The 121,896-nt window shown below is 40.1% G+C and overlaps 5 protein-coding genes and 1 long non-coding RNA gene across 7 annotated transcripts in view; all 6 read right to left on the bottom strand.

Moving 5' to 3' along the window:
• Positions 1-4,945: 4,945 nt before the first annotated feature.
• LOC311082260 (scavenger receptor cysteine-rich type 1 protein M130-like) lies at positions 4,946-17,342 on the bottom strand (the record flags this gene model as incomplete). The annotated part of the gene is made up of 3 exons (XM_084112991.1): positions 4,946-5,157; positions 16,692-16,994; positions 17,267-17,342. 3 exons carry the CDS (start codon positions 17,340-17,342, stop codon positions 4,946-4,948), a joined length of 591 nt encoding a protein of 196 aa, XP_083969117.1.
• On the bottom strand, positions 5,275-14,692 carry LOC311081442 (scavenger receptor cysteine-rich type 1 protein M130-like; the record flags this gene model as incomplete). Its single annotated transcript, XM_084111979.1, has 16 exons — positions 5,275-5,486; positions 5,562-5,621; positions 9,883-10,017; positions 10,176-10,244; positions 10,347-10,412; positions 10,599-10,658; positions 10,855-10,950; positions 11,049-11,249; positions 11,339-11,569; positions 11,751-11,816; positions 12,451-12,753; positions 12,907-13,224; positions 13,301-13,624; positions 13,719-14,033; positions 14,137-14,451; positions 14,641-14,692. 16 exons carry the CDS (start codon positions 14,690-14,692, stop codon positions 5,275-5,277), a joined length of 2,823 nt encoding a protein of 940 aa, XP_083968105.1.
• Positions 17,343-18,860: 1,518 nt separating the features above from the next.
• On the bottom strand, positions 18,861-54,185 carry LOC311082259 (scavenger receptor cysteine-rich type 1 protein M130-like; the record flags this gene model as incomplete). The annotated part of the gene is made up of 23 exons (XM_084112990.1): positions 18,861-19,147; positions 22,269-22,433; positions 24,094-24,148; positions 33,456-33,582; positions 34,544-34,607; positions 35,563-35,637; positions 35,748-35,798; positions 35,952-36,020; positions 36,123-36,179; positions 36,664-36,759; positions 36,858-37,049; positions 37,138-37,449; positions 39,846-40,148; positions 40,305-40,622; positions 40,698-41,021; positions 41,133-41,447; positions 44,894-45,208; positions 45,319-45,633; positions 45,723-46,025; positions 47,386-47,700; positions 47,854-48,010; positions 51,855-51,933; positions 54,115-54,185. The coding sequence occupies 23 exons, from the start codon at positions 54,183-54,185 to the stop codon at positions 18,861-18,863; spliced, it is 4,365 nt and encodes a 1,454-aa protein (XP_083969116.1).
• A 5,668-nt stretch (positions 54,186-59,853) lies between these two features.
• LOC311082258 (scavenger receptor cysteine-rich type 1 protein M130-like) lies at positions 59,854-74,340 on the bottom strand (the record flags this gene model as incomplete). The annotated part of the gene is made up of 21 exons (XM_084112989.1): positions 59,854-59,930; positions 60,269-60,337; positions 60,530-60,589; positions 60,797-60,892; positions 60,991-61,191; positions 61,281-61,595; positions 61,973-62,050; positions 62,261-62,563; positions 62,716-63,033; positions 63,110-63,433; positions 63,528-63,842; positions 63,940-64,254; positions 64,398-64,712; positions 66,271-66,585; positions 66,757-67,053; positions 68,932-68,968; positions 69,212-69,265; positions 71,081-71,128; positions 73,015-73,214; positions 73,740-73,859; positions 74,091-74,340. The coding sequence occupies 21 exons, from the start codon at positions 74,338-74,340 to the stop codon at positions 59,854-59,856; spliced, it is 4,107 nt and encodes a 1,368-aa protein (XP_083969115.1).
• Positions 74,341-79,686: 5,346 nt separating this feature from the next.
• LOC311080744 lies at positions 79,687-85,571 on the bottom strand. Of its 2 annotated transcripts, XR_014605699.1 has the most exons (6): positions 85,175-85,571; positions 84,819-84,928; positions 84,680-84,723; positions 83,511-83,575; positions 81,822-81,923; positions 79,687-80,033 (listed from the first exon to the last, which is right to left on the bottom strand). It is a non-coding gene; the product is annotated as an uncharacterized lncRNA (long non-coding RNA). The 2 variants fall into 2 exon arrangements; XR_014605700.1 differs by lacking the exon at positions 81,822-81,923 and having other exon boundaries at positions 85,175-85,404.
• Positions 85,572-108,092: 22,521 nt separating this feature from the next.
• LOC311082257 (scavenger receptor cysteine-rich type 1 protein M130-like) overlaps positions 108,093-121,896 on the bottom strand; it is a gene marked incomplete at both ends in the record, with an annotated part of 15,196 nt that continues 1,392 nt past the window's right edge. Inside the window, 24 exons of the mRNA XM_084112988.1 lie at positions 108,093-108,286; positions 110,516-110,614; positions 110,724-110,774; positions 110,942-111,010; positions 111,109-111,165; positions 111,353-111,412; positions 111,625-111,720; positions 111,819-112,019; positions 112,124-112,438; positions 112,815-112,892; positions 113,102-113,404; positions 113,570-113,887; positions 113,925-114,287; positions 114,751-115,065; positions 115,170-115,484; positions 115,701-115,829; positions 116,293-116,329; positions 116,804-117,060; positions 117,150-117,174; positions 117,289-117,452; positions 118,075-118,269; positions 119,025-119,219; positions 120,680-120,821; positions 121,061-121,108. Of these exons, the coding sequence (XP_083969114.1) occupies positions 108,093-108,286; positions 110,516-110,614; positions 110,724-110,774; positions 110,942-111,010; positions 111,109-111,165; positions 111,353-111,412; positions 111,625-111,720; positions 111,819-112,019; positions 112,124-112,438; positions 112,815-112,892; positions 113,102-113,404; positions 113,570-113,887; positions 113,925-114,287; positions 114,751-115,065; positions 115,170-115,484; positions 115,701-115,829; positions 116,293-116,329; positions 116,804-117,060; positions 117,150-117,174; positions 117,289-117,452; positions 118,075-118,269; positions 119,025-119,219; positions 120,680-120,821; positions 121,061-121,108 (4,026 nt within the window). The remainder of the gene's footprint in view (positions 108,287-110,515; positions 110,615-110,723; positions 110,775-110,941; positions 111,011-111,108; positions 111,166-111,352; positions 111,413-111,624; positions 111,721-111,818; positions 112,020-112,123; positions 112,439-112,814; positions 112,893-113,101; positions 113,405-113,569; positions 113,888-113,924; positions 114,288-114,750; positions 115,066-115,169; positions 115,485-115,700; positions 115,830-116,292; positions 116,330-116,803; positions 117,061-117,149; positions 117,175-117,288; positions 117,453-118,074; positions 118,270-119,024; positions 119,220-120,679; positions 120,822-121,060; positions 121,109-121,896) is intronic.

Genomic DNA, 121,896 nt, shown 5'->3' with positions numbered 1-121,896 from the left:
CAGACTTATCCAGTTCTCCCTCGTCGAGCTGGCGGAGGAGGTCGGCTTGGAGAACCTGAAGGACCGCCATTGTGTGCAGGGCTGAGGCGGCTTGCCCAGCGGCGGAGAAAGCGCGGCTGACAAACGCCGAAGTAGTCCTGCAGGCCTTAGACGGGAGGGCAGTCTTTGAACGCCATCTAGCAGATGGGGGGCAAAGATGCGCTGCAACCGCCTGTTCGACCGGTGGGATCCGGTCATACCCCTTCTCCGTGGCTCCATCCACGCGGGAAAGAGCTGCTGAGGCCGGAGAGCGGAGTCTGGCCGAAACCGGAGCATTCCACGATTTAGCAAGCTCCTCGTGAAGCTCCGGTAAAAAAGGCGCTGGTCTGGACGCTGGAGCTTGTCGACTGGCGGGCAGGAAGCATCCGTCGAGCCTGTTGGGCGGGGACACCGCTGGCGGAGACCATTCGAGGCCCAGGCGCTCGACTGCCAAAGTGAGGAGGCGGAGAAGCTCGGCGTCCACACTGGCGTGAGTCCTGCTGGACGCTCTGGTGGAGGAGGCGGAGCGGACAGAACCGGACCATCCCTCGCTGTCCGACGCCATTAACGAGCACGTGTCCAGTAGCGCGTTATCATCCGCTTCATCCCCTGAGGCGACGGCATCGAGGGCGAGAGCCGTCGGCTGCGCGTCGGGAAGCGGGGGCGGAGAAGGAGAGAGCGAGGCTCGCGGGAGAGGCTCCGGCGAGGCCCTGGCTCGAGTCTCGGGCTCCGGTGGTCGTTGAGAGCGGCGTTTCTTCTTACGCGGCCCGACGACAGTTGGAGCAGGCTCTGTGAAGAGGGCGAGTCGAGCCCGCAGGGTCGACATCGGTAGCTCTTCACAGAAGGTGCAGCCGCCCGAGGAAAGCGCGACGGCTGCGTGATCCCGGCCCAGGCAGAGAGCGCAGATAAGATGGCGGTCTCTGTCGCTGAGCGTAGAGCGGCATGAGCCGCACGTGGTGCGAGGCATTTGCAACAACGCCTCCGCTCTTTTAGAAAGTGCTGCGGAAGCAAAACACACAGAAAGAGCTTAACAAAAGGATATCGCCGGATAGCTGAGCTGGCACGGCAGGCTGAAGGCGGCGAAGATTCGACCGGCTTCCTCAGGCTGTCCTAAGCTGGCTCGTTAGCTGTTCCTTGCAGGACAACGGCGACGGCTTCCTCTCCGAGTTCAGCGATGCGAGTGCTTCGCTGAAAAGACAGAAATCAGAGAATATAGCCTACGAGCCTTCCTTATATACGCTCTGACGCCGCCCATTCTGGCGGGCTGTGACGCGCGAGGGCGCGCGCGCCCTCATTGGGCGTGACGTCACGCAAGGCTCACTGGTAGGCTTAAGCAGTTGCCGCGCGGCAGCCAATGAGCGTGCAGTATGCCGCTCTAGCTCAGCTGCCCGCAGCTGCACTGCGTTGACAAAATATGAATTAAGGATAATTTTGGCTTCAGTATCTCGAGAAAAGAAGACTTTCCCACAGCGTAAGCAAGCTTACGCAATACGAGAGAACCTCTCGTAAGAGAACATATAATACAGAAAAAATATATATTACAGACGTAATGCAGACAAAACGTGTAGCAATACAGATTTGTTAACAAAGTTTTCCACATAAAACAAAATCATTACTTGTGTAAACATAAATCCATTGGCAACAAGTAGAAAAGCAAGAGTGGAATGCTTTTAAGTCCAGCATTATTTACCTGAACAGATGACCCCGACATTTGAATGCTGACTACAGACATTTATGCTCCATCCTGACGCCCAGCAGTTCTTCAGTGTTGACTCTGATCCAGCACATAACACAGCACTCATCCATATTGGTTCTGATCCTTGTCCAAACTGAGAATCACTCAGAGCATCTACAGGTTCTCCACAGTCCAGCTCTCTACACACCACTGTAGCATCAGTCATATCCCAAAAATCACCACACACTGTTCCCCACTGACCTCTATGAAGAACCTCCACTCTACCAGCACAGCGACTTCTACCACCAACCAGCCTCACATTCTTTCTATCTAAGTGACAGAAGAATAAAGAGAGAGACTAGGCGTTAAAGGTAAAAAAATAATAATAATAATAATAATCTCATATTTTATTTCTTACCAGCACAGATCAGCCCCTGGTAATTATGTGAACAACTGTTTTTATGAAAAGATGTTGGACAGAGGTGAATCTGAGACTCATTTCCTCTGCACTGAATCTCTTGTGTCCACATCTGAGCGTCTCCTTTGCCAAAAGCATCTTCTCCCAGCACCTGTACAGGAGCCCCACAGTCCAGCTCTCTACACACAACCTCTGCATCCTGCTGGTCAAAGGCAGCGTCACACACTGAAACCCACGACTGATTGTGAAGTATCTCTAACCTCCCAGAGCAACTGGAGTTTCCGATAAGCCTGACACCTGAAGTAGCAAGAGATAAATAACCGTTTTTTGTTTGTTATCTAAATGTCATTCATTTCTACCACACAGAAACATTCATTAATGTAAAAAGGAATCAATGGAAATTAATGAAAAGCTTTATGAAAGGTTAATTTAAATGGATAGTTCGTTCAAAAATGAAAACTCTGCCATTATTTACTAATCCATCCATCCGCCAAACTGCTTGTCCTGTGTAGGGTTGCAGGGATGCTGGAGCCTATCACGTCTCAAGGCAAAGGTAGGGAAATACCCACGATGAATGGCCATCCCATCACAGAACTAACACACACAGACATACACATTCACATGCTCACTAATACCTACAGACAATTTACTGTCTCCAATTTACCTATCCTGCATGTCAATCCAAATTCATGACCTTCTTTTCTTCCATGGAACACAAAAAGCAAATTTTTGAAGAATATCCTGGCCAGTGGCCACTGCTTTGAACATAATGGAAGCAAGTTAAGACAGGCTATCGAAGCACCAACATGACAAAGAATAATATTAAAGTTTGTTCTGTTGCTCACAAAAAAGCTACTGAATGTAATTTTATAAAACACTGCACAAACCTCATTTACCACTTTATGGTGTTTCTTATTTTGGATCCTGAAAAAAAAACACATCTTTTGTGCTCCACAGAAGAAAGTGATTCTGATTTGGCCTGACTTGAGGGTGAGTAAAATAATGAAATAATTTTAATTTTTGGTGAACTATCCCTTTAAGGCAGGTGGATCTTGAGTAATATAAAAACAGAATTGAGGTTTGGAGCAGCTTACCTGAACAAATGACTCCCGCATCATTAGTATGATCACACTGATATAAACCCCACTATACTGATCCACAGTTCTTCAGAGTAGATTCTGATCCAGTACATAACTTGCGATTTGGCCAGATTGGTCCTGATCCAGATCCAAAATAAGCATCACCCAGAACATCTACAGGTTCTCCACAGTCCAGCTCTCTACACACCACTGCAGCATCAGCCATATCAAAGTCAATACCACACACTGTTCCCCACTCTCCTCTATGAAGAACCTTCACTCTACCAGCACAGCGACTGTGACCACCAACCAGTCTTACTCTCATAATGTCTATAAATGATTAATGAAAATAGTGAGAGATAAGATAAAGATACAAACAAACAGAAAGAAAAAAGTATCACACAAATAGGAAAAATATATTATGGAACTAATATGCATTCTAGATTTAGTGGACATTCAATTTAATTTCAGTTTATTAAAAAAACAATCCTCTAACCTGCACACACCAGATCAACACTGGTGTTATCAGAACAGTTGTTTTCAAGTGATAGTGATGTTGGGCAGTTGTGAATCTGAGACTCATTTCCGTTGCACTGAATCTCTCGTGTCCACATCTGAGTGTCTCCTTTGCCAAAAGCATCTTCTCCCAGCACCTGTACAGGAGCCCCACAGTCCAGCTCTCTACACACAACCTCTGCATCCTGCTGGTCAAAGGCAGCGTCACACACTGAAACCCACGACTGATCATCAAGTATCTCTAACCTCCCAGAGCAGCGAGAACCTCCAACCAGCCTGACTTCTAAATAAAAAAACACAGATCAACAAAATTATGGCTTATTAAGGTATATAGCAGGACAGATTTCCACCTACAAGGCCCTGTCCTGAATGGAGCACTTGAGGTGCATTTGAGGTCTTGCAGAATAGTAATGGCTGCTGCTTGCGAATGCCTGTGAGTTCCACAGGTCCATCTGGGACACAACCTCAGATTTTCATAACTGTACACTGTATTTAGTTTCCTCTTTAACTGTATGTGTACGTATATGTAAATATGTGCTACAGTAAGCAAAACTAGGAAATGTTGTGACAGTTCAAATTAAAATTGTACAATTATAAATAGAGTATATCTATTTTATATAAAATTAATTTTAACAGAAGAGAAAGGTAGAAAATAATCATGGAAAATAAAAATTATGACTGCTTCTGACAAGTGTTTTGTATAATAATATGAAACTTTTAACTTACCTGAACAAATGACTTGAGCGCTCTTATGAAGACACTCATCAGGAACATTCAATTTTATGGATCCACATTTCTTAAGTGTAGACTCTGATCCACTACAAATTGCAATTTTCATTAAGACTGGCCTTGATCCCAGTCCAAAATGAGCATCACCCAGAGCATCTACAGGTTCTCCACAGTCCAGCTCTCTACACACCACTGCAGCATCTGCCAAATCCCAGCCAACTCCACACACTGTTCCCCACTGACCTCTATGAAGAACCTCCACTCTACCAGCACACCGACTGCTACCATTTACCAGTCTCACATTTCTTATGTCTTGGAACGAAAGAAAGAGAGAAAGGCAATAGAAAAAAAGTGAGTTGACATGTAAAATGTCAAAATAAAATGAAATAAAACTGCTCTGTTACATTTTGAACTGTTACCAGTACACAGCAACCCAATGTTGTGATCATGTGAACAGTTGTTTTCATCTAATGGTGATGTTGGACAGAGGTGAATCTGAGACTCATTTCCTCAGCACTGAATCTCTTGTGTCCACATCTGAGCGTCTCCTTTTCCAAAAGCATCTTCTCCCAGCACCTGTACAGGAGCCCCACAGTCCAGCTCTCTACACACAACCTCTGCATCCTGCTGGTCAAAGGCAGCGTCACACACTGAAACCCACGACTGATCATAAAGTATCTCTAACCTCCCAGAGCAGCGAGAACCTCCAACCAGCCTGACTTCTAAATAGGACAACATAGATCAACAAAAATGATTTGTTGATTTGCTTTTGAATGACTGAATAATTAAACATTTTAACAATTAAAATCAATGAGAAACCAATAAGGAAATACAAAACGTTATACATATATATTACCTGAGCAGATGACTCCAGCATCTTTACTATGATCACAGTTGTGTTTTTCCCATCCTCCTGATCCACACTTCTCCACTGTTGACTCTGATCCTTTACACATGACATAACTCATCCAGATTGGTCCTGATCCTGGTCCAAAATGAGCATCACCCAGAGCATCTACAGGTTCTCCACAGTCCAGCTCTCTACACACCACTGCAGCATCAGCCAAATCCCAGTCATAGTGACACACTGTTCCCCACTGACCTCTATGAAGAACCTCCACTCTACCAGCACAGCGACTGGGACCACCAACCAACCTCACATTCACATGGACTGATGCTGAGAGAGCTGACACAATGAGAGAAAGATAAAGGGAGAGCAGAAAAGAGGAAGAGAAAAATACATACACAGGGTAAAAAAGAGACAACTAAGTTGTGTAAATTAATATTTCTTCCTTTTTTTCTTTGTATGGTGCAGTGGACCTGTTTAGCTGTTGACATGATAATGGTGCAATATGGAAGCCATAAGGTGCCATGTATTATTCTTTTTTTTTCTTGGTTTTTCACAAAAATGTTTGATCACAGCTTAATTTTCTTTAGGATCTCAAACTATATATAAAAAAAAAAAAATTGGTATGGATGTAACAAAAGCCATTTCTGTACTGTATATATATATATATATATATATATATATATATATATATACACACTGCTTAATCATGGATAAGTAAATAGTTTTAACTTTTGTAAAATTATGTTTGACAAATGCGATTAAATAATTTGCAGCTTACAAGAGAAATTGTGTACAGTTTTTTGTCATGTGAAAATTAAGCAGAGATCTAATAATCTGATGATCTGTAAATAACAAATGCATTCATTATTATTATTATTATTATTATATTATCATCTGAGGCACCACATTACAGTCAAACTTAATTTTGAGTTTTTGAACAATACAAATACTGAATTTCTGAAAATAACATCACTTTCATTCATTGTCTACTTACCAGCTGTGATGAGTATTATAATTGAATGCCAAGGTGTCAGGCATCTCTCCATCTCTCTCTGCTTGATTCATTCAACATCCAGTACAAGCTTCTCCGCACTGATGATACATAAGTACAAGCGTCCTCTCTCAGCCCCCTTAATGAGAGAGAAAGAGGTTCAAAACCCTCCAATCACACTCGCTGTTACCTTATTAGACAGAACAGAGGAAATCATCAAACAACTTCAGTGACAAATCAGACCAGGCTTTTATGACTTTCTCCATATATATCTAACAGTCAGTGCTGATGAGCTCCTCCTCCCCACCCATCAAGAGGGGATGCAGAAACACACACACACACACACACACACACACACACACACACACACACACACGTATTTCACTGACTTACAGGAGACAGGAAACTCTCCAGTTTATTTACAGCATCAAAGCCCAACACCTGCAGAGAAGAGATAAAAGCACTGATAACTAACTGTGAATGTCCTACACACTGTCTATTAATGTATACATTATGTTAGCATGATATTAACACGTAATAAACTCAACTCTGTAAAATGGATAGCCTACTATTGTAAAATGGCATTAAAAACATTAAGTTAATAAATGCTTGCAAGGACACAGTGCAAAAGTTAGCTCTAATTACACAGAGGGGTGGAAAACATCACAAACTTAATTTTGTGACACCTTCCTTCAGTGCATGTCAAATAATTCCTTTGACTAATGTGAAATTGACCTAATTCCACAAAAGTGGTTTCAGATGGCCCACAAAAACCATAACCATAGTAAAAATAAGCATGTTGTTCACATTGTGACCAGCAGAGAGAGCCAGTACTACAGTACATATCTGCCAAAGCACCCTGTACTGTACCCTCATATTTTTCAGTATTTTACCGTTTGGATGAGAGTTTTTTATGTAATTTCTCTTGTGAAATGGCAAGTATAAAAAAATTAAAATATAAATATAAATAAAAGGCAGGATTTCTGAAGAAGACACTTTTAGCTCATAACAAATTATATCAATAACCTATAAAAGTTTGGAAGTAATATACGAGTAATGCCATAAGATTTATAAGCGGTTTCCCTCATGGGAACCAAAAAATTTCCCCACAAGGACAAGGATAAAGGATATTGCATAAATGCATACTTTCATATACATGTAGTAGCTTCCCATCACAGAACGTTCTTGAGATTTGCATTTGAAGGGGTGTCTTACCAAGATACAGTCCCACCATTTGGACTGGCCCTAGTTCCATGCACCTTCACGAAATGCGTGGATGTGGCCCTCTCCCGCTGAAATAGATTGGAGTACGCATCCTGAATTACCTTGATGATTGGTTGTTCTTAGCCCAATTGAAGGAGGAGCTATGTGCGCGCAGATCTCTGCTTCTCAGCTATTTGGAAAGTCTGGGGTTCAGGATCAAGCTGAGCAAAAGCTTGCTGTCCCCCAGCCAGCGGATCTCGTTCCTGGGGGCAGTATTCGATTCGTCCCAGATGCCTGGATTTTGCCGGAACGCTCCCTGAAAATTCAGGGACTAGTTGCGTCATTCAAAGTTGGGGACAACCTCCCCCTGAAAATGTTCCCCCAGACCCTACTGGGCCTCATGGAAGTAGCCTCCTCAGTATTTCCTTGGGCCTGTTACATATGTGGCAACTACAACACTGGTTGAATGCCCGCATCCTACCTCGAGCGTGGCGTGAGGGCTGCCTCACTCTCAGGGTGACCCTCGGCTGTACCAAAGCCCTGGTCCCCTGGAAATCGCTCCATCTGTATCAGTTAGGTGTAGAACTGGGCTCGGTTTCATCATAGGGCGCCCCAACCAGTCTTGGACAGCATCCATCACAACTACTTTCCTTCTAGTAGTCGTGATGGTTGCCTCCAAGACTGGTTGGGGAAATTATGACAGTACTTCTGGGCTTCAAGGAGTTCCAGTCAGATCTCAGGGGGCACCATGTCCTGGTCCAATCGGACAGCATGACAGTGGTAATCTATATAAATCATCAAGGGGGTCTCAGGTCTCGTCCGATAAACAGGCTGGCACACCGCCGCCTTCTGTAGGCACAGTACAATCTTCACTCAGTAAGAGCGATACATGTGCCGGGATCCATGAACATGGGAGCAGATATTCTGATAACCCATTAGTTAAGCATGAATTAATGCAGATTAGTGCACCCGTATTGTAAAGTGTTACCAACTTTTCATCAGCTCTCTAGCAATTCTGAAGAAAAAGAGACTGTTGTCTGCTCTGGGGAGAAAGATAAAGGTAGAGAGAGGGGAGGGGCTTCTGACGACCACTAATCATATACAGAGTTAAACTTAGAGAACAGTTACAACAACAAATCAGCCAATAAATCTCCATATATATCAAGAGAATGCCAATATATCTCCATATATATCTAATGCCAATATATCTCCATAAATATCAAGAGAATGCTTCTGTTGATGAACGGTACTCCTCCACCTTTCAGACAATTTACTGAAGATACAAACATGATAAACTCACCCAGCTGTCATGACAGTGAGTGTGGGAAACACTTCAGTGTACATACAGCGCCAGAGTCTGACACCTGCAGAGATACAAGCACTGATAACTAACTGCTGACAACAAACACTGAGAAGACAGAAATGCATATCAAAGGTCTATTCCTGAATAAAAGTATATAACATTTCATAGAATTGTATTGAACTTTTGCATTTTGTGTGCAGAAAACAGTTTGTTGAAACAAAATTCACAATAATGATAATAATAATAATAATAATGACATAATATCCATGCACATAGCATAGTCAGTCTGATTTTAATTCCTAAACAGGAAAGAAAAAAAAAAAAAAAAAAAAAAAAATCACAACAACAGTAAAATTGGACAGAAATATGAAACAAGTACATAAAATGCATGCTGTAGGCACCCCGTGTACTGTTTCTCAAAAAACCCTCTGCAGGACATAAAGTGAACAACATGCTCTTCTGCTCAGTTAGAGAGTCATTACATTCTTTTGAGGGAAAGATCCTTGATCACAGCTGCTGTTTGTAAACTTATTTCCCAAAGTACATTCCAACGTTCTTTAGCTAAATATATATTTCCACCATCAGTGGGTCTACATTCAAAAGAAAAATTATATTTTTTATTTTTTATATTTATTTATATTTTTAAGAGGCTGTGAAATATTAAAGACTGGATCAGTGGAAGTTAAAGCATCTGATATTATAACAATTACAATCAAAAACTGATTAAACGTAATTGATTTAGTAGATTTCAATACAAAATGTTACATAAAAGATTGGCGAACAGCACTTGTATAGCATCAAAGACACTTAAACTCTACAGAAAACGTAAAAGCTTTGAAAGGATTTGAGGCAGTGATTGTCGTTTCAGTTATAAAGTCCCTCCCTGTTTTCCTGGCTCCTCCTCCACATCATCATAGTCTATTATTAGAAAACAAGAGCAAATTAATTTATCAATATATGCTTTAAAAAGTATTATAAATGAACACATCAATATTGGCAGTCAAGTTAAATGAACTATCATGATCACAGAAATTGATATTATAAAACGATTATAAAAAACAAAACGTAAATTCAAGGTAAAAAAAATGTCAGTAACGTACCAAACATGCCACTCATACATTCCCTGATATACTTCACATCATCATATTCCTCCTGAACACCCTCTAGTAATTTGAATCCCACACCTGCTTTATCCTTGGAGAATTGCCGTACAATGATGACATCATCATAATTTTCTGGCAAGTCAAAAGAGACAAATAAACAAAATAATGAAAAATTAAATGCATCCATTAAATGTGCAAGATTTTGGATTTTGAAACAGTGCATATGTATAATTAAAATGCATATAAATCTATATTGTTAAAACCTGTAGAAATGATAATAAGAAATAAACCTGTATCACGAGATCTCAGTCCAACAGTGATTATATCATCATAATTCTCAGGTGTGATTTGCTGCTCTTCTAAATGAGTTAACAGCAAGGAGGAAATAAACAAAAACTGCTTTTACTATACAGAGGCCCAATAGTTCATTTAATTTAGTGAAATGAGTTCAAGTCACTGACCTTTATTTGACCCTTCAGTGGTGGTGATGTCATAGTAGTCAGGTGCGGCTCCTACTGCAGAATTTGCTTTAAAAAGCATCGATAAAAAAAAGAGAGATTCAATAAATCCTTATCTGAATTATTACATGCTGGATGTTTTATATACTTTAAACTCAGTTAAGATAACCAGCTAAGAGAATGTTTTTAATTAATTCAACATCCATTAATTTCTGTATGTTGCAGATATATTGATTTATACTTGAGTCCTCTAACCTGAAAGAAGCTCATCAGCATCTTCATACTCAGAATGCTGTTCTTCTGAAATGACACTTCCTATTATGGAGAAGTAGATTAATCAGACACACGTTCACAGGTGTAAATCAACCAAAATCCCCAAATCCTTTGAATCACAACACTAACCCTGTATCATTTCAGATAACACAAATGGATATATGTGATTAACTCTACTCTCCGCTATGAATAAAGTGATTATGATCTCCTCAAATCAGACTCTATGACATTTACTCACCCCTCTGAGTGAAGAAACTCTGTCTATTAGTGGGTCTGTGATGAATCTCCTCATAAACGGCCTCAGTCGTCGTCCTGTGTCTCCTCTTAGAGAGAGCTGTGAGTGTAGACAGACAAACCTGCTGTCAGTTCACAACACATGACTGATCACACCCTGATTAAGACACAATATGACAGTCTCTGGATCTCTCCTACCTCTCCTCATCACTCTGTTCTGCTGAATCAGTATAAGCAGTGGCACTAAGAGCAGTAAGAGCAAAACTCCCAGTACAACCACAAGCACAGAGAGAGACACTGGAGGAGTTTGTGGAGGAGTGACTGATGTTGAGCGCACTGTCTGAGAAACTGGAGGAGAAGCTGATGTTGTTGTGGCAGGAGTAGTGGACACTGACAAATCTGGCAAAACAGACACAGACACATTCGATTTCATGCAAATACAGAGATATTATTCAAATGACTACAATTGCTCAGTGTTTTGCTCTGACCTGCACAGGTGAGTCCAGCGTGCTCTTTGTGGGAGCAGTCAGTGTGGTTCTTCAGGGAGAGAGGACAGTCCCACAGGTGAATCTCATTCCCTCTGCACTCGACTCTGTTCAGCCACACAACACCTTTACCAGCACCAAAGACTGAATTCCCATCAGCCCTCAGTGCTGCTTCACAACCCAGCTGCCTGCAGACCACCTGAGCATCGCTGATGTCCCACAGATCAGCACAGACTGAACCCCCACACAGCGTTATGATACACCTCCAGCCTCCCAGAGCACCGGCCCAAACCTCCACTCAATCTGAGAGGAAGGCGTTCTAAATTGCACATAGAAGACAACACATTAATATCCAGAAAAGTACTATTCTGGTCACATGACTGTTATGATGTTCTTTGCCATCAAATTAACTTACCTGAACACTGTCTCTGGTAGGGAAATGTAGAAAAATAGCTTCGAGGGGATTCAAGACTTTCATGTTCTGGATTCACAAGTTAGACCATTATAAACATTATTCATTATTGTTAATATTTATTAATAAACATGCTAATGTTAACTAATGAAACCTTTTTAGTAAAGTGTTACAAAAAAAGGATATGTCTCCATAATGCTGACAATTTACAGAGTCTTTACAATGACTGTCTTTTGGCAGTGCCGCAGCTGTCAAGAGTTCAATGTGAGTAGATGACATGAAGCGGCCTGAGTTAAACTACACTGATAACAGGTGGGCGTTAATTTCCCAATACAGCTGCAGATCGCAGTGAAGTTCAGTGGGATTTTTGTCCCCAAAATGATAAGCAGCAGTCATATACCTTATTTGGGGAGTATTTTAACTCATGGTGCTGCAAGCCATGCTCCTTTTGTCTCATCTGTATTTGGCACAGAATGCAATTCATACATGTTTGTGGGGTAGTGCTCAAAACAGAATTCCTTAATTTTATTGGCTTGACCCTGAGCTTATTTGTATTCTTAGTAGTGTTAAAAAAAAAATCTGTTTAATTAATTCAGTTGCTGTTTTTATCTAGTATTAACATGGAGACCAGAAATAGGACAACGGACGTTCGAATCTGTCATGGCAGCACTTCAGGTGGAGAATATATTATATTATACCTTACCTGAGCAGGTGATTTTAGCCACTTCATCTTCACCACAGTCATTCTTTCCCAAAGGTGAAGACGGACACTGCCACAGATTTGTATCATGTGGTCGACATTTTATTTTATCCAGCCAGTTACGAGCTGATTCCACCCTTGTTATAGAATTGGAAAAAGCACCAGATCTTCCACAGTTCAGCTCTTGACAGATCAGACTCACTGTGTCTAATTCCATCTGGTTCCAGCACACATTACCCCAGGATCCATTGTAGAAAACCTCCACATTCCCTTCACAGCCCTCAGTTAACCTGATCTCTTTAAACTCTTGATGGAAACATGAACACAACCTAATAGCTTTAATCGAACTCCATTTATTTCAACTACTGAATTTTACATATATATATGGATTACTGAAATATACCAAATAATATTTTAGATTTTAAATGTTACAAAAAAGTTTTTTTTAGTTGTGTTCACCTGAGCACACGACTCCTACATCCTCCTTGTGTTGACAGTCATGTTTCCCCCAGCCTGGAGAAGAGCAGTTCCACAGGGACGTCTCATTCCCCTCACACTCCACCTCATCCAGCCATATGGGTCCAGAACCAGGACCAAACCAGGCTGGTACCTGCTGGTTACTGAGGGCCACTCCACACTGCAGCTGTCTGCACACCACATGGGCATCTTTAATATCCCAGGAGTCATCACACACTGTCCCCCATGAGCCGCTGTGAAAAACCTCCAGCCTCCCTGCACAGTCTCCCCCAGAACCCACCAGCCTGATGGACCCGCGACCTGATATTCAGAGAGAGAAAAACACATTATTGATCACTAACAACTGAAGAATCTGCCCAGATGTTGTTGTTCTCACCAAGGCAGGTGATTGACAGCTGTTGTGTGGAGCTGCAGTTGAGAGTTTGTGGAGAGCTGCAGTTCCCCAGATGAGCTTCACTCCCAGAGCACTGGAAGCCCATCACACACTCATGACTGTGTTCAGGACTGGATGAAGAGGAGCCGGAGAAGTTCAGCACAGAGCCACAGCCCAGCTGTCTGCAGACCACAGAGGATTCAGTGAGACTCCAGGAGTCCAGCAGAACTCTCCTCCAGACCTGATGGATGGAAACTTCCAGCTCCCCCTCACACTGTCTCTCTCCAGACAACCGCACCAGACCATCATGAACAGCCAGAGAGGAACCTGAGGAGAAGATCTGAGGTTTTACTAAAATAAGAATTATGTTATAACATGGTGAAAAAGAGCATAATGCTCTGAGTGTCAAATATAATTTTACCAGAGCAGAGGACTCCAACATCTTGTCTATGAGAACATTCAGCTCGACTCCATGAAGAGATGGAACATTCTGAGAGTTTTGTTTCATTCCCGTCACAATCAAATACATCAGCCCAGATTTCACCACCTCCCTCTCCAAACCAGTCTGATCCCACAACAGACACAGCAATCCCACAATTCAGCTGTCTACAAAGGACGCTGGCAGCTCTCATATCCCAGCATGCATCACACACTGAGCCCCATTCATTGAGGAACCGAAGCTCCACTCTTCCAGAACAGGAGTCTGAACCGTTCATCAGTTTGGCCTCTGTGTAACCTGAATAAAGGACATAGAGGTTAAAATAAAGTATAATGCAGCTGACAGAGAACATATACTGTTTTAAATACAAACAAAGAGACAATGAATATTTATAATTTACCAGAGCAGATCAGTCCCACATTATAGTCACTGGTACAGCTTTGTTTGTGTGATAATGAAATTGAGCAAAATGAAATATGAGATTCATTTCCTCTGCACTGAATCTCTTGTGTCCACATCTGAGCGTCTCCTTTGCCAAAAGCATCTTCTCCCAGCACCTGTACAGGAGCCCCACAGTCCAGCTCTCTACACACAACCTCTGCATCCTGCTGGTCAAAGGCAGCGTCACACACTGAAACCCACGACTGATCATCAAGTATCTCTAACCTCCCAGAGCACAGGTGAGGTCCATTAACGAGTCTGGAAGCTTTATGACCTTTTAATATTACAGGAATGACAGTGCACAGTAGACAAAAACAAATGCTTGATAGTTAAATACAATAAACATACAAACAGTTTTTCAAACAAACTATTTTTTATGTCACAACAAATTAATGGGCAATCAGTTAAATTATTCACCCGAACAGATGACACCGGCATCATAATTGTGAGTACAGACATGTACGCTCCATCCTGCTGACCCACACTTCTTCAGTGTTGACTCTGATCCAGTGCATAATACATCTATCAATATTGGTCCTGATCCTGGTCCAAAATAAGCATCACTCAGAGCATCTACAGGTTCTCCACAGTCCAGTTCTCTACACACCACTGCAGCATCAGGCAAATCCCAGTCATAGTGACACACTGTTCCCCACTGACCTCTATGAAGAACCTCCACTCTACCAGCACAGCGACTGTTACCACCAACCAGCCTCACATACTTTTTATCTAAGTGACAGAAAAATACAGATAGAGACCGTGATTGCATCTCTGTAAACACACTAGTTCGCGTATCAGTAAATTGTGTACACAAATTCAGCACTGGTAAAGCACACTGGCTCACTACACATTTGGACACTGATTTTTCAATTCCGGTGATATGACTAGGTGCTTGTGTCATAAAACGTCACCACAGGTATTTATTAACAACACACATAACATCTTTCTGACATTTCTTTTTGCCGTTTAAAGTATGTTATGAAATATACTTTGATTGTTGTTATATATATCTGAAACATTTTAGCCAAATTTGAATTATAAATATTTACAACACTGTTCACTACTTATCTACTGATGTTTATACTGACATATTGGTTTGTGCGATTTGTTTTGCACTTAACAGAATTTCCATTAAGGGGAACATAGTGAGCATCTAGTTTTTAGAATGCATTGTGGGATTTTTAGGGAGCGAACATTTCAGTGAACTTGAAGGATTTTGTGATTGAGACAGATCTTAAAATGGCTGGCTCCTTGGTCAGTGTTCTGACTGTGAAATATGAAGCTGACTGAGATGCACCCTATTAGTAAAAGGTATGATATTACTATATTCTTTTAACTCACCAGCACAGATCAGCCCCTGGTAATTATAATGTGAACAGCTGTTTTTATGTAAGGATGTTGGACAGAGGTGAATCTGAGACTCATTTCCTCTGCACTGAATCTCTTGTGCCCACATCTGAGCGTCTCCTTTGCCAAAAGCATCTTCTCCCAGCACCTGTACAGGAGCCCCACAGTCCAGCTCTCTACACACAACCTCTGCATCCTGCTGGTCAAAGGCAGCGTCACACACTGAAACCCACGACTGATCATCAAGCATCTCCAACCTCCCAGAGCAACTGGAGTTTCCAATAAGCCTGACACCTGAAGTAGCAAGAGATAAGAAACATTTCAATTTTGTTTATTTAAAGGTGTGTAATTCTTGTCATTATTGTTCTACCATAAAGCACCACTTATTAATGGGAAAGGAGTAAAACAGTCAAATTACTCAATCTCTCATGTCAACCCATATCATATGACTTTCATTTTTATGGAACATAAAAAGGGAATTTTACAGAATATCCTGGTAGTCTTTTCAATATAATGAAAGTAAAAAAAACAAAACAAAAAAAAACATTGTGTGCTCTACAGAACAAAGTCATAGAGGTTTGAAAGACAAAGTAAATGATGACTGATTTTTCATTTTTGGTTGAACTTTCCCTTTAAGATAGTTGAAATATCAGTGATCTAAAAACAGTGCAGGGTTTGGAGCAGTTTACCTGAGCAGATTACTCCTGCATCTTTAGTATGATCACAGTCATACAAAGCCCAATTTACTGTTCCACAGTTCTTCAGTGTAGATTCTGATCCCGAACATAACGTGCGATTTGCCCAGATTGGTCCTGATCCTGGTCCAAAATGAGCATCACCAAGAGCATCTACAGGTTCTCCACAGTCCAGCTCTCTACACACCACTGCAGCATCAGGCAAATCCCAACCAGCACCACACACTGTTCCCCACTGACCTCTATGAAGAACCTCCACTGTACCAGCACAGCGACTGTGACCACCAACCAGCCTTACTCTTAAATTGTCTATAAAGTAAATAAAGAGGGAGTAAAGACATATGGACAAAAGGAAAGAATGAGGAAAAAAGTATCACAATAAGAGAAAAAACTATGATACAATTTATTAATATTTAGAGTAGATTTTGGAAACATTAAATTTGATTTCAGTTTATTTAAAAAAGGCTCAAACCTGCACACACCAGTCCAACATCATTTTCATGAGAACAGTTGTTTTCATGTGATGGTGATGTTGGACAGAGGTGAGTCTGAGATTCATTTCCTCTGCACTGAATCTCTTGTGTCCACATCTGAGCGTCTCCTTTGCCAAAAGCATCTTCTCCCAGCACCTGTACAGGAGCCCCACAGTCCAGCTCTCTACACACAACCTCTGCATCCTGCTGGTCAAAGGCAGCGTCACACACTGAAACCCACGACTGATCATGAAGTATCTCTAACCTCCCAGAGCAGCGAGAACCTCCAACCAGTCGGACTTCTGAAAGAATAAAACAGGAAAAAACTAAATTTAAATTTAGAGAACTTCAATAATGAGTCAGTCAAATAATTAATATATCAATCAACGGGAAATCATATTTTCCTTTATCTTCTGAAATAAAATATATTTATTATGAAAACATATTATTGTAACGGTCATCAGCTGTGTGTTTGTTTGTTTGGACTGCCTACCTGGACTTTGACCTGTTGCCTGTTCATTTGTTTACGTGTCTGGATTGTCCCCTTCTGAATAAAGCTGCAATTGGATCTCACCTTCGTGTCTCAGAGCGGTTCGTGACAGAAAACTATGCCAACACAGATCCAGCAGCCAAGTAAGACCCAGACCCATCGATGAATCCAGCAGCACAAATTATATGTCTCTGTCAAGGAGATCGACCCATCGAGAATTATGTAATGGACTTTTTGAAGCTTGCTCCTCTGACTTACATGGATGAGGTATGTCTAATGATATTTTTTAGCAGAGGACTATCTGAGTCACTCAACTACCGTATGCCATTGCATGACCCTAACGGGACTCTTGAACAGTATATTGACTTGGCCCTTTCCTTGAGCGGATCATCATTTACTGTGGGCCTTGCGGAGGAAGAACCCCGCAAACTCACGAGAATCTCTAAGCCTGAGAATCTTCACGTCATGCGACCCATCAGGCCCATCACCGGATCGGTCTCTGGATGTTCTAGATTAATGTCCAGCGTGATGGACTCACCGCTCATGTCAGCACGGAGGGCCAAGAAGATCGGCCGAACGGGGTCTCGTCCTGCCAAAACCACTGTTCCAGAGTCTCTTTCCGTCGAGGTCTCTGCCGAGCCTGCGCTCCACGCCAGCCCGGCCAAGTCTGCACCTCACGTCAGTCCTGCCAAGCCAGAGCTTCACATCAGTCCTGCCGAGCCAGAGCTTCACGTCAGTCCTGCCGAGCCAGAGCTTCACGACATCACGTCTGCCAATCCAGAGACTGTTCACGTCACGTCTGTCGATCCAGAGACGCTTCACGTCACGTCTGCCGATCCAGAGTCTGTTCACGTCGCGCCTAACCAGCCAGAGACTGTTCACGTCACGTCCGCCAAGCCAGTGTCTCCGGACAAGATGGCCACCGCCGAGCCTGTGTCTCTGGACAAGATGGCCGACGCCAAGCAAGGGTCACCGGACAAGATGGCCACCGCCGAGCCAGTGTCTCCGGACAAGATGGCCACCGCCGAGCCAGTGTCTCCGGACAAGATGGCCACCGCCGAGCCAGTGTCTCCGGACAAGATGACCGCCGCCAAGCCTGTGTCTCTGGACAAGATGGCCGACGCCAAGCAAGGGTCACCGGACAAGATGGCCACCGCCGAGCCAGTGTCTCCGGACAAGATGGCCACCGCCGAGCCAGTGTCTCCGGACAAGATGGCCACCGCCGAGCCAGTGTCTCCGGACAAGATGGCCGAGCCAGTGTCTCCGGACAAGATGGCCGCCGCTACGTCGCCTGAGCCCTCAGCAGAGATGGCCGCCACCACGCCTTAACCTGAACCCTCAGCAGAGATGGCCGCCACCACGCCTGAACCTGAACCCTCAGCAGAGATGGCCGCCACCACGCTTGAACCTGAACCCTCAGCAGAGATGGCTGCCGACACGCCTGAACCTGAGCCCTCAGCAGAGATGGTCGCTGCCACGGTGTCTGTTCCTGAGCCGGTGCCTGTTCCTGAGCCAGTTCCTGTTCCTGTTCCTGAGTCGGTGTCTGTTCCTGAACCAGTGTCTGTTCCCTTTGTTCCTGAGCCGGTGTCTGTTCCTGAGCCAGGGTCTGTTCCAGCTCATGACCCCATAGCTGCCCCCGAGAAGATTTTAGGGGGAGGCAGTAGGTCCCTGGATGGGATCATGGAGGCCGCGCCGCCATGGCTATCAGAAGGGTCGTCTCTGCCCTGGCCGCCCGAAGTGTTGTCTCCGTCCTGGCTGCCCGAAGGGTCTGGTCCACCCTGGCCACCTGAACTGCCTGGTCCGCCCTGGGTCCCTGCACAGCCAGCACAACCTGCTCCGCCCTGGTCGCCTGCACAGCTTGCTCCGCTCTGGACGTCTGTGCAGCCTCAATCTCCAAGCCCTCTTCCGCTCCACGGGCCTGGCCCTCCATCCCACCCCCGAGTCCGCCTCCACTCCACCTCCCTCCTAGAGAATCATAGGAGCGTCTGGAAGCCACTCTTTAGAGGGGGGGCTATGTAACGGTCATCAGCTGGAGTGCCCTCGAGAACCACCAGAGGGCACTCCATTTCAGATTGTCATTTTCCCCTCACAACTACATTTCCCATACTCACTGCTCGGACTCATCTTCACTGATCACATTCACCTGTTTGTCATTACCTTGTTTAGCTCACCCCTTATAAGCCTGGTTTTCACATTCAATCACTGCGTAGTTTTGTATGTGTTGCACTGCATCTCTGAGCATTTCTTTGGTTCCCTGTATTTCGGTTTCTTGGACTTTCTGTCTGTCTTTGGATTACCTGTTTGCCTTGTCCCCTGCCTGCCTCTGGATTACCCGTTTGCCTTGTCCCCAGCCTTGTGTGTTTGTTTGTTTGGACTGCCTACCTGGACTTTGACCTGTTGCCTGTTCATTTGTTTACGTGTCTGGATTGTCCCCTTCTGAATAAAGCTGCAATTGGATCTCACCTTCGTGTCTCAGAGCGGTTCGTGACAGTTATACATATCAGCAAAACTTTTTCCCAGTCCAAAAGGACTTGAAAGTAACCTACAAAAACGGCTCATATACAAAACAGTGTATAGTTATTGTTACTGTAAAAATCTAAATGCATTACATGACCGCTCACATTTCAACATTTTCATGTTAACAATATATAACCTTTTTTTAAACAGGAAAAGTCCCATTGAGACACAGTCTCTTTTACAAGGGAGTCCTGTATAGCATGTTCAATCATAGGTTGCAAGACAATAAATTACAAATAAAATACAAAGCAGATTTACACAAAATATACAAAATATTTGCATGTGAAGATGCAATGAGGTTATAATATATAAACAAACGAAATAAGGGCTAGAAGTCAATATCCACCCACCATTAATTAAAACAATTGCACATGTCCGTCCACATATCAGATATTCTTTTTTTAAAAAGCAGCTAAGGAAATTAGCGCACCAATCTTAAGTCTAGACTGGAGTTCATTCCAGGACGAAGGACCATAGTAAGACAGACCCCTCTTTCCTGCTTCTGTCCTCATTCTTGGTACCTTAAAAAGTAGTACATCACTAGATCTTAATTGATATGTACTTTGAGTACGAACAAATTTTAAACAAATATAAGACGGCAAGATACCTAAAATCGCTTTATAAATAAAAATGCACCAATGTCGCATCCTGCGCGATTTAAGTGACGGCCAATTTACCATATTGTATAAGATGCAGTGATGCGTCTGATAGCCAGCATTTGTAATGAACCTGAGAGCCGCATGATAAAGAGGGTCTAGTATTGACAGAGTAGATGGACAAGCAAATTGATAGATGATATCCCCATAATCTATCTGAGACAGGAATAGTCCTGCAACCAGTCTTTTTCTTATAGTCCTAAAAAAGCAAGATTTTAATCTATATAAGAATGCCAGAGTGAATTTAAGTTTCATAGCGAGAGCTTCAATGTGTTTTTTAAAGGTAAAACCTTTATCAAGCCAGATACCCAAATACTTGTAAGTATCAACAAGTTCAATTACTTCATCTTGGAGTGTCTTAATAGCAAGAACTGGGACTTTAGTACCTATGGGGGCAAATATCAATGCCTTCGTCTTTTTTGCATTTAAAAGTAGCTTCAAATCAAACAAGGCGGATTGTAATGAGGCGAAATCTGACTGCAAATTCGCACAGGCAGCCTCAGGTGTAGAGGCACAAGAATACATAATTGTGTCATCGACATACAAATGATACTGTGAGTAATTAAATTCACTACAAACATTATTTATACAATGTCTATGAATAAATCCTATCAGGGAATTACATTAGAATGTAGAGTTAGAAACAAGCTTCTAAATGTTATTTTTAACAAGTTTTCTTATTACAGTCTGACCTTAACAGTTTGTGCTGTCAAAAAGAAGCTGGAAAATGGTCACAGAAAATGAAATTATGACTGCTTTTGGTGCAATTGTTTTGTACATTAAGACAGGATTTTTAGCTTTAGCTTACCTGAACAAATGACTTGAGCGCTCTTATGAAGACACAGATCAAGATGAGGTGGTTGTATGAATCCACATTTCTTAAGTGTAGACTCTGATCCATTACACATTGCATTTTTCATCCAAAACGGTTTTGATCCCAGTCCAAAATGAGCATCACCCAGAGCATCTACAGGTTCTCCACAGTCCAGCTCTCTACACACCACTGCAGCATCAGCCAAATCCCAACCATCACCACACACTGTTCCCCACTGACCTCTATGAAGAACCTCCACTCTACCAGCACAGCGACTGCTACCATTTACCAGCCTCACATTTATTATGTCTATGAATGTAAGAGAAAAGGCTATTGTAAATTTAAATTGTTATAATAAAATGAAACGAAATGTGCTTTGTTGTACTTTGAACTGTTACCAGTACACAGCAAACCAATGTTGTGCTCATGTGAACAGTTGTTTTCATCTAACGGTGATGTTGGACAGAGGTGAATCTGAGACTCATTTCCTCTGCACTGAATCTCTTGTGTCCACATCTGAGCGTCTCCTTTGCCAAAAGCATCTTCTCCCAGCACCTGTACAGGAGCCCCACAGTCCAGCTCTCTACACACAACCTCTGCATCCTGCTGGTCAAAGGCAGCGGCACACACTGAAACCCACGACTGATCATGAAGTATCTCTAACCTCCCAGAGCAGCGAGAACCTCCAACCAGCCGGACTTCTGAAAGAACAACACAGATCAACAAAAGCATGGCTTATTTATGGGGCTTCAAGATAATGATTTGTACATCAGAGCCATTTTATTTTTAGTCTTATAATGAATAAAGTAAAAACACAAAAGAAAACCACAAATATAAATCTAAAATGTATTTATTATTGAAGTCAACATTTTAAAACTTAAAAAACTAACTAACTAAACTAGAAGCCAATCTGGAAGCGCATTTTAATTTTAATATGTAAAATGTTTACCTGAGCAAATGACTCCAGCATCATTAGTATGATCACAGTTGCTTTTACCCCATCCAAATGACCCACAGTTTTTCAGTGTAGACTCTGATCCAGTACACATGACAAAACTCAACCAGATTGGTCCTGTTCCTGGTCCAAAATAAGCATCACCTAGAGCATCTACAGGTTCTCCACAGTCCAGCTCTCTACACACCACTGCAGCATCAGCCAAATCCCAAATATTATCACACACTGTTCCCCACTGACCTCTATGAAGAACCTCCACTGTACCAGCACAGCGACTGTGACCACCAACCAGCCTCACATTCACACTGTCTAAATATTAAGCAGTAACAATGAGAGATGAAAGATGAAGGGATGAGAGCATTTACAGCATTACAAAGTGGGACAACTTGGAAAATGGGACACATACGTCTGAGTATTTAAAATGAATATTCAGAGTTCAATACAAGTTTAGCTCAATCAACATCATAGGTGTGTTGATTAACAAAAAAATAATTATGCTGACTCAAAACAATTACAGGATTTAAACCATTATGTTGTCATGGAAACAAAGTTTAAAACTGGAAATAACTTTGCACAGAAAAGGTTAGTAATAATTTTTTTCCACCTTATAATCATGTTAACACAAATTAGTTTACGTCTTGTTTTTATATTATTGAGACAGTGAGTATTTTAAAGTTTACAGAAACCCCTTTTTATGTTTTGAAAATTGTATGTTTAGGTAAAAAATTATACCACAAATTATGTTGATTGAGCTTAACCTATATAAAACCTGGTGTATTCTTTTAATATATATTTTTCCCTCTATATAGTTCTTCTGTAGCTGAGGACTTGGCATTGTTTAAGACACTAACATTGTAACCCTATAAAAGGCCTTTAGTTTTTTTTAGTTTTTTGTCTTGTTTGTCATGATCACAACTTCTTGACACAATATTATACAGCATTTATCCTGCTGGATTATGAATGAGTGATTATTTTTCTTTTTTTATAAACATGTTCATGGGACTTGCTCAAGCTAACATGTCTGTCACTAATATTTCAAAATCAAAATTATCAAATCAGAACTCCAAATGTGTGATCAATTTTACGGCCACTCAACTCGAGGGACAGAGATGCCTGCATGGTTATAGAATAATGTTTGACACATGACCATTAAATCATTTTCATCCAGAGAAAAGGTGATCAATGTTTTATTTATTTAATTTTTTTTAGATAACAGAAGATTGAGACAACATTTACAATGTTGATGTCACATGAAAAATTTAATTGCAATCAAAACACAACAAGACATAAAAACTACAATAATGACCTCTTAGGGTTTCAATTAATAAATATTAATATTATTTTGATAACGATATATTATATTGAATAAAAAAGAAGACACTCATGTAAAACTTATTTGTAGCTCTTTATAAATTGGAGAGACAGAGAGAGAAAGAGAAAGAGATAAACTGCCTGTTAAACACAGGAGCACATTCAATATATTGTGACAATGTGATTACACAGGCATCTAAAAAAACACATTACAGTATAGTTTAATTTTAAGATCTTAAATAACATAGCCCTTAAAAAAAAAAAAAAACTCTTCAATTTCATGTGTACTTACCAGCTGTGATGAGTATTATAACTGAAGACAGCAAAATGAGTGTCAGGCATCTCTCCATCTCTCTCTGCTTGATTCATTCAACATCCAGTACAAGCTTCTCCGCACTGATACAGAAGTACAGGCGTCCTCTCTCAGCCCCCTTAATGAGAGAGAAAGAGGTTCAAAACCCTCCAATCACACTCGCTGTTACCTTATTAGACAGAACAGAGGAAATCATCAAACAACTTCAGTGACAAATCAGACCAGGCTTTTATGACTTTCTCCATATATATCTAACAGTCAGTGCTGATGAGCTCCTCCTCCCCACCCATCAAGAGGGGATGCAGAAACACACACACACACACACACACACACACACACACACACGGCTTACAGGAGACAGGAAACTCTCCAATTTATTTACAGCATCAAAGCCCAACACCTGCAGAGAAGAGATAAAAACACTGATAACTAACTCTGAACACTGTCTATTAGATATGTTAGTATGACATTAACAAAACAGCCATTAAAAATGTAACTGTTAACCAAGAGCACAGTGCACAAGCCTTTATTAAACTAACAAAAGGCAGAAAAGACCCTTAAACTACTTCCCCTTAAAGCTAATTTTGTGAAAGCTTTCATATATGTAGCCTATCAAAAACATTTTTGGAACTATTGTGAAATTTACCTATTTTAACCAAAAGTGGTTTCTTTCAGGTGGCCCACAAAAACGTACTCGGTTACCTAATGTAACCTCGGTTCTCTCTAGAAGAGGTTCTCTCGTATTGCGTAAGTAGCTTACGCTTCGGGAAAGTTCTCTTTCTTCGAGATCTGAAGCCAAAAAAATTATCCTTAATTTTGCATTTATTGTCAACGCAGTGCAGCGGCAGGCAGACCAAAGCAAGCTGTATAAGCGTGCTCATTGGCTGCCAGGCGGCAACTGCTTAAGCCTACCAGTGAGCCCGGCGTGACGTCACACCCAATGAGGGCGCTTCGCGCCCTCCACACCCTTCTAACCGTCAAGAAGGGTGTGGCCAGTGTGTATATATTGAGGGCTCACAGGCTGAACTCTGGTTTTCATAGTCTGAAGCGCAAAAGCTCGTGGCGCGTCACGGCAGGTTACGCAATACTCGTTCCCTCTTCTAGAGAGAACCGAGGTTACATTAGGTAACCGAGTACGTTCTCTTACGAGAGGTTCTCTCGTATTGCGTAAGTAGCTTACGCTTCGGGAACCCATTGTCAACGCCGTGCGCGCCGAGCATCCAACACATGAATCCCAGGGAGACCGGGGAAAAACATAACGTTGAAACAGGTGGCCGGTCGGGCCCACACCTGTACTAAGCACTTCACTTCACATAAATGATAGAGCGGCATAGCCGGTCTGTATACATCAGTGGAAATGGTGTGGCCGGCAGCGCGGGCCCACACAGTGCATAAACACGTATAGGGAAAGGGAATAGAGCAGAAACACTGGTCTATTTGTGGAAAAGAATCCTTCCCCTGGTGCCAACCAGAAAATTAACCAGTATGTGGACATAGTCTGCGCATAAGCGACTGGGCAGCATACATGCCACTTATACTGATAACAGTTTAGCCTGCAGGGCGGGAACTTCCAGGTTATAAAACCTCACGAATGTAGATGGGGAGGCCCAGCCCGCCGCCATACAAATATCGTGAATAGAAATTCCGCTGGACCAGGCCCACGAAGAGGCCATGCCTCTAGTGGAGTGGGCTCTGACACCCAAAGGACACTGCAGGTGTTTGGAGGCGTAAGCTGCTGCAATCGCGTCCACTATCCACCTGGGCAGGCTGTTTCGAGGCGGCGAGACCCTTGGTGCGTCCGCCAAAAGAAACAAAGAGCTGCTCGGACCGCCTGAATGCGGCGGAACACGTGATTTAAACTCTCAGCGCCCTTACAGGGCATAGGAGGTTATCACTGTCCCCGTTATCGGATATTGGCAGAGCCGAGAGGGAGATGATTTGTGCCCTAAAGGGGGTACCAATCGCTTTGGGAATATACCCGTGTCTCGGTCTGAGAATGACTTTAGAGTCATTCGGTCCGAACTCAAGACATGCAGGGCTAATAGATAGCGCGTGCAGATCCCCCACGCGTTTTACTGAAGACAGAGCTATCAGAAAAACGGTTTTGAGCGAAAGGTACTTAGGATCCACAGATTCAAGCGGTTCAAAAGGAAAAGCCTTCAGGGCCTCCAGGACCAAGGACAGATCCCAGATAGGAACCGAGGGGGGCCGCGGGGGATTCATCCGCCTGGCTCCTCTGAGGAAACGGATAATAAGCTCATTCCTTCCGATTGCCCGGCTGCGCGTCACCTCAGCGAACGCTGCAATAGCGTTTGAGCGTGCAACACTTTGAGCGTGGAAGGGGACCTACCCTTTTCCAACAGCTCCTGTAGGAAGGAGAGCACTTGCGGAACCCCACATGTGCGTGGATCAAAGCTCTTAGTAGCGCACCATTTAGAGAACACAGACCACTTAGACGCATAGAGCAGTCTCGTGGAGGGAGCTCTAGACTGCGTGATCGTGTTCACGACCCCTTCTGGCAGGTCAACGGGTATCCGTTGATTACCCATGCATGCAGAGACCATCGCTCCGGATGGGGATGCCAGATTGACCCACCGGCTTGAGAGAGGAGATCCTTTCTCACCGGGATCGGCCATGGAGGTGAGTGCGACAGCCTCACCAGCTCTGGGTACCAAATCTGGTTCTCCCATCGTGTTTCCCTGATCCTTGTTAAAACCTGTGGTAACAGGGAGATCGGGGGAAAAGCGTACAGCGGGAGGCTGGGCCAGGTCTGGGACAGCGCGTCCTCGCTTTTCGAGAAAAATTTCAGGCAATGAGCGTTGTCTCTCGACGCAAAGAGGTCGACCTCCGCTCTGCCGAATAGGCGCCAGAGAAACTGGACTGTCTGGGGTTGCAGGGACCATTCTCCCGGGGGAATGATGTCTCTGGACAGTCTGTCTGGACCGACATTCAGGTGGCCCGGCACGTGCGCGGCTCTCAGCGAGCGCAACGAGCGGTGAGCCCACACGAGAAGGCGTTCTGTCAGCTTGCACAGGTTCCTGGATCTGACACCGCCCTGTCGGATCACATAGGATACCACGGACATGTTGTCCGAGCGGACTAGCACATGGTGATCCTGTATGAATGGGAGGAAGCGCTTGAGCGCGTTCTCGACCGCTATCATCTCCAAACAGTTTATGTGGAGGCATTTCTCCTGGTCTGACCACAGGCCAAAGACCGGTTTGCCCTCGAAAGAGCGCCCCAACCTGAGGTGGAAGCGTCCGTCGAGATAACTTGTGAGATGGCTCCCATTGTCACTCCCCGCTGGTACCAGTCGGCTGCTAACCAGGGCTTCAGTGCTGAAAACGCAGCTCTGAGTCACTCTGATTCGAATGCCGCCGGAAGCCCAGGCTCTGTGAGGCACTCGGGCATTCAGCCAGCGTTGTAGCGGGCACATACGTAACAGACCCAGCTGAAGCACTGCTGCAGCTGAAGCCATACAACCCAGCATCCTCTGAAATGTCTTGAGAGGTGCGGTGCTGCCCGGCTGGAAGGACGCGGCCAGGTGTCGAATGCAGCGCGCGCGCTGTGTCGACAGGCGGGCCGTCATTGCCACAGTGTCCAGATCCAAACCCAGAAAAGAGGTTGATTGACTGGGCACTAATGAGCTCTTGGTCCAGTTGACCGTGAGCCCCAGGCTGTCCAGGTGGCTTAGAAGCACTGTTCTGTGGGCGATGAGTTCGGCCTCTGACTGTGCTAGAATTAGCCAATCGTCCAAGTAGTTCAGAATTCGCATTCCCCGACCCCTCAGGGGAGCGAGAGCCGTGTCCATGCACTTCGTAAATGTACGGGGTGCCAACGACAGGCCGAAAGGCAGGACGGTGTACTGATATACCTGACCGTCGAAGGCGAATCTCAAGAATGGCCTGTGACGGGGTATTATCTGGATCTGAAAGTACACGTCTTTTAGATCGAGAGATATAAACCAGTCCCTCGGGCGAATTTGCGCGAGAATTTGCCAGGTTGTGAGCATTTTGAACGGTCTTCTCATAAGAGCCTTGTTCAAACATCTTAGATCCAAAATTGGTCTGAGAGCTCCGTCCTTCTTGGGAACGAGGAAATAACGGCTGTAAAAGCCCGACTCGCTCATAGAAGGGGAAACCGGTTCTATAGCCCCTTTGCACAGAAGTGTAGCTATTTCTGCTCGAAGTAGATGTGCTACTTCTCCATTCACTCTCGTCTCGGTACGCGCCGAAAGCGCAGGGGGCGGCAAGCGAACTGCAGAGTATAGCCCTTTTTTACTGTGCTTAGCACCCATTCTGATGCGCCTGGAATAGCTTCCCACGCTTTTGAGTGTGAAGCCAGGGGCAGAATGGCCTCCGGGCTCTGATCGCCGCGCGTCGCGGGCTCGAGAGCTCGAAACGGAGGAGTGGGCGCAGCGCGCGCGCTCTTGGTGCTTAGATACGGCGGATCGCACGCAGCGATAGCTGGCCGTTTTACACACGGTGTCCCGGCGGCTTGGACGGGGAACATATAGTGTGAGGCGCGACGCGCGAGGGCGGCGTCGGGGCGAAATGTTCGTTAGTATGTGTGAGCGCTCGAAGGCGGGCACAGGACTTACATTTAAAACATGACCGGTCGTGAGAGGCCGTGTGACAGAGCGGGCAGTGAGTAGGTGTGGGCACGGTGAGGTGGACACGTGACCTACTTTTAACACTCGAGCGGCTTCTGCCTGCTTTGTGAGAGTGGGCTCTGTGAGAAACACGGGATTTATAGTGCTTGTGTGCAGGGGTGAACACGGAAACGTGGGCACATTCACTGCATTTGAAACACATACGGCGTGAGCCGTGCAACCAGACATTATGCTCATTTGAGATTTCTCTGGGTCGCCGTGAGAACGGTGGTTGCGCGCAGGCGAGCGGGTAGATATACCGGCTCGATGACTGCGAAGTAAACATCTGCAGTAGCCGTGGCAACGGGGACTGACAGAGCGTGAAGCTTTGACAGTGGTCCAGCCGCAGCGGGACTTAACCGTCTTTTCTTCCCTCGTGTTTAGACGCTCATAAATACTCGAGCACCATGAGTAGGAGTGGTACGAGAGGCGGGTTCGTTTTCTGTATGTAAGAAAAACTGGCCGCGAGCTCGGAGAAGCGAACAGCATAAATTTTTATCTGCCGCGAGAGCCGGGATCGAACTCGGGTCTCTAGCGTGAAAGCCTATGATTCTGCCACTGAACCACAGGGGAGAACACATTTCCTTTCAGTTAGCGCGAAGATATAAGAGAGCGACCTCATGTTCGTTTGCAGGCGTGCGTGTATAAAACAGGCTCGTTTACTGCAATAGTAATATTTCCAGCCGCCTGAACTTAAGAGGGGACTGAGAAATGTGTGAGAATTGGCGGTTTGTCCGGCCACAGCGGGACTAAAACACTCTCTCTCCTCTTTTCGCCGGTGAGTGAGGCGCGCGCGCGCTGAACGTTGCTCGTGACCGTCCGCTCTGTTATCCCTTGTGAACGGCGCAATCTGCGCGGCCCAACAAGGGGGAGAGCGGGTTCGCTTTCTGTATGTAAGAAAAGCTGGCCGCGGGCTCGGAGAAGCGAACAGCATAAATTATTAACTGCCGCGAGAGCCGGGATCGAACACGGGTCTCTGACGCGAAAGTCTAAGATTCCGCCACTGAGCCACAGGGGAGAATACAATAGCTTCCGGTTAGAGCGAGCATATAACAGAGCGTCATGTCTTGTGACGGCGTTTGCTTGCAGGCGTGCGTGTATTTATAACAGGCTCGTACACTGCGATATGAACAATTCCAGTCGCCTGAACTTAAGAGGAGACTGAGAAATGGAGGTAGGTCCGGCCACAGCGGGACGAAAACACTCTGTTCTCCTTTTCGCCGGTGAGTGACGCGCGAGGACGGAGTAGCTTTCTTGTAACGTAAAGAGAGCTCCAAGACCGTCCGCTTCTGCCATCCCTTGTGAGCGGCGCAGTAGCGCGGCTCGAACAGAGGGAGAGTGTTTATCTCATTCGCCTCATCCCCTGACGCAGCGGCGGCGCGGGTGAGAGCCGGCGGTTGAGCGGCCGGGAGGGGGGGCGGGGAGGGCGAGAGAGAAGCTCGAGGGAGAGGTTCCGGCGAGCTCCTCAGTCACAACAGTCTCCGGTGGTCTCTGCGAGCGGCGCTTCTTCTTGCGCGGCCCGGCAGGGACAGGCGGAGCGACAGCTTGGTCGAAAACTTCAAGTCGAGCCCGCAGGGTCGACATTGAAAGTTCCTCGCACTCGGGGCAGCCGCCCGTAGAGAGTGCGGTGGCGGCGTGCTCGCGGCCCAGGCAGAGAGCGCAGAAGAGGTGGCGGTCTCCGTTGCTGAGCGGGGCGCGGCACGAGCCGCAGGAAAAACGAGGTATTTTGACAAAAACGCCTCGTGCTCTTTTAGAACAGTGAGAGAAAGTGTGTGTCGCAGGGCGAACACACACAGCAGTAATAAAAGGATATGTCGCCGGATAGCGTAGCAGGCACGGATGGCTGAAGGCGGCCGGCTTCCTCAGGCGCTGTCCTAAGCTTGCTGGTCGCTGGTTTCGACGGCGGCGGCTTCTCAAGATCCAGCGATGCGAAGAGCTTCGCTGAAGACAAGAAAATCAGAGTTCAGTCTGTGAGCCCTCAATATATACACACTGGCCACACCCTTCTTGACGGTTAGAAGGGTGTGGAGGGCGCGAAGCGCCCTCATTGGGTGTGACGTCACGCCGGGCTCACTGGTAGGCTTAAGCAGTTGCCGCCTGGCAGCCAATGAGCACGCTTATACAGCTTGCTTTGGTCTGCCTGCCGCTGCACTGCGTTGACAATAAATGCAAAATTAAGGATAATTTTTTTGGCTTCAGATCTCGAAGAAAGAGAACTTTCCCGAAGCGTAAGCTACTTACGCAATACGAGAGAACCTCTCGTAAGAGAACCATAATTATCAGTGAAGATAAGCATGTTGTTCACCTTGTGACCAGCAGAGAGAGCCAGTGAACTACATTTCTGCTAAAGCACCTTGTTTTGCAAAATCATACTTCCACAGAAGTGACAGGCGTTGCAAAGACTGCATTTACACTGCAGGTCTTGATGCCCAATTCCGATTTGCTGACTATATCTGATTTTTTTTATTTTTGACGACCCGCTTACATCATCTTTTAAAAGTGATCCGTATCTGATATTTGCATTTACACTATACACTGCCAAAACAACCAAATGTAGACGTTCAGGCCCGGAAAATGAAGTAAAACAGCTCGATATGCAATGGATGCAGAAGCAGACAAAATTATTATAGTGATGCGCGAATCGCGGTTATATCCGCGGGGGCTCTGTGGATAATCCGTGGATCGGGCGGGTCAAGTAGAAGCTAATAAAAATAACATTCTGATTAATTTTGGGTGGGTCGCGGGTGGATGGATAAATAATTATTAACGAAAATATGAACTACATTCTCTAAAATATGAGCATGTTCCATTCCTGTTTAAGTTTCAAGGGAGTAAAGCCTGTTTATGCCATTAAGAAAATTAAATTCTGTCAAATAAATTTTGTTTTAAAGAAATGTTCATTTACGGAGCCCCCCTAGTCCCACTTTGGCAACAAAAATAATTATAACTATCTCGTGGCCTCAAGATAGTATCTCGTGGCCTCAAGATAGTAACTCGTGGCCTCAAGATAGTAACTCGTGGCCTCAAGATAGTATCTTGTGGAGCTGCAGAGAAGAGATAAAAGCTCTGATAACTGTGATATTAGTGTATAGGCTACATATGTTAGCATGATATTAACACGTAATAAAGTCAACTCTTTAAATTAAATACTATTGCAAAATAGCAATTTTAAAAAAAAGTAAAAAGGAGGCAGAAAATGTATTGTGTGAAACATCTCATCACTTTCTCAAGATAATTCTCATATTGCACAAAAGTGGTTTGTTTCAAATGGCCCACAAAAACCATAATCGTCAAAGTGAAGGTGAGCTTGTTGTTCATCTTGTTTCCAGCAGAGTGAGCCTGTGTGCTTAATTTCTGCTAAGCGCCCTTGTATAGAGTGGTGCAGGGATGATGTAAACTGGGTAAACCCATAGACATAATAGAGAGTAGAAGCTGCATCGACCGCTACTGCCTACTGGCGCTGACGCGCCATGGGGCCGCCATCTTGGACCGGTCAGCCGCTCCATTCAGTGTAATCTGTTTGGCAGGTGCAATGAGCTGTTAGCGCATTTAATTAATCATACCTCACTGAATACCGAACTAGCTGGCTATGAATTCAGTACAGTAATATCAAAGATCCTTTCTCCTTCTCAACTCTCTGGTAATATTCTATTCACAAAATACAACCAATAGTAAGTTAAATCTTGTGAAAAGTAATCCCCAGAGCCCTGTTTGCGATGGTCGGCCGATTTGAGCAGGAATATGCTGCACAGTGCTCGGCATCTTGTTTCTTCTGCTGCTAAGCAACTAGGAGTATGACCGGTTCAAGATGGCGGCCGCATTTCTTGCGCCCAGCGGCCAATAGGGCGTCTACTCTCTATTATGTCTATGGTTGAAAATACATAGCAGACTCCCCAGACCAATGTTCAATCTTAAAAGATTGAGCTTGGTCTGGTGATAGCCAGACTAGGGATGATGTATTTTTGTAGGCCAAACAGGTAGACACAGAAACATATTAGCATTTTAGCACTTTCGGTTCCATCAGCCTGAAGTCAATGAGTTTTTTGAATAGGTTTTTGGTTAAATGCTTGAAATAAGGCCTGTGGTTAACACAAGCTCAAAACACAAAAACACAATATTTTCACGTTTCATTCAACAATATAAAATACATCAGTAATACACTCTTGTGATCTTTTAGAAGCTTTTACTTGTCTTTTAAAATGCTGTTGCTAACAAGTGGCTAAATGGGACTACAGAGGTTGTCAGGGACATTAAAGACTTAAAGGACGCACTATGTCAGGAGCCAATTCTTCAGAGTCCTGATTTTGGGAAACTGTTCACAGTACAGACTGATGCCTCACAACATGGCATTGGTGCTGTAGCCTACTCCTTCAAGAGGAACAAGGTCAACTCAAGCCAGTTATATACATCAGTAGGAAACTCCTGCCCAGAGAGGTAAACTAAATCCACTGTTGAAAAGGAGTGCCTTGCTGTTAAGTGGGCCCTGGACTCTTTAAGGTATTATTTGCTTGGATGAAAATTCCGGTTGGAAACTGATCACTGAGCATTGGCCTGGTTAGGCCGCATTAAAAACACAAATGCTCGCAGTGGTTTCTGGCCATGCAACCGTTTGATTTTGAGGTGCTGCACAAGTCAGGGTCACAAAATTACTCTGCAGACTTTCTCTCGAGGACACCACAGGCGGTGTCTGGAGAGGGAGGGGGAAATGTCACAGTGAGGCTCTGTGACTAGAGACTCTTATTTTGTAAAAGGACTCTTATTATGACCGTGGTCTCAGAAGATACATGCATACATACAGTTTTCATACTAACATAACACATTATCTGTTTTGCGCAAATTTTAACACCAGTTAACACAGATATGTGTGTGTGACTGATTGTGTATTTAGTGTTGTTCCTGTCCTCACCATGCCCTTTTTCTTTAGTTTAACATTTACTGAGTCATTAATTTCACTATGTTAATTTATGTATTGTGTTAAGAAATCAAACAAGACCGGTAACCATGTTAAATGTTTGTTGTTTTCAATTAACCACTTGCATAATATAAATTGTCATACTTGCGTACTGGAACATTTTCCCATACCAGCAGACAAAACCCGGTCACAGTAACTGCCACCATTTTTGAAGATCTCTTTCCCGCCAATAGAAGGCACAGTGTGGGGGAGATTTGTGTTCTGTTTGATCCTTCGTTAAACATTGTTAAACATTAATAATTAATTGAGTTTGTTTTGTTTCCAATGTTTATATATTTTTGTATTATTCTAACAGTTTATCTCTTTGTTACTGTTAAATCTATTTTTTTGTCTTTCTTAAATTTCTTTATTACCTTTAATCACTAAATGGTTTAGTCCAAGTAAGAGGGGCTTAGCCTTTTTAAGAGGGCCTCTCAGTGTTGTTAGTGTGAGTTGGTTTGTAGTTGTTGCTCTGTTTTGGGTCAATTTATTGGCATAGCCAAAAGTTTGTTTGCGAATAACTTTGAACAGTTTATTTTATTTTTGTTTCGTCTTTTTGGGATTTTCACTGTAAATACCACTTGCACTCTATTGGAATAAACACCGAAATTTTGACTTCATTTTTACGCCTCCATCTGCCGGTACATTCAGAGCAGTGGTGCTGCTACTGTTTGAAACATCTTTGGGGCCTCTTTGTGGCAGTTGGCACACCTGTCTCTGTTACAAGGTCTGTAGCTAGTGACTCTGCAGAAAGTTAGCGACTTCTCCGCACTGTACGTCTGACCTCGCTCTGATTTTACCTGGCCTACCACTTGAGTTGCTGTTGTTCCCAATTGCTTCTACTTTGTTATAATACCACTAACAGTTGACCATGGAATATTTAGTAGTGATGAAATTTCACAAATGGACTTATTGCACAGGTGGAAAGCTACCACGGTACCATGCTTGAATTCACTGAGTTCCTGAGAGCGACCCATTCTTTCACAAATGTTTGTAGAAGCAGTCTGGATGCCTAGGTGCTTGATTTTATACAACTGTGGCCATGGAAGTGATTGGAACACCTGAATTCAATGATTTGGAGGGGTGCCCCAATACTTTTGGCAATATAGTGTAACCCCACTGCTGATGAACGGGACTCCTCCTCCACCTTACAGAGACACTTTACTGAGGAGACACACTCATGATAAACTCACCCAGCCGTCATGAGAGTGAATGTGGGAAACACTTCAGTGTACATACAGCGCCAGAGTCTGACACCTGCAGAGAAGAGATACAAGCACTGATAACTAACTGCTGACCACAAACACTGAGACAGAGACATATCAAAGTACTGCTACAGAATAACAGTTTACAATATTTCATAGAACTTTATTGAATTTAGCATTTTGTGTACAAAAAAAGTTTGCAACATTCCCCAATTTCACAATACAATAATAATGACATAATATCCATGCACATAGCCAGTCTGATTTTAATTGCTAATTAGAAAACATTAAAATTAATAAATAAAATAAAAACATTAAAATTGGATTCAAATATAAAACAAGTACATAAAACAAATGAACAAGTACAAATGTACATGCTGTGTATGTCTGACTGTAAAAAACCCTCTGCGGGACATAAAGTGAACAACATGCTCTTCTGCTCAGTTCAAAGAGTCATTACATTCTTTTGAGGGAAAGATCCTTGATCACAGCTGCTGTTTGTAAACTTATTTCCCAAAGTACATTCCAACGTTCTTTAGCTAAATATGTATTTCCACCATCAGTGGGTCTACATTCAAAAGAAATATGATATTTTTTATAGGTTGAAGATGCTGTGAAATATTAAAGACTGGAGCAGTGGAAGTTAAAGCATCCAAAATGTTACATAAAAGATTGGTGGACAGCAGTGGAAACTTGTATCTAAGACACTTAAACTCTGCAGAAAACTTAAATGCTTTAAAAGGATTTGAGGCAGTGGGTGTGGTTTCAGTTATAAAGTCCCTCCTTGTTTTCCTGGCTCCTCCTCCACATCGTCATAGTCTGTTGGTAGAAAACAAGAGCAAATTAATTTATCAATATATGCTTTAAAAAGCATTATAAATGAACACATCAAAATTGGCAGTCAAGTTAAATGAACTATCATGATCGCAGAAATTTATATTTGAAAGTGATTATAAAAAACTAAACGTAAACATTCAGTGTAAGGTAAAAAGGTGTCAGTAACGTACCAAACATGTCACTATATTCCCTGATATTCTTCACATCATCATACTCCTCCTGAACACCCTCTGATATAAATGTTTCTATTATTAATTATATGAGTATAAATGCCACTATAATTTGACAATAAGACAATCAAATAAACAAACAAAGAAAAAAAAAAAAATTTGAGAGAGTGATTTGAATCCCACACCTGCTTTATCCTTGGAGAATTGTCGTACAATGATGACATCATCATAATTTTCTGGCAAATCAAAAGAGACAAATAAACAAAATATTGAAAAATTAAATGCATCCATTAAATGTGCACAATTTGGGATTTTGAAACAGTGCAAATGTATAATTATGCATATAAATTTATATTGTTAAAACCTGTAAATGATAATAAAAAATAAACCTGTATCACGAGATCTCAGTCCAACAGTGATTATATCATCATAATTCTCAGGTGTGATTTGCTGTTCTTCTAAATGAGTTAACAGCAAGGAGGAAATAAACAAAAACTGCTTTAACTATTCAGAGGCCCAATAGTTCATTTAATTTAGTGAAATGAGTTCAAGTCACTGACCTTTATTTGACCCTTCAGTGGTGGTGATGTCATTATAGTTGTCAGGTGCGGCTCCTCCTGCAAAATTTGCTTTAAAAAGAGTAGATGAAAGAAACAAAAGATTAAATAAATCCTTATCTGAATTATTACATGATGCTGAATGGTTTATATAATTTAAACTTAGTAACCTGCTAAGTGAATGTTTTTAATTAATTCACTGTAACATTCATTCATTTCTGTATGTAGAAGATACGATTTGAGTTATATTGATTTATATTTGAGTCCTCTAACCTGAGAGAAGCTCATCAGCATCTTCATACCCAGAATGCTGTTCTTCTGAAAGGACACTTCCTATTATGGAGAAGTAGATTCATCGGACACACACGTTCACAATCGTAAATCAGCCAAAATCCCCACTTCCTTTGAATCTCAACACTAACACTGTATAATTTCAGATAACATACAAAAGTCCCTCAAATGGATATATGTGATTAACTCTACTCTCCGCTATGAATAAAGTGATTATGATCTCCTAAAATCAGACTCTATGACATTTACTCACCCCTCTGAGTGAAGAAAATCTGTCTATTAGTGGGTCTGTGATGAAGCTCCTCATAAACGGCCTCAGTCGTCGTCCTGTGTCTCCTCTTAGAGAGAGCTGTGAGTGTAGACAGACAAACCTGCTGTCAGTTCACAACACATGACTGATCACACACTGAATAACACACAATATGACAATCTCTGGATCTCTCCTACCTCTCCTCATCACTCTGTTCTGCTGAATCAGTATAAGCAGTGGCACTAAGAGCAGTAAGAGCAAAACTCCCAGTACAACCACAAGCACAGAGAGAGACACTGGAGGAGTTTGTGGAGGAGTGACTGATGTTGAGCGCACTGTCTGAGAAACTGGAGGAGAAGCTGATGGTGTTGTGGCAGGAGTAGTGGACACTGACAAATCTAACAAAACAGTATTATTAGCACTAAAATTATGTTTTAAAAAAAGAAAGACAAACATTGGTCAGTGTTTTGCTCTGACCTGCACAGGTGAGTCCAGCGTGCTCTTTGTGGGAGCAGTCAGTGTGGTTCTTCAGGGAGAGAGGACAGTCCCACAGGTGAATCTCATTCCCTCTGCACTCGACTCTGTTCAGCCACACAACACCTCCACCAGCACCAAAGACTGAATTCCCATCAGCCCTCAGTGCTGCTCCACAACCCAGCTGCCTGCAGACCACCTGAGCATCGCTGATGTCCCACAGATCAGCACAGACTGAACCCCACACAGCGTTATGATACACCTCCAGCCTCCCAGAGCACCGGCCCAAACCTCTCAGTCTGAGAGGAAGGCGTTCTAAATTGCACATAGAAGACAACACATTAATATCCAGAATAGTACTATTCTGGTCACATGACTGTTATGATGTTCTTTGCCATCAAATTAACAAATGCCATCATACCTGAACACTGTCTCTGGTAGGGAGATGTAGACCATGTCAAATAGCTTCGAGGGGATTCAAGACTTTTATGTTCTGGATTCACAAGTTAGAGCATTATAAACATTATTCATTTTTGTTAATGTTTATTAATAAACATGCTAATGTTAACTAATGAAACCTTTTTGTAAAGTGTTACCAAAAAAAGGATATGTCTCCATAATGCTGACAATTTACAGTGTCGCAATGACTGTCTTTTGGCAGTGCCGCAGCTGTCAAGAGTTCAATGTGAGTAGATGACATGAAGCGGCCTGAGTTAAACTACACTGATAACAGGTGGGCATTAATTTCCAAATACAGCTGCAGATCGCAGTGAAGTTCAGTGGGATTTTTGTCCCCAAAATGATAAGCAGCAGTCATATACAGTGAGGAAAATAAGTATTTGAACACCCTGCTATTTTGCAAGTTCTCCCACTTGGAAATCATGGGGGGGTCTGAAATTGTCATCGTAGGTGCATGTCCACTGCGAGAGATATAATCTAAAAAAAAAAATCCAGAAATCACAATATATGATTTTTTAACTATTTATTTGTATGATACAGCTGCAAATAAGTATTTGAACACCTGTCTATCAGCTAGAATTCTGACCCTCAAAGACCTGTTAGTCTGCCTTTAAAATGTCCACCTCCACTCCATTATTATTATCCTAAATTAGATGCACCTGTTTGAGGTCGTTAGCTGCATAAAGACACCTGTCCACCCCATACAATCAGTAAGAATCCAACTACTAACATGGCCAAGACCAAAGAGCTGTCCAAAGACACTAGAGACAAAATTGTACACCTCCACAAGGCTGGAAAGGGCTACGGGGAAATTGCCAAGCAGCTTGGTGAAAAAAGGTCCACTGTTGGAGCAATCATTAGAAAATGGAAGAAGCTAAACATCACTGTCAATCTCCATCGGACTGGGGCTCCATGCAAGATCTCACCTCGTGGGGTCTCAATGATCCTAAGAAAGGTGAGAAATCAGCCCAGAACTACACAGGAGGAGCTGGTCAATGACCTGAAAAGAGCTGGGACCACCGTTTCCAAGGTTACTGTTGGTAATACACCAAGACGTCATGGTTTGAAATCATGCATGGCACGGAAGGTTCCCCTGCTTAAACCAGCACATGTCAAGGCCCGTCTTAAGTTTGCCAATGACCATTTGGATGATCCAGAGGAGTCATGGGAGAAAGTCATGTGGTCAGATGAGACCAAAATAGAACTTTTTGGTCATAATTCCACTAAACGTGTTTGGAGGAAGAAGAATGATGAGTACCATCCCAAGAACACCATCCCTACTGTGAAGCATGGGGGTGGTAGCATCATGCTTTGGGGGTGTTTTTCTGCACATGGGACAGGGCGACTGCACTGTATTAAGGAGAGGATGACCGGGGCCATGTATTGCGAGATTTTGGGGAACAACCTCCTTCCCTCAGTTAGAGCATTGAAGATGGGTCGAGGCTGGGTCTTCCAACATGACAATGACCCGAAGCACACAGCCAGGATAACCAAGGAGTGGCTCTGTAAGAAGCATATCAAGGTTCTGGCGTGGCCTAGCCAGTCTCCAGACCTAAACCCAATAGAGAATCTTTGGAGGGAGCTCAAACTCCGTGTTTCTCAGCGACAGCCCAGAAACCTGACTGATCTAGAGAAGATCTGTGTGGAGGAGTGGGCCAAAATCCCTCCTGCAGTGTGTGCAAACCTGGTGAAAAACTACAGGAAACGTTTGACCTCTGTAATTGCAAACAAAGGCTACTGTACCAAATATTAACATTGATTTTCTCAGGTGTTCAAATACTTATTTGCAGCTGTATCATACAAATAAATAGTTAAAAAATCATACATTGTGATTTCTGGATTTTTTCTTAAGATTATGTCTCTCACAGTGGACATGCACCTACGATGACAATTTCAGACCCCTCCATGATTTCTAAGTGGGAGAACTTGCAAAATAGCAGGGTGTTCAAATACTTATTTTCCTCACTGTACCTTATTTGGGGAGTATTTTAACTTCTGGTGCTGCAAGCCTGCTCCTTTTCTCCCATCAGTATTTGGCACAGAATGCAATTCATACATGTTTGTGGGGTAGTGCTCAAAACAGAATTCCTTAATTTTTTTGGCTTGACCCTGAGCTTATTTGTATTCTTAGTAGTGTTTAATTAATTCAGTTGCTGTTTTTATCTAGTATTAACATGGAGACCAGAAATAGGACAACGGAAGTTCGAATCTGTCATGGCAGCACTTCAGGTGGAGAATATATTATACCTTACCTGAGCAGGTGATTTGGGCCACTTCATCTTCACCACAGTCATTCTGTCCCCAGGGTGAAGACGGACACTGCCACAGATTTGTATCATGTTGTCGACATTTTACTTTATCCAGCCAGTTACGAGCTGATTCCACCCTTGTTATAGAATTGGAAAAAGCACCAGATCTTCCACAGTTCAGCTCTTGACAGATCAGACTCACTGTGTCTAATTCCATCTGGTTCCAGCACACATTACCCCAGGATCCATTGTAGAAAACCTCCACATTCCCTTCACAGCCCTCAGTTAACCTGATCTCTTTAAACTCTAGATGGAAACATGAACACAACCTAATAGCTTTCATCGAACTCCATTTATTTCAACTACTGAATTTTACATATATATATGGATGACTGAAATATACCAAATAATATTTTAGATTTTAAATGTTACAAAATAGTTTTGTTTTTTAGTTGTGTTCACCTGAGCACACGACTCCTACATCCTCCTTGTGTTGACAGTCATGTTTCCCCCAGCCTGGAGAAGAGCAGTTCCACAGGGACGTCTCATTCCCCTCACACTCCACCTCATCCAGCCATATGGGTCCAGAACCAGGACCAAACCAGGCTGGTACCTGCTGGTTACTGAGGGCCACTCCACACTGCAGCTGTCTGCACACCACATGGGCATCTTTAATATCCCAGGAGTCATCACACACTGTCCCCCATGAGCCGCTGTGAAAAACCTCCAGCCTCCCTGCACAGTCTCCCCCAGAACCCACCAGCCTGATGGACCCATGACCTGATATTCAGAGAGAGAAAAACACATTATTGATCACTAACAACTGAATAATCTGCCCAATGTTGTTGTTCTCACCAAGGCAGGTGATTGACAGCTGTTGTGTGGAGCTGCAGTTGAGAGTTTGTGGAGAGCTGCAGTTCCCCAGATGAGCTTCACTCCCAGAGCACTGGAAGCCCGTCACACACTCATGACTGTGTTCAGGACTGGATGAAGAGGAGCCGGAGAAGTTCAGCACAGAGCCACAGCCCAGCTGTCTGCAGACCACAGAGGATTCAGTGAGACTCCAGGAGTCCAGCAGAACTCTCCTCCAGACCTGATGGATGGAAACTTCCAGCTCCCCCTCACACTGTCTCTCTCCAGATACCCGCACCAGACCGTCATGAACAGCCAGAGAGGAATCTGAGGAGAAGATTTCATGTTTTACTAAAGTAAGACTTGTGTTTCAACAATATAAAATAGTGTTTATATATTATATAGAGAGTTTTTCAGTAGTGTGTCAAATAACTTTACCAGAGCAAATGACTCCAACATCTCGTCTATGAGAACATTCAGCTCGACTCCATGAAGAGACGGAACATTCTGAGAGTTTTGTTTCATTCCCGTCACAATCAAACACATCAGCCCAGATTTCACCACTTCCCTCTCCAAACCAGTCTGATCCCACAACAGACACAGCAATCCCACAATTCAGCTGTCTACAGAGGACACTGGCAGCTCTCATATCCCAGCATGCATCACACACTGTTCCCCATTCATTGAGGAACCGAAGCTCCACTCTTCCAGAACAGGAGTCTGAACCGTTTACCAGTCTGAGATCAGTGTAACCTGTGCAAAGAACTTTTGTCATTACAATGCCGGTAACACTTTAGAATAATGGTCCGTAGTTAACAAGTAGCTATGCAGGAAGTAATAGGTAGTACTGCATTAACACCGAACTTAATACTATTAACTAATATGGAAGCAATATTAACTAAGCAGTAAGTATTATCTAAATTAGTACAAAGGTAGTTCCTTGGTAGGTATTTGATTATTACTAAAGAAATGTATCCTCACTGAGAACTACTTGTGAACTAAGAAAGAATAACCAATTAATTACTAATCACAAAAGTAACATGTCTAAAAAGTGAACAATTGTGTTTTTCTTTGTGTTTTTTTACTCTTAACATGGTCATAACATTTCAGAAGCTTGTGCCTCAAATGGGTTCTTAGTGGAAACCAGTTTATGAATATTATATTCCCCCAAATACATTAGCTACAGGTTGAGATTGTGACTACTACTCTTGCCAAAGGATGGACACATGTTCTGTTTTTTTCAAACTTAAACAGAATAATACTAATAATGATCATTTGTTTAAAATTTTAAATAATTAGGAAGTGATGCTGACACTCATGATTGGATTAGTTCACTATTATGAGCTCTTGAGTGTCAGTTCAATATGTCTCAGACTCCAAAGACCTACCTTTATGGTACAGTAGCCGCCAGAGGAGGACTTCTCTTTAGGATATGAATATAAACATTGATGTTCTCTTGTCAAAAACAATTTGCATCCTTAATGAAGAAATTGGCTGCATTTATGTTGCGATAATCGCAAAACCACATCTTCCAGATTACAATGTTTGTTAGAATATTACTAGTGCCTGTACAGTATGTGTTAAATATAAAATTAAATAACTTGTATTACTTGTGAAAAACATGCTAACTCCTCACTAATTACTCAAGCGTTACCTTGTTATCCCGTAGGAACTACTAGTGATGTGGCCCATTATTTTAAAGTGAAAAACATGCTAACTCCTCACTAATTACTCAAGCGTTACCTTGGTATCCCTTGTTAACTACTAGTGCAGCCTGGTCTCATTGTAATACGTAGGTATTCATACGTAATTTTCTCAAAGATAGAAAACATACTTTTTTGTACGTTTCGATGCTGAAACGTATAACGTTAATATGGACGTATCTGCAACCTTTAAACGTAACATTATTACGATTTTACAGCTAAAAAATGTAAACTATTTACTAATATTTCATATCATAACGATATCTGTATAATTTCCCTTTTACCATTTTATAGATTATAAATGTAAGATCTCTTAACCCTACTCCCACACCTAAACATTCCCATTTTATTGACAAAATTAAAAGGATAAAACTTAATGGACAGATATGTGTAGGGAAATGGCAGTTTTATTAACAATATAGCATTAAAACATAGTAAAACTAATCATTACCCCTAACGTTACCCCTAACAATTTCTGTAAACTAAGTTACGTAGGCTAGAATTATAAAGAAAAACAACAGACAGGTATAATCACAATCATTTATTTATTGAGAAAATATCAAAACCGGTACCAAAAGTTGTTCACATGACGATGTGTCGCAGTCCTCTCTGGCAGTATTGTATGAGGTAACGTTACAGAGCAGAATATAAATTATTAATCCATGAAAATGTTAATCCGGTTTCGGTTCGCTGTTCGCTCTGTGAAGGCCATAGACAGTAAGGTGAAGGCGCGCGCGCTTCTCCAATTCAAATATAGTACACCAATTTAAACACGGCATGTTGTAATCTGTGACGAAGCATGCGAGAGCCAATAAGCGTCTGATATCACTGCCGTAAAACATGTCGTAACGTTTCGGGAGAAGCGGAAATGGAGATGAAGATCACTGGATAAAGGGCTGAATTTGGATCTGTTTCTTGCAAACAACGTATGGATTCTAAAGATTTGGATTACATCAAGCTAATAAAATTGATATATTTTGTGAATTTATGTTGTGTTTTAGTGTATTATGGGTCTATAGGAGAAAATACCTTTTGTGTCTCACAGTAAATAAAACACAAAATGGTTAAACGATTAAAGAAGGTATTTTTAAGGTTTTAAAGTGTATTCTTGTTTAACACCATATAGGCTAATCATCCGAAACGAATTTGCAGCAGAAGGCATGAACAGAGCGAAATGTAACGTTAAACTGTATTAATAAATGTGACTGAAAATTTAATTGATAAGACAATTGAATGCAATAGAGTCAAAACATTAATTTTGAGTAATTAGTGAGGAGTTGGCATGTTTTTCACTTTAAAATAATGGGCCACATACATCACTAGTAGTTCCTGCGGGATACCAAGGTAACGCTTGAGTAATTAGTGAGGAGTTAGCATGTTTTTCACTTTAAAATAATGGGCCACATCACTAGTAGTTCCTGCGGGATAACAAGGTAACGCTTGAGTAATTAGTGAGGAGTTAGCATGTTTTTCACAAGTAATACAAGTTATTTAATTTTATATTTAACACATACTGTACAGGCACTAGTAATATTCTAACAAACATTGTAATCTGGAAGATGTGGTTTTGCGATTATCGCAACATAAATGCAGCCAATTTCTTCATTAAGGATGCAAATTGTTTTTGACAAGAGAACATCAATGTTTATATTCATATCCTAAAGAGAAGTCCGGCGACTGTAGAACGCAAAAGCCGGAGCTCCTCTGGCGGCTACTGTAACATAAAGGTAGGTCTTTGGAGTCTGAGACATATTGAACTGACACTCAAGAGCTCATAATAGTGAACTAATCCAATCATGAGTGTCAGCATCACTTCCTAATTATTTAAAATTTTAAACAAATGATCATTATTAGTATTATTCTATGTTTAAGTTTGAAATAAACAGAGAACATGTGTCCATCCTTTGGCAAGAGTAGTAGTCACAATCTCAACCTGTAGCTAATGTATTTGGGTAAATATAATATTCATAAACTGGTTTCCACTAAGAACCCATTTGAGGCACAAGCTTCTGAAATGTTATGACCATGTTAAGAGTTAAAACCCCCCCCACAATTGTTCACTTTTTAGACATGTTACTTTTGTGATTAGTAATTAATTGGTTATTCTTTCTTAGTTCACAAGTAGTTCTCAGTGAGGATACATTTCTTTAGTAATAATCAAATACCTACCAAGGAACTACCTTTGTACTAATTTAGATAATACTTACTGCTTAGTTAATATTGCTTCCATATTAGTTAATAGTATTAAGTTCGGTGTTAATGCAGTACTACCTATTACTTCCTGCATAGTTACTTGTTAACTACGGACCATTATTCTAAAGTGTTACCCAATCTTGTTTTAGAAAATTCTTTACTTTATGTGTGCAATATAATGTAAAGCGGGGTCAAATATTACTTAACCATTCAGTAACAATGAAAAAAACACTTAGGGAAAGAAAGTTATACAATCAGTAAAAATAAAAACAAATAAAGAGACACTTAATATTAATACTTTACCATAGCATATCAGGCCCACATTATTGTCACTGGTGCAGTTGTGTTTGTGTGATGATGATATTAAACAGAATGAAATCTGAGACTCATTTCCTCTGCACTGAATCTCTTGTGTCCACATCTGAGCGTCTCCTTTGCCAAAAGCATCTTCTCCCAGCACCTGTACAGGAGCCCCACAGTCCAGCTCTCTACACACAACCTCTGCATCCTGCTGGTCAAAGGCAGCGTCACACACTGAAACCCACGACTGATCATCAAGTATCTCTAACCTCCCAGCGCACAGGTGAGATCCGTTAACGAGTCTGGAAGGTTTATGACCTGTTTATATTACATGAACCACAAATTATTTTTTCAACACAATACACGGCAACACAAATTCTTGGGCAACAGGTGGAAACAACAAGTGTGGAATGCAAAGCGTCATTTACCTGAACAGATGACCCCGGCATCCAAACTGTGAGTACAGACATGTATACTCCATCCTGATGATCCACAGTTCTTCAGTGTTGACTCAGATCCAGCACATAAAATAGTATTCACCCAAATTGGTCCTGATCCTGGTCCAAAATGAGCATCACTCAGAGCATCTACAGGTTCTCCACAGTCCAGCTCTCTACACACCACTGCAGCATCAGCCGAATCCCAGAAGTCATGACACACTGTTCCCCACTGACCTCTATGATGAATCTCCACTCTACCAGCACAGCGACTGTTACCACCAACCAACCGCACATTTTTTTCACCTATATGTGACAAACGAAATAAATCAGGAGACTGTGAATAAAAGTAGGATATTTAATAGATATTACTCACATATTATTTTAACTCTTACCAGCACACAGCAGCCCCTGGTCATCATCATGAGAACAGTTGTGTTTATTTGATTGTGATGTTGGACAGAGGTGAATCTGAGACTCATTTCCTCTGCACTGAATCTCTTGTGTCCACATCTGAGCGTCTCCTTTGCCAAAAGCATCTTCTCCCAGCACCTGTACAGGAGCCCCACAGTCCAGCTCTCTACACACAACCTCTGCATCCTGCTGGTCAAAGGCAGCGTCACACACTGTGTACCAGGTGTTTCCATGAAAAATCTCCACTCTTCCAGAACAGTGAGAATCTCCAACAAGCCTGACACCTTAAGCAAAAGATTTTAAAAAAAGAAGAAACTACTTATATAAACTTTATCTATTTGTGTAATTCTTGTCATTCATTTTCTAGCACAGAGAATCGTGTAAAAAAAAAGGAATGAGGTAAAATAATAATTAAATAACTAAATAATTTATCTCTCTTATATCCACTCTTTTCAACATACTGAAAGTTAATCAAGACTGGGCTTGTCGACTACCAAATTGACGAACGAACGAGCAAACGAATAAATAAATCACCATTAAATATCATGCATTACTCACACAAAAGCTTCTAGATGTCATTTTATAAAATAAAGCACATGCCACATGGACCATCAAAAAAACAAAAACAAATTCAAATTTTGTGTTATACCGATGAAAGTCCTTCTGGCTTGGACCGAATTCAGGGTGAGCAAAAAAATAAAAGAACTTTCATTTTTGGATGAACTATCCCTTTATGATTGGTAGATCATTAAAGGGGTCATGCATTGGGAAATGACAAATTTCCTTGATCATTTGATAGATCATTGTACTGTAAAAGCATTGTGTAAGAATCGGAACTCAAAAATTCCTTGTTAGTCCAAAAACAGCTTTTATTGAATCCAAGCTCAGAAAACGACTCGTTTGGAATTATGTTGCATTATAACCATTATGTAATAGTGCGATGAAAGACTGCCTCTGCACAATTAAATCAACGCCTACTTCTACATCACTGGGTCTTCGGATCCGCCCATTGGTGTGTTAGTGAGATGAGAAGAGAGATACAGGATTAATATCGATAGCTGTAATAGTAATAACGTAGTTCCATAGAGCAAGTTCCACATGTAATATGTATTTCACATGAAATATGTGGTTTGTCATTTGATGTAGGATAGTTCTGTAGTTCTGGTGTAAATAAGGGCTTATCAGTGTTGTCTGATAAAGAGCCACTTGGCTCAAACCGTCACCAGTGGTGAGAACATGAAATAAATATTCTTCTATGTTTGGAGCTATAGTGTGCCAACTTTTCCCCCCAAATTTTTTTTTTGTGGTTGAGCACCCTCATTGAGCTTTTTTACCCGTTAGATGTGTGCACTTCTGTTGAATTTATATGCAAGATGCTAGCCAATCATAGCAGTGGCCATTTACATTCAAGCCTCACAGCAGACACGCCCCTTCCAACACGCCCCTTTCATATCAGAGTGTTCAAATCAGGGTAGGAAATGGCCTTTGATTTCCAAATGATGTCAATTTTTGATGTAAAAATCATAATAACATTATCAGTGCACCTCAGGAAACATTATAAAATAATAAAAAATGCAGTTTATGACCCCTGTAATAATATATTAATATATAATAAAAAAAATGGTGGGATTTGGAGCAGCTAACCTGAGCAAATGACTCCTGCATCTTTAGAGTGATCACAGTCATAAAAACCCCACTGTATTGATGCACAGTACTTCAGTGTTGATTCCGATCCAGTACATAACATAAGATTTGTCCAAATTGGTCCTGATCCTGGTCCAAAATGAGCATCACCCAGAGCATCTATAGGTTCTCCACAGTCCAGCTCTCTACACACCACTGCAGCTTCAGTCATATCCCAGTCCTCATGACACACTGTTCCCCACTGACCTCTATGAAGAACCTCCACTCTACCAGCACAGCGACTGGGACCACCAACCAGCCTTACTCTCAAATTATCTATATAATGAATAGCAAGAGCCAAGAAAAAGATATTGACAAGGGAATGCATCACACAGAGAGGAAAAAACTATTGTGAAGTTAATATGTATTCAACATTTACGGGAATTAAATTTGATTTTACTTGCTTAAATTTGAAAAAACTGCTCAAACCTGCACACATCAGTCCAACACCGTTGTCATCGGAACAGTTCTGTTGGTGTGATGGTGATGTTGGACAGAGGTGAATCTGAGACTCATTTCCTCTGCACTGAATCTCTTGTGTCCACATCTGAGCGTCTCCTTTGCCAAAAGCATCTTCTCCCAGCACCTGTACAGGAGCCCCACAGTCCAGCTCTCTACACACAACCTCTGCATCCTGCTGGTCAAAGGCAGCGTCACACACTGAAACCCACGACTGATCATCAAGTATCTCTAACCTCCCAGAGCAGCGAGAACCTCCAACCAGCCGGACTTCTGAATGAACATAAGAAAAGCTTTTGAATTAGTGAATGAAACTTACATCAGTTATTTTATTTTTCTTAATCTTTTAAAACAAAATACACATAAAACATAGGGAATTTCTTTGTAAAATGTGCCTTTTTCAAAAATAAATAAATTAACCTATATTAAAACTAAGCTACAAAAATGGCTCTTACCAAAAAAAAAAAAGATTATTAATGATTTTGAATAATTATGGTTTGCTGACATCCCTGTTTTTTGTATGTTAATTAATGCATTATATACATACACTACAGTTAAAAAAATACAGTAAAAACATTTGGGTAGCACTTTATTTTACAGTCGTGTTTCACATGTACATACTGTGAATTTTTTTAAAAATCATAACTAAAAAAAAATGTTCTTGCAGGATTAACATTTATATGCTTTTGAGAACAAAATGTACCAACACTTTAGCCAAAGTTAGAGTGTTGAAATTACGGAAGCATTTGGACATGGCTAGCGGCTAACTAAATATAACAAAATATAACAGAAAAAAATCATGTAATGAGTCATGTTACCTTGGCCATGTACTGTACCTATTCTATATAAACTGTTAGAATATTCAATTATTATATAATATAATTCTTAGGCTAGGTTTTTCAATGTGGTTAGAGTAGCTACATATTGGCATCAGGGGTCGCCGACACAGTCAGAGTGGCAGTGGCAGTCAGAGGATAATATTGGAGTTGTCGGGGACACCTAGTTTAAATTAAGTCAGGTGCATACTTCCTGTAGTTATTACAATAACATGGTAATAAGGTACTAGCCCTGAACCGACCCCTAAACTTCAGTATTTGCATTCTCTGTTTGTTCTCATCTATTTTATGTCCAAATGGTAAAATAGGCATTAAGTAACAAAAAAAAAAAATCTCCACTCTATATATATATGACTGCTTTTGACAGCTGTTTTTCTATAACACCACAAAACATTTAGCTTACCTGAACAAATGACTTGAGCACTCTTATTAAGACACTCGTCATGAATACTCGATTGCATGGATCCACATTTCTTAAGTGTAGACTCTGATCCATTACACATTGGATTTTTTATTAAGTTTGGTCCTGATCCAAGTCCAAACTGAGCATCACCCAGAGCATCTACAGGTTCTCCACAGTCCAGCTCTCTACACACCACTGCAGCATCAGCCAAATCCCAGCCAACTCCACACACTGTTCCCCACTGACCTCTATGAAGAACCTCCACTCTACCAGCACAGCGACTAGTACCATTTACCAGTCTCACATTCCTTTGGTCTGTAACATAGAGAGACAGAGAGCGAGAGAGTGAGAGATTGGTCTCTTGACAAATTTATGACACTAAAAATATCGCACCACCGTAACACCAAGCCATTTCAAAAGCTCTCTCATTGATTAATAAAAATGAATCATAGTTTTTGTCAAGTAGCATAAACAGACATTTTTGATTTTGCCAAAATGAAATTAAACATCTGAAATCAAAAAATAAATGAATGCAATGAGAAAACCTAATTTAAAGATTTCAATCAAATTATTAATGTAAAACTGATTTTAAAGAACCACCGGTAACACTTTATATAACTCATTTATAAATACCATTAGTCAATGATGAACTGAAAATTTACAAAACATGACTATATGTTTATAAATTATTAATAAGTGATGTACTAACATTTTATGAATGTTTTGTTAATGTTCAGTTATAAGTTATTTATAAATTATTACCTGATTGTTATTATAAAGTGTTACCCCCACCCCAACCTTTGAATTGCATTCATTTATCAGTTTACTTTATCCACTTTTTGATCGTGCAGAATCGAAAGTTCATGCTTTCAGACAGGTTTGTTGCTGATTAGTCGCTGATTTGTCTGCTTCCAAGCTCTGGTCACAAGGCTACTCTTAACAATGAATCTTATCCATCTTAATGCACAAAAAACAACAAACATTGGAAAATTAGAAAATACACTATAGGATAAGAGCACTCATACCAGCCAAATGCTGTGGTCACATGTACTCACACTCATCACACTTTGCCCAATCACTCCCAGCATGCACTCAGAAAGAGAGAGTTGGAGAGAGGCAACATAATTAAAACAGCATTTTAATAAATAATGCATTTCGAACTAACTCCTACCAGTACAAAGCAAGCCAATGTTGTGTTCACGAGAACAGTTGTGTTTGTGTGATGGTGACGTTGGACAGAGGTGAATCTGAGACTCATTTCCTCTGCACTGAATCTCTTGTGTCCACATCTGAGCGTCTCCTTTGCCAAAAGCTTCTTCTCCCAGCACCTGTACAGGAGCCCCACAGTCCAGCTCTCTACACACAACCTCTGCATCCTGCTGGTCAAAGGCAGCGTCACACACTGAAACCCACGACTGATCATCAAGTATCTCTAACCTCCCAGAGCAGCGAGAACCTCCAACCAGCCGGACTTCTAAATAAGACACAGTCAACAAAAAACAAGGCATATACAGTATATTTATATATTCATTTATGAAGATCATAATTTGTCAACTCAATTTTATTTTGGTCTTTGAATGACTGAATAGTGGAAGGTAAATAAAATTTTAATTAACCTAAGTTTTAGAAACTGATATAGACACACAAATCTCTTACACAAATATGACTTAGAATATGTAAAATAGTTTACCTGAGCAGATGACTCCAGCATCTTGACTATGATTACAATTGCGTTTATCCCAACCCAATGACCCACAATTCTTCAGTGTAGACTCTGATCCAGTACACATGACATAACTCATCCAGACTGGTCCTGATCCCAGTCCAAAATGAGCATCACTCAGAGCATCTACAGGTTCTCCACAGTCCAGCTCTCTACACACCACTGCAGCATCTTTAAGGTCCCAGAAATCATCACACACTGTTCCCCACTGACCTCTATGAAGAACCTCCACTCTACCAGCACAGCGACTGTGACCACCAACCAGCCTCACATCCACATGGACTAAATATTAAGCAGAAGCAAAAGAAAGATGAAGAAACTAGAGAGAGTGCAGGGCTGGATATCTTTAGCTATTAAAATTATATTGTATAAAGGAATTGCAAAATAGGTGCCATGCATTATTCTTTTTTCAGTCAACATGAAGGACTGAGATGTCTGTATGGTTATACACTGATGAGCTAAAACATTATGACCATTCATAGGAGAAGCAAATATCATTGATCATCTCCTAACAAGGCCACATATTAAGGTCTATTAGATGGCAAGAAAATAATAAATTCTTGTAATCAATGTGTTTGATGTAAATAGGCAGGAATAAAGATCTAAGCGAATTTGACAAGAGCGACTGCGTCAGAATATTGTGGGATACTCCCGGTCAGCATGGGTGAGAATTTACCAACAGCGGTCCGAGGAGGGACAAACCAAAAACCGGCGACAGGGTGTTGGCACCCAAGGCTCACTGATGCACAAGGGCAACGAATGCCATCCTGTCTGGTTCAAAAGAAGGTCTACCATGACACAAGTCACACAAAATGTTAATGAAGGTTAGGAGAAATGTGACAACACTCTGCTGCGTATGGGGCTGTGTAGCATCAGACCAAAAAGCGCCTACAATGGGCATGCGAGCATCGGAATTGGACCTTGGAGCCGTGGAAGAAGGTCGTCTGGTCCGATGAGTCCTGTTTTCTTTTACATCACGTGGACGGCCGTGTACGTGTTCACCGTTTACCTGGGGAAGTGATGACACCAGGATGCACTGTGGGACAACGACAAGTTTGATGCTCTGGGCAATGTTCTGCTGGGAAACTCTAGGTCAGGACATAATTGTGGACGTAATTTTGATACGTGCTACCTACCAAAATATCGTTGCAGCCTATTAAGCAGGTGGTCATGTAATGTTTTGGCTCATCTGTGTATTGCGATGATGCAGTTAACATGCAGTTAAATAGTTTGCAGCTGACCAGAGAAAATGTGTACAAAATGACAAAAATAATAATGCATGCCTCTTAGGGTTTCTGTAGAAAAAATCCTTATTATCCATTATTATTATATTATATTATCCATTTGTCATTTGAGACACCACATGACAGTCAAGCTTAATTTTAAGTAATTAAAATACAAAATAATCTTTAAAACAGTTAATCTGTTTCATTTCACGTCTACTTACCAGCTGTGATGAGTATTATAACTGAAGACAGTAAAATGAGTGTCAGGCATCTCTCCATCTCTCTCTGCTTGATTAATTCAACATCCAGTACAAGCTTCTCCGCACTGATGATACAGAAGTACAGGCGTCCTCTCTCAGCCCCCTTAATGAGAGAGAAAGAGGTTCAAAACCCTCCAATCACACTCGCTGTTACCTTATTAGACAGAACAGAGGAAATCATCAAACAACTTCAGTGACAAATCAGACCAGGCTTTTATGACTTTCTCCATATATATCTAACAGTCAGTGCTGATGAGCTCCTCCTCCCCACCCATCAAGAGGGGATGCAGAAACACACACACACAGCTTATAGGAGACAGGAAACTCTCCAGTTTATTTACAGCATCAAAGCCCAACACCTGCAGAGAAGAGATAAAAGCACAGATAACTAACTCTGAACACTGTCTATTAGATATGTTAGCATGACATTAACAAGTAAGAAAAAAGCTATTAAAAATGTAAATGTTAACCAAGAGCACAGTGCACAAGTAAGCCTTTATTAAACTAACGAAAGGCAGAAAAGACCCTTAAACTACTTCTCCTTAAGTTAATTTTGTCAAAGCTTTCATATATATATGTATGTATCAAAAACATTCTTGTAACTATTGTGAAATTTACCTAATTTAACCAAAAGTGGTTTCTTTCAGGTGGCCCACAAAAACCATAATTATCAGTGAAGATAAGCATGTTGTTCACCTTGTGACCAGCAGAGAGAGCCAGTGAACTGCATTTCTGCTAAAGCACCTTGTTTTGGGTATTGATGATCCATATCGAGACACTTTAGTAAGGATGCACACACACACACACACACACACACACACCTGCCAGAGCGGGCTGCTTCTTCATCAGGACGGATTTTTGACGGATTTATCACATTAGCATTCAACCACAGAGTTACGCTAGCCGTCACTGTTGTTCTGCCTCTGGATATAGTCCAATCAGCGTGATAATATATATTTTTTTACAGTCTATGGTGATAACTGATCAAACTTTAAAACACATGAAGTTTCCAGCTATGCAAACATAACTAATGCAGCAATATTAACTTCTTAAGTAAGGAAAATTCCTTAAATTTTAAATGGACAAGAAAAAACACGTTAACTCTTTCTACAGCATGGCAAGAAGACAAGTACATAATCTCATTATATTTGATCAGTATATAATTTTTAGTATGTAGTAACTTAGTAAAAAGTATCAACCATTTTGGCATATTTTTAAAAACATGTTCACTATATCATATACTATATATCATTCACCATAGCAAGTATTTAGGCCTACAGCAGCAGCCATGGGCATGTGCGTTAAATGTGGCAATGCGTTATTCACACACAAGATGCGGCAAAACACTTCTTATTCTAAAGACAGGCGGACAAGGGAGACTATGAGCATTTTAGACTGCAGTGTGTTAGTCTTGTCTTCCAATAAATGGCAGCAAAACACATATTCCAGAAACGAGATGATAAGCGTCTTGTTCTTGTTTTACGGCAGGAGAGAGTGTCTCCATGTTGATCTCTTACTGGAACCAGAATTGTTCGGTTCTTTCTCATAATGAAAATTCTCTATGATTGTTTCTGGTCGAACAGAAAATTTTATTGTGGTTAAATATTTTGGTAAAAAGCCTGATATTAAACAATTTAAGCCCTACATCAACAGTCATCAATATATTAATGATTGATTGAGGGCAATTATGTGAATGATGAAACAAGTGGAGTCCACCTGAAACAAAAGTGTGCAGATGTAGCATGTGAATGTTTGACACACACACACACACACACACACACACCTGAGCATATAAGCAGCGCTGAACACCACGTCAAACTCAGAACTGTCCAGCTCTGCAGCTTTCTGAGCCATTACTGCTGCCTCTCCCAGACGAGACTCTTCACACAGAAACTGACCTGAGAGAGAGAGAGAGAGAGAGAGAGAGAGAGAGAGAGAGAGAGAGAGAGAGAGAGAGAGAGAGAGAGAGAGAGAGATCAGGATGGAAAACAACTCAAACACACCAAGCCAGAAGACCACAGGTTTAACAGTCGAAGATCAGATATACAGAACAAGCAGCCAAAAACACAGAGACGCTAGAGCAAAGAGAGTGAGAGTGGAGGATGGAGGATACGAGGCAAAATAAACCTTTGCTGCTTCAGGATTTAGTAAGATTACTGATTCATTTAAAAGGTACAATTTTTTTTTTTTTTTTTTGCTTTAAAAATGGCAAAAATCACTATATCCATGTTATATATTTTTTTTAATTGTGTACTTACATTATCCCGACTGTTTCCAACAACTTTCAAACCAGGAGAAATTTGTAATTTAATTCGAAGACACGGACCGTTTCTTTATTTCCGTTTTGTCACCGTCAATGGCGTCATATCCGCGTTCTCCCTGGTTTCCGCTCGTACTGCCATAGTAACCAGAGCTATGAACCAGAGCCCTCTGATAGTAACCAAGGCGACAGACGTGGACAACTCTGTAGTTCGTAATGTCTATCTGCACACTGTTGTTGTTTCGTTCAAACATTATGGACCATGGCAAGCAGACTTTGGATAAAAAAGGAGAACTAAAACGAGAATCAATATCAGCGTGGTGTTTTCGAGATGCTAGAGCTCCACGTCCGAGACTTCGACCGCTCCTACATGTACTTTATTAAACAGGTGAGCACATTTACATAAAACTAATCAATGTTATATAGTTCAACAATGATAAAATGTTAGAATATGATCTGTATGTTATTCTAATGTTGATCTAGCTTACTGCTAGTCTCATACAGACAAACTAACACATAGAATAACATAAATTTCAACACATTCAAATGCAGTTTAGTGTGATAGTGTAATGTTAGACCAAGTGAAACAGCGCTGCGTTACCTCACAAGTTTAATTTGTCTAATAAACTGACCTGTGAGTAGTAATTCTGCACTTGCGTGTAGTTCGGTAGAATGAAATGTCCATATTCCATTTATATCCGCGGGACTTGCGTCGCGTGTGGAGCTGATAGCTGTCTTAGCAATCCCGACCTGCTTCATATCACAGTCATGATAAAAACATCGATGTATTTACTCATCCATAAACATTATTAGATCGGTCGGCTTGACATTGACGACAAGATCCATAATTCTTAGCAAATGTTGCGTCATCAAACTACGCCTTTGTTATTGTAAGAGGTTAGCGACCCCTAGCGGCGAAAAAAATGCTTTAACACAGTCCTGCTCTCTACACACCATCCCAGCAGCTTTTGTATCCTAGCCATCTGATTGGTTTCTCAAGGATCATCAAAGGTGTTGATCCAAGAACATGTACTTGAAATCAGGTTCACCAGCACTTGTTACTGATGTGACTGGCTTGTCGGGAACTTCTCACTCACCTTACAGTCTAGATGATCCCACAAAAGTGCAATGGGGTTAGGATCAGGTGTATCGGCCAGTCCATCCTGTCAGTCCTCCTGATGACTGCTTTGTCCCAAATAGTTTTTGCTGTGTTAGGACCACCCATTGGCCCAACGACAGAATCCAACAAGGTGGGCGAAGGTATAATGCATTTAGGTCTTTTACATGCGCTTCTGTAAAGTTTACTTAATGTATTAGAATTTAGTTTCAATTTTACTTCAGCTCCATTCTTAATCTATCTCCAGTTCCATATCAATATAAAGTTTAGACTGAGATTATTACTAATTTTAGTTTTGTTGTTAATTTAGATATTTGATTATTCTAGTATCCCCTTACTCTTCAGTTATTCATTTATTAGGGACCCGAACGCCGGCCGGATTACGTGGATCTTCACGGACACAAACACACCAGTCTGACCTTAATCATTAGTCTTAGTTAGGGTTAACTATTACCTTTTTAGTCAGTTGCCTACTTCTCGCTTGTACAAAAAAAAGTGTGGTTTATTTATGTAGTTATTATTAACTTGCTAAGTCGTTGATAGACAGAAATTAAAAGGTCTTCAGATGATGTGCCTACTGCCTACTGCCTACTACTCCATTCATTCATGAGCCTTTAGTTTGACCTATCCTGGACACGTATTTGAGAAAACACCAGACTCCACCTATACTGATTTCAGAAGAATACAGAATCAATCAAATATAACGACAATTTATTTGTCAGGTAAAAATGTATCATGCCTACAACACAATTAAACAATTATAAGCCAATTCAGAAATGATAAATACACAACATCACTTGCTCAAAGATATATCTAAGAGTGAGAAACATTCCTTAACATTCCATGTTATGCTCTATACCCATGTTATTTTAATCATAAGTTGGTAGATAATGCTGTCAAAATGCTGTCTAAAATGATTTTCGCTTTCTCTGACTTTTTTTTAAATGTGGTAAATATAGGATGAATAGGAAAGATTCATCCAAAATCCAAAACCATAAGGCACTGGATCTTTAATAGCAATATAAGAAACTCCCAGTAGCTCCTATGATTTCATGAAAAGATAAAGTGGGTGTGGTCAGTGAGTCATATGGCCCCACCCCCTTTATTTGACTCCTCCCCCACATCATCATCATAGCCTGTTATTAAAAACAAAGTCAAATTCACATTCTCTGTTGTATTAATTTCATTTAGGCTTAGTTTAGTTGAGAAACATAAAAATGTATTAAAAATAAATTTAAATCTCACCTAACCGTTTTTTCCCATCTTCATTGCTGTTCTTCACATCATCATCCTCCTCCTGATCTTCCTCTGATACACATGTAAAATAAAACCACATTATAACTTGTAATACACTTTTAATACCATAGATCCCTCAGATTCTCCTCATGACAGTCTGGGTCTATTAGATTATGATGCAGTGAGATCCAGGCAGACGAGATTATGTCTTGAATTATTAAGGAATAACATATTTTATTAAAATGTAACAAATACGTTTCAATATAAGATAGAAAAGTAAATACAAGTATTAATATCCAAAAGAATTGTATCTAAAAGATAAGATCAGAGTATAGAGAAAGAAGGACCCAAAAGAAGTATAATATTTGCAGAATGAAAGGAGAAAAAAGAAAGCTCAGGAGAGAAAAGAAAGAAGAGGCAGAAGAAGAAGCCCAGAGTCTTCTGAAACGAAACATTTTATTTGCAGTGCGTAACAGGAAAGGACGAAAGTACCTATTGAAGTTCTTCTCTTTTAACCATTTAATGATGGACTCAAGACAACATGTACCCTGCAGGTCTGATTAGGTCATGGTCTAAGGGACATGGAATAATTTAATAAGCAATTGTGGTTTTGCACCTTTAAGACCTTTAAGAGAATATTGCAGATTTTGCATTATCTCATGTCTGCAGAGATGGAAAGAGACTTATTTTGATACCACGTTACATCACGTAATCAATCCTGATGGAAAATACAGACGGTCAACAGGATGAACCAATCAATGTATGAAAATATATGAAAATCAATGAACATGTAAAATAATAATCATGCAACACGACGAATATAACGATTACGCAAATAATGGTTAATGAGCATAGCAATCAATGACTAGAATTCATAAAGAAAAGATGAATAAGATGCATAGAAAGGAAATATTTATTTTAAAAAAATGAATAAAAGACATCAGTAAAAATCTTTGATCTCGGTGCATGTTTTTTTTTTTTTTTTTTTTTTAAACATACCCGTTCAGATCTCCCGTATTTTGGTATCCAAATGTTGACAGGTATGCTTAGGACAACTTTGATTAACTTTTTTTGATCCACTTCAAATGTTGACTACTAGATATAAAAAGTAATAAATAAATAATTTTATGGTACACAGGAAGATCCTTTTGTTAAATCTTAAAATACTTTCATTTAATAATAGTTGAAAGGAACTGTTTGGCCCTTTAACTGAGAGATAAAATACCTGCACTGGTGAGTGTGACGACTGTGGACATCAGAAAGATTGTCAGACAGCTCTTCCTCTTCCTCTGCTCTTCAGGACAAACTTTTCATCTGCTCTCTTAGCAATTCTGAAGAAAAAGAGACTCTTGTCTGCTTTGGTGAGAAAGATAAAGGTAGAGAGAGGGGAGGGGCTTCTGACGACCACCAATCACACTCAGTTAAACTTCAAGAGAACAGAGACAACGACAAATCAGCCAATATATCTCCATATATATCAAGAGAACGCCACTGTTGATGAACGGGACTCCTCCTCCACCTTACAGACACTTTAATGAGGAGACACACACATGATAAAGTCACCCAGCTGTCATGAGAGTGAACGTGGGAAACACTTCAGTGTACATACAGCGCCAGAGTCTGACACCTGCAGAGAAGAGATACAAGCACTGATAACTAACTGCTGACCACAAACACTGAGAAGACAGAGAGACATACAGTATCAAAGTTCTATTCCAGAATAACAATGTACAAGATTTTATATTTTTTATTGAATTTTGCATTTTGTTTACAAAAAAAAAAACATTTGAAACATAATGTGTAGCAACATTCTCCAATTTCACAATGATAACAATTATAATGACTTAATATCCATGCACATAGTCATTCTGATAAACAGAAAATGTTAAAATTAATTAAAAACAATAAAATTGGACAGAAATATAAAACAAATGTATGCATGATGTGTATGTCTGACTGTAAAGACACCCTCTGCAGGACATAAAGTGAACAACATGCTCTTCTGCTCAGTTCAAAGAGTCATTACATTCTTTTGAGGGAAAGATCCTTGATCACAGCTGCTGTTTGTAAACTTATTTCCCAAAGTACATTCCAACGTTCTTTGGCAAAATATACTGTACATGTTCACCACCAGTGGGTCTACATTCAATAGGATTATGATATTTTTATAAGTTGTGAAATGTTAGAGACTGGAGCAGTGGAAGTTAAATGGTGAAGCATCTGAAATCATAATTATGTACAAACGGATTGAATGTTGGGATTTTTTTGTTCTTTTTTTTGTTCTCTCAAATTGCCATGTCTACATCATGTTTCATTGCATTGAGATCACAAAAACGTGTTTTGTATAAAAACTTTTGGAAAGAGAAGTTTAAACAGCATTTTTTCCTGTTAAACACTGATTCAATGTAATTGATTAAGTAGATTTCAATGCAAAATATTACATATGGTTACATAGGTGGATAGCAGTTAAAACGTATTTAGTATCTAAGACACTTAAACTGCAGAAAACTTAAAAGCTTTGAAAAGATTTGATGCAGTGATTGTGGTTTCATTTATAAAGTCCCTCCCTGTTTTCCTGGCTCCTCTTCCACATCATCATAGTCTGTTATTAGAAAACAAGAGCAAATTAATGTATCAATATATGCAACACATCAATATTGACAATCAAGTTAAATGAGCTATCATAAACACAGAAATTGATATTATAAAGCAATTATAAAAATTAAACAAATTCAGTGTAAGGTAAAAAGGTGCCAGTAACATACCAAACATGTCACTCATATATTCCCTGATATTCTTCACATCATCATACTCCTCCTGAACATCCTCTATTATGAATGTGTCCATTATTAATTACATAAGTTTAAATGCAACTATAATTTGAAGACAAACAAACAAACAAACAAAATTTAAGAGAGTAATTTGAATCCCACACCTGCTTTATCATTGGAGAATTGTTGTACAATGATGACATCATCATAGTTTTCTGGCAAGTCAAAAGAGACAAATACACAAAATAATGAAAAATTAATTGCATCCATTAAATGTGAAAAATTTTGGATTTTGAAACTGTGCCTATGTATAATTAACTAAACCCTTATTAAATAAAATATAATTAAATAAAACCTGTAGAAATGATAATAAGAAATAAACCTGTATCACGAGATCTCAATCCAACAGTGATTATATCATCATAATTCTCAGGTGTGATTTGCTGTTCTTCTAAATGAGTTAACAGCAAGGAGGAAATAAATAAAAACTGCTTTAACTATTCAGAGGTCCAATAGTTCATTTAATTTAGTGAAATCAGTTAAAGTCACTGACCTTTATTTGACCCTTCAGTGGTGGTGATGTCATTATAGTAGTCAGGTGCGGCTCCTTCTGCAAAATTTGCTTTAAAAAGAGTAGATGAAAGAAAAAAAAAATCAATAAATCCTTCTCTGAATTATTATGGGCTGAAGAGTTTACATAATTTAAACTCCGTAACCTGCTAAGTGAATGTTTTTAATTAATTTAACATCCATTCATTTCTGTATGTAGAAGATAAGATTTGAGTTATATTGATTTATACTTGAGTCCTCTAACCTGAAAGAAGCTCATCAGCATCTTCATACCCAGAATGCTGTTCTTCAGAGAGGACACTTCCTATTATACAGAAGTAGATTCATCAGACACACACGTTCACAATCGTAAATCAGCCAAAATCCCCACTTCCTTTGAATCTCAACACTAACACTGTATATCTTTCAGATAACACACAATAGTAAATGGATCTTTGTGATTTATTCTACTCTCCCCTATTAATGAAGTGATTATGATCTCCTCAAATCAGACTCTATGACATTTACTCACCCCTCTGAGTAAAGAAACTCTGTCTATTAGTGGGTCTGTGATGAATCTCCTCATAAACGGCCTCAGTCGTTGTTCTGTGTCTCCTCTTAGAGAGAGCTGTGAGTGTAGACAGACAAACCTGCTGTCAGTTCACAACACATGACTGATCACACACTGAATAACACACAATATGACAGTCTCTGGATCTCTCCTACCTCTCCTCATCACTCTGTTCTGCTGAATCAGTATAAGCAGTGGCACTAAGAGCAGTAAGAGCAAAACTCCCAGTACAACCACAAGCACAGAGAGAGACACTGGAGGAGTTTGTGGAGGAGTGACTGATGTTGAGCGCACTATCTCAGAAACTGGAGGAGAAGCTGATGCTGTTGTGGCAGGAGTAGTGGACACTGACAAATCTGGCAAAACAGACACAAACACATTCGATTTCATGCAAATACAGAGATATTATTCAAATGACTACAATTGCTCAGTGTTTTGCTCTGACCTGCACAGGTGAGTCCAGCGTGCTCTTTGTGGGAGCAGTCAGTGTGGTTCTTCAGGGAGAGAGGACAGTCCCACAGGTGAATCTCATTCCCTCTGCACTCGACTCTGTTCAGCCACACAACACCTTCACCAGCACCAAAGACTGAATTCCCATCAGCCCTCAGTGCTGCTCCACAACCCAGCTGCCTGCAGACCACCTGAGCATCGCTGATGTCCCACAGATCAGAACACACTGAACCCCACACAGCGTTATGATACACCTCCAGCCTCCCAGAGCACCGGCCCAAACCTCCACTCAGTCTGAGAGGAACATGATCTAAATCACACACACCAACCATCAATGACCAGCTTCAGCACAACATTTACAACAAAACACACACTGGTCTATGATTAGATTTATGAAATTGATCCATCCATCCTTCAAAGTGCTCATCATCTGTAGGGTCACAGAGATGCTGGAGCCTATCCAAGCATCTCGGACCGCAGATGGGGAACGCCCTGGACAGATGGCCAGTCCATCACAGGGCTTCATATACTCGCTCACACTTGAGGGCAATTTATTGTGTCCAATTCATATGCTGCATGTCTTTGGATTGTGGGGGAAATCCACTCAGACACGGGGAGAACATGATAACATAAAAAAAAACAGGGTAACATATTTTTTTTTTGTGCAAATTTGTCAAAAAAACGTACTTGAACACCGTCTCTGTTGAGGAGATGGTGAGGTTGAACATATCAGACGACTCCGAGGAGACTCAGAACTTTCCTCCACTAAGAATAAAACATGAGAAAATGAATAAAACTGAAGTGAAAATTAGGATATAAAAGCAATAATATCTATGTTAAACGTATTAAGAATTCCACTTCAGCTCAGTTTAGTTTTTCAGAAACATGAGTTTACTCTCCACATTAGATATAAATATTGTATTTAAAGAAACATGACTACTGAGACCATCTTAGGTCATTTAAATATCCTCTCACTTGAGCAGGTGATCTTGACCACTTCATCTTTATTACAGTAATTCTCTCCCCAGGGTGAAGACGGACACTGCCATAGTGTGGAGTCATGTGGTCGACATGATACTATATCCAGCCAGTTAGGAGCTGATTCCAGTCTTGGTGTAGAAGAGGATTCAACACCAGATCTTCCACAGTTCAGCTCTTGACAGATCAGACTCGCTGTGTCTCTGTCCATCTGGTTCCAGCACACATTACCCCAGGATCCATTGTAGAAAACCTCCACATTCCCTTCACAGCCCTCAGTTAACCTGATCTCTTTAAACTCTAAACATGCAAAAGGATGAGAATCAACTTTAACTTTCATCCAACCCCAATACATTTCTATCACTGAATGACTGACTGAAATATCTGTAAAAAACTTTTTGGATTTTAAATGTTACTGAATAACACATTTTTCACACTAGTGTACCGTTTACCTGAGCACACGACTCCTACATCCTCCTTGTGTTGACAGTCATGTTTCCCCCAGCCTGGAGAAGAGCAGTTCCACAGGGACGTCTCATTCCCCTCACACTCCACCTCATCCAGCCATATGGGTCCAGAACCAGGACCAAACCAGGCTGGTACCTGCTGGTTACTGAGGGCCACTCCACACTGCAGCTGTCTGCACACCACATGGGCATCTTTAATATCCCAGGAGTCATCACACACTGTCCCCCATGAGCCGCTGTGAAAAACCTCCAGCCTCCCTGCACAGTCTCCCCCAGAACCCACCAGCCTGATGGACCCGCGACCTGATATTCAGAGAGAGAAAAACACATTATTGATCACTAACAACTGAAGAATCTGCCCAGATGTTGTTGTTCTCACCAAGGCAGGTGATTGACAGCTGTTGTGTGGAGCTGCAGTTGAGAGTTTGTGGAGAGCTGCAGTTCCCCAGATGAGCTTCACTCCCAGAGCACTGGAAGCCCGTCACACACTCATGACTGTGTTCAGGACTGGATGAAGAGGAGCCGGAGAAGTTCAGCACAGAGCCACAGCCCAGCTGTCTGCAGACCACAGAGGATTCAGTGAGACTCCAGGAGTCCAGCAGAACTCTCCTCCAGACCTGATGGATGGAAACTTCCAGCTCCCCCTCACACTGTCTCTCTCCAGACAACCGCACCAGACTGTCATGAACAGCCAGAGAGGAATCTGAGGAGAAGATCTCATGTTTTACTAAAATAAGAATTGTGTTTTAACATGGTGAAAAAGAGCATAATGCTCTGAGTGTCAAATATAATTTTACCAGAGCAGAGGACTCCAACATCTCGTCTATGAGAACATTCAGCTCGACTCCATGAAGAGACGGAACATTCTGAGAGTTTTGTTTCATTCCCGTCACAATCAAACACATCAGCCCAGATTTCACCACTTCCCTCTCCAAACCAGTCTGATCCCACAACAGACACAGCAATCCCACAATTCAGCTGTCTACAGAGGACACTGGCAGCTCTCATATCCCAGCATGCATCACACACTGAGCCCCATTCATTGAGGAACCGAAGCTCCACTCTTCCAGAACAAGAGTCTGAACCATTCATCAGTTTAGCATCTGTGTAACCTGAATAGAGAACATAGAGGTTAAAATAAAGTATAATTCAGCTGATAGAGAATATATACTGTTTTAAATACAAAGACACTGAATATTTATAATTTACCAGAACAGATCAGACCAACATTATAGTCACTGGTACAGCTTTGTTTGTGTGATAATGAAATTGAGCAAAATGAAATCTGAGACTCATTTCCTCTGCACTGAATCTCTTGTGTCCACATCTGAGCGTCTCCTTTTCCAAAAGTATCTTCTCCCAGCACCTGTACAGGAGCCCCACAGTCCAGCTCTCTACACACAACCTCTGCATCCTGCTGGTCAAAGGCAGCGTCACACACTGAAACCCACGACTGATCATCAAGTATCTCTAACCTCCCAGAGCACAGGTGAGATCCATTAACGAGTCTGGAAGCTTGATGACCTGTTAATATTACAGAAATGACAGTGCACAGTAGACAAAAACAAATGCTTAATAGTTAAATACAATAAACATACAAATAGTTTTCCAAACAAAATATTCTTTATGTCACAACGAATTAATGGACAATCAGTTAAATTATTCACCCAAACAGATGACACCGGCATCATAACTGTGAGTACAGGCAAGTACTTTCCATCCTGTTGACCCACAGTTCTTCAGTGTAGACTCTGATCCAGTGCACATGACTAAACTCATCCAGATTGGTCCTGATCCTTGTCCAAAATGAGCATCACCCAGAGCATCTACAGGTTCTCCACAGTCCAGCTCTCTACACACCACTGCAGCATCAGCCATATCCCAGAAAAAACCACACACTGTTCCCCACTGACCTCTATGAAGAACCTCCACTCTACCAGCACAGCGACTGTGACCATCAACCAGCCTCACATTCTTTTTATCTAAGTGACAGAAAAATACAGATAGAGACTGTGATTGCATCTCCGTAAGCACACTAGTTCAGTATATTGTGTACACAAATTCGGCACTGGTAAAGCACACTGGCTCACTACACATTTGGACACTGATTTTTCAATTCCCGGTGATATGAAGTGATTGTGTCATAAAACATCACCACTGGTATTTATTAACAACACACATAACATCTTTCTGACATTTTTATGCTGTTTAAAGTATGTTATGATATATACTTTGATTGTTGTTATATATATCTGAAACATTTTAGCCAAATTTTAATTATAAATATGTACTACACTGTTCACTATCTACTGATGTTTATACTGACATATAATTAAATAACGATTTGTCTTTACAAATCTTCCATCCCATGTCATGATGATATTGTGTTGATATTGTGTTGGTTTGTGCGATTTGTTTTGCACTTAACAGAATTTCCATTAAGGGGAACGTAGTGAGCATCTAGTTTTTGAAGTGCATTGTGGGATTTTTAGAGAGCGAACATTCCAGTGAACTTGAAGGATTTTGTGATGGAGACAGATCTTTAAATGGCTGGCTCCTTGGTCAGTGTTCTGACTGTGAAATATAAAGCTGACTGAGATGCACCCTAATAGTAAAAGGTATGATATTACTATATTCTTTTAACTCACCAGCACAGATCAGCCCCTGGTAATTATCATGTGAACAGCTGTTTTTGTGTAAGGATGTTGGACAGAGGTGAATCTGAGACTCATTTCCTCTGCACTGAATCTCTTGTGTCCACATCTGAGCGTCTCCTTTGCCAAAAGCATCTTCTCCCAGCACCTGTACAGGAGCCCCACAGTCCAGCTCTCTACACACAACCTCTGAATCCTGCTGGTCAAAGGCAGCGTCACACACTGAAACCCACGACTGATCATCAAGTATCTCTAACCTCCCAGAGCAACTTGAGTTTCCAATAAGCCTGACACCTGAAGTAGCAAGAGATAAGAAATGTTTAACTTTTGTTTATCTAAAGGTGTGTAATTCTTGTTATTACACTGTAAAAAAAATTTACATCCCCAAGTCAAAAATTTCAAGTGACCAATAACATCTAAATTTTTCAATTAGTCTGACGTATTATTTCTCATTGAGCCAATGTTAACAGACTATTGCAACAAGAATTTCACTTGGGCCAATTGAAAAATTTAGATGTTATCGGTCACTTGAAATTTTTGATTTGGGAGGGTTAGAAATTTTTTACAGTGTATTGTTCTACCATAAAGCACCACTTATTAATGTGAAAGGAGTAAAACAGTCAAATTACTCAATCTCTCATGTCAATCCATATCATCTGACTTTCATTTTTATGGAACATAAAAGGGGAATTTTACAGAATATCCTGGTACTCTTTTCAATATAATGAAAGTAAAAAACATTGTGTGCTCTACAGAACAAAGTCATAGAGGTTTGAAAAGACACAAAATAAATGATGACTGATTTTTCATTTTTGGTTGAACTTTCCCTTTAAGGCAGTTGAATTATCAGAGATGTAAAAACAGTGCAGGGTTTGGAGCAGTTTACCTGAGCAGATTACTCCTGCATCTTTTGTATGATCACAGACATAAACCCCCCAATTTATTGTTCCACAGTTCTTCAGTGTAGATTCTGATCCCGAACATAACATGCGATTTGTCCAGATTGGTCCTGATCCTGGTCCAAAATGAGCATCACGCAGAGCATCTACAGGTTCTCCACAGTCCAGCTCTCTACACACCACTGCAGCATCAGGCATATCCCAACCAGCACCACACACTGTTCCCCACTGACCTCTATGAAGAACCTCCACTCTACCAGCACAGCGACTGTGACCATCAACCAACCTTACTCTCAAATTGTCTATAAAATAAATAAAGAGGGAATAAAGACATATGGACAAAATGAAAGAATGGAGGAAAAAAGTATCACAATAAGAGAAAAAACTATGATAAAATTTACTAATATTTAGTGTAGATTTTGGGAACATTAAATTTGAATTCAGTTTATTTAAAAAAAGGCTCAAACCTGCACACACCAGTCCAACATCATTTTCATGAGAACAGTTGTTTTCATGTGATGCTGATGTTGGACAGAGGTGAATCTGAGACTCATTTCCTCTGCACTGAATCTCTTGTGTCCACATCTGAGCGTCTCCTTTGCCAAAAGCATCTTCTCCCAGCACCTGTACAGGAGCCCCACAGTCCAGCTCTCTACACACAACCTCTGCATCCTGCTGGTCAAAGGCAGCGTCACACACTGAAACCCACGACTGATCATCAAGTATCTCTAACCTCCCAGAGCAGCGAGAACCTCCAACCAGCCGGACTTCTGAAAGAACAACACAAGAAAAAACTAAATTTAAAGTTAGAGAACTTCAATAATGAGTCAGTCATATAATTAATATATCAATCAACGAGAAATCATATTTTCCTTTATCTTCTGAAATAAAAGATATTTATTATGAAAACATATACATGTCAGCAAAACTTTTTCCCAGTCCAAAAGGACTTGAAAGTAACCTACAAAAACAGCTCATATACAAAACAGTGTATAGTTATTGTTACTGTAAAAATCTAAATGCATTACATGACTGCCCACATTTCAACATTTTCATGTCAATGTCTATGAATGAATCCTATCCGGGACTTACATTAGAATGTAGAGTTAGAAACAAGCTTCTAAATTTTATTTTTAACAAGGTCTCTGATTAGTACAGTCTGACCTTAACAGTTTGTGCTGTCAAAGGGGCTATTTACACCTGGCCACTTCATGTGTTTTCTCAGATCGGATAGCTATCTGATTTATCAAAACGATTCCATTTACACCTGGTCACATAAATGTGTTTTTGCGAAACGGATTTAAATCCGATCTTCAATTCCCGCGCTATATGCAGATTTAATGGAGTGCACGTCACCGAAAGCAACAGATATGAGCTGCATTTTATTGATCATCAGCTAAAATTTACAAATCAAAGACCGCAATAAGAGAGAGCAGTAACAGCCCTGGTAAGATCATTTCGTTTCTTTACTTTTAATGATGATGATTGTGTGTTAAGCATCTGCGACTTACTTTCACTTTGATTTGCGATAGTTTGCACGTTGGATTAATGAATAGATGCTCTGCTTCTCATCTGCGGTGACGCGCGTGTTCCAGTAGCGTCGTCATATCTGGCTATAACGTTATATATAGCCTATAACACGCTCTCACACGTTTATTTTTTAGCATTTTTGGGAGGAGTACAATTTACATATGTGGTTTCAACAACCAGATGCATTTACACTTGTCCAGTTTCGTCAGGAATGCGGCCCAGACCACCTCCTGAAGTGGTTTGAGCGATCGGATTCAAATCCGTCTCGAATGCGTTTCGGAGGGCATTTACACCTGGTCTTTTCACGATCGGATAGCTATCCGATCTGAGAAAACGCATTAAGTGGACAGGTGTAAACAGCCCCAAAAAGAAGCTGAAAAATGAAATTGTGACTGCTTTTGGTGCAATTGTTTTGTACATTTAGACAGGACTTTTAGCTTTAGCTTACCTGAACAAATGACTTGAGCGCTCTTATGAAGACACACATCAAGATCAGTTGGTTGTATGAATCCACATTTCTTAAGTGTAGACTCTGTTCCAGTACACATTGCATTTTTCATCCAAAACGGTTTTGATCCCAGTCCAAAATGAGCATCATACAGAGCATCTACAGGTTCTCCACAGTCCAGCTCTCTACACACCACTGCAGCATCAGCCAAATCCCAACCAGCACCACACACTGTTCCCCACCGACCTCTATGAAGAACCTCCACTCTACCAGCACAGCGACTGCTACCATTTACCAGTCTCACATTTCTTATGTCTATGAATGTAAGAGAAAAGGCTATTGTAAATAAAAAATGTTATAATAAAATTAAATGAAATGTGCTTTGTTGTACTTTGAACTGTTACCAGTACACAGCAAACCAATGTTGTGCTCATGTGAACAGTTGTTTTCATCTAATGGTGATGTTGGACAGAGGTGAATCTGAGACTCATTTCCTCTGCACTGAATCTCTTGTGTCCACATCTGAGCGTCTCCTTTGCCAAAAGCATCTTCTCCCAGCACCTGTACAGGAGCCCCACAGTCCAGCTCTCTACACACAACCTCTGCATCCTGCTGGTCAAAGGCAGCGGCACACACTGAAACCCACGACTGATCATCAAGTATCTCTAACCTCCCAGAGCAGCGAGAACCTCCAACCAGCCGGACTTCTGAATAAGACAACACAGATCAACAAAAGCATGGCTTATTTATGGGGCTTCAAGATAATGATTTGTACATCAAAGCCATTTTATTTTTAGTCTTATAATGAATAAAGTAAAAACACAAAAGAAAACCACAACAAATATAAATATAAAATGTATTTATTATTGAAGTCAACATTTTAAAACTTCTTTAAAAATTAGAAGCCAATCTGGAAGTCCATATGAATTTTAATATGTAAAATACTTTACCTGAGCAAATGACTCCAGCATCTCTACTATGATCATAGTTGCTTTTACCCCATCCTGATGATCCACAGTTTATCAGTGTAGACTCTGATCCAGTACACATGACACCACTCAACCAGATTGGTCCTGATCCTGGTCCAAAATGAGCATCACTCAGAGCATCTACAGGTTCTCCACAGTCCAGCTCTCTACACACCACTGCAGCATCAGCCAAATCCCAGAAATCATCACACACTGTTCCCCACTGACCTCTATGAAGAACCTCCACTCTACCAGCACAGCGACTGTGACCACCAACCAGCCTCACATCCATACGGTCTAAATATTAAGCAGTAACAATGAGAGATGAAAGATGAAGGGATGAGAGTTCAATTTACAGCATTACAAAGTGGGTCAACTGGGAAAATGGGACACATACGTCTGAGTATTTAAAATGAATATTCAGAGTTCAATACAAGTTTAGCTCAATCAACATCATACTGTAGGTGTGTTGATTAACAAAAAAAATATTATGCTGCCCTTTTAAAAAAAAAAGTAGGGTTTCAATTATCCTAAAATGCATTATTGTTTCAGCTGTAAATAGTTAAAAACAATTACAGGGTTTATACCATTATGCTGTCATGGAAACAAAGTTTAAAACTGGAAATAACTTTGCACAGAAAAGGTTAGTAATCAATTTTTTCCACGCTAAAATCCTGTTAACACAAATTTGTTTACGTCTTGTTTCTATATTATTGAGACCGTGAGTATTTTAAAGTTTATAGAAACCCTATTTTTTTAAAGGGGGGACAAGAAGAAATGTATTATTTAAGTAAAAAAATATTCCACAAATTATGTTGATTGAGCTATATTAAACTATATTAAACCTGGTGTATTATTTTAATATATATTTTTCCCTCACATAGTTCTTCTGTAGCTGAGGTCTTGGCATTGTTTAAGAGACTAACATTGTAACCCTATAAAAGGCCTTTAGTTTTTTTTTTTTTCTTTCATGATCACAACTTCTTGACATAACATAATACAGCATTTATCCTGCTGGATTATGAATGAGTGATTCTTTTTCTTTTTTTTATAAAAATGTTAATGGGACTTGCTCAAGCTAACATGTCTATCACTAATATTTCCAAATCAATGTTTATCAAATCAGAACTCCAAATGTGTGATCAATTTTACGGCCACCCAACTCGAGGGACAGAGATGCCTGCATGGTTATAGAATAATGTTTGACACAATCATGGCGATTAAATCGTTTTCAACCAGAGAAAAGGTGATCAATGTATGATTTTTTAGATAACAGAAGATTGAGACAGAGAAAGAGAAAAACTGCCTGTTAAACACAGGAGCACATTCAATATATTGTGATAATGTGATTACACGGGCATCTAAAAAAACACATTACAGTATAGTTTAATTTTAAGATCTTAAATAACATAGCCCTTAAAAACAAAACAAAAAAACTCTTTAATTTCATGTGTACTTACCAGCTGTGATGAGTATTATAACTGAAGACAGTAAAATGAGTGTCAGGCATCTCTCCATCTCTCTCTGCTTGATTCATTCAACATCCAGTACAAGCTTCTCCGCACTGATGATACAGAAGTACAGGCGTCTTCTCTCAGCCCCCTTAATGAGAGAGAAAGAGGTTCAAAACCCTCCAATCACACTCGCTGTTACCTTATTAGACAGAACAGAGGAAATCATCAAACAACTTCAGTGACAAATCAGACGAGGCTTTTATGATTTTCTCCATATATATATATATATATATACGGTATAACTGTCAAGGCTGATGAGCTCCTCCTCCCCACCCATCAAGACTGAGGGGATGCAGAAACACACACAAACACACACACACACACACACATGGCTTACAGGAGACAGGAAACTCTCCAGTTTATTTACAGCATCAAAACCCAACACCTGCAGAGAAGAGATAAAAGCACTGATAATTAACTCTGAACACTGTCTATTAGATATGTTAGCATGACATTAACAAGTAACAAAAAAGCCATTAAAAATGTAAATGTTAACCAAGAGCACAGTGCACAAGTAAGCCTTTATTAAACTAACGAAAGGCAGAAAATACCCTTAAACTACTTCTCCTTAAGTTAATTTTGTCAAAGCTTTCATATACATGTATGTATCAAAAACATTCTTGAACTATTGTGAAATTTACCTAATTTAACCAAAAGTGGTTTCTTTCAGGTGGCCCACAAAAACCATAATTATCAGTGAAGATAAGCATGGTTTTCACCTTGTGACCAGCAGAGAGAGCCAGTGAACTGCATTTCTGCTAAAACACCTTGTTTTGGGTATTGATGATCCATATCGAGACACTTTAGTAAGGATGCACACACACACACACACACACCTGCCAGAGCGGGCTGCTTCTTCATCAGGACGGATTTTTGACGGATTTATCACATAAGCATTCAACCACAGAGTTACGCTAGCCGTCACTGTTGTTCTGCCTCTGGATATAGTCCAATCAGCGTGATAATATTTTTTTTTACAGTCTGTGGATAACTGATCAAACTTTAAAACACATGGAGTTTCCAGCTATGCAAACATAACTAATGCAGCAATATTAACTTCTTAAGTAAGGAAAATTCCTTAAAATTGAAATGGACAAGAAAAAACGTACTCGGTTACTAACGTAACCTCGGTTCTCTCTAGAGAGGGAACGAGTACTGTGTAATATCTTACGCTATGGGGAAATCTCTTTTCCGCGAGATACTGAAGCCAGAAATTATCCTTAATTTTGGAATAATGTAAAACGCGTTGCAGCAGCATGCAGACATAGGCAAGACGGCTCGCGTGCCTATTGGCTGCCCTGCGGCAACTGCAGCAGCCTATCGAGAGGCCCCGTCGTGACGCCAGAACCAATGGGGGCGCTTTGCACCCACTACGTTATGTCCCGCCGAAACGGGCGTGGTCTGGGCCTATAAATATAGCTCGACAGGCTGGTAATCTGTTTTTTCATCGCCGAAGCGAACCAGAGCGTGTTGCAGGCACGGCAAAGATACGCAGTACTCGTTGTCTCTATAGAGAGAACCGAGGTTACGTTAGTAACCGAGTACGTTCTCTTACGAGAGGTTCTCTCGTACTGCGTAATATCTTACGCTATGGGGAACACAGTGTAAAACGCCGTGCATGCTGAGATCCAATCCCAAAATCCCAAGGGCAACGCCCTGGGCTCATATAGTACATGATCATCAGGGACTCGCAGAGAGTCCAGGAAGAGAGGCTAGAATAGCATCATTCCTGTAATAAACAGCATCCTATAAGGAGCAATTATATTGATAGTGTTCCACACAGCCAGGGCAAAAAAACTCGGCCTGGTCTGATGAATATTATGGGTCTTACACACTGCCCATAGAGTTGCATGATCGATCAGCGAGCATCGCTCAAGCAGTTTCAGTAATCTGGGCCGATAGCATCGGGGCAGACAGTACTGATCTATTAGACCGAAAGCAGCCTAGCCTGCAAGGCAGGAACCTCTAGGTTATAAAACCTTATAAATGTAGACGGGGAGGCCCAGCCTGCCGCCATACAGATATCTTGCAAGGCAATCCCACTAGACCGAGCCCACCACGAGGCCATGCCTCTTGTGGAGTGCGCTCTGACACCTAACGGGTACTGCAGGCCCTTAGAAGCGTAAGCCAGCGCTATAGCATCAACTATCTATCTGGATAGGCTCTGTTTCGACACGGCTAGACCTTAGAACGTCCGTAGAATGAGACAAAGAGCTGCTCTGTCTGTCTGAAGACAGTCGAGCGAGACACATAAGCCCTTAACGCCCTGACCGGACAAAGGAAGCTCGCGTCCTTCTCCTCATTAGAGACCGGCAGGGCCGACAGGGAAATCACCTGAGCCCTAAACAGTGTGTTAAGGGATTTAGGAACGTACCTGTGCCTTGGCTTGAGTATGACTTTCGAGTCATTTGGCCCAAACTCCATACATGTCACGCTCACTGAGAGTGCTTGTAAGTCCCCTATGTGCTTCACTGAAGCGAGAGCCAGAAGAAACACTGTCTTGAAAGACAAGTGTTTAATGTCTATCGGTTGGATTGGCTCGGCTTCCAGGACCGTAGAAAGGTCCCACATGGGAACTGAGGGAGGTCTGGGAGGATTTAACCTCTTAGCTCCTCTAAGGAAGCGAATGACCAGATCGTTCCTTCCAAGTGACTGGCCAAGCGTCGGTTTAGTAAACGCTGCTATGGCCGCCACGTAAACCTTGAGCGTGGATGGGGTTCTGCCCTTATCCAGTAGCTCTTGCAGGAAGGAGAGAACCTCTGTCACCCCACAATCTGGAGGTGATATGCCACGGGCTGTGCGCCAGCTAGAGAACACAGACCATTTTGAGGAATAGAGCCATCTCGTAGAGGGGGCCCTAGCCTGCATGATCGTGTTTAACACTCCCACCGGGAGGTTAGCGGGTACCCGTTGATGGCTCACGCATGTAGAGACCAAAGCTCCAGGCGAGGATGCCAGATCGAGCTCTTGGCCTGAGAGAGGAGGTCCCTCCTCACTGGTATCGGCCATGGGGCAGTGCTTGTCAGCTGCATCAGAACCGGGAACCAAGCCTGGTTCTTCCAGAACGGAGCCACTAGCAGCACTGAGCATCCGCTTTCCCTGATCCGCTCTAATACCTGAGGTAGGAGCGTGACGGGGGGAAAAGCATAGAGCGGGCAGCGGGGCCAGACATGGGCCAGCGCATCCCTGCTCTTGGAGAAAAACTCCGGACAGTGAGCGTTTTCCTGAGACGCAAACAGGTCTACTTCCGCTCTGCCGAATGTCTCCCACAGCAGCTGGACTGTCTGCGGGTGTAGAGACCATTCTCCTGCTGGAACATTGTTCCTGGACAGTCTGTCTGGTCCCACATTCAGGTGGCCAGGCACGTGCACTGCTCTCAACGAGCACAGATTGTGCTGAGCCCAGACCAAGAGGCGCTCCGTCAGCCTGTAAAGGTTTTGGGACCTGATACCTCCTTGGCGATTTATATAGGCCACCACTGACACGTTGTCCGAACGGACCAAGACGTGGTGTCCTTTTATCTGGGGACAAAAACGCCTCAGCACGTTGTCGACTGCCATCATTTCCAAGCAGTTTATGTGTAGAAGCTTTTCCCATTCTGACCACTGGCCGTAGAACGGTCTGCCCTCGAGCAGCGCTCCCCATCCCGAGGTGGAGGCATCCGTAGACACCACCTTCACACTCGAAGAAGTCCCCAGGCTTACACCTGACTGGTACCAGTCGATCGCTCTCCAAGGTTTCAGAGCTGAGACGCATTTCTGATCGACCTTGAGGCGAAAAAGACCGGAGGTCCACGCTCGGCGCGGTACTCGCGCTTTCAGCCAGAACTGCAGTGGGCGCATGCGAAGCATACAAAAATACAACATGATTTAAAAGATTAAATATTTCAGAAATCCTTGTAAAGAGTTGCAGAATGCCTTTAGCGCATTCAAATGTATTGAGTTAAAATTAAAACGTGATATCAATATCGCATTACCGAATTCAGGGATGTTTAATAGCTTCAATAGTTATCAAGCACCAGCTGATTTAAGTTTTTCTACAAACAAAAGTAATTTTCTGATAAATCATTGTACACATACATGTGTTTTGTTGTATGCACAGATTTTGAGGGTCGCTTATAGAAAGATGTGTCCTTGTCTTTGTTTCCCGGTATTTTTAAAAACATACCTAGATCTACATAGATGTTTTACACGATATGTCAGAGAACCTTGTGCGGCATTCTATATCCGCATAAAGGGTTAAAATGTAAAATATACATTTTAGCGCTATTTAAAAACTAGGACGGTATAATAATATAATGTGAATGTTTCACGTGAAAATTATGGTTTAAACCATAATTTTATCAAATCAAGTCATGTGAATACTGTTGTATATGAACAAAGAGAAGACCTAGAGTTCACTAACAAAACAGCTAACTGTAGGAAACAGATATCCGGGGGAAAGACTTATTCGATTAGCTTGCGTTGATTTAAGGACTGGTCTTCCTTCTCTGCTGTAAAACAAGAAAGTCTCGACTTACTCTATGTGCAATTACTATTGTTCTTGAAACATAAATTAAGACAGTTATAAATAAGTTAATTTACCATATGATTCAGGAGAGAACATTTGATGAGTAAATACTGATTGCAATATTCTAGAAACTTCACCTGGGAATGGGCTGATCACGGCAAGATTCGCTGCGACTCACTAGTAGCTCTTGTGAGGGTTGGCTCTTAAAAGAGCTGTTGAGTTTGATATTGGTAGATCTTAAAAAAAAAAAAAAAAAAAGGACTAAGTAATCCTGCAAAACAGAAAGGAAGGTAATTGTAATACATTACTTGCAAATAGTCAGTTTACAACTGTAGGATATGTTTTCTGTAAAGAGTGTTGCATAATTAAATGTTAAAAGCATTTTTATGTTATAAGTTCACTGATATGTGGGCATTTCTATGAATAAAAGTATGTCTTTAATAGCAAGCAATAATCATATGAAAATGATTTACATGGAAACGGGACAGTTATCAGCAGTGTAACTGATCTGATTATGGCAAAATAATCGAGTATCTGATGTCATGTGACAAGTCAGATAAGCTTTTCCACTCTTGCAAACAGAGGTAGGTTATGAGGTGTGGAGAGACATCATGTATCACTGGAACATAAACAGACGGGGACCAATTTGCAATTAATACAAACTTTCTGACAGTGTGTGGGACATCCGACTACTTTTCAAGAAGTGGCGCAACTGATTTACAAATATCGCAATAAATATGTACAGGAATTGAGGCAGTAGCCAATGACAGCAGTAGGAGTAAAAGCTGCAGGATTGTGTACGAGTATACAAATATGTACGATTATCATACGGATTTGACAACTTGTTAAATCTTGTGAATTATTAAGACTTTCAGACTATGTTTGTACTGATGGGGCTATGGGTTTTGTGAGAAAAGTTTTAAGAAACAACAAATGCTTGATAAAATGTTTGATTTAGGGTTAAAACCAACACATACATACCATTGCGAATATTTGCCTTTGCAGCTGTCCGTCTCCTCCGTTTACTTCTCCTCAAACAATAATGGGCTGACTGAGTCCGAAAGCCCCTTTTGGTCTTTTCAGCTGAAAAAAGAGAAAAGAAAATATCATTATGTATAATAATATATAGGATTATTTAAAGGGAAAAGTACTGATTTACCTTACAAATATTGGATGTTACATTATAAAGCATTAAAAGCATAGCAAGTGTTGTGGTTAATATGCATTTACAACAAATATCACTTTAAAACTATCAATACTGAGGTAAAAGCATGGTCAGTTTTTTGAGTACTGTCCTTTGCTACACCAATCACAGTAAAACTAAGGTTACTGAGGTTTAAAGCATGGTAAGTTTTGTGGTTACTGTCTTTTTACTACACTTATCACAGTAAAACCAATGTTACTGTGGTAAAAGCATGGTAAGTGTTGTTTTTACTGTGCTTCTACTACAAATACAACTTTGGAAAGAATTGTACTATTTTTAATCTGATATGAATATCTAGGCCTATAGCACGTCACGTGACAGGCAATGTTTAATCACCCTATTTTGAATTAGAAAGCAATGAAACGCAAAGTCTCCGTGGAGATGGCAGATATAATGGCAGATTAATATCCACAAACAGAAAATACATTATATCACACATTATTAGAACAGCGTATTTATTTACTTACCAACATCTGACACACGTGAACTGATGCCAAATATCGCGATGTGCTCGGAACGAGACCTCTTCAGCGCGATTTCCTACTGATAAATTTTACAAATATAAATAAAATATACAAATATAAATTTTATGATGGCAGGACAATGCAATAGCTACAATAACAGAGAGGTTAACGTCTTTATGGTATTTGGTCGTTTTACCTGCAGTTGAGTGTTGTTAAATTCACCGCTGCGTTGTTAAACTCACCGCTGAATGATCACGTGCGTTGTTAAACTCACCGCTGAATGATCACGTGCGTTGTTAAACTCACCGCTGAACACGCTAAACCTTTGCGGGGACTTTGATATCAGATTGCGATGGGGTTTTAAACATCAAAAACCAGTTGGAGGGCCAGATAAAAATTATCTTGGTGCCGCCGTTTGACTCGCCCTGGCATCCACAGAAATATTGAATGTCATCAGACTGTTAAGAAATTAAAGCATGAATAAAGATGAATCTTTATTTAAAGAAGATAGAATTCTGCTTTTGCAACACACTAGGCTACTGTATAAATGTTTGAAGTCGTTTGTGTCTTTGGTAATTTACTTCCAATCCATACTTTGAAGCATCATGATTTTAGGTCTGTAAAAATAGAGAATAATAAAAAAATAACTATATGCCTAACTGAGAAAAAACTGTAGGGGTAAATAAAATATACAATTTTGTTTCTTGGTTTAGTGTAATACCAGTTTTTGTAAAGCAAGAGTTGTATTAATGTTTTTTAAAATAGTTTGAGACATATTTTAACTAGTGTTGCATGATATGTTTAATGCATACACATTGTAATGGTCACTTGGAGGATTTACGGCAATTTGAGTTAGAATGACAACAGCTGTGTGTAGAGGGTGTGTCTGTGTGAGATGCGAGAGCTGTGCAGGAGAAGAGATAACGCTCTATCGACATTTATTCTCTTCCTATTATTTGCCTCTTTCACTTTGTGAACCGAGTTGGATGTTTATTTGTGTACTTTTATACGAATAAACCCCCACGCATGTTGACGAGTGACAGCGCGTACGCCTAGAGTTATTATGTTTAATCATTTACCACCATTTAAATATGTAGCTACCTCTGCACGTGTGTATTCTCCTGCGCTGGGGGTGAGTGTTGGGGTGTTAGGTGGACGGAGACTCGCTTCTCAGACCAGTCTATTTCTCATTCGTGTTGTGCTTTCGGAGCTCTACGGAACCGTGTAGGCTAAGAGATATTTTAGCTAAAAACTAAACAAAACTTAGTAGCAAATCGTATTGTTAAAAAGTTTTGCTTAAAAACTATTCACTTTATGTATTTTTTAACTGTTGTTGTTTGATATGTTGCTCACGTAATTTACCATTTTTCTGGTAGGCTACCCAGCTAGAAATTTTTTGTTCTAAAAATGTTCTAAGAACATTAGCATGTATTGTTCTATAAATGTTTTCAGCGGCTAGTTTTAGTTTTGTTCTCAGAATGTTCTTTTAAAAGTTTGGAGAACATTCTTTAAAAACATTATTAAAATGTTTAGTAGTAACATTCTTTTAACATTATTCTCTAACGTTCTTAGAAAGTTTTCAGCGGCTAGTTTTAGTTTTGTTCCCAGAATGTTCTTTTAAAAGTTTGGAGAACATTCTTTAAAAACATTATTAAAATGTTTAGTAGTAACATTCTTTTAACATTATTCTCTAACGTTCTTAGAAAGTTTTCAGCGGCTAGTTTTAGTTTTGTTCCCAGAATGTTCTTTTAAAAGTTTGGAGAACATTCTTTAAAAACATTATTAAAATGTTTAGTAGTAACATTCTTTTAACATTATTCTCTAATTTTCTCAGAACGTTTTCAGCGGGTAGTTTTATTTGTGTTCCCAGAATGTTTTTTTAAATGTTTAGAGAACATTTTCTAAAAACATTATTAAAATGTTTAGTAGTAACATTTTTATAACATTATTCTCTGACGTTCTTATAATGTTTTTAGCGTGTAGTTTTATTTTTGTTCCCAGAATGTTCTTATAAATGTTCGGATAACATTTTTTTAAAAACATTATTAAAATGTTTAGTAATAACGTTCTTATAACATTATTCTCTAATGTTCATAGAACGTTTTCAGCGGGTAGTTTTATTTTTGTTCCCAGAATGTTTTTTTAAATGTTTAGAGAACATTTTCTAAAAACATTATTAAAATGTTTAGTAATAACATTCTTATAACATTATTCTCTAACGTTCTTATAATGTTGTAAGCGGATAGTTTTATTTTTGTTCCCAGAATGTTCTTTTAAATGTTCGGATAACATTATTTAAAAACATTATTAAAATGTTTAGGTGTACCATTCTTACAACATTATTCTCTAACGTTCTTAGAAAGTTTTCAGGGGGTGTTTTTATTTTTGTTCCCAGAATGTTCTTTTAAAAGTTCAGATAACATTTTTTTTTACAACATTATAAAAATGTTTAATAATAATATTGTTAGAACATTATTTCTCCTAAAAGGTAGGATAACATTCTCTAAGAACACTCTAAAAATGTTTTGTGATGATGACCTTCTATAAATGTTTAATCATAACATTTTTAGAACATTATCCCTTTATTCTTATAAAGTTTTTAGCAGGAAGTTTTATTTTTATTCTTAGAACGTTCTTCTAAAAGTTAGGATAACATTCTCTAAAAATACTCTTAAAAATACTACTTAACATTCTTATAAATTTTTTAGTGGGAAGTTTTATTTTTGTTCCCAAAATGTTCTCTTAAACATAAAAAATGCTTAGCTATAACATTGTTAAAACATACAATTTTATTAATCTCTAAAATAAAACAAAAATCTAACAGGTTTATGAATGGCATTCACATAAATTATTAGAAGTTCTGCGTACAGTAGATGCCCAACATTAAATGAAGAACTCAGTAAAGTCCAATGTGCAATCACACGTCTTGACTGCTGTTTGCTCAGAGCGCTCATCATCAGTCTTTGGTTGTCTTGGTTCTTGCAGAAAAAGAATAAAGTCATCTGCATTAATAGGTGTTCTACTGTTCTTCTCTTCTTGTTTTTCAGCTGCTATCCCAGTTAGCAGAATTGAGCTCCATTCTCTGTGTGCATGGTAGAGTTTTTCCTCATAGCCTATAAAAGAAGATCATGCAACAGTGTAAACAAAAATAATACAAATACATATTACATATTAAGATCACAAGCAATATTGACTTTGAAAACTTTCAAAATTAGCCAGCCTAATTATTAATCAGAAATTAATTAGATTAGTTTATTTAAAAGTATAAATATGATACCTTATGAGTATCTATTTTGTTTCTGTAATTTAAAACATATACTTAATCCATTATATACATGTTAAAGGGATACTCCACTTTTTTTGTAAATAGGCTCATTTTATAACTCCCCCAGAGTTAAACAGTTGAGTTTTACCGTTTTCTAATCCATTCAGCCGAGTTTCTGATATTTAGAAGAATGTCAGTAACCAGACAGTTTCTGGTCTCATTGACTTCCATAGTATATATTTTTTCCTACTATGGAAGTCAATTTGGCCAGAAACTGTCTGGTTACTGATATTCTTCCAAATATCAGAAACTCGGCTGAATGGATTCGAAAACGGTAAAACTCAACTGTTTAACTCTGGGGGAGTTGTAAAATGAGCCTATTTCCAAAAAAAGTGGAGTATCCCTTTAATAACACAACTAGAGGCTAAATTATTTTAACAAACTACAAACTTGGCTTGAGAAGTGTGAACCTCGAACTCAGGTAGCCTTGAGCACAGCTGCAGCATGTCACAGCACTGCCCACGATGCTTTTGCTCTGATGTAACAGCTCATTTTCATCAGTTATATTGTCTATGGATTGTTACATTTCTTACAGATTTCTGCTTGTTTTAAATCAGATACAGATAAAGTAGTACTGCATTTGAGATAGAACAATTTCTAGTGTGATTTAATCATACCTGTGAATCGTCTCTTTGCTATTAGCTAAGCTGTAAGTTTTAGTTACTTCAAAAGCAGAAAGAAAAATATGCTATAACTTCTGTTTCTTATTGAGAAATCACAGGACAGTGTTGACACTAACTTTTTGTGCTCCAGTAGGTTTCTGTGTGCGCACAATCTGCATGTTAAATGTGAGCTACTGTCTGTGCATATGAAAGCTTGTTTCCGCCATGGAATACAATTTTTAAAAAAGGTAATTGCGAATCACAATTCAAACTTTTTTTTCTCAGAAGTGCGAGATATAAACTCGCAATTGGCCGTTTGAAAGTCAGAATCACAGGATAAATTAGTAAAACCTGAGAAAAAAAAGCAATTCTGGCTTATTTTTTTTTTGCTGTCGTTTCTATATGAGAACATTAATGCACTTCATCAATACAGCTGCTCTGAGAGTCACTTCAGCAGCATTTTAGCTTCATTTGAGAAAAACTATCATCATATCATAAAACACAGAGAAACTCAAAGGTCTACACGGCAATCCGTCAAATAAAAGTTTGGTTTAACCTTTGAAGAACGTTTTGCTTAAATCATTACATTTTAAATAATTGGTTATAGCAATTTAATTAAACCATTCAAATGGAATCAAGAAAACAAAAAAAAATTTACTTTTGGGAGATGCGAGAGCGAAGTAGTCCAGTGATAATTAACAGGCAGCCATGGTTAATGCAATTTGCAAAGACCCGCCCCCTTTAGTTACTGTTGCTATGTCCAACAAGCCATGGCGCTCTCACGCCACACATCATATTGTCACGCAATGAAAAATACATTGCGGATCACAGAAAAAACGCTGAAACGTTTAAACGCAGAGACAAGACAGAGCAGGTTACTTTTGATATGAAAGTTGAAACAAAGTCTCAACGTTTAATTTGTGTAATTTTTTTTAAAAAATATATTTTTGGTAAAATAAAAATGTAAAAAATACCTGTCAATCAAACTCCCTCGAAGGGTGAATTCTGAGGGGAGTAAAAAAGACAGCTCACAATTCTGATATTTTCTTGCAATTGTGTGTTCTTGCCTCACAATTCTGAGAGAAAAAAAAAAACTGTAATTTTACTGATGGAAACAGACAGTAAAAAAGTGGACTTCAAAGATTTCTTATTCTGTAGCTCCCTGTGGGATTTTTTTGACAAGTCCATAAAAATGCATCCATCCATGATAAAAGTACTCCACACGGCTCTGGCAGGTTAATAAAGGCGAAAGGTGAAGCGAAGTGATGCGTTTGTGTAAGAAACATATCCATATTTTATATTTTAGGGCTGGGAATCGATTAAAAAAAGTAACTGATTATTTACACAATTTGCTGTAATTAAATGCAATTAATTGCATTTCCCCCAAGCTTGTAATCATCAATATTTAAACTTAGAATAACCTAATTAAACAACAAAAAGGAAAAAAAGGAACAGAAAATAGCCCTGTATTAAAATAATATTAAACATCAATATATCAATATATTATTATTTTCAATAATCAATCAACATAATAAATTTAACAATTTATTATTATAATTTTTTTTTTCTAATTATCAAAATAAAACATAGTCCTACAAAGCTATTATTACAAGAGCATGTGATCAGAGCAGGTAATTTTACCATTGTTGTCAGCATGACTATACCAGCTCAGTAGGGCTATTTCACAGAAGTCTACTACTGAGAAATTTCACGTTATTTGACTTTGCTTTCCAGTGCATGATCGGTACATGATTGGAGCGTTTGGGCCGTTAACGACAGAGCAGAACGCGCAAGCGCAAACACGGAGCAGAACATTGAGCAAAGAGCTCAATGTTTGCTCAGTGTTGTGTGTGTGTGTCAGTGCGCCGACACACACACACGGAATGGAGAGCGCGGAGCGGAAAAGACCCGGTCATGAAAGCTGCGCGAGAATAAAACCTGATCGCCGAACACGGAGGGGCGGGACGGCATATTTTGCAGCCTTTTCCGCAACAGGAAGTCATTAAAATGAGGCAAAAAAAGTGCTGCGTTAATTGCATTTTTTTTATAAACTCGTTAAGCATCTCAAATTAATCGCGAAGATTAACGTGTTAATTCCCCCAGCCCTACCATATTTATAATTTTATCGACTTAAATAACTAGCTTCCAGCAGACAGCCATATGCAAGTCAAATTACGCCCAAAGAGTTAGTCAACGCATCGATACGCATATGCGCCTGCAAGGCTACGCATCACTACACTTCGGCCGCCATATGCGTCTATGAGTAGAAAAATGTGTCGTCCCAGTTTTTGATACGCGACGCACCGTTGTATGCAATACTATGCGTTGTTGGTGGGGGCAAAACTGCAAGTTGCTTGCGTCCGACGTGTTGACTATAAAAGGCTCTTGTCGGTGCATGACATAGGAGTAGCATAAGCTTTGACGGCTCTCGCGGTTCAAACAAACAGGGCTAGGCAATAAATTCAAGCTCCTCCCACATTTCTCTTTATATGATTCTCTTTAATGATAATTTTTCTAAAAATCTCTGTGGAAAGAAAGTCAGATATAAATCTGGGACAGATATAAATCTGGCACGAGGGAGAAAAAAATAGATCATTTTTATTTTGGAGTGCATTGTGCGTTTAAAATTGACTACGGTTTTATAAAATGCAGTGGATACTTACTAGTGATGGACTTGTTTCTCTGTTGGTGCCTGTTCTGCTCCGTAAACATTGGTCCAATGCTTGATCTTAAGAAAATGTAAAAAGTGTGTTAATGTGTGTTAACAGACTATTGATCTGGGTGACATAGGACCATTTTTTATGTTTTCCTTAAGTGTTAGGCTATATAAATCTGGAGAACCCTTACTAACATTAACCATGGTTTTGCTACACTAACTAAATGGTAATAAATTATTGTAATCAATCCACCATAAAAATATTGTTTCTACACTTTACTATAATAAAAACCATGGTTAATTTAGCAAAGGACCCTGGGAACATGTCCTAAAAAGAACAGCTCATCCAAAAAATAGACTCTCTATCGTTATTTACCAGTACTCCATGTTGTTCCAAAACTGTATGAATTTATTTTGTATAACCTTAATTAAGATATCTTGAGAAATGACTTCACTGTTTTTTTTTTTTTTTTTCATAAAATGGGTTCCAATGTTGTTTAATTCCCAACATTCTTGTGTTTCAGAGAAGTAAGTCATACAGGTTTGAAAATAATTTCATTTTGAAAGGACATTTATGTTATGTATAAAGACACAATGTTCTCAGTTCCCTCATTGTAAAGCTCCTATGCTGAGGTTTATTTTATTTTATTTTTTCAAAATGTTGCAAGTAAAATGTTCTAATTGTGTTAACTTGTCACATTAGAAGAACGTTTTATGAAGAACATTCAACATCTCATCTCTCAATGATATCCTCAAAACATTTCCCTAACGTGACAGAGAGAATGTTCTTCTTTTGTTATCATGAAACATTGGGACAATGTTATATTGAGATCATTGTACAACTTTAACTTTAGCAACATTCCCAAAATATGCTCAAAATGTTGCAAGTAGAATGTTCTTCTTTTGTTATCATGAAACATTGGGAACATTTGTTTCCATAAAATGGGTTCCAATGTTGTTTTATTCCCAACATTCTTGTGTTTCACAGAAGTCATACAGGTTTGAAAATAATTTCATTTTGAAAGGACATTTATGTTTGGGTCAGCTAGGCCCATAAAAACTCATATCAAGAAGACAGGTACAATTTTGACTGGAGGGTTTGGACCAGTGTGCCTTTGAGCAGAGTTTACATGTTCTGCCTCTATTTCACGTGTATTTTACTATGACAATACTCACCGCAACTGAAGATCATGTGGCTGGATAATTTATTCCCAAAATTCCTGGATAATGGGAAACACACACATACAGCAATATTATTAGCTATTTGTATTTACTTACTAAAAGAGACATAAAAAGCTTGCAAATTTTTACTCACCAGCTCAAAAACATATTATGATGATGACTCATCATTTTGACGGTAACGTTAGGCCGATATCCCGCGATCATTCAAAAGCCTAGTTTTCATAGTGTGGGTCGAGTTCCTCTCTGTATAAAGACACAATGTTCTCAGTTCACTCATTGTAAAGCTCAGACTATGCTGAGGTTTATTTTTATTTATTTTTATCAAAAACTAACTTAGCTGACAATATTTAGCCTAACGTTACACATGCAGCCTGAAACATTGACATAATATCGATATTGCTCTAGTCGCATTTAAAATTAGCTTCTCAATTTAACACACTATATTTTGATGTAGCAGAATGTATTTTTATATAAAATAAAGTTATTTACCTTCCGCAGATTGCAATATGTCCGTTACACGTAGGCTACGTTGTTAAAATTCGTTGTCCATTTACATCCCGCAACTCGCTCAAAATAAAAATGTAACAGTACGATGCAAAATAATCCATGTTTTAAACAATGTAAAAGCCACAGAACCGAAGGAGGCTAGTACTGAAGATCCTCCCGAGCAGCAGCAGCGCGCACACACACACACTCTCACTCTAAAACAGACGAATATTCAAACTTCAAACTTGACCAGTAAAAGGCGCGCATAGCTGCCATTGGCCAGATTCCTGGATGACAGTCTGAATAGCCAATCATGCTCAAAACAACTCGAAGAGACAGCCAATAATGTGGTAACATTGCAATTACAGGAAAAGATTACATGTTTTAAAAGAAAGAATATGAAAAAAATGTGCACAGCTATTTATTTAGTTGTATTTGTAAGCTGGCTGTTATATTTAATCAATTGGTTAAATGGTGTCTTCATTGCAGTGCATGATAAAAAATAAATAAACTTACAATAACATATAAATAATAATAATAAATTACACAAATAATATATACCATGTATAACAACATATATTTACCACTGCTCTGCCAAACAGCAGTTTAAAAGAGCAAACATATTATATATTAAACAGAGCAAACATTGCATATGTATAGGCTATTCATATACAATTCTGTATACCTACCTACATGAAAAACTAATGGATTGGTATCATGGTAACATTAGAGATACATTCATGTGACCCATAATGATCCTTTTGCACTTTAACAAAATATTGACCTTTCCTTTAGAAACACTCTTATGCCTAATAATGTCAACTTGCTTTTCACCCTGTGTGGCACTGTTACACAACCTGTTGGTTTAGGGTAAATCCTCTGTCCAACACAACACTTTGGTAACATTGGCATAATTCTATACAAGTTGCAACATATACCCCGGGTTTCACAGGCAAGGTTTAAGCCTGTAGTCCCAGACTAAAATGCACGTTTGAGCTGTTTTACCTGAAAGCAACTTGCACTGACATATCTTAAAATATGTCGGTGCCATTATTTTGTCTCAAGATGCACACCAGTAATGTTTCTTTTTCTTTTTTCTAAGGCACATTTTTAAAAGCTAATTAAATGCACTAAGGCCTAATCCTGGCTTAATCTAAACTCTGTGAAACCGGGTCTGGGTTAGAAATTAAGGGTTAAGGTTAACCCTAACTCTAACCCTAACCCTTGTCTACAGACTTTTATTTAACAGCATGGATACTCCAAGGTGTTGACTGCAGTGGTTAGGCCTTTAGCGTTGATACAGGACGAATAACTTCTTACTGTGACAGTCTGTAATGTATTTTAGCAAAGAGTGTTTGTATGGATTGTCCCTAATTAAGCTAGAGCTATTGGTGCATTCAAGTCATGTCATAAAGATCGTATTTACAAGTTGAACGCCACCACAATGATGAGAATATGAGTAGGAAGCTCAGGATTTTCTTTAACCCCGATCTTGAAGAGTTAGGGGTGTGTCAGTGGGAAACATTGTGGGATACCACTATACTTAGGTATTCAGCAGTGACAATGAAGTAAGCTAATGCCTGCACAAAATATGATAGCATTAATATGTAACAGAATAATATGTGATGATAAAGTTTACAGTGGCTTCATTAATTTAAAACATTAAACAAAATTGTAAAACCTCATGAATACAAACTTCCCAGGAGGACTTAAATGCACCATATGTTCCATCGTGAACCCTGTTGGCCTGCTGTCAGACCAGCAAGCTCAATTTAACAATAATTGTGTAGTTTGATTGCTAAATGTTACATTTAAAATGTTCTAGTTTTGTTAACACGTCACATTACAAGAATTTTTTTTAAAAACACTCATCATCTCAGGTCTCAGTGATATCCTCAAAACATTTTACGAACATTGATTTGATAATGTTCCTCCTCTGTTATTATGGAACATTGTGCCAATGTTTTACTGAGAACATTATATAATCTGTTATCTCAACAACATCCTCAAAACATCCTTAAAATGTTGCAATTAAAATGTTCTAATTGTGTTAACACATAACATTACAAGAACGTTTTATAAAGAACATTCAACATCTCATCTCTCAATGATATCCTCAAAACATTTTCCTAATGTGACAGAGAGAATGTTCTTCTTTTGTTATGACAAAACATTGGGACAATGTTATATTGAGATCATTGTACAAACTTTAACTTTAACAACATTCCCAAAATATGCTCAAAATGTTGCAAGTAGAATGTTCTTCTTTTGTTATCATGAAACATTGGGACAATGTTATATTGAGATCATTGTACAAACTTTAACTTTAGCAACATTCCCAAAATATGCTCAAAATGTTGCAAGTAAAATGTTCTAATTGTGTTAACTCGTCACATTAAAATAACGTTTTATAAAGAACAATAAACATCTCATCTCTCAATGGTATCCTCAAAACATTTTCCTAATGTGACAGAGAGAATTGTTCTTCTTTTGTTATGACAAAACATTAAGACAACGTTATTTTGAGATCATTGTACAAACTTTAACTTAAACAACATTCCCAAAATATGCTCAAAATGTTGCAAATAAAATGTTATAATTTTGTTAACTCGTCACATTAAAATAACGTTTTATAAAGAACAATAAACATCTCATCTCTCAATGGTATCCTCAAAACATTTTCCTAATGTGACAGAGAGAATTGTTCTTCTTTTGGTTTTATGAAACATTGGGACAATGTTATATTGAGATCATTGTACAAACTTGAACTTTAATAACATTCCCAAAATATCCTCAAAATGTTGCAAGTAGAATGCTCTTCTTTTGTTATCATGAAACATTGGGACAATGTTATTTTAAGATCATTGTCCAAACTTTAACTTTAACAACATTCCCAAAATATGCTCAAAATGTTGCAAATAAAATGTTCTAATTGTGTTAACTCGTCACATTAGAAGAACGTTTTATGAAGAACATTCAACATCTCATCTCTCAATGATATCCTCAAAACATTTTCCTAACGTGACAGAGAGAACGTTCTTCTTTTGTTTTTATGAAACATTGGGACAATGTTATATTGAGATCATTGTACAAACTTTAACTTTAACAACATTCCCAAAATATGCTCAAAATGTTGCAAGTAGAATGTTCTTCTTTTGTTATCATGAAACATTGGGACAATGTTATATTGAGATCATTGTACAAACTCTAACTTTAGCAACATTCCCAAAATATGCTCAAAATGTTGCAAGTAGAATGTTCTTCTTTTGTTATCATGAAACATTGGGACAATGTTATATTGAGATCATTGTACAAACTTTAACTTTAACAACATTCCCAAAATATGCTCAAAATGTTGCAGGTAAAATGTTCTAATAGTGTTAACTCGTCACATTAGAAGAACGTTTTATAAAGAACAATAAACATCTCATCTCTCAATGATATCCTCAAAACATTTTCCTAACGTGACAGAGAGAACGTTCTTCTTTTGTTATGACAAAACATTAAGACAACGTTATTTTGAGATCATTGTACAAACTTTAACTTTAACAACATTCCCAAAATATGCTCAAAATGTTGCAAGTAAAATGTTCTAATTGTGTTAACTCGTCACATTAGAAGAACGTTTTATAAAGAACATTCAACATATCATCTCTCAATGATATCCTCAAAATATTCTACAAATGTGACAGAGAGAATGTTCTTCTTTTGTTTTTATGAAACATTGGGACAATGTTATATTGAGATCATTGTACAAACTTTAACTTTAACAACATTCCCAGAATATGCTCAAAATGTTGCAAGTGGAATGTTCTTCTTTTGTTATCATGAAACATTGGGACAATGTTATATTGATATCATTGTACAAACTTTAACTTTAGCAACATTCCCAAAATATGCTCAAAATGTTGCAAGTAAAATGTTCTAATTGTGTTAACTCGTCACATTAGAATAACGTTTTATAAAGAACAATAAACATCTCATCTCTCAATGATATCCTCAAAACATTCTACAAATGTGACAGAGAGAACGTTCTTCTTTTGTTATGACAAAACATTAAGACAACGTTATTTTGAGATCATTGTACAAACTTTAACTTTAACAACATTCCCAAAATATGCTCAAAATGTTGCAAATAAAATGTTATAATTTTGTTAACTCGTCACATTAAAAGAACGTTTTATAAAGAACAATAAACATCTCATCTCTCAATGATATCCTCAAAACATTTTCCTAATGTGACAGAGAGAATGTTCCTCTTTTGTTTTTATGAAACATTGGGACAATGTTATTTTGAGATCATTGTACAAACTTTAACTTTAACAACATTCCCAAAATATGCTCAAAATGTTGCAGGTAAAATGTTCTAATTGTGTTAACTCGTCACATTAGAAGAACGTTTTATAAAGAACAATAAACATCTCATCTCTCAATGATATCCTCAAAACATTTTCCTAACGTGACAGAGAGAACATTCTTCTTTTGTTATGACAAAACATTAAGACAACGTTATTTTGAGATCATTGTACAAACTTTAACTTTAACAACATTCCCAAAATATGCTCAAAATGTTGCAAGTAAAATGTTCTAATTGTGTTAACTCGTCACATTAGAAGAACGTTTTATAAAGAACATTCAACATATCATCTCTCAATGATATCCTCAAAACGTTTTCCTAACGTGACAGAGAGAACGTTCTTCTTTCGTTATAATGAAACATAGGGACAATGATATTTTGAGATCATAGTACAACTTGTTATTTCAGAAACATTCCCAAAACATCTTTTGAATGTTGCAGTTAAAATGTTATATCTTAGTTTTCATATAACGTTATAGGAACATTTTTTAAAATGCGAAAACATCCTTAAAATGTTCAGTAAACATTACATTCAAATGTTTTCTTTAGAACATTAACCAAACTTGTAGGGAATGTTAGCGAAAGTTCTGAGAACGTTCCCTGCTAGCTGGGTATCTTTAAAAGTTGTTCGTGAAAGACATTCTATAACTTGTTTTAAATTATTTAACGTTGACTTTTTTGTTTTAAAATCTGTATGTGAAGGAAAACATTCTTACTTGTTTTACATTTTTCTGAGGCCTAACGTTTTAAATACTACACCTTTGTATTTTAAAGGTCTGTATCATTTTAAAAAGTTGTATGTGAAAGTGTAACATGTCTGTGAAAAAAAGAAAGAAAAAAAACTGTTTGCCTACCGCTTACGTTTCACGGTTTTAAAGTTTAAAGCACATAGTTTTGGACAGATTCATTATTTTTTACTCCAAAACGCATTCTCAAACAATGATTTCTCATTGGGATGAGGTGGATTATCTTATCGAAGAGTGAATAAATCAGTAAGTTAGTGAATATTTGTTAACTTCACTAAAAGTCCCAAAATTAACTAAAACATGAGTTTTTATTTTTTTAAACAACTATTATTTTTTATAAATGTTATTTAGTGTAATTATAAATAAATCTAGTGTTAGGTGGGCGGAGACTCGGGTTTACACATGATCTATACTCATTCATGTTTCTACCTACGATGAGTGATGTATCATATGGAACTTGTTTTAAATGATTGCACATTATTTTTTGTTGGTTGTGAAGGACCACAGTTAGAATGTGAAGGACCACATTCTAACTTATTTCAAGCGGCAGTGGCTCAGTGGTTCATGTAGATTGTCTACAAACCGGAAGGTTGGTGGTTCAATCCCCGGTTCCACCTGACCAAGTGTCGAGGTGTCCTTGAGCAAGACACCTAACCCCAGCTGCTCCCGACGAGCTGGATCGCCTTGCATGGCTGACACCGCCGTCGGTGTATGAATGAGTGAGTGAATGGGTGAATGTGAGGCAATATTGTAAAGCGCTTTGGTGGCCATTGGGTCTGTGAAAGCGCTATATAAATGCAGTCCATTTACCATTTATTTCAGACAACGTCGTAAAATGTACGAATACTAAACCATTGCATTTTAACTTTATACATAGGCCTACATTGTTTTTAAAAAGTTTTAAATGAATGTGGAAAACAAAACTCTTCTTTAATTAAAAACAACTCACTGATCTGTTACCCAATACATTGCTTCACTTTTTTAAAAGTTTAAAGCACATTAAGGTTTTTTTATTTATTTATTTTTTTACAAATGTATGAATGCTAAAGACGTGTACCTATTTTAAATTGATGCAACGTTTTAATGTCTTTAAAACACTATGTAATTGTGAAAGTACAACTTTTGTGTGAGTGTGAGCCAGTTCTAGCCTGTATGAGAGCATATTGTAAATTAAATATAATTTCTCCTGTGACATAGACGAAGCAAAGCATAGCAAATTTATTTATATAACACAATTTATACACTGGCAATTCAAAGTACTTTACATAGAAAGGATTAAATAATCACAAAATGTATTCAGCCAATCGATGCTTTTCTGTGGGTATCCATTCGTTGCAGACGGTAATCCTTGGTGCGTATATCCATCAACAGATCCAAATGTGTCGCTCCATTTAAAAAACCTACGTGATTTTAGAAAAAATCTGTTCCAACACAGGTAAACCTTCCATTGAAACATGAATTTTAAATCGTAGTAGGCTATTTTAAGTGCTCATCCTCAGAAATAGACCACGAACATTCGGGTACATCCATTCCAAAAAAGTATGTAAACGTAATCCTCTGGGTGTTTTTATATATATATATATATATATAATCCGCGAGAAGTCGGTTTCTTGGCCGTGGTTAATCCAGCCCACTCGCCAATAAAGAGAGGCATATCCATTCCGTCATCTCTCCATACTCCTGTATAAAATAAAATCCAATTCCTTTCCGTAAAAAAACAAATTGGGATCGTCCGTTGATTTTGTGTTGTATCGCTCGTCGTTATCCAAGTTAACCAATCTGACTTCTCTATTGATTTAGTCATAAACATGCGTAGCCTACACGCATGTCCTCCAGACAAGTGAAAAGTATTTCACTTGCGCTCCGCCGGCTCGAGGAGAAATAGCGTTAAACAAGGTCCATGTGCATCTTTTTTTTCGCGGCGCTAAGGTCGAATCCTCCATAGCTTCATCAATGTTTCAGGAGTTTTTGGGGTCTGACGTAGCCATAGTGTTCTACTTGAATAAAACCACAAGTAGCCTATCTCGTGTCATGTTTGCGCTCCTTTTTAAACACCTCATGTGACTGTGACGCTGTGGGAGGGGGATTCCCGTGAGTGATGTCATTTTAGGGATGTCCTTAAATCGAAATTGACCTCTCAGCTTTGAGAGGGGTGTGGTCTCTTCGAGCCGCTACATCGGTTTTCTATGGCCATTCAAGTCCGGCCAAGGAGCTGCGCGGTCGCTTTTTCTATTTGGGAGCTCGAAGGGGGGCGTGGGAAATTCCCACGGTGACTTCTGTTGTGGGCGGGTTAGGGGTGGAGCTTGCGTGTGTCTCTCTGTAGGGTCACAGAACTTCATTCCTCTCAGACCTTCGGAGTGAGTGGACGCTCTCCACTCTGCTCCACCACAAGGAAACACTTTTGTAGTCCTTTAACAATTGGCTATGTAAAAACGCAAGGCTTTTTAACAGTGTTTGTGCTTTATGTAAAAGTTTTACAAAATACTATGTGAAAGTTAAATGCTTACAAGTCAACATTTTTAAAAATTATCTTTTTGTAAATGTTGTTTTAATGTTTAATGTCTTAAAATAATACTAACTCATTTTTAATAACTCTTTTAGAGAAAAATCCGATTTTAACTTTTTCATTAATGTTTTAACATTTTACAAATAATGTGTGAAAGTTAAATGTTTATGGATCAATATTTTAATTTTTTTTTATCTTTTTGCAATGAAAAACTCTCTTAACTTGTTATACTTTTCTGTAAGTGATGGACACTAATAATGAAATTACATCTGTCTTCTTTAATAAAAAAAAATAAAAAAACACCGATCTCATCTCTGATTGTCTTTATTGTAACAGTTTTAATATACATTGTCATAATGTTATTTGTTAAACAATATGATGTTTAAACATTATTGTTACCGGATACATCTTTGGAGATAATAAGACTTTTTGTTCTTCTTTCAACAAGTGAAATTGTAAAAACGTAAGTCAGTTTTTAAAATGTACGCATGCGTTTATGCGTTTGATGTGTTTTAATATGTGTTTAATGTTTGATAGCTTTTTTACATTTTGATTACTTTAAGAAAATGCAATTTAATCTCTTTCATTGACATTTTAACATTTTACAAATTACAAATGTATGAGAACACTAAAGATATGTGTATTTTAACCTTTATACAACGTTTTATATTATTAAATATAATTTAATATATAATTTAATTTATAATATCTCCCTGGTTCTGTTCACGCCCATATGGGAGGAGCAAGCGTGGGAAAATTATCACGGTCACGTGACTTGTCCGGAGGTGGGAGGGAGGGGGGTAGAAAGGGGCGGGGCAAGCGTGGGAAAATTCCCACGTCAAAAAGGGGGCGGGGCTTAAGGGCCATAAATCACTCAAAGTGACATATGCTGCCCTATAACCTCTCTCTTCTGTATCTTCTCCCGTACAAGTCTCTCTGAGAAAATCTTTAGCTGAAAAAGGAAGTGCAGCTTCTAGGTCTTCTAGCACTCGCTTGGCGAGACGCACAGACCTGAAACCTACTTTTTGAGCAAGTTCTTCAGCTTCAATCCACCCATCTCTTTTTCTTAGATCCCAAAACATGGATATTCCAGCACAAATCAAATTTGACCTTATGGTCTCAGAGTTCAGGATCTCAACAGGAAACAGAGGATTGAAAAAAAGAGATTCATTAAACAGCCACGGACCTGGTATTGACCACTCTCTTGAAACAGTAAACAATTGCCATAAATCCAAAATATTGAGGTAAAAAGGGTTAAGTCCACCAAGAGAAGTTCTCTTTAGGGTCATGGTGAAAAGCTGTTTATCTAGACCCATTCATCCAGCCTTGCGTAAAAGAGCACACGTTAGTTCCATCCATCCATGATGCTGGTGATATAATAGGCGCTGAATAGCCTGCAGTCGGAAAGCTGTCAATCTAGCTCGAATATCTATCAGTCCCTGTCCCCCTTCTTGAACAGGAAGATAGATGACAGCAGCTTTCAGCCAATGCTGACCAGTCCAAAAAAAATTAACAAGTATCCTTTGAATTTCTTGGATTAACATCACTGGTGGATCCACAACCATCAGTTTATGCCATAGCATTGAGGCAATGAGATTGTTGGCAATCAGTACTCTTCCCCTATATGATAACTGGGGTAGCAACCAATTCCAGCTAGACAACCTCGCACAGACCTTCTCCACTAAACCCTCCCAATTTTTCTTTTTATATTCCTCTTGACCAAGATATACTCCTAGATATTTCAAACCAATTGTACCCCATTGAATATTATAGGGAGTTTTGGCAAAACTATACTGAGGTTTCCAGTAGAACCATACCACACAGCTTCTGTTTTATCCCAGTTAAGCCTAGCTGATGAAGCTCTTTCATAGACGTCTAAAGCCCCCTTTAGATTCTGTACATCTTCCTGTTGTTGAATAATTACAGTAATATCGTCAGCGTATGCAGATAATATAATAGACTCTTTTTTTAAACTGCCATTTATAGTTAAACCTTTTAGTTTACGTCTAAGCATACACAATAGGGGTTCAACCGCCAAACTGTACAGTTGGCCAGACATTGGGCAGCCTTGTCTGATTCCTTTTTGTATTTTAACTGGTACACTTAACCCACCTCCTATTTTTATCATACTCACGGATCCTTTATACAACAATTTTATCCATGATATTAAACTATCGCCAAAACCAAAACACTTTAACACATGAAACAAATACAGATGATCCACCCGATCAAATGCTTTTTCTTGGTCTAGAGATATTAGACCAGCACTAACATTGTACATTCTTAAATATTCTAAAAGATCTCTCATTAAAAACAAATTATCATAAATACATCTTTTAGGGACACAATAAGACTGATCTTCATGTACCAAACTAAAACTGTCTTAAGACGATTTGCAATTGATTTAGACAATATCTTATAATCAGAGTTAAGAACAGCAACAGGTCTCCAGTTTTTAAGTAAACACAAACCTCCTTTCATGGAAGAAGAGAAAGGACTGCCCTTTGACAACTTTTAGGCAGTTCCTTCAGTTTATAACTTTCTTCAAGGACTTTAAAGAAGTCCTGTCCAATTACTCCCCAAAAAGATTTGTAGAATTCTGCGGTAAGTCCATCAAGGCCTGGTACTCGACCAGTTGAGAGTTGTTTTACTGCATCAGTTACTTCTTCAAAAGTAAAGTTGGAGTCTAGAAAAAGTCTTTCATCTTCTTTCAAAATTGGTAAATCCTTAAAAAGTTCACATGTTGTATTCAAATCAATGTCTTCTTTTGCAAATAATTTAGAATAAAAATCAACAGCAGTTCTTCTCATCATTAAAGGATCTGAAGTAATACTTCCATCATGTCTTCGTAAACAATGCATATAATTATTATGAACAACCTTTTTTTCCAAATTAAAAAAATATTTTGTAGGTGCATCCATATCATTAATGGAAATAAGCCGTGCTTTAACAAGTGCTGATTTCACTTTTTCCATGTAAAATACCTCTTAATTCATGTTTTTTAGATATCAAATTGTCTTGGACTCCCATATCATTCTTATCAATCAAAGAAACATATAATGCAGAAATATCTTCTTCTAATTTAGACACTTTCCTTTTTAAACTAATCCAAGCTTGTGATGAATATTGTTGGCAGAAAAGCTTAATTTGAACTTTTCCCACCTCCCACCATTGAAGAAGATTTTCAGAATTACTTTTTTGTTCTGTCCAATGGTTCCAAAAAAAAATTAATTTTTCATGGAAATCAAGATTCTCTAATAGTTTATTATTAAATCTCCAATAAGAATAATGAGGGGTTGTTTGTGTTACAATCATTTTTAAAGAAATTAAATGATGATCTGAAATAGAGCTTGGGCTTACATGCGTCTCTTCTATTCTACTGCACACTGTATTCTTGACATAAAATCTATCTAAACGTGCTGCACTGATCCTATTCTCGGTCACTTTAATCCATGTATATTGTTTAACTGCTTTATTTCTCTCTCTCCAAATATCAATAAGTCCAAATTGTGTGGTAATCTCTCTTAAAGATACTGCTGATAAAAAATGAGGCTCTTCTCCATTTCTATCGCAAGTAAAATCCAAAGTACAGTTCCAATCACCTCCAATTACTAAAAAATCTTCATTCATAAAAGAGGAAACTACATCTTTAAGCTTAAGAAAAAAAGCTATTCTTTCTCTACCCGTTGTAGGAGCATAGACATTTATTAACCAAAAAACTCTATTTTTTATTTCTACTCTGAGAGCAAGTAGGCGTCCTTTCACTGCCTCACTTTTAGACAAAATTTTAACTTTACATCTGGGGTTGGTGCCATGACTCAAGACATGATCTCCCTCCCACCACATCCCCAAATCAGATTCATTTTCTTCATTGCTATGTGTTTCTTGTAGAAACACAACTTGAGTTTCTTTCAAATTTAAACATTATTTTAATAAAGACCATTTACTTCTATCCCTTGCCCCATTTATATTTAAGGATCATATTTTAAGAAACTCCATAAACAGGGAAAAGGAAAAAAAGAAAGAAAGAAAAAAAACACAGAAAAGGCCAGACCCCCATGTGCATTTATTTAGAACTTGTTCTAGACCTACGTTTGCCCTTCATCTTTTTATTTTTTTGTCTGACTGCTGTCAAATATTTCTTTAATCTGAACCTTTTTTGCTGTGACAAAACCTCAACATCACATTCTTTACGAGCTTTCATAACGGATGCGATAAACTTCTCTAGGTCAGGAAAAACCTCTTCAACATCAACACTCTTCCCCTTAGTTTCATCCAGGAAACTATTTATCTGTTCAACAGAATACAAATCTCCATATCTACCGACGTCTACATCAATGCATGAATCATCATCTCTAATGCTCTCGTCTTCGGACTATTTTTCCGCTTCATCATTTGAACCTGTAAATTCCTCTTGCATTCTATCGTCTTTGAAGCTTAAAGCACCAGTAACAATACAACCAATTGGCGAAACTTCTTCGTTTGTACCCTCAGTACTTCCAGACGCGTTCACACTCACGTTTACTCTATCACTAAACTCATTTTCTCCTTTTGCACCTCCATCCTCTTTCCGAGCACCTGCGTCACTCACCGGCTTTCCCACCGCAGATGCTCCACTACTCGCACAATCGCGTCATCTTTGATAAAAGGAGGTACATTAGAGATGGTCACTTTTGTAGCTGGAGCAAAAAGCGGTGTAACGGGTACAAACGTTTCTTTCACCCAAATGCCACTTTCAATTATCTTGATTACTAAGTTGTTCGTTTTTCAAAAAGACGACAACTGCCTTGTTCATGCGAGATGCAGAAATAATGTTTTCATGGCCTACCTGTTGTCCTGTTGCTAACAGCACCTCCTCAATCGCGGTACCTGCCTCGGGAACGCACCTGAAACCATTCTTAAGCGACAGAGATGGCTCTTCCACCGCAAGGAGAGAAGCCATCCCGCTTTACTAAACGAAAAACGCCTCACAAACTTAAAATATAATAAACAGTGATCTAGAAAGTGAGAAAAAAATGTATATAGAAAAAAAAGAAAATAAATCCGATGAAAAAACAAAAGTAGAAAAAAAGTTTTAACTATAAGAAAAAACTTCACGCTCTCACACGTACACACCGCGCTCACGCACTCACTCCCAGCATGCAACACGAGAGAGAGAGAGAGAGAGAGAGAGAGAGAGAGAGAGAGAGATCATTACAGGATGGAAAACAACTCAAACACACCAAGCCATTAGACCACAGGTTTAACAGTCGAAGATCAGATATGCAGAACAAGCAGCCAAAAACACAGAGATGCTAGAGCAAAGAGAGTGAGAGTGGAGGATGGAGGATACGAGGCAAAATAAACCTTTGCTGCTTCAGGATTTAGTAAGATTACTGGTTCATTTCAGTGATAAAGGATGTGGTTTGGTGCGAGATGAGAATTGGCTGTTTACACAGTCATATTTTTAATTTATGTTTTTATTCAATTTAATTTAAAGGTGCAGTAAACTATTTAAAAAAAAAATGTTGTTGATATTTGAAATCCCCAAAACAAACATGCCCCTACCCCAAAGGATCACGCCCCCATCTTAATAGCTCTGGCCCAAAATTCACGACCATGCTATATGCAACACAGGCACCTCCCTCCTAATCAGTGCCCTTACTGCTGATTGGCCACAAGTGTATTTTGGCACTTGGACTCCGATGCACTTGTTGATGCACGATGCACAGTGTTTCTCAGAAATCGCTTACAGCACCTTTAATTTACATGACTCTGGTACGCTTCATCCCTCTATATAAGTCCTGATCATTGTCCAAAGTGAGCAAAACCAACTGCACGTAATGCTTTACCACAGTCCTGCTCTCTACACACCACCCCAGCAGCTTTTGTATCCTAGCCATCTGATTGGTTTCTCAAGGATCATCAAAGATGTTGATCCAAGAACATGTACTTGAAATCAGGTTCACCAGCACTTGTTACTGATGTGACTGGCTTGTCGGGAACTTCTCACTCACCTTACAGTCTAGCTGATCCCACAAAAGTGCAATGGGGTTAGGATCAGGTGTATCGGCCAGTCCATCCTGTCAGTCCTCCTGATGACTGCTTTGTCCCAAATAGTTTTTGCTGTGTTAGGACCACCCATTGGCCCAACGACGGAATCCAACAGGGTGGGCGAAGGTATAATGCATTTAGGTCTTTTACATGCGCTTCTGTAAAGTTTACTTAATGTATTAAAATTTAGTTTCAATTTTACTTCAGCTCCATACTTAATCTAACTCCAGTTCCATATCACTATAAAGTTAAGACTGAGATTATTACTAATTTTAGTTTTGTTGTTAATTTAAATATTTGATTATTCTAGTATCCCCTTACTCTTCAGTTATTCATTTATTAGGGACCCGAACGCCGGCCGGATTACGTGGATCTTCACGGACACAAACACACCAGTCTGACCTTAGTCATTAGTCTTAGTTAGGGTTAACTATTACCTTTTTAGTCGGTTGCCTACTTCTCGCTTGTACAAAAAAAAAGTGTAGTTTATGTAGTTATTATTAACTTGCTAAGTCATTGATAGACAGAAATGAAAAGGTCTTCAGATGATGTGCCTACTGCCTACTACTCCATTCATTCATGAGCCTTTAGTTTGACCTATCCTGGTGTAGGGCTGAGCAAATATGGGCAGAACTCTTTACTGCCCTAGTACTTCAAAAAGCCTTTTAAAGGTATATATGTGAATTAAACGTGGCACAATGGCCTTCATCATCACAGTATTCTAATACCTATCTAGCGCAGGGATTTCATCAATATGCTGATTGAGGACTGTTGGGACACTCCAGGCACAGGATGGTTCTGTCGGGAGAGACAGAGTCGTTTGCACCTCAATGACACATCTGTATTTGCTTCACAGGACATATGCTTTCAACTACATACTGTTTAATTACTAGTGTGTTCTAATATGTAACTATGCCATGTTTGGTCTCATCTGACAGCCTGTAAACTGAAATGAATGGTGGTGAACTTAATAGAGATATTAAGTATCCAAATGTACAATCTAGGTACTATTGGTTAAACATGCATTGAGGAGAATATGTTAATGTTCTTCTCCACCTCTTGATCACTACCCATTTGCCTCATCTTTTGGTTTCCTGTCAGTTGGGTTTGGTGTTGGTATTCCACTCATGTTTAACAATGCTTTGCTCAGGGTATAAGAAGGAAAGGTAACTGTTGATCTAGGAGAAAGGCTTTAACCCCACCACTCCCGCACACCGGTGCGTAACCGTAACCTCATACTACAAGAAAGGCTTTTACGGCCTCTTCTTCTTCATTATTTGTTACAACTGAGTTTCTATACAGTATGTTGTTCCATTCCACTGTCTGTATATTTGAGTCTGTAGGCTTTGAGAATCTTTCCTTTTATCACTGATTATGTTGAAAGCTAAAGTGATTATAACTTTCGTTATCTAAACGTTCAGGTTAAATCCTACGTTTTCCTATCAGTTCTAAGAAAGACTTTTACCTTTAAAGAATAAGACGTTAAAGAATAACAACAACTTTAATGGAGTCAGATTAATTATATTGGAGTCCGATAAATATTTGAATTATACACGTCATCCTTCAACTGCCTTTTGTTCCGATTATTGGTTCAAAATAGCAGCGTAAGTTTCCAGCCTTACACTGGACACGTATTTGAGAAAACACAAGACTCCACCTATACTGATTTCAGAAGAATACAGAATCAATCAAATATAACAACAATTTATTTGTCAGGTAAAAATGTATCCTGCCTATGACATAATTAAACAATTAGAAGCCAATTCAGAAATGATAAATACACAACATCACTTGCTCAAAGATATATCTAAGAGTGAGAAACATTCCTTAACATTCAATGTTATGCTCTATAACCATGTTATTTTAATCATATGTTGGTAGATAATGCTGTCAAAATGATTTTTGCTTTCTCTGACTTTTTTTTAAATGTGGTAAATATAGGATGAATAGGATAGATTCATCCAAAATCCAAAACCATAAGGCACTGGATCTTTAATAGCAATATAAGAACCTCCCAGCAGCTCTCAGTGGGTGTGGTCAGTGAGTCATATGGCCCCACCCTCTTTATTTGACTCCTCCCCCACATCATCATCATAGCCTGTTACTAAAAACAAAAGCAAATTCGCATTCTCTGTTGTTTTAATTGCATTTAGGCTTAGTTTAGTTGAGCAACATAAAAATTAAATGTATCTGGTTATGTAAACAGATTATAGTATCTTACCTAACCGTTTTTTCCCATCTTCATTGCTGTTCTTCACATCATCATACTCCTCCTGATCTCCCTCTGATACACATGTAAAATAAAACCACATTATATCTTGTAATACACTTTTAATACCATAGATCCCTCAGATTTTCCTCATGACAGTCTGGGTCTATTAGATTATGATGCAGTGAGATCCAGGCAGACGCAGTGGTGTAGTCTAGTTTTTTGTAGTGAGTATACTGTAATATATAATATGAATATGGTCCCTGAAGCACAGGTTTTATCAGCTGACAATTTTCCAAAAATAAATAAATAAATAAATAATGAAACATTATAGGCACAAATACAAATTTACTTTTAGAAATGGTGTTTAAAAAAAAAAAAAAAAGTTTACTGTTTAAATTATAACATGTATGAAAACTTGTGTGATATTCCCTTAAAATAACGTTTTAATAGATTTTATTATTATTATTATTTTTTTATTTTAAAATTTTATTCATTTTACTGTGCAATTTCTTTCTAATTTCTTTGAGTTAGACCAAACTTTTATTTTGGTGGGTTGTAGACATTTGAGTTTCTGTGTGTTTTAATAAACTATTATTATTATTATTATTATTATTAGGCCTACTTGAAGTATACTCTACTGTGCAATAGTAATATATTTCTGTTATAATTTCTTCAAGTTATACCGAACTTTTATTTTGACAGGTTGTTTTGAAGACATTACAGTTTCTATGTGTAGGCCATAGATATAATATATAAACGCTAGATGTCTTATGGCGCAGTCACTTCCGGCATCACCGTTCGGCCATCTTACCACAGTGAAGCTGTGCATTAGGTGAGTGATCAGCATGCACACAAATCCTCATATCTCGCTGAAATATTGACGGATTTACAAACGGTTTGGTTTCTTACAAACGTTATTAACGTGGCTATAATTCCGAATGCTTGAACATGTATGTTATAATTATTCATATGTATGCAGTGTATGTATGTAGTGTCATAACTACATCTCTGACGTTTATAACAAACCAAACCGTTTGAAAATCGGTAGAAAATTGAGCAAGTTATGGTTATTTAAAAGTATATGCACCATTGCATCGAGCACACTGTGGCAAGATGGCCGCCACGTGCGGACGTCGACCTGCATTGGCCAGCAACGCGCACGAGACATCTAGCCTTTATATATGATATCTATGGTGTAGGCTATATGAAACGAATGAATGACGAGTTTTGTCAAATTAAATGGTGAAATTCTCGTGCAGTGACTCTCATAGCAGCTCTGCGATGAAAGTGCACATGTGTATCCTATCCTACATCATGTCTCAATACAGTGAAACGCTGAAAACACCACGAGCGTGAGTCACGCGTGCTTCAGTAGCTACGTTTACATGGACACAATCGGAATGAAATCAATCCGATTGATGAATCCGAACAAGGTATTTACATGAATGATAAATAAAGTAATCGGGTTGATGTGCGCGTTTATATGTCACAAGTTTCAAATCGGATCTGATGTTTTGACATGCGCACACTGCACGAATATACAGACTTTCCCGCTTTCGCGCATACATATTCTCATCTATTGGTTCTTTATTTGTTTTAAACAGCAGACATAATATTAATTCGTCTCTGGTCATAATTTAGAGCATATTAACCGTTTTGCCGTGCTGCTTATTGATCACGCAGTAAAAATGCCCCTCCCTGCGGCCAAAACCAGTCGTCTGTGGATGAGAATCCAAAACAAGCACTGTTGGGACGTTGTCCTGCTTCACTTCACAGACGCGCGAGTGAAATTAGGATTTTAGAATGACGAGAAACTTATTAATATGACACTTTATTCAACAGGAAGAACAGCTCGTTCCGCGCGTCATACGTCATTACGCTAGTTAACGTCATCGCACATGCGCAGTCCTTTCCGTTTCGGTTTTCAATCCGATCAAGTGTTTACATGTTCTCTCGATCGGATTACAAAAGGGATAAACCACCCCTTTCAATCTGATCGAAATTTCATTCGGATCGAGCTCAATCGGATCGATTACGGTGTTTACATGAAGGTTTTTTAGTCCGATTGAGCTGTCAATCCGATTATAAGTGTCCATGTAAACGCAGCTAGTGTGTGTGTGTGCGTAGTGGAGCACATATTGAGCGCTCATTCCCAGAGACGCGTAGAACAATTGCAGTCTCTTTTAACTTTAATATTCACAGACACTAGTCCATATCCCTACTTTTGATTTATTCATTCAAAAATAGCCAAATTCCGTAATGACGTTCTGCTTAGCAAGCTCCATTTGTGACTGGATTCCGCGATTCGGTGTTGCTTCGCAAACACTGACGGGGTGAATTTATGAATGAAAGTGTGAAAGTTCTGACACAAAACGAAGTTGTTACGTATCCTCACGATTTTTTAAGTGGGTATACGGAAATCCTTGGCCTTTTCTAGTGGGTATACGGCGTATACCTGTGTATCACGTAGACTACACCACTGGTGTACATACAGCGCCAGAGTCTGACACCTGCAGAGAAGAGATACAAGCACTGATAACTAACTGCTGACCACAAACACTGAGAAGATAGAGAGACATACCAAAGTTCTATTCCAGAATAACAATGTACAAGATTTCATATTTTTTATTGAATTTTGCATTTTGTTTACAAAAAAAAACATTTGAAACGTAATGCATAGCAACATTCCCCAATTTCACAATGATAATAATTATAATAACTTAATATCCATGCACATAGTCATTCTGATAAACAGAAAACGTTCAAATGAATTCAAAACAATAAAATTGGACAGAAATATAAAACGTACTCGGTTACTAACGTAACCTCGGTTCTCTCTAGAAGAGGGAACGAGTATTGCGTAAGTTGCTTACGCTATGGGTAAAGTCATCTTTTCTCGAGATATTGAAGCCAAAAAATTATCCTTAATTTTGTATTTATTGTCAACACGTTGCAGCAGCCAGCAGACCTAGAGCGGGCTTACTAGCGAGCTCATTGGCTGCCCTGCGGCAACTGCAGCAGCCTATTGTCGAGCCCAGCGTGACGTCACGCCCAGTGAGGTCACAGCCCGCCAGAATGGGTGTGGCTTAGCGTATATAAGGACGGCTCAGAGGCTGCTTATCTGGTTTTCATCGACTGAAGCGATATCAGCTCGAGGCGGGCATGGCAGGTTACGCAATACTCGTTCCCTCTTCTAGAGAGAACCGAGGTTACATTAGTAACCGAGTACGTTCTCTTACGAGAGGTTCTCTCGTATTGCGCAAGTTGCTTATGCTACGGGAACCCCTTGTCAACGCTGTGTGCGCCAGCATCAACCACATATAGTCCCAAGGGTACGCCTGGGGAATACAGATCAGTGGGAATAAGACGGCCAACCTGAGTGGGCTGGTACATGTACATATGCACACAGTATCATGTGGCAAAAAATTCAGAGCGGCACAGTCGGTCCACACTGACACGTGGGTAACTACCCTCACAGTATAGTTCGGCCAGAACGTACTCACAACTAGACTGACAGAATTCTAGCCTGCAGGGCGGGAACTTCTAGGTTGTAGAACCTAACAAATGTAGAGGAGGAGGCCCAGCCCGCCGCCATACAAATGTCGTGAATAGAAATCCCACTGGACCAAGCCCACGAAGAGGCCATGCCTCTAGTGGAATGAGCCCTAACGCCCAGGTCTTTAGACGCGTATGCTGTCGCGATAGCGTCAACGATCCACCTGGACAGACTCTGTTTCGAGGTGGCGAGACCTTTAGTGCGTCCACCAAACGAGACAAAGAGCTGCTCTGAGCGCCTGAAGGCGGCGGAGCAGGTGATGTAAATCCTCAGCGCTCTGACAGGGCAGAGGAGGCTAACATCGACTTCACTGCCGGACCCCTGCAGGGCCGATAGCGTAATGACCTGCGCTCTGAAAGGAGTGCCAAGCATTTTGGGGACATAACCATGTCTCGGTTTGAGGATGACTTTAGAGTCATTAGGCCCGAACTCGAGACACGCGGCGTTAACGGATAACGCGTGTAGGTCACCCACGCGCTTAACTGATGACAGGGCTATCAGAAAAGCGGTTTTGAGCGAAAGGTATTTCAGATCCGCCGTCTGTAAAGGTTCAAAGTGATGTGCTTTCATGGCCCCCGGACCTGGCTCCCCTAAGGAAGCGGATGACCAATTAATTCCTTCCTATTGCCTGGCCGCGCGTCGACTTTGCAAAAGCCGTGATGGCCGCAACATAAACTTTGAGCGTGGAAGGGGACCTGCCCTTTTCCAGCAGCTCCTGAAGGTAGTACCTCCAAGACCCCGCAGGTTTGTGGGTCAAGGTCTTTTCCCGCGCACCAGTTAGTAAACACAGACCATTTTGACGCGTAGAGCCATCTCGTGGACGGGGCTCTAGACTGCGTGATCGTGCTCACCACCCCTTTTGGCAGGGCAACGGGTACCCGTTGATTATCCATACATGCAGAGACCAGCGCTCTGGATGAGGATGCCAAACTGAACCGCCGGCTTGAGTGAGGAGATCCCTTCTCGCCGGGATTGGCCATGGGGCTTGATCTGTCAGCTGCATCAGCTCTGGGAACCAGGTTTGGTTCTCCCATCGCGGGGCTACAAGGAGCACCGAATGGCCTGCCTCCCTGATTCTCCTGATTACCTGTGGTAACAGTGATATTGGGGGAAAAGCGTACAGCAGGCAACTGGGCCACACTTGAGCCAGCGCGTCCTCGTTCTTTGAAAAGAACCGTGGGCAATGAGCGTTGTCTTTTGACGCAAACAGGTCGACTTCCGCTTTGCCGAAGCGGTGCCACAGTAGCTGGACTGTCTGAGGATGCAGGGACCATTCTCCGGGGGGAATATTGTCCCTGGACAGTCTGTCTGGGCTGTCGTTTAGGCGTCTCGGCACATGCGTGGCTCTCAGCGAGAGCAGGGAGTGCTGAGCCCAAACGAGGAGTGGTTCCGCCAGGGCTGTGTCAGATCCAGAAATCTCAATGCCCTGGCGGAACCACTCCTCAGGTTCACGTAGGCTACCACTGACATATTGTCCGTGCGGACCAGCATGTGGTAGCCTCGTAGGTGTGGGAGGAAGTGCTTGAACGCGTTCTCGACCACCATCATCTCCAGACAGTTTATGTGCTGGCATTTCTCCTGGTCTGACCTAGGTTGGAGGCATCTGTCGAGACAACCTTCCGGTACGAGATAGCTCCCATTGTCACTCCGGACTGGTAACATTCGGCCGCTGTCCAGGGCTCCAGAGCTGAAACGCAGCTCTGAGTCACTCTGATATGCAGACCGCCAGAAACCCAAGCTCGGTGTGGTACTCGTGCACTCAGCCAGCGCTGTAGCGGGCGCATACATAGCAAACCCAGCTGAAGCACCGTTGCGGTTGAAGCCATGCAGCCTAGCATTCTCTGAAAAGTTTTCAGGGGAACAAGGCTGCCCGTCCGGAATGAGGCGGCTAGGTGTCGAACACGGCGCGCGCGCTGCGTCGTCAGGCGGGCCGTCATAGACACAGAGTCCAGATCTATCCCCAAGAAAGAGGTAGTCTGGCTGGGCAGTAATGAGCTCTTGGTCCAACTGACCGTGAGACCCAAACTTTCCAGGTGGCTGAGAAGCCACGTTCTGTGAGATATTAACTCTGTCTCTGACTGTGCTAGAATCAGCCAATCATCCAAGTAATTCAGTATTCGCATGCCCTGACTTCTGAAGGGAGCGAGAGCCGCGTCCATGCACTTCGTGAATGTACGAGGTTCTAGGGACAGGCCAAACGGAAGGACGGTGTATTGATATACCTGACCGTCGTGGGCAGCCAAGGGTCTTATGACATAGCCGGTGTGTGTCGGCTTTATGTTTTTTGTTCCCCGGGATAAGGGTGTGACAGAGCGGGCAGTGAGTAGGTGTGGGCACTGTATTGTGGGCACATTTCCTACATTTGATACTCGAGCGGCATACGCCAGCTTTATGCAAGTGGGCTCTGTATGAGTGAATAACACCGGGGGAACCGTGCTTGTGTGTAGGGGTGAACACTGGGAAGCGGGCACATTTTCTACACTCAAAACACCAACGGCATGAGCTGGATAACCAGAAATTGTACTCTTTATGAGATTTCTTTGGGTCGCCGTGAAGTCGCCTTTGAGTCGCCTTTGCTAAGGGAACTGTCAGAGCGAAATGTTTTGATGGCGGTCCGGCCGCGGCAGGACTCAACCACCGTTTCCTCCCAGATGCTAGGAGGTCTTCGCTGGCTCAGGTGTCAGCGCAATCCTAGGTCGGGGTCCCCGTGAGGGAGGCGGCCTGCGGCGGCTTGACGATTGCAATCTCTGGCGAGAGCCTGGGCATCGTTGCGGAGACGGCTGAGAGGACTGCTGAGCCGGAGCGTGAGCAGGCGGCTGCTTCTGAGAGCGGCCTGCGGTAGAGCTCGAGCATCAAGGCAAAAAGAGCTTCATAGCCTGAGTGGTCTTTTGTACCTTTGAGAATCGGTCCACAATCCCGCTCACAGCTGTCGTCGCGCTTCTCAAATCCGTAACAATGGACTGATCCGCGCCTTTCTCATCCCATTCACGGAGGAGATCGGCCTGAAGGATCTGGAGCACGGCCACGATTTGGTGAGCTCAGCGGGGAGCTCAGGCAGGAACGGGGCTGATCTGGACGCGGGTGCTTGGCGGCGGCCAGGTAGAAAACACCCGTCGAGTCTGTTGGGCGCGGGCTCTTGAGGCGGGGACCACTCGAGGCCGAGTTGACCAACTGCCTTGGTGAGGAGGCGAATAAGCTCAGCCTCCATGCTGGCCCGGGACCCAGTGGACTCCTGGAGTGAAGGGGAGGGGTCTGGGTTGGAGCCAGACCAATCTTCTCTTCCCGACTCCACGAGAGAACAGCTGTCGTTAATGGCGTCCTCTCGCGCTTCGTCCCCCGAAACGTCATCAGCGAGGCTGGTGGGGAAGGCTCCGGCGAGCGCTTGCAGGCCCTATCAGGCTCCGGTAGCCTCTAGGAGCGATGCTTCTTGCAGCGTGGTCCGGCAGATGCGGGCTCGGCAAGAGCCACAGGAAGTACGAGGCATTTGTGAAGTAAAATGCCTCGCGCTCTTTTAGGAAAATGTGTGTCGCAGTAGCGAGCACACACAGGCAGAAAGGATATGACGCCGGATAGCGTAGCTCACACGGATGGCTGAAGGTGGCGAAGATCGTCCGGCTTCTTCAGGCACTGTCCTAAGCTGGCTTTTTCGCTTGATTCGACGGCGTCGGCTTCTCTCGGAAGGATCCAACAATGCGAAGAGCTTCGCTGAAGAGATGAAAATCAGATAAGCAGCCTCCGAGCCGTCCTTATATACACTAAGCCACACCCATTCTGGCGGGCTGTGACGCGTGAGGGCGCGACGTCACGCTGGGCTTGACGATAGGCTGCTGCAGTTGCCGCAGGGCAGCCAATGAGCTTGCTAGTAAGCCCGCTCTAGGTCTGCTGGCTGCTGCAACGTGTTGACAATAAATACAAAATTAAGGATAATTTTTTGGCTTCAATATCTCGAGAAAAGATGACTTTACCCGTAGCGTAAGCAACTTACGCAAAACGAGAGAACCTCTCGTAAGAGAACAAATGTATGCATGATGTGTATGTCTGCGGGACATAAAGTGAACAACATGCTCTTTTGCTCAGTTCAAAGAATCATTACATTCTTTTGACGGAAAGATCCTTGATCACAGCTGCTGTTTGTAAACGTATTTCCCAAAGTACATTCCAACGTTCTTTAGCTAAATATACTGTACATGTTCACCACCAGTGGGTCTACATTCAATAGGAATATGATATTTTAAGTTGTGAAATGTTAGAGACTGGAGCAGTGGAAGTTAAATGGTGAAGCATCTGAAATCATAACAACTATACATGTCTACATGTTTCATTGCAAAGAGATCACAAAAACGTGTTTTATATAAAAACTTTTGGAAAGAGAAGTTTAAACTAAGCATTTTTTCCTATTAAACACTGATAAAATGTCATTTATTAAAGGAAGGTAGGTAGGTAGGATTTTTATAAAAAAACTTTTATAATTTGTTTAAACTGTCTTTATATACAAATACATAATTAAAATGTAGGTGCTCTGAAAAAGAGAGTATAAAAATAGAGTGACTGTAGACCTTTTAATCTGCAATAAACACAGCTCATTATTTCCATTCGGGACGAAACAATTGATTGGTTTGGGCGACTGTCACTCACTCTCGCAACCATGGCTACCACCACTGTTGCTACAAGATCGCCCATATGCGCGCGCACCTGTTTGATTTGAGGAGTGCAACAAGAGAGGCGCGGAACCTACGAAGAGTAAAATTATGGCAGAGAAAGAGCATTCAAAATTCAAAGCACCTGCATATGCAGTCAGCGAAGGCAAACAAGGCAAAAACTACTTCCTCGGACCCTGGTTGCCCGCACTCTTGAACGACCTCCTCTGCTTCGCCCTCGACCCCGGACCTGTCCTCGAACCGACGATGCGGTACTTGTCACCGGAGTTTAACGTTAGTCCTCATCAGAGTCAACAATGTTTTCATCATGGAAACTCTTACATGCAAAACACCGTATATGTTATTAATCTTACAATAAATTCACCTTCATCACAGTTTAACTGATGGTAATGGAAAAACGTGTATCAATGCAACCTGTTTTTAGCTTTGCCTTATAAATATAGCTCGTTACCTATAAATATAGCTCGTTACCGAATCAAACTAAATATATTTTAAACTTTACCAGTATCGATATGCTAGCTTGATAGTGAGTACTAAAAACCATCTTATTTGTTTATATTTATAGTGATAAAGTTAGGTATTTTATTACATGTAATTCTGACATGATGTCACTGCATGCACTGCGCTCCTTCCTCTCCACTCGTCTCAGGTAAATAAATGCGTCTTCCAGCTGAGCCTGAGCGTTTGGCGTTTGGTCTCGCGTTCATGTGTTTTGGGGGCGTGGCTTTGGAAGGAGCTCAGAAGGGAGGGGGTGGAGTGAATGGAAATAATTAGCTGTGTTTACAACAGTCGTGAGAGGTCTACAGACACTCGATTTTTATACTCTCTTTTTCAGAGTACTTACATTTTAATTATGTATTGGTATATAAAGACAGTTTAAACAAATTTGTAATGTTTTTTTTTTTTTGAAAAATCCTACCTACCCTGCCTTTAAGTAGATTTCAATGCAAAATATTACATGTGGTTACATATGGTGGATAGCAGTTAAAACGTATTTAGTAAGACACTTAAACTGCAGAGCACTTAAAAGCTTTGAAAATATTTGATGCAGTGATTGTGGTTTCAGTTATAATATCCCTCCCTGTTTTCCTGGCTCCTCCCCCACATCATCATAGTCTGTTATTAGAAAACAAGAGCAAATTAATGTATCAATATATGCGACACATCAATATTGACAATCAAGTTAAATGAATCATAATCACAGAAATTGATATTATAAAGCAATTATAAAAATTAAACAAATTCAGTGTAACGTAAAAAGGTGTCAGTAACATACCAAACATGTCACTCATATAATCCCTGATATTCTTCACATCATCATACTCCATATATTCCCTGATATTCTTCACATCATCATACTCCTCCTGAACACCCTCTAGTATAAAGGTGTCCATTATTAATTACATAAGTTTAAATGCAACTATAATTTGAAGACAAACAAACAAAAAAACATAAAATTTAAGAGAGTAATTTGAATCCCACACCTGCTTTATCATTGGGGAATTGTTGTACAATTATGACATCATCATAGTTTTCTGGCAAGTCAAAAGAGACAAATAGACAAAATAATGAAAAATTAAATGCATTCATTAAATGTGCAAAATTTTGGATTTTGAAACTGTGCCTATGTATAATTAACTAAACCCTTATTAAATAAAATATAATAAAATAAAACCTGTAGAAATTATAAAAAGAAATAAACCTGTATCACTGTATCTCAGGCCAACAGTGATTATATCATCATAATTCTCAAGTGTGATTTGCTGCTCTTCTGAATGAGTTAACAGCAAGGAGGAAATAAAAACTGCTTTAACTATTCAGAGGCCCAATAGTTCATTTAATTTAGTGAAATGAGTTCAAGTCACTGACCTTTATTTGACCCTTCAGTGGTGGTGATGTCATTATAGTAGTCAGGTGCGGCTCCTTCTGCAAAATTTGCTTTAAAAAGAGATTCAATAAATCCTTATCTGAATTATTATGGGCTGAAGAGTTTACATAATTTAAACTCTGTAACCTGCTGGATGTTTTTAATTAATTTACTGTAACATTCATTCATTTCTGTATGTAGAAGATAAGATTTGAGTTATATTGATTTATATTTGAGTCCTCTAACCTGAAAGAAGCTCATCAGCATCTTCATACCCAGAATGCTGTTCTTCTGAAAGGACACTTCCTACTATGGAGAAGTAGATTCATCAGACACACACAATCACAATCGTAAATCAGCCAAAATCCCCACTTCCTTTGAATCACAACACTAACACTGTATATCTTACAGATAACAAACAAAAGTCCCACAAATGGATATATGTGATTAACTCTACTCTCCGCTATGAATAAAGTGATTATGATGTCCTCAAATCAGACTCTATGACATTTACTCACCCCTCTGAGTGAAGAAACTCTGTCTATTAGTGGGTCTGTGATGAATCTCCTCATAAACGGCCTCAGTCTTCGTCTTGTGTCTCCTCTTAGAGAGAGCTGTGAGTGTAGACAGACAAACCTGCTGTCAGTTCACAACACATGACTGATCACACACTGAATAAGATACAATATGACAGTCTCTGGATCTCTCCTACCTCTCCTCATCACTCTGTTCTGCTGAATCAGTATAAGCAGTGGCACTAAGAGCAGTAAGAGCAAAACTCCCAGTACAACCACAAGCACAGAGAGAGACACTGGAGGAGTTTGTGGAGGAGTGACTGATGTTGAGCGCACTGTCTGAGAAACTGGAGGAGAAGCTGATGTTGTTATGGCAGGAGTAGTGGACACTGACAAATCTGGCAAAACAGACACAGACAGATAAAAAATAATGCAAATACACAATTAGTAGCATTAAAATGATGTAGAAAATGACTACTATTGCTCAGTGTTTTGCTCTGACCTGCACAGGTGAGTCCAGCGTGCTCTTTGTGGGAGCAGTCAGTGTGGTTCTTCAGGGAGAGAGGACAGTCCCACAGGTGAATCTCATTCCCTCTGCACTCGACTCTGTTCAGCCACACAACACCTTCACCAGCACCAAAGACTGAATTCCCATCAGCCCTCAGTGCTGCTCCACAACCCAGCTGCCTGCAGACCACCTGAGCATCGCTGATGTCCCACAGATCAGCACAGACTGAACCCCACACAGCGTTATGATACACCTCCAGCCTCCCAGAGCACCGGACCAAACCTCCACTCAGTCTGAGAGGAACATGATCTAAATCACACACAGCAACCATCAATGACCAGCTTTAGCACAACATTTACAATAAAACACACACTGGTCTATGATTAGATTTATGAAATTGATCCATCCATCCTTCAAAGTGCTCATCATCCGTAGGGTCACAGAGATGCTGGAGCCTATCCAAGCATCTCGGACCGCAGATGGGGAACGCCCTGGACAGATGGCCTGTCCATCACAGGGTTTAATATACTCACTCACACTTGAGGGCAATTTATTGCGTACAATTCATATGCTGCATGTCTTTGGATTGTGGGGGAAACCCACTCAGACACGGGGAGAACATGATAATATATAAAAAAAAAAAGGCTAACATTTTTTTTTTGTGCAAATTTGTCAAAAAACTTACTTGAACACTGTCTCTGTTGAGGAGATGGTGAGGTTGAACATATCAGACGACTCCGAGGAGACTCAGAACTTTCCTCCACTAAGATTAAAACATGAGAAAATGAATAAAACTGAAGTGAAAATTAGGATATAAAAGCAATAATATCTATGTTAAACGTATTAAGAATTCCACTTCAGCTCAGTTTAGTTTTTCAGAAACATGAGTTTACTCTCCACATTAGATATAAATATTGTATTTAAAAAAACTAACTACTGAGACCATCTTAGGTCATTTAAATATCATCTCACTTGAGCAGGTGATCTTGACCACTTCATCTTTATTACAGTAATTCTCTCCCCAGGGTGAAGACGGACACTGCCATAGTGTGGAGTCATGTGGTCGACATGATACTATATCCAGCCAGTTAGGAGCTGATTCCAGTCTTGGTGTAGAAGAGGATTCAACACCAGATCTTCCACAGTTCAGCTCTTGACAGATCAGACTCGCTGTGTCTCTGTCCATCTGGTTCCAGCACACATTACCCCAGGATCCATTGTAGAAAACCTCCACATTCCCTTCACAGCCCTCAGTTAACCTGATCTCTTTAAACTCTATACATGCAAAAGGATGAGAATCAACTTTAACTTTCATCCAACCCCAATACATTTCTACCACTGAATGGTACATACATATGACTGACTGAAATATCTGGAAAAAACTTTTTTGATTTTAAATGTTACTGAATAACACATTTTTCACACTAGTGTACCGTTTACCTGAGCACACGACTCCTACATCCTCCTTGTGTTGACAGTCATGTTTCCCCCAGCCTGGAGAAGAGCAGTTCCACAGGGACGTCTCATTCCCCTCACACTCCACCTCATCCAGCCATATGGGTCCAGAACCAGGACCAAACCAGGCTGGTACCTGCTGGTTACTGAGGGCCACTCCACACTGCAGCTGTCTGCACACCACATGGGCATCTTTAATATCCCAGGAGTCATCACACACTGTCCCCCATGAGCCGCTGTGAAAAACCTCCAGCCTCCCTGCACAGTCTCCCCCAGAACCCACCAGCCTGATGGACCCGCGACCTAATATTCAGAGAGAGAAAAACACATTATTGATCACTAACAACTGAAGAATCTGCCCAGATGTTGTTGTTCTCACCAAGGCATGTGATTGACAGCTGTTGTGTGGAGCTGCAGTTGAGAGTTTGTGGAGAGCTGCAGTTCCCCAGATGAGCTTCACTCCCAGAGCACTGGAAGCCCGTCACACACTCATGACTGTGTTCAGGACTGGATGAAGAGGAGCCGGAGAAGTTCAGCACAGAGCCACAGGCCAGCTGTCTGCAGACCACAGAGGATTCAGTGAGACTCCAGGAGTCCAGCAGAACTCTCCTCCAGACCTGATGGATGGAAACTTCCAGCTCCCCCTCACACTGTCTCTCTCCAGACAACCGCACCAGACCGTCATGTACAGCCAGAGAAGAACCTGAGGAGAAGATCTGACGTTTTACTAAAATATTGCAAGAGCAGAGATGAAATTTGCATAATATATATCAGGGGTGGCGAAAGTCGGTCCTGGAGAGCCACAGTCCTGAGTTGTGCTGTGCTGACTGTGCTTCAACCCTAATTAAACACACCTGAACAAGCTAATCAAGGTCTGAAGGTTTACTAGGAAGCTACAGGCAGGTGAATTTTAACAGGGTTGGAGTTGAACTCTGCAGGACTGAAGCTCTCCAGGACTGGAGTTTGCCACTTCTGATATATATATATATATATGCTTTATTTCAATTTTACATTTTACATAATAAACTAATTTAGAACTAACTTAAATGACACAAGCATTAATATTCAACCTGAAATGTGCATGTACTAGGAAAAAATATTGTGTACTGTATAATACTTATTTGAGTAGCACAATATCAGTGAATCTCACAGTAATATAAACTCACTAGAGCAAATGACTCCAACATCTCGTCTATGAGAACATTCAGCTCGACTCCATGAAGAGACGGAACATTCTGAGAGTTTTGTTTCATTCCCGTCACAATCAAACACATCAGCCCAGATTTCACCACTTCCCTCTCCAAACCAGTCTGATCCCACAACAGACATAGCAATCCCACAATTCAGCTGTCTACAGAGGACACTGGCAGCTCTCATATCCCAGCATGCATCACACACTGTTCCCCATTCATTGAGGAACCGAAGCTCCACTCTTCCAGAACAAAAGTCTGAGCTGTTAACCAGTCTGAGATCAGTGTAACCTGGATAAAAAACAGAGAGGTTAGGAACTGTATGATGCAGCTGACAAAGAAGAAGTTAGACTTTTTCAAAATAAATAAAGCAATACTAAATTTTGATAATTTACCAGAACAGATCAGTCCCACAATGTTGTCACTGGTGCAGCTTTGTTTGTGTAATGATGATATTGCGCAAAATGAGATCTGAGATTCATTTCCTCTGCACTGAATCTCTTGTGTCCACATCTGAGCGTCTCCTTTGCCAAAAGCATCTTCTCCCAGCACCTGTACAGGAGCCCCACAGTCCAGCTCTCTACACACAACCTCTGCATCCTGCTGGTCAAAGGCAGCGTCACACACTGAAACCCACGACTGATCGTGAAGTATCTCTAACCTCCCAGAGCACAGGTGAGATCCATTAATGAATCTGGAAGGTTTATGGCCTGTTTGTATGTACATGAACCACAGTAGACAAAAATAAATGTTTGATAATACCATAGCAATCCAAACATTTATTACACAGTATTTCAAATGAAAAAAAATAATTCTGAAATAATTCCATATATCCATGGACAACCAGTTAAATGATTTACCCGAACAGATGACACCGGCATCATAATTGTGAGTACATGCATGTACGCTCCATCCTGATGTCCCACAGTTCTTCAGTGTTGACTCTGATCCAGTACATAACACAACAGTCATCCAGATTGGTCCTGATCCTTGTCCAAAATGAGCATCACCCAGAGCATCTACAGGTTCTCCACAGTCCAGCTCTCTACACACCACTGCAGCATCAGCCATATCCCAGAAATCACCACACACTGTTCCCCACTGACCTCTATGAAGAACCTCCACTCTACCAGCACAGCGACTGTTGCCACCAACCAACCTCACATTCTTTTTACCTAAGTGACAAGAGAGAGACTATTAGTAAATAATAAGATAACTAAAAATATTATTCTTATATTATTTTAACTCCTACTAGCACACAGCAGCCCCTGGTCATCATCATGAGAACAGTTGTGTTTGAGTGTGGATGATGTTGGACAGAGGTGAATCTGAGACTCATTTCCTCTGCACTGAATCTCTTGTGTCCACATCTGAGCGTCTCCTTTGCCAAAAGCATCTTCTCCCAGCACCTGTACAGGAGCCCCACAATCCAGCTCTCTACACACAACCTCTGCATCCTGCTGGTCAAAGGCAGCGTCACACACTGAAACCCACGACTGATCATCAAGTATCTCTAACCTCCCAGAGCAACTGGAGTTTCCGATAAGCCTGAGGCCTGAAGTAGCAAGAGATAAGAAACATTAAACATTAAGTATTGCACTGTTTTTTATCATTTTTGTTTGTTATCAAACTGTGTTATTCTTGTCATTATTGGTCTACTAAGAAGCAACACTTATTCATGTGAAAAGGAGTCAAAGTAAATTAATTAAATTCATCACTTTCATTTCAATCCAAACTTCTATAACTTTCTTTCTTTCATGGAATACAAAAAGGGAATTTTTAAAGAATATCCCATGGCTCTCTTCTCAATATAATAAAAACAAGTAAAATAAGTAAAAAGTATTGTTTGTGCTCCACAGAACAAAGTGGCAAGTAAATGATAACTGAATTTTGATTTTTGGGTAAACATTCTCTTTGATGCAGTTGGATCATCTCTGATGTAAAAACAGTGCAGGGTTTGGAGCAGTTTACCTGAGCAGATTACTCCTGTATCTTTTGTATGATCACAGTCATAAAAACCCCAATTTACTGTTCCACAGTTCTTCAGTGTAGATTCTGATCCAGTACATAACTTGCGATTCGTCCAGATTGGTCCTGATCCTGGTCCAAAATGAGCATCACCAAGAGCATCTACAGGTTCTCCACAGTCCAGCTCTCTACACACCACTGCAGCATCAGCCATATCCCAGCCAACATCACACACTGTTCCCCACTGACCTCTATGAAGAACCTCCACTCTACCAGCACAGCGACTGCTACCATTTACCAGTCTCACATTTCTTATGCCTATGAATGTAAGAGAAAAGGCTATTGTAAATTAAAATTGTTATAATAAAATGAAATTAAATCTGCTTTGTTGCATTTTGAACTCTTACCAGTACACAGCAAAACAATGTTGTGCTCATGTGAACAGTTGTTTTCATCTAACGGTGATGTTGGACAGAGGTGAATCTGAGACTCATTTCCTCTGCACTGAATCTCTTGTGTCCACATCTGAGCGTCTCCTTTTCCAAAAGCATCTTCTCCCAGCACCTGTACAGGAGCCCCACAGTCCAGCTCTCTACACACAACCTCTGCATCCTGCTGGTCAAAGGCAGCGTCACACACTGAAACCCACGACTGATCATCAAGTATCTCTAACCTCCCAGAGCAGCGAGAACCTCCAACCAGCCTGACTTCTGAAAGAACAACAGGAAAGAACAACATCTTAGGAAACTTAAATTCTAAACCATTTATCAATCCAATCACATAAGAAATTATATTTTCTTTAATCTTATGAAATAAAAGAATTTTTTATGAAAACACTATACACTTCAGAAAAACTTCCACTGTAGTCCAAAATCGCCTTCACTGAAAGTAAGCTAAGAATGGCTCATGTCAAAAACAGCATATTGGTATGGTTACTGTATGCCTTAAATATGAATACATTCAGTCATTAACAGAACAACTCATAGTTTCATGTCAACAACGTTTATTTTTTTGTTTAGGCCCACACAGTTACAGTGAGGAAATAAGGAGGATTTAGGATAGATAGATAGTAAAATGTAGGGGAAATCAACCAGTTCTTGTGCACACCTGCTGCCCTGAATCCTTTCAGGCAATGGCATTAATATGCAGAGTTAGAAATGAGCCACTGAAGTTTATTTTTAACAAGATCGCTGATTAATACAATCTCGCCATAACAGGTTATGAGGTCACAGAGATGGTGGAAAATGGTTACGTAAAAGAAAGAAAGAAAATGACTACCTTTGGTGAAATTGTTTTGTGTTATAAAAGACTAAACTAGGATTTTTAACTTACCTGAACAAACGACTTTAGCGCTCTTATCAAGACACATATCAGGAACACTTGATTGTATGAATCCACATTTCTTAAGTGTGGACTCAGATCCAGTACACATCGCATTTTCTATCGAGATTGGCCCTGATCCTGGTTCACGATGAGCAACATACAGAGCATCTACAGGTTCTCCACAGTCCAGCTCTCTACACACCACTGCAGCATCAGCCAAATCCCAGCCATCACCACACACTGTTCCCCACTGACCTCTATGAAGAACCTCCACTCTACCAGCACAGCGACTGCTGCCATTTACCAGTCTCACATTTATTATGTCTAGAAATGATAGAGAGAGTGAGAGAAAAAGTGAGTGGAAATACAGTATGTTACAAGAAATTTTAATAAAACTGCTCTGTTGCATTTTGAACTCTTACCAGTACACAGCAAACCAATGTTGTGCTCATGTGAACAGTTGTTTTCATGTGATGGTGATGTTGGACAGAGGTGAATCTGAGACTCATTTCCTCTGCACTGAATCTCTTGTGTCCACATCTGAGCGTCTCCTTTGCCAAAAGCATCTTCTCCCAGCACCTGTACAGGAGCCCCACAGTCCAGCTCTCTACACACAACCTCTGCATCCTGCTGGTCAAAGGCAGCGTTACACACTGAAACCCACGACTGATCATCAAGTATCTCCAACCTCCCAGAGCAGCGAGAACCTCCAACCAGCCGGACTTCTGAATAAGACAACACAGATCAACAAAAGCATGGCTTATTTATGGGGCTTCAAGATAATCATTTGTACATCAAAGCCATTTTATTTTTTTGTCTTATAATGAATAAATAAAGAAAATCACAACAAATATAAATATAAAATTAATTTATTATTGAAGTCAACATTTTAAAACTTCTTTAAAATTTAGAAGCCAATCTGGAAGCGCATATGAATTTTAATATGTAAAATACTTTACCTGAGCAAATGACTCCAGCATCTTTACTATGATCACAGTTGCTTCTACCCCATCCTCTTGATCCACAGTTCTTCAGTGCTGTCTCTGATCCAGTACACATGACATAACCCATCCAGATTGGTCCTGATCCTGGTCCAAAATGAGCATCACCCAGAGCATCTACAGGTTCTCCACAGTCCAGCTCTCTACACACCACTGCAGCATCAGGCATATCCCAAAAAAGATCACACACTGTTCCCCACTGACCTCTATGAAGAACCTCCACTCTACCAGCACAGCGACTGTGACCACCAACCAGCCTCACATTCACACTGTCTAAATATTAAGCAGTAACAATGAGAGATGAAAGATGAAGGGATGAGAGTTCAATTTACAGCATTACTAAGTGGGACAACTGGGAAAATGGGACACATACGTCTGAGTATTTAAAATGAAGGTATGTTGATTAACAAAAAAATAATTATGCTGATTCCCTCCTTTTATTAAAAAAAATGCATTATTTTTCAGCTGTAAATAGTTCAAAACAATTACAGGGTTTATACCATTATGTTGTCATGGAAACAAAGTTTAAAACTGAAAATAACTTTGCACAGAAAAGGTTAGTAAGCATTTTTTTCCACACTATAATCATGTTAACGCATATTTGTTTACATCTTGTTTCTATATTATTGAGACAGTGAGTATTTTAAAGTTTACAGAAAACCTCTTTTTTTTAAAGGAGGGACTAGTAGAAATGTATTATTTTGGTAAAGAATTATACCACAAATTATGTTGATTGAGCTTAAAACCTGGTGTATTATTTTAATATATATATTTTCCCTCTAGTTCTTCTGTAGCTGAGGTCTTGCCATTGTTTAAGAGACTAACATTGTAACCGTATAAAAAAGCCTTTAGGATTTTTTTTTTTGTTGTCTTGTTTGTCATGATCACAACTTCTTGACACAATATTATACAGCATTTATCCTGCTGGATTATGAATGAGTGATTCTTTTTCTTTTTTTAATAAAAATGTTCATGGGACTTGCTCAAGCTAACATGTCTGTCACTAATATTTCCAAATCAATGTTTATCAAATCAGAACTCCAAATGTGTGATCAATTTTACGGCCACCCAACTCGAGGGACAGAGATGCCTGCATGGTTATAGAATAATGTTTGACACATGGCGATTAAATCGTTTTCAACCAGAGAAAAGGTGATCAATGTATTATTATTATTTTTATTTTTTTTAGATAACAGAAGATTGAGACAACATTTACAATGTTGATATCACATGAAAATTTTAATTGCGATCACAAGACAACAAGACAAAAAACTACAATAATGACCTCTTAGGGTTTCAATAAATAAATATTAATATTGTTTTGATAGTTATCATTAATATATTATAATTAATGAAAAGAAGACACTCAAGTAAAACTTATTTGTAGCTCTTTATAAATTGGAGAGACAGAGAGAGAAAGAGAAAGAGATAAACTGCCTGTTAAACACAGGAGCACATTCAATATATTGTGACAATGCGATTACACGGGCATCTAAAAAAACACATTACAGTATAGTTTAATTTTAAGATCTTAAATAACATAGCCCTTCATATAAAAAAAACAAAATAACAACAACAAAAAGAACACTCTCTTTAATTTCATGTGTACTTACCAGCTGTGATGAGTATTATAACTGAAGACAGTAAAATGAGTGTCAGGCATCTCTCCATCTCTCTCTGCTTGATTAATTCAACATCCAGTACAAGCTTCTCCGCACTGATGATACAGAAGTACAGGCGTCCTCTCTCAGCCCCCTTAATGAGAGAGAAAGAGGTTCAAAACCCTCCAATCACACTCACTGTTACCTTATTAGACAGAACAGAGGAAATCATCAAACAACTTCAGTGACAAATCAGAGGAGGCATTTAATGATTTTCTCCATATATATATATATATAACTGTCAGTGCTGATGAACTCCTCCTCCCCACCCATCAAGACTGAGGGGATGCAGAAACACACACACACACACACACACACACACACACGACTTACAGGAGACAGGAAACTCTCCAGTTTATTTACAGCATCAAAGCCCAACACCTGCAGAGAAGAGATAAAAGCACTGATAACTGTGATATTAGTGTATACATATGTTAGCATGATATTAATACGTAATAAACTCAACTATTTAAATTAAATACTATTGCCAAAAAGCAATTTTAAAAATAGGCAGAAAAGACATTCTCCTTAAAATGTCTTATCACTTTCTCAAGATAATTATCATATTGCACCAAAGTGGTTTGTTTCAAATGGCCCACAAAAACCCTCTTCATCTTGTGTCCAGCAGAGTGAGCCTCTGTGCTTCATTTCTGCTAAAGCGCTCTTGTATAGAGTGGTGAAGGGATGCTGTATTTTTGTAGGCCAAACCCCAGCACTTTAGCACTTTCGGTTCCATCAACTTGAAGTCAATGGTTTTTTTATTTATATGTTTTTGGTTAAATGCTTGAAATAAGGCCTTTGGCTAAAACAAGCTCAAGATATTTTCACGTTTTATTTAACAATATAAAATACATCAGTAATACGCTCTTGTGACTTTTTTAAAAGCTTTTAGTTGTCTTTTAAAATGTTGTTGCTAACAAGTGGCTAAATGGGACAACGAGCATCCATCCATCATAAGTCAAGCACTTTTTCAAGTAGGCCTACCTCTTCATAAATATGGCTATTTTCAAGGGTTTTCCAGGACTTAAATTTCAAAAAGTCAAATTCAAGTACTTCAAGTAGCCTACTTTAAGCACCGTACAAACGGAAGCACTCTTCCGCCGCAAATCGCTACACAAGGCCATCTGCCGGAAGCTAGTTATAGCTAATTAAGTTTAAAGATGGATATT

This window comes from Abramis brama (assembly GCF_963993115.1).
Source record: "Abramis brama genome assembly, chromosome: 4".
Taxonomy (NCBI): domain Eukaryota; kingdom Metazoa; phylum Chordata; class Actinopteri; order Cypriniformes; family Leuciscidae; genus Abramis; species Abramis brama.
This window is presented reverse-complemented; position numbering and strand designations above follow the sequence as displayed.